Source organism: Dama dama, chromosome 11 (genome assembly GCF_033118175.1).
Source record: "Dama dama isolate Ldn47 chromosome 11, ASM3311817v1, whole genome shotgun sequence".
Classification (NCBI taxonomy): domain Eukaryota; kingdom Metazoa; phylum Chordata; class Mammalia; order Artiodactyla; family Cervidae; genus Dama; species Dama dama.
In genome coordinates this window covers 36972446-37114163 of record NC_083691.1, presented here as the reverse complement: position 1 = coordinate 37114163, position 141718 = coordinate 36972446, and the positions used below count along the sequence as shown (strand labels likewise).

The window sequence follows — 141718 nt, the reverse complement described above, 5'->3', positions numbered from 1 at the left end:
TTAAAGAGCTGATTTTATAAGGTTGGCAATCTCCACTTCATGGTCAAGGAAATTGAGGCTTAGAAAGGGTAACTTGTCTAAATTTATACACCTGGCCAGTTAAAGAACCAAGATTCAAGACTACTTCAAGTGTGGAAAGAGTTTTAAAAGAAAAAAAAATTCAAGTTCATGCTCTTTCGATTTCACCACGATTTGACTTCCTGGATGCTGTAATATTTATCATGTCTTCCTTATATCACTTGGTTTGGTTTTTATTTCGTTTGTGCCGTTTTTTTGTTTTTTTTTTGAGGTATAGTTGATTTACAATATTATATTTGTTTCAGGTATACAACTTAGTGATTCAAAATGTTTATAGATTACACTCCATTTAAAGTTATTGTAAAATATTGGCTACATTCCCTATACAATATATCCTTGTTGCTTATTTATTTTATACATAGTAGTTTGTATGGCTTTTGTTTTGTTTTCTCAACACAACTTTGACTGCTTGATCCAAATAGGACTTTACTGGAAGGAGACTAGGGGCTCAGATAATTGAAGGAACGGCTAACAAACAGGGCCAGACTGGCAGGAACCAGGCGGCTAGGGGACCTTCTATCTAGAATGCAGTGGTTCATGTGACACACACTTGAGCTTACCAGGCTCAGAGACTCTCTGTTCAGGTTTCAAATTCTCAGGAAGGAGAATGTGGTTTCCTGCCTGGGTTAGGTATCTCCAGATGTATCAATTAGCTCTGCCAGGGAAATGGAGTTCTGGACCCCAGACTGGGCCACTGGGGCTCATCCTGGGTGCTGGCTCTCTTCTCAGACAAGTGGGGGGAGTCCCTGTGGGCTAGGCAGACCTCTTGGTGTGTCCCTAGAAGGAAATTTTCTGGGGGAGGGAAGAAGGCATCAGGAGTGCCCTGTCACCCCGAGAGGCCCCTGTGGAAATGCTCTGAGCTATATAAATTCAGCCTAAGCTTTGCATATTGTTCCATTCATGGTTTCATCATTATTCAGAGTTACAAACTTTGGCAGCATATCTGCAATTTTAACCTCAGCGGACTTCTCAAAAACTGTTAAAATTCATCTCACCTGTGCCAAGGTGTCTCCTCTGGGATTTGCCTTCCAAAGGCACCCTGGGGGGTTTAGTGGGTCAGAGGGTTGCTCAGGGGAGGAAGAAATGAAGGCCTACTACAATCGAGAAAGCTCAGAGCTGCCTGGGTGGCAGGCTGTGTTCACTCTCCAGGAACCCTGGAGGGCTCTCTGAAAAAGATGATTAATATGTATTTCATGCATTTGACTCCATTTAGCTGTGTGTGTTTGGGCTCATTGCATAGAAACCTGTCCCCACGGCCAGTCTTGTCTAGCAATAACCAAGCCTGGTCTAAATTCTAAAACTCATTTAAAGTTATTAGAACCATTAACTCTAACGCAAGTTCAGCTTATAGGCACAGATCACTAACCACATTAAATGGCCAGCCTTTCAAAGTCAGGAAGGCCTGTGAGTGAACCCACAGCAGCAACAACTACCCTTGCACAACACCTTACTGCTGGTTCAACTGCATGTCTCTACAATCCTGAGAAAGCTGTTATTACAACTATTGAAGGATGAGAAAAATGAGACACAGAGGAGTTCTGACTTGGCCCTAGAACAGAATCTTGGGGAATCCCAGACAGAATGAGGACTTGAATTCAGTCTTCTGACCCCAGAGTATGTTACCTAATGATTCTCCACCTTTACACAGAAGGGCTGACTTCTCCATACAAAGGTACCTTTAAAGACTGCATCGGATTAGTTTCTCTGCCCAAGAAAATACTGTCACCCTTTCCCTATGCTCTGATTGCTAGAACAGCTGAGCTGGAGCAGATCCTGTTGACCATTTGTTGCCAAATCCCGGATTACACAGTAGACAAGAGGGGTTTTCTAGGACTACGTTAAAGTGAGTATAGTTAAGGTAAGGGTTTCAGGACCATGAACTAGAGAGAACCTTATTCTAAACCTCAGGATTGAAATCCAAAACCAGTTTTTGCTTTTGCCTGTTAGATGTCAATCAAAGCTTAGTTCAGCTTCAGTGCTTATACACAAGGTCTTCAGTGTTCTCTATGGTTTGATGATTGTGTGGCCTCTCCGTCACCCCTGGGCGTGGGAGATGAGTGAAAGTGGCATGGAAGTGGGTAAGATTTGGGAGAGAGAAAAGCAGCCTCTTCGTGGTTCTGATCTGTGTTTTACAAACTCTGTGTCAGGTTTCACTGATGGGCTAAGTCAATTTACTAAGACTGATACTTTTTTATTTTTAAAAAACTTTTGACCACGCCATGTGGGATTTTAGTTCCCTGGCCAGGGATTGAACCCGGGCCCCAGCAATGAAGGTGCTAAGTCCTAACCACTGGATCACCAGGTACTTCCCTAAAATAATTTTTAAAAATAAACATTTTTTTTTAAATAAACATTTTTGAGGGTAGTGGCTTGCAATGTAAAAAAAACCTGTTATTTATTTATTTTTACAACAAGTCAGTTAAAAAAAAAAGTTTAAAAACCACTGACTAGGTGGATTGAGAGCTGGAATGCCTAGGTTTATAAACCTCTGCATTTTATACTAGGTCTCAGCTGTCAGGGAATATCATGGGGGTTATTTAAAACTTGCCATGTAGAAGCATGAAACCAAAACCAAAAGCTGGAAAGAAAAGATTTAGAAACTAGATTTTAAAAATATTTCTAAATTTTCTGCATTAAAAAAGTATAAAAGAGAGGGTTTCCCTGGTGGCTCAGTGGTAAAGAATCCACCAGCCAATGCAGGAGACACAGGTTGGATCCCTGGTCAGAGAGGATCTCACATGCCGTGAAGCAACTAAGCCAGTGGGCCACAGCTACTGAGTCTGTGTTCTGGAGCCCAGGAGTGGCAACTACTGAAGCCTGTGTGCCCTAGAGCCCGTGCTCCACAGCCAGAGAAGCCACTGCAATGAGAAGCCTGCAGAGGACAACCAGAGAAAAGTCCACGCGCCCACGGAGACACAGCACAGCCAAAACTAAATAAATAAAAACTAATTAATTAATTAAATTATTTTTTTAAAGTATAAAATAGAATTGAAAGGTAAAAAACAAACTGAAAAAAATACTTACACATTTCAGAGTCAATGTTATTAATATAAAAATGACTATACTAACACAACACTGTAAATCAGCCATACTTCAATAAAATATTTTTAAAATGGCTATACATAAAAGTCTGCATATTCCAATAGAAGGAAAAAGGGTAAAGGCAAATCATTCAAAAAAGGGAGAGATGCAAAGATGTCCAACTTCACCAATAATGTTACTTAAAACAAAATATTTTTTTCACCTCCCAGTGTTTTTTAAATACCCAGTTTTGTCAAAGATGTAAGAATATAAAAGGCATCACATACAGCTGGTGGGACTATAATTAGATAAGCTGGAGGAAAAATTGGCAATCCCCACCAGAAGCCTTGAATATCATGTACCCTTTGACTCAACAATTCCTCTTCAAATAATTTATCTCAAGGAAACAATGATGGGTGTGTTCAAGGTTGCTACAATAGCAGAAACTTGGAAAACACCCTAACTGTCCAACAATAGGAGCGTTAAGGTCTTCTTTGTGTAAAAATTGAAATAAATAACGTGCATAGCAGAGTGTCCTAGTTAGGTCCAGCCTGGGCATAGAGTCTGGGCCATTTGTGGGGCTGGAAGGCTGATAACTCCTCTGGAATTCATTTCCCTGAGCTGACAGGTGAAGGCAGGAAGAAGAAGAAATTTGAGGAACACAAGATTAGGAAAAGGCAGACAATGGGACTTTGAAAATACATGGAAAAAGAGGTTTGAGATAGAAGCAGAAAAGCTGTTTTCATGAGGGACTTTTTAGACTAAATTGGCACGTGGGATTAACAATATAGGTAAGCGTAGTGGTGAAAACTTTCCTGGAGAAAAGTAAAGCAGATAAGAGTACAGGGAGTGTGGGTGAGGGGGGTACTTTGCAAGTTTATTTAGCGTAGTCAGGAACGGCTGCTTGCTCAGTTGTGTCCGACTCTTTGCAACCCCATGGGCTGTAGCCCATCAGGCTCTTCTATCCATGGGATTTCCAGGCAAGACTACCGAGTGGGTTGCCATTTTCTTTTCCATGAGGGTAGTCAGGGAAGACCCCTCTAATGGATTGACACTTGTCAGAGACCTGAAGGAAAGGTGAGAAATAAAAAAGGAGTCTAGGCAGAAGGGACAGCAAGTACAAAGGTCCTGAGGCATCAACACACTTCTGTGTTGGAGGAACAGCAAAGGGGACTTGGGGCTGGAATGCAGTGAACAAAGAGGGGAGTGAGAGATGATGAGTCAGTGAAGCAGCCAGGTCAGGTTATGTAGGCCTTTATAGCCACTCTAAGGATTTGCCTTTTACTTTGAATGAGTCAGGGAGCCATAATGGGATTTTTGAGTAGAGAAGGGACATGACCTGAGTTATGCTTTTAAAGGATCACTCTGCAGAGTGCAATGTAGACAACAGACTTTGGGGTCGGGCATGGGGGCAGGAAATAGAAACTGGAGATAGTTGGAAGTCTACAGCAATAACACAGGCAGAAGGCAGTAACTTGGACCAGGATGATGGCAGAGAAAATGGTAAAAAGTGTTCATATCCTAGATATATTTTGAAGATAAACTGGCAGGAGTTGCTAATGGATGGGGTGAGATGTTGGTTTATGTGTGTTCGTGTGTGAGTGTGTGTGTACATGGGAACCCCACTTCATCCCAAATGAATCAGACTGTCTGCATGCAGATAGTTCATGATATTTCGTAAAAGCTTCCCAAGAAGATGCTAACCAAGGTTGAAAACCACAGCTCTACATTGGTCATAGGTTATAGGAGACTCTCTTCTTTAATCTTTGTTTTATTTTCTATAATAAAAGTTATCATCAGTAGGAAAGACATTTTAAACAAAACATCTCTCCTCCCCCGCTCTGGGATATAAAATATGGGTAAGATAACAATCACAGGGCTTTATTTTAATATCTCCCATTGCCAAATTCCTACCATCCTTCCATGGCTAGCAGAAATGCTACCTCCTCTCTGGAGTCCCTTAGCTCCCCCAAGGCCCTGCGATGGCTTATTTTTGCTTATTCATTTTTGTAGTGTAGTTCTCCAGATTTTGTGTGTGGAGCCTGCATTTTGACTGGAGGGAGTGGTCCTGTAAACCCAGTCTGGAAACTGTCAAAGCAGGCCTTGGAGGGTTCTATTTGTCTGGAGGCCACAGTTCAGCTGGATGAAGTGGTGGAGAGAAGACCCGGAATGTCAGCCAGGGGGACACAGGCAGGCTAGAGGCTGGCCCTGGATCTGGGATAGGCCGTGGCCTCCCCTGAGGCACTGGGCTCCTGGTTCATCTGTCCTGAAGCCCCAACTCTGGGGAGGCAGGGAGTGAACTATTTGTATAAGCCATGGCCCAGGAATGTATCCCAAGTTCTTTGGCAGCAGGCTTCTGATTTGGAGGTCTAATAAAAAGTTACAAAGAAAAATGCAGAAAGCTTCTTTCCCTCTTACACCTCTGCTCCACACACACTGTTTAGTATCCTGCTTTATAAGCTTTCAAGTCAAATTATGACTAGTTTCCCATGTCATTATACATTCTTCAAAAATATAATTTTGATGATCACATATATTATTCTCATTACCTAACCATCCTTTAATCACTCCCCCATTGTTAAAGTGTAGGGTATTTCTAGCTTTTTCTTTGTATTAAATACCATATATCTGATCTAAAAGGAAGAATTAGAATGCAATCCCCAAATTTTGAGACTACAAAATTTTTCCAAGAGGAAAAGTTCTTTTTTCAAAGATTTCCTTACTTTAAAAAAAAAAAAAAATCTTTGGAAGGGCAATCACTCTCACCATCATCTGAGTTATATTTGTCTTTACTATTACTATTTAGATGTGTATATAGCTCCACAGTTCATAAACCTCTTTTCCCCACGTCATCTAATGGACACAACAACACTATGAAACAGGCTGTTATTCCCATTTTACATTTGGAGAAATGAGGCTCAGAAAGGCTACATGACATGTTCAATACAACAATTATTGAGTGTCAGAACTTAGACTTGGGCCCAGGTCTTGGGACTCCTAAAACCACATCCTCTATGATGTGCAAAGTATTAGGCTAGGGTGTCCTGGGGGAGGAGATGGACAGACAGCAGTAGAAGGACAAGTATGGAACAACTCTACAAAGCAGTGTGGTGAATGCCACTGGAGACAAACAGATAAAGTAACACCAACATGGACCTTGCAAAGACAAAGCAGTTCCTCTCACTGGGGGACACTATAGAGGTTTTTGGAGAAAAATGACTGAAAGTCAGGTCTTTGAAGAGGAGTAAGATCTGGACATTTAGAGTAAGAAGGAGGACTTTCCAGAGGCGCAGCGAGGGCGAAAAGAAAGTGTGGCTGATTGCATAGAGAAAGGAGCAGCAGAGAGAGAGGTAGGTGGGGTGGGGCTGAGAGGAATGGAATGGTAATTGTAGCCTCACAGAGGTTAGAGCCAGAGGGCCTTGGAGCTCATCTGCCGAGGAAACCAGAGACGGGAAGGAATTTGCTGAAGGCAGTAGGAGGGGAGGAAAGGGCAGGTTCTTGGTTCTACCCTAGCCTCTGGTCACCCAAGCCAGTGCTTCTTCCCTGCAATAAACTTGATTGATCTCCTGAATCTAAGGAGCCATTTCCATGGCACAGTCTTTGCGATGGATCTAGGACCTGCAGCAAAATGAGAGATCAGCACCAGACCTTGGGAGGAGAAAGCCAGGAGGCTACTGCAGTGGCCTGGCAAGGTGACAGAGGAGGTCTGAAGGAGGAGGAGTCAGAGGAACAAAGAGGAGGGAACTGAGAGATAAATATTGCAAAGGTCACACAGCCAGGACCTGATCAGATAAGGGAGGGAATGGAGAAGGGACTAGATCTCAGTTTCCAGCCCCTCAGAGAAGGCAGCTTGATGGTGTGAGAGGGGTGGGGGTGGGGAGAAGTCAGTGAGGAGCCAGAGAAACCAGGTAGACTTCCAAAAAATCCTGCAGCATTGCAGAGCAGTCTGCACCTCTGGCTACTGTTTGTGAAAGATACATACGTCGCTATAATTGTTCTGGAAAAATACACAAAAAAGTGGTATCACTCAGGGCCTTGGGAGAAAAATGGGTGGTTAGCAGACAGGGGTCTGTCTGTGGTCTCTCCCTTTCAGATATACCTCTTTGGATGATGAGCCACGGGCATGTAATATCTAAGAGCAAAATAATTAGAAAAAGGTTTTCAAGTTGTATAGAAAATGGAAGGAAAGAAGTAAGAAAAGAACACAAAGGAGTAACGGTTCTTTTTTCCTTCAGAAGGGGAGACTTGAGCACCTTGAAAATGTGAGGGGGAGGGGATAGTGAACCGTGGCCCGGGAGTGGGAGGAGAGGGCTCCGAGGCCCCCGAGGAAGTCGGGTTGCCAGGGAGGAGGAAGACGTTTAGGAAGAGCAGGGTGGGGAGGAGGAAAATGGGGGGAGTGTGGCCCGCGGATTCCGCTCAGAAAGCGGGCGTGACACCGACAGCCGGCGGGCCGGCAACACGCTCGTGGACCTGGGGAGAACGACCTCTCAGACCTCCCTGGTGAAAAGCGGAATTGCTCCTGCTCTCGGGGCCTGACATTCAAGGCAGCACCGTTTACGGTGGCAAAACGACAGAACTGTTAAGTAACCCGGCATGGCAGGAGGTCCCTTCATGCCGTGGATTAATATTAAGTGAATCCCAACTGGGATTTGGGGTTCCCATGAGAAACAGAAAAGATGCAGAGCGGTGTACATTATATGATGCCATTTTGGAAAACAAAAGGAAGTGCCGTGTGTGTAAAACAAAAGGAGTACTGTGTGTGTGAGAGAGAGAGCGAGCGAGAGCGAGATTTTACGTGGTCATGGGGAAAATCACGGACGTATACAGGTTAAAACTGGGATAGTGGAAGATGAGGAAGGCAGAGGGGGCACTCCTTCCTACTCACAGTAAAAAGGAGCAAGTGCTAAACAAAAGCAGGAGCCACCCAGTACCCGAGATCCGCGGTAAAGTCCCTGAGGCCAAGAAGCCCGGGGCGCAGGCCGAGGCGCACCAGAGCGGAGGGAAGGCCCGGCAGCTTTGTTTCCAATTCTTGGGCTTGGGAAAGGGCTTCCTCCCGGCTCTTTGTTAAGGAGGGCCGGGAGAGGGCAGGGCGCGTGCGCCGCCGGCCCCTGCGGAAGGGCAGGGGAGGGTGCGCGGGCGGCGGCCGGGCCCTGCCTCGCCTTGTCGCGCCGCCGGGCGGCCGGGCCCTGCGCCCGGGCTGGCGTGCCCCCGCGGTCGCCGCTCCTCTGCTCGGCCCCGCGCCTCCCGCCGCAGGGCCGCCGCCGCCTCCCGTCCGGACAAAGATGCCTGCCTCGGGCGCGGAGCCCTGCCGCCCGCTCTCGGGCCGCCCAGCAGCCCTTTGTTCCGCACCCCCTTTTTCTTTTTTATCGCCCCTTGCTCCGCCCCCACCTCCCTCAGTTCCTGGTAACCTCTCATCTACTTTCTCCATCTTTACAAATTTGCCCGTTCTAGATATCTCCTGTCAGGAATCGCACAATATTTGGCCTTTTGCGTCAGGTTTATTTTGCTTTGCATAACGTTTTGAAGATTCACTCATGTTGTGTATGAGGACTTCATTTTTTTTTTTTTTTTTTTGCAACCTAAAATTTACCATTTTAATGCATATTTTTAAAATTAATAAAAGGAAGGAAAACATTAAGAAAATACACAAAATCCTAGAGATTTCAATTTAACATTTATTAAAAGGCTTGCTTTCCTCCATCTGAGGACACAGCAAGAAGATGGTTTACCATCTGCGAGACAGGAAGAGGTTGTCACTAGACACTGAATCTGCTAGCACCTTGCTCTTGGAATTCTCAGTCTCCAAAACTGTGAGAAATAAATGTTCGTTGTTTACACCATCAAAAAAAGAGAGGCCAACAGCGTGCAGCTGGAAAATAATCAAGGGACCGCAAAGACTACACCCAAGTGAAGGATGGGAGTGGAGGAAAGCAGTTAGAACTGTCTTGTCAATAAAAATGTAAAGTGACTCATATTTAATTTTTTTTAAAAAAGGAAAACAAAAAAAGTAAAATAAAATAGTGAATTCTCTGACAGTCCAGTGGTTAGGACTCTGTACTCTCACTGTCTAGGGTGCTGGGGGGAACTAAGATCCTGCAAGACAAGTGGGGTGGCCAAGAAAATAAATAAAGTTTTCTAGTAACCACATTAACAAAAATTTCAAAGCAGTAAAGCATTTTACTTAGTCCAATGTAGTAAATATATTATTTCAACATATAATCAATTTTTTAAAAAATGAGATATATATCATTCTTTCATCCTTGGGCTTCAAGATTGGGGAGGTCACATAAGTGCTCAATAGCCACATATGGGTTGGAACCCGGGGTGGGTGTCAGACAGGTATCAAAACCCATATTTCATCCCTTACTAGGCTGTGTAAACACAAATTACTTGTCTTCTTTCACCTGTTTCTTCATTTATAAAATGGAACTAACAGCAGTAGTACCCACCCTATAGGGTCATTGTAAGGATTAATGGTAGATGGGGCTTCCCTGTTGGCTCAGACGTTAAAGTAACTGCCTGCCATGCAGGAGACCCAGGTTCCATCCCGGGGTCAGGAAGATCCCCTGGAGAAGGAAATGGCAACCCACTGCAGTATTCTTGCTAGGAAATCCCATGAACAGAGGAGCCTGGCGGACCCTAGTCCATGGGGTCCCACAGAGTGGAACAGGACTGAGTAACACTTTCACTAACACTTTCAATGGTGCATGAAGCATTTAGTACGTACTCAGTAAATGTAGATGATTATTAGTGGTAAATTAGATGGCTACTAATTTGAACTAATGAATTTTGGTGTTATTGTTATTGTGACTTCATTCATTCCCATCAGATGTTGTGCTTTGGGGACAGTCCAGAGGGACAGTTAAAAGAAATGGACAAACTGGGAAAACTTATTTGCAACATATATGATAAGCAAAATATTATTTTTAATATAGGAAGTGCCTGCAAATAAATAAGAATATGAAAATTAAAAAAAAAAAGAATATGAAGAATTTAAGTGGAGAATTCAAAAAAGGACACCAATATCTGATTTTTTTTTTTTTTTTTAAGGACGACCCATTTGAAATAAGTTCAGCTATCCTAGGAACTGAATGAAAATAAACACGATACCATTGCTCAGTAACAAATTGGCAACAACCAGAATTTGGCGGCACCTAATTTTGAAGATGAGGTGGGGAGATCAACTCTTTTTTCAAATCAAGATTTTCTGAAGTTTCAATCCTCAGATATACTCCTAGATTACCAGGGTAAACAAGCAGAGTTCTGGCTTCAAGGGGAAGCTAGCCAGACAGCCTTTCTATCCACCTCGTCCCTATTCCAAAGGAAGCTGAATAGCCACAAACACCTTTTGGCAAGTTTGATTTATGTTTACTTATCCCTTGTGCGGTCATTACATATTTGCTTTGGTAACAGTCCTTCACCTCTATTGTTGACATTTCATGTAGCTTGAAATAGTCCCAACATTGTTCCAAATTTGGGCAGGGCTAACTGACGTTCTTACTTAAGCCACAAAACCCCCAGAATATTCTTAGACTTTGGCTAACTTCTTCAGGAATGCTCTATCTGCCAGCAGGTTCAGCTATGTATTTGGGGGACCCAGTGCGAAATGAAGATGTGGGATCTCTTTTTCATAAAAGAAGGAAAAAAGCTTTTTCCTTTCTTCTGCAGTCTCTGCCACCTGTTATGGTGTTTGCTTTTTTTTGTTGCGCCCTCAGGCATGAGAATACTCAAGGGGCAAGTGTGGACCCTCCACAGGTGCCTGGGGTCCTGCACTTTTCAGTCTGGGAAAACTTGATCTAGGGCTGCGGGAAGAAACTCCCTCAGACTAAGTCAGCCTTTGGGTCTCTGCATTCTGCTCTATGGCAGGAGCCTTGAGGTGAAAGATGCCTCATGGTGCAGTCATCTCAAAGGGAGGGAGGGTTACAGGAAACAGGAAAAAAAAAATACGTTGGTTAGGAGGTCAAAATATCATCCCTGCACGTACATAAGTATCTGAAAGTTGGATTAATGAATCAGCCCCCAGAGAGCTGATCCACTGTGTGTGTTAATACATGAGGTCTCAAGCCAGGCAAGGCTGAGGGCCAGTCTGACTAAGCCCTGAAGTGAGCTGACACCATGGAGAATCTCTGTGGATTGGCCCGCCAGTCTTCGGCAGTGACCCTATTCTGTCTCCCTTCATACACTTCTAGGAAGTTCCTAGATTGCTCAGGGGCCCAAATAGGAGAGATGATGGTTAGTTGAAACCCTGCTTAAAAAAAAAAAAAAAAAGAAACCCTGTTTTATTGCATCACAAAATGCCTCTCTTGAGGCACTTCCAGGCCCCACCTTGGAGGGAAAAGCCTTCTGAACATTCAGTAAACATTCTAAAAGATGTTATGTCGGAAGCCAGGGCTGGGGATGTCTTCAGTTACAGTCCAGGGACCAACGTGCCTCACTCCAGGTAAAGCCAGCTTCCATGTGTGGGTGTTCCCTGCCTCCCCCATTCACTGGGAGTCCAACATTAAAAGAAGCCAACACAGGTCCCTCACTTTAGTCAGCCAAAGGATTAGAAATGATTCTTTCCTGACTCAGAGGGAGGAGCCCAGCACCCAAATACCGGCAACTACATGAATAAAAGAGGACAGTGGGGGTGGAGGGTTGGGAAGGCACTACGTGGGCCTCATTTGGTATCCTTTCCAACAGCTCCCCAGGCCCCAGTGTCCCTAGGGTTCAACTCTTCCCTGAGACAGTTCTCTCCTGTCTGGTCACTATCTCTGTCCCACCTGGAACATGTTCCTGTGACCACTTGAGTTTTGAGGAAAAGAAGAGGAAGAAAGCCGAGAGCCTCTTATTGGTCAATATTACTCTTTTCCTCTCAGCAGCATTTATATTATTAACCATCTTCTTCTGAAAAGCCTTTTTTCCTTTCTGTGGGGGGGTGGGTGGGTGGGTAGGGAGGGGGCATATATCTCTCCTCTGGTTCATTCATTTGTTTATTCACTCAGTCGTGCCTGCTGTATGCCAAGCATAGTGATGGATGTGGGAAACAAAAGGGTGAGACTCCTCGCGAACTCTTCAGGTTCGTCACTCACAAAGGACTTCCCCTTTCCCTGGTACTCTTCCACCTCCCTCACTTCCTCCTCTTTTTCCCCTCAGTTCGCAAAGATGTCCTCTCCTGAGGCTTTTTCCTTTGGTCCTCTTTTCTCCCGCATGCCTTCCTTCAATCCCATAACTCCAATGTCTCACAAGTCTCTTATAGCGCAAGTCTCTTAAATCCTACCCCCAGTTGAAAACTCTCTCCTGAGCTACAGAACTGATTTTCCAACAACTGACCAGTTATTTGTACCTGGATGTCCCACAGAAACTCAATATAATTCAAGAAAACACTTCTCTAACTTTCCATCACTCCCACCCCCTCCTGCCTTACCCCTCTTGACCACCTTATCCTTGTGACTTCGATGCTAATGTGAACAAAAACACTCTTTCCCAGGATAAAAAGTATGGTTTGTTTGACTTTACCCATGCCCCTGACCTTCCACGGTCAGTCAGTGGTCAGTTTCTACAGATTCTGCAGCCAGGCTGTGTCCCACAGATGTCTCTTTATTTTCATTCCCACCTCCACCCTGGCTGAGTCTCTCCTGGACTGTTAAAAAGTCTTTTATCTGGTTTCCATGCTCCTGGCTTTTCCTATATATATATATATTTTAAAATATTCTACTGAGTATTTTCCCAGGTGCCAAAGTGGTAAAGAATCTACCTGCCCATGCAGGAGATGCAAGAGACTTGGGTTCGATCCTTGGGTCAGGAAGATCCCCTGGGGTAGGAAATGGCAACCCACTCCAGTATTCTTGCCTGGAAAATCCCATGGACAGAGGAGCCTGGTGAGCTACAGTTCATGGATCACAAAAAGACCCAACTGACCACACACACACAAATTGAGTATTTATATACTATTTTTTTAAAGCACTGTTTATTTATTTATGAATGCACTGGGTCTTCATTGCTGCATATGGGCTTTCTCTAGAGTGTGGGCTCAATATTTGTGACGCACAGGCTTACCTGAACCTGTGTCCCCTGCACTGGTAGGTGGATTCTTAACCACTGGATCAACAGGGAAGTTCCTGACTTTTCCTCTTTTTAATGCGGAGCTCTCAGCAGGCCTTTTTCTTGTCTGCAAAGTCTTCAGGGATTCAGGCCATCACCAGAATAAAATACAGAATCCCAAAGTTGACATCTAAGGGCTCATCAAAACAGGCCTATCCTTTGCCACATATTCTATTTTTCATCAACACAGGCCATTTCCTTCTCCAGGGAATGAAGCATAAGATTGAGGCAAAAAGAGTTGATTTCCCATGACTACATCTTCCAGGGCCTAGCACAGAGCCTTGTATGGAATCGCAACAAAATGAAATAGAAAAAATAACAACTTAGAATGAGAAGCCCTGGTTACTAACTGTTACACTTAGGTCACCTAATATTTCTCAGCCTGTTTCCTTATCTGTGGTTTCCTTCCTCATGGCATTTACTATCTATCAAGTAGATATATATGTGAAAGGTTTGACAGATAGCAAAAATAACCTATGTGAATTTATTTAGTCAATAATACTTATTCATTGAAAGGGAAAGAGTTGAGGAGAATCACAGAGGGAACATGGGAAGCTGCTCAGGAATAAGAAGGCACAGTGTTAGTAAGCACTGCTATAGAAGGCTTCTTCTAAGTTGCCTAGATTCTCCCCTCCAGTTGCACCTCCACATGGTGGAGACAGTCATCTGGCCCAGTCCTAGCATGAGTGGGGCTAGGGACGAGAGTGTAATGGAGGCCCCCTTATCAAATACCACATACCTTCATAAAAGCAAAATCACAAAATATGAACTATGGTTTTATACAACTGAAAGTTTCACTAAAGTCAACTGAATTTAATTAATTTTACATAAATTGTGGTATACCTTGATAAGACTAGCAATATAAATAAAATAAACAGAAACATAATTCTTTTTTTAAAAATAATTTTAAAAAATTTCTTTTTGACTGTTCTGAGTTTTCGTTGTTGCGTAGGCTTTTACCTAGTTATGATGCGTGGGCACTGCAGTGGTTTTTCTTGTTGTGGACCATGTGCTCTGGGGCACACCGGCTTCAGGAGTTGTGGTACGTGAGCTTAATAGTTGTGGCTCACGGACTTAGTTGCTCCTCAGCACATGGGATCTTCCTAGACCAGGGGTAGAACCCATGTCTCCTGAATTGACAGGTGGATTCTTTACCACTAAGCCACCAGGGAAGTCCTCAGAAACATAATTCTTAAATTATCATCCATTCCATGAGATTATTTCTCTTGTGCTCATTTTGGCAAAACCTCTAATGATGTGTGTGTGAAAGTCACTCAGTTGTGCCCGACTCTTTGCGACCCCATGGACTATACAGCCCAAGGAATTCTCCAGGCCAGAATACTGGAGTGGGTAGCCTTTCCTTTCTCCAGCTAATGATGTGTGGTAAGTGTAAAATACACATGAATTTTGAAGACTTGTTGCAAAAAAAAAAAAAAAGAAATGCACAGTTTCTCATTGAAATATGTATTTATTATATATTGAAGCTATAATATTTTGGATACATTGGTAAATAAAATATATTATTAAAATTAATTTCACCAGACTTCCCTGGTTATAGGGGACACAGGTTTGATCCAGGAAGATTCCACAAGCCATAGGGCAACCAAGCCTGTGTGCCCAAACTATTGAAGCCTGAGCAACCAGAGCCAGTGCTTTCCAACAAGAGAAGCCACTGCAGTGAGAAGCCTCTGCTTGCAACAATTAGAAAAAGCCTACAAGCAGCAACCAAGACCCAGCAGAGCCAAACATAAACAAATACTTAAAAAAAATTAATCTCACCTATACCTTTTACTTTTAAGACATACGACAAAAAGTTTAGTTATATTTTTAGCTTGCATTATATTTCCATAGCACAGTGCTGACCTAAGGATTAAAAATTAAAATGAATTTGAAGTGTATAAAATGTGAATAACTCAAAAATTTTAACGAATGTAAAATATAAAAAATTTAAATTATTTTTCAAGTTTTCACAAATAATATTTTTTCTAAGACACTGAAAAGGCCTTCCTTGGCAGCCTAGTGGTTAGAACTCTGAGCTTCCACTTCAGGGGGTGAGGGTTCAGTCCTTGGTCGGGGAACTAAGATCCCACATCCTGTGCAATGTGGCCAAAAAAATAATTTTAAAGTTTTTTTAAAATTAAAAGGAAAAATACAGATCATAATTAATGAATATCAAACATTTAAATACATTAAAGTGAATCCAGACTTTAATTTTTAACAAATAGTTTAAACAGAATGACATTAATTTCTATAAAACTAGAACTATTAATAATTCTAGGATTATATATATATATATATATAAACTTGACAAAGAATTATGCACATCACAGATATATTTATGAAAATTTAAGAGTAATATGAGTCTTTTAATATTGAAAAAGTTCATTTCCTAAACTGTCATATGCAATGCTGTGAGTATTTGGTAAACTATGAGTACATCTGTAACCATGAACAAGAAGAAGAAGGAAAATTGATGATCTGCACTACTGGGAAACCATACTTTATTTTTCAGGAATCTGTTGTATCTCTACTATGGTACATTGATGGTAGAGAAGGCCTTATCCTAATCACCAGAACTTGTGAACATGTTACTTTTTATGGCAAGAGAGAGTTTACAGGTATGATTATGCTAAGGATCATGAAATGGGGGGGGATTATCTTTGTGGGGCCAGTGTAATCACAAAGGTTCATATGAGAAGAAGGCAGGAAGGTCAAAGAGAGAAAGACAGATTGGAAGATGCTACATCACTGGCTTTAAAGATGGAGGATAGGGCCATAGCCAAGAAATATACTTGGCCTCTAGAAATTAGAAAAAGGGGAGAAACCAGATTCTCTTTTAGAGCTTCTCCCTGCTAACACCTCAGTTTTAGGACTTCTAACCTCCAGAGCTGGAAGATAATAAACTTGTGTCATTTTGAGCCATTAAGTTTGTGGTAATTAGTTATAGCTGCAATAGGAAACTAATACCTCTGCCATCTAAGAAGAAGGATCCAACAATTAAAAAAAAAAAATAGTTTCAATGTTTGTTTATGTATTTGGCCACACTTTGTGGCATGTAGGATCTTAGTTCCCTGACTATGCATTGAATCCCTGTCCCCAACAGTGGAAGCACAAAGTCCGAACCACTGGACTGCCAGGGAAGTCCTTAATTTGTTTTTTCTCTTAATAATAAAGTGGTCTGTTCCTCATATCCTTCCTGAATGCCAAAGCAATCTTCCAACATAGAGGCACACAACCCACAAACTTCATTGCATTTGGTTGCAGTCCCCTTTTCTTTTGAGAGCACAGGTTAACAGATGGAGAAGAGAGTTTCTAAAGGCTTGAATACAGTTAGTAATAAGCGTAGATATTTAGGGTTCTGAGTGGGACTGGACTGGCACTGAATACAAGATACTCAGTGACAAAGATTCCTGTGAGTTCTTTAAATAAACTTATTATTTTATGTTTTTGTGATATATGAGGCCCTGTGTGCTAAAGAAGCTGCCTGCCAATGCAGGAGACACTGGCTCAATCGTTTGGTCAGGAAGATTCCCTGGAGAAGGAAATGGCAACTCACTCCAGTATTCTTGCCTGGGAGCCTGGAGGGCTACAGTCATTGAGCTGCAAGAGAGTCAGACAGGACTTAATGACTAAAATAACAACAAAGTATAGGTTACAGAACAGGCACTTCTTGCTTGAAAGCAGGGTAAAACAAAGCAGGAAAGAGTGAATCAGCTGTGTTTGTCTGCGCGTGTGCTGAGTTGTTTCAGTCACATCCAACTCTTTGTGACCCTATGGACTATAGCCCACCAGGCTCCTCTGTCCAAAGGATTCTCCAGGCCAGAATACTGGAGTGGGTTGCCATGCCCTTCTGCAGGCCATCTTCCCAACCCAGGGATCAAACCTGCATCTCATGTCTCCTGCACTTGCAGGAGGGTTCTTTACCACTAGTGCCACCTGTTTGCTTGTTTAGCACTGATCTAATTAATTTCAAATCTAGAAGCAAAGGCATTGATAGAAGACCTCTTTATGATCAGAAGATCATAGAATCTTGTAAAAGTTTTCAAACCAATAGTTTGATTATACTTTTTAAAAAACTTTCAATTTATTATTATTATTTTTGGCTGCACTGGGTCTTCATTGCATCACTCAGGCTTCTAGTTGGGGTTCATAGGCTTTGTTGCCCCAAAGCATGTGGGATCTTAGTTCCCCAATTAGGGATCAAACCCTCATTCCCTGCCTTTGAAGGCAGATTCTTAACCGACGGATCACCAGGGAAGTCCCTTGATCATACTTAATGGAGTAATTCTAGAGTTACTCCTTTAAAGTCTAAACAAGGAAAGAATGCTCATTATTTTAAAATATTTTTTTATAAATTCTAGCCACTGCAGTAAGACAAGAAATAAGAGCTCTAGATATTTGAAAGAAGACAAAACTATCAATATTTGCAGATGATATGCTACGTTACCTGAAAATACTAGATTTTCTGAAAAATCACCTAGCATTAATAGACAAATTGTTAATTATGTATATCCCAGTTATAAAATAGCTACAAAATAAATGTGCAAAAAATGATAGATTTTTCTATATGCCAATAACATAAAGTTATAAAATATAATGGTTTAAAAAAAAAAACCTCAAAAACATCCAGAGCCTATGTGAAGAAAACTCTCAAACATTACCCAAAGACTTAAAAGAATATTTAGAGGAACATTCTGATTTGCATGAAAAAATGATTATTCCAATGTCTGTGCTTCCAATGCCACCAAACACTAATTCTCAGTGGACATCGACAAAAAATAATTCTGACACTATCTTCTAGGAGGTGGTGTTAGATTCCATAGTTTAAGGGCTCAGTTCCACAAGACTGCTCCCACTTCAGACACCAATTCCAAGTCCAGATTCTTACCTATGCTTCTGAGTGACCAACTATAAATTGGAGGTTCTTATCACCTGCTCCTTTGATTCAGTTACTTTACTACAGTGGGTCACAGAACTCAGGAAAACAATTTACTTATTAGGTTACTAATTTATTATGAAAGATTTTAAAGGATGGGAATGAACAGCCAGAAGAAGAGATGGGAGGGACTTCCCTGTTGACTCAGTGGTTATGACTATGCCTTCCAGTGCAGGGGCATGGGTTCAATTCCTGGGTGGGGAGCTAAGATCTTACCTGCCTTGTGGCCAAAAAACCAAAACATAAAACAGAATTAATATGAACTTCCCTGTTGTACAGAAAATAAGAATCTGCCTACCAATGCAAGGGACACAGATTTGATCTCTAGTCCAGGAAGATTCCAGTTGCCTTGGAGCAACTAGGCCTTGTGCCATAACTACAGAACCGCAAACACTAGAGCCCATGCTCCACAATAAAAGAAGCCGCTATGAGAAGCTGGAGCACCACAACAAAGAGGAGCCAGAGCCCACTGCAACTAGAGAAAGCCTGAGCACAGCAATGAAGACCCAGTGTGGCCAAAATAAATAGGTAAAATTAAAAATATATGTAATAATAATAAAAGGAAAGTGCTCTACTACCAAAAAAAAAGGAAAAAGGAAAATGAGAGAGAGATGTATGGGACCATGTTTAGAAGGGTCCAGAACACAGCAATTTTTGTCCCCATGGAGTATGGCATATGCCACCCTCCTGGCAAGTAGAAAATTCTGATTAACCAAACTGGAAGCTCTCCAAATCTCATCCTTTTGGACTTTTTATGGAGGCTTCACTACATAGGTATGATTGACTAAATCATTGGTCTTTGGTGACTGATTTAACTCCAGCCCCTCTCCCCTTCTGGGACTGAAAGTTCCAACTTTCTAATCACATGGTTTGTTCCCCTGGCAACCAGCCCTCATCTTTGGATGCTTTTCAAAAGTCACCTCATTAACATAAACTCCAGGTGTGGTTCAAAGGGGACTGTTACACATATCAAGACACTTTTTTTGCTCTTATTACTTAAAGGTGTTTTTTCTTTTTAATAATTTTTTTTTTTTAATTTGGTTTTGGCTGTGCTGGGTCTTCATTGCTGCACAGACTTTTTGCTAGTTGTGGTGACCAGGGGGCACTCTTTTCTTGTGGCGCACAGCCTTCTCATTGTAGCGGCTTCTCTTGTTGCAGAGCATGGGCTCCACAGCTCACAGGCTTCACTGCTGCACAGGCAGCAAACTAGTTGGGGCACATGGGCTCCGCAGTTGTGGCTCCCGGGCTCTAGAGCACAGGCTCAAGAGTTGTGGCACACAGGCTTAGCTGTTCTGTGGTATGTGGGACCTTCCCGGACCAGGGATCAAACCCAAGTCTCCTGCACTGGCAGGTGGATTCTTTACCACTGAGCCACCAGAGAAGCCCTGCTCTTGTCATTTAGAAATTCTAAGGGTTTAAAAGAAAAAAAAAAGAAAGAAATTCCAAGGGTTTTAGAAATGGGATGAAGACAAAATATACTTTTGTATTATAATAAATCACAATATCCCAATTATAAAGATGTCAATTTTCCCCATAAGAAACTGAAAAATGGTCCCCTCAGACAGTAAAGCATCTGCTCGCAATGTGGGAGATCTGGGTTCAATCCCTGGAGACAAATAGTTGGACAAGACTTAGCACACACCCATTCCCATTTAATTAGGAGCAATCAAAGTACCTTCAAAATCAAGGAAGGCCAGTAGCCACCAGAAACTAGAAGAGGCAGTGAATGGATTCTCGCCTCCAGATGGAGTGTGGCATTGCTGACACCTTGAGTTTGACTCAGTGACACATATTTCAGACTTCTGGCCTTCAGAACTACAAGAATTCATTTCTGTTGTTGTTAAGCCATAAAGTCTGGTCATTTGTTATAGCAGCCATAGGAAACAAAAACATCCCCAAAAGGATGTTTAAATTAAATACAATACAATTTTTCATTCAACTCCACTTTTCTAGAATCTGTAAAAATTATTCTAACATTTTAAGAAAAATAAGAAAATTAAAATGGCCAAAACATTCTTGAAAAAAAAAAAAAAAGAACTGTAATGAAGAAGGACTTATACCAGTAGATATTTAAGTGTGCTTTAATGAAATTGTGATTACTACATGAGAACAGAGAAGTCAATCTACAGAATAGAATAAAATCTAAAATCAGTTCTATCTATGCTTATATAAGGATTTAGAATATGATTAAGATAGCATTCCAGACTGGTGGGGTAAGTGTGGCTTGTTCAATAAAGGATGTCAGGCAAGTTGCTAATTAACCATTTGTAAAAAAAAAAAAAAATTTAGATTACTTAACTCATATCATGAATCACCATTAATTCTAGAGAAATTAAATATTTATGTATAAGTAAATTCTCTACCCAGAGATAATTTTTAATAAATTATAAATTATTGTAAATCCAAATGATGACATACTAGGTAGTCATTAAAAACAATGAGAAAAATATTTTATGACATGGAGAGATGATTGCAAGCACTGTTAATTGAAGAAGGCAGGTTATAAAAATGTACTGCACCATTCCATTCAGAATTTTATACTATATGCATATTTGGTTAGAGAAATAACTCAAAAGATAGATCAAAACATATCAGTAATTTTTTTCAGTGGTACAATTATGTGCTGAGTCACTTCAGTCATGTGCAACTCTTTGCGACCCTATGGACTGCAGCCTGCCAGGCTCCTCTGCCCAGGGGATTCTCCAGGCAAGAATACTGGAGTGGGTTGCCACACCCTCTTCCAGTGGATCTTCTTCCTTCCAACCCAGGGATCAAAACCATGTCTCTTATGTCTCCTGAATTGGCAGGCAGGTTCTTCACCACTAGTGCCACTATAGGCTATCTGTATTTTCCTCTTTTTACTTATCTGGATTTTTAAAAATAATAAATATACATTGGTTCTGAAAAAAAGTATTTAAATTTATGTGATTACTCTAATAAGGAGTAATCAAAGTATCTTCTTTTTCAAGATAAAATTCTAATATGCTTGGTTGCAAGGTATAATATATTGGTTTCACTGGGTACCTACTATTTCTCAAGTACTTTATATATTACTTAATCTTTCACAATAATGTTATGAGGCAGAATAAAAATATAAAATAATCCCCACTTTACAGATGAGGCAATGAAGGCCTAAAGTCAAGCATCAGACTAGGATTTGAAGTCACATCTGTTTTTAAGGTCCATGCCCTTATTCATAATACCAAAACTCTGGAAATAACCTAAACCTCCTTCAGGGGAACCAGATAAATTACACTACATTAATACAGTACAAAACTCTGCAGCCACAAAAATAAAACTTAGAATGCTCTCTGTACACGTAGAAGGAAATGTTTCCAGGACAGTGTTAAGTAGGGGTGGAGGATGGGGACCCCAACAAGGTGCAAAAGGTCTGTACATCATGGCACCATTTGTTAGAATGGAGTAAAGAAGAATATATATTTTAGCTTGTATATGCATAAAAAGCTTCTCAGGTGGCTCAGTGGTAAAGAATCTGCCTGCTGATGCAGGAGACACAGGTTCAATCCCTGGGTTGGGAAGATCTCCTGGAGTAGGAAATGGCAAGTCACTCCAGTATCCAGTATTCTTGCCTGGAAAATTCTATGGGCCAAGGATCCTGGCAGGCCATGGTCCATGGGGTTGCAAAGAGTCAGACATGTCTGAGGGACTGAGCATGCACACACATGCACAGAAATATCACTAGTGGGATAAACAAAACCTAGTAACAAGAGTTTTCTGTTTAGGATGGGGGAAACGGGCAGATGGGTACAGGAACAGGAGAGAGACTTTTCGCAGTCAGTTCAGTCGCTCAGTCACGCTGATTTCTCGTTATATACCTTTTCATACTATTCTAGTTTTGAGCCATGTATATGAATTACCAATTCAAAAAAGTAAACACAAAAACATTTTAAAAGCAAAATAAAATAAAACTTTGTCCTTTCTGCTCTTCCACATGCCTTAAGACATCTTTGGAAGGCAGTCTGCATCCGCTTTTCAATGAGACACATGGGGTAGTAGGCCTGAGGACTCCTCCAGTGGCTCGAACAACAGCTCAACACAGAGATCAGGCAAGCAGGGCCAGGCCAAGCACGCCCTCTTTCCTTACTCCTAACTTAGAAAAACAAAACCAACACAAAGTCACTCATCAGCATTTCTGTAGCCAGCTGTTAACCAATCCTCTTCCTGCCCTTTCCTCTTTCTTTTCTTCCCTTTTCCAGAAAAACCTGGAAAGCTCTGCAAAGCTTTGCAAAATGACTTACTTGCTCTGGCTGCCTTGTTTTCCTTCTCTCCTTTGGCCTGTGTCATCCTCTGAGGCAAGGACCGCAGTCTGACTTCCTGCCAGCTGGCCTGCTGGGTTCATTTCAGTGTCTTAAAAAAAAAAAAACAACCAAAAAAAAACCAACTGTATTTTCCCAAACCTACAAACCTCAAGTTAGGAGTCATTTTGTCCAGCTTCATCCAAAGTAGAACATCTCAGTTATAAAAATTTAGCCGAGTAAATGTACTTGGTTTTAAACACAATCCCTTGGTTTCACTTTGTCTATCCAATCAACTTGGAGTGACAACTCTCATAAAATGTCTGGTCGTGCTAAGAATCCCATGGGGCAGGACTAATTGTGTGTCGAGTTTAGCAGAGCAGAGAGCCCCAGTAAATTTTCATTTAGTAATTCAGTGACTGTCAATTGACACCTAATATGTATCCATGGCTGTCTGAGGCCCTGTGCTGGGGACAAAAACAAATGTGAGACCCAGCTCCAGCCCTCAATCTCTAATCCCCCGTTAGGACATCTTCAGCTCATAAATGTTCTGGGCTCATTCATTTTGTTCTTTTAAATCATTTGCAAGGTATCAACTATACCACTAAGTTGTGAACATTTTCATGGTTAGCCGTGTTCAGAAATATGATTTACAGGGATGGTTTTCTCTAGCTTCTCCCTTTTTAAAGACTTCTGAGAAATAGCTTTTACATTATAAAGATCATAGCAAGAGTTCAAACTCTGGGTAATGTAATCCACACAAGATTCACTAACCTTTCAGGGTGTTAATTAGTTATAACAGTGTCATAGTGTTCAGCTTTCAGTAGCTAGAATTCCTTGGCTAATATGCAGGAAATTTGAGATGTATGCCAGGTGCGTTCAATGAAAGGTTCTGCTCAAATCAAACGTGAGTCAAAAAGCAAGTCATTCTCAGCAGCGTTGAGCTTGGCAAGGAATCAGGCGTCTAGAACCATATAACCAGCCCCACCCCCGCAGAGTACTGGGCTGGAACACTCTCATTGAGCGAGTGCTGCTAAATGTGCTGGGAACAGAGCAGATGGCACCACAAAGACTGGAGGCCCACATGTATTACACATGTACAGCATCCCCAGGAATGACACCATGAGATTCATCTGCCCTGGCTTATTCTCAGGGAAAACCCCAACCAGGCTGAGGATAAATGAACACCACAGACTGAAAGAAGTAGCCAGAAGCTGCTGCACCACTGTGGCTTCCACAGATCCATATAAAACACAGTGGCAGGAAGGAGTGTTGCCTTTCTCAGGTTTCCTGTCAGGACATCCTGGCTTGAAACACGGTTTTGTCACTGAAAAATCTGAGCTAGTCGACAGATGGGAGACTGCCAGGATGTGTCCTTGAGAATCTCAGAAAATCGGTCAGTTTGCAAAGGAGTTCACCAGCAGGTATGAAAATCACCTATTTCCATTAATAACTGGTAGATTTTCTTCCAGACAAAGAGGAGGCATGAACTGATTCAAGCAATGGGGCCTGGGGAAGACTCCATGTACACATTCTGAGCAGACAAAGTCTTTTTATTTTTTGGCAATGCTGTGTGGCTTCCAGGATCTTAGTTCCGCAATTCAGTTCAGTTGCTCAGTCGTGTCCGACTCTTTGCGACCCCATGAACCACAGCACGCCAGGCCTCCCTGTCCATCACCAACTCCCAGAGCCTACCCAAACTCATGTCCATTGAGTCGGTGATGCCATCCAACCATCTCACCCTCTGTCATCCCCTTCTCCTCCTGCCTTCAATCTTTCCCAGCATCAGGGTCTTTTCCAATGAGTCAGCTCTTCACATGAGGTGGCCAAAGTATTGGAATTTCAGCTTCAGCATCAGTCCTTCCAATGAACATCCAGGACTAATCACCTTTAGGATGGACTGGTTGGATCTCCTTGCAGTCCAAGGGACTCTCAAGAGTCTTCTCCAACACCACAGTTCAAAAGCATCAATTCTTCGGCACTCAGCTTTTATAGTCTAACTCTCACATCCGTACATTACTACTGGAAAAACCATAGCCTTGACTAGACGGACCTTTGTTGGCAAAGTAATGTCTCTGCTTTTTTTCATATGCTGTCTAGGTTGGTCATAACTTTCCTTCCAAGGAGTAAGCATCTTTTAATTTCATGGCTGCAATCACCATCTGCAGTGATTTTGGAGCCCCTAAAAATAAAGTCAGCCAGTGTTTCTACTGTTTCTCCATCTATTTCCCATGAACCAGAGATCAAACCTGTGCCTCTTGCAGTGGAAGTGTGAAGTCCCAACCACGGAACCATCAGGGAACTTCCAGAGCCCTGGCTTAAACAGCCTTGGACCAAATTTACAACAAGATTTAACAAACTTGGGGTATAAGCATTACCATATAAGATGGTACGCGCTGTCTCGCTTGTGACTCTGAAGATCACCTGAGAATTCCCACTGTCCCATGGGTTTGCCACCCACATTGAACAGTTCAGTTCAGCAAAACAGTATAAGGCTATATCTTGAACACTATAAGTCATCTCCCTGGGAGAACCATGAGATAAAAGTTGTTTAGTTGGTAAGTAATGTCCAACTCTTTCGCAACCCATGGACTGTAACCCGCCAGGCTCCTCTGTCATGGGATTTCCTACATAAGAATACTGGAGTGGGTTGCCATTTTCTTCTCCAGGGGATCTTCCCGACCCAGGGATAGAAGGTACATCTCCTGCACTGGCAGGCAGATTCTTTACCACTGAGACACCAGGGAAGCCCACAAGATAAAAAGAGGATCCATTAAAAGGAGAAGAGACTGTAAGTCAGGGCCCTGTTCTCCAGGCTTGTCATGGCAAGCTCCAGACCAGAACACTCATCTGTTAATTCATTTATTCATTTACTCATTCAACAAACATTTATAGAATACCTCTGAGGTTTTAAGCACTATGCTGGGGGTCTGAGAACACAAAGGCAAATAAGACCCGGTTCCCTGCCTTTGAGAGTTCACAGCTGGAGATGGAGAGCCAAGAAGATCAAGTCCAGTAATGCACTGTGTGGATGTTGAATGTGACTGCCCTTCTTGTTGTGTGCCTGCCTTGTTTCAAACACGGTGGCATGCAGAGAGTTAGGGAAGAGTGATGCCTGAGATGCATACCTGAGAGTAAACAGAAGCAGGTCAGGGGAGTGGGGAAGCAAAGAATGTCCAGGCAGTGACAGCATCATGGGCAAAGGTCCAGAGGAGAGAGAGAAGCCATGGCTGTGTGCATGGAGAATAGAGGGCGGGAAAAGTGGGGTGGAAGAGATGAGGATGGATGGGGAAATTAGAATCAGGTGACCGAGGCCCTTGTTGTCAGGCTAAGGCAGGAGCTGGGTCTCCCTTTGTGTCCCCCAGGGGTTGGAGACACTGGTACATATTAGTTGCCAATAAATATCTGAAGACAGTGAGGTGCCACTGATGGGTTTTAAGCACTGATGGGTTTAAGGGGAGTAACATGACCTGGGCTGCATAGGATACAGGCATATTCGGGGAAGACTTGAAGAGGCTTAAAGTGCATGCAGGAAGACCAGATGACCTTAATGACCTGCAGTCATTGAGGGAAGAGATGAAGATGGGCAGAACTAAGGTAGTGCCAGTGGGAGTGGAAAGAAGTGATTGCACACAGGATCACTACCTCAGACAGGAGAGAGGGGGCTGCCATTTTTAGGTCAAACAGTATGCTTGATGTTTATCATGTCTCATGGGCAAAGCCAGACCACATGCAGAAACTACTGGCCAACCTGAAGACTCTTCAAAATCACAGACTGAGACTATAAAGCTGGTGGTCTCCACTGTCCATGACTGTGTCTGGGCAAGATGCCACTTCTCAGGTCCCCACAGAACTTCTCTTGCACTTATTCCCACTGCCTCTTCTGTGGCAGAGGAAGCAAAAAAGGACAACACTGTTCAGAAAAGGATGACACCCAACTATCTCTAAGTGACCAATCTCTGTCCAAATGAACAGGCTGGGTTAAGATGAAGGTGCCCCAATCTCTTTACAGAATGTCAGAGGGAACAATTAAAGTCCTTTGTGCACAGAAAGGAAGCCAGAACTCCAAGAGGGAGAGAGACTTGCCCAAGGACAGACCTAGAGAGGAACAGAACAGGGAGGGACAGCCAAGAACACCGTGTGATCTCTACTCCCACCCCCCACCCCATTAGGAAGTCCTTTAAATTTCCCCTAACCTTATCATTAACAGAAGGGGAGGTGGAGACAGGTATAAGCTGAGCCAATTCAGCTACCAGACACACCAGTTTCCCCAGCTTCAAAGAGAAGAGAGATGACCACTGACTCTGACTGTTGTTACAGGTCAGTGTAGACTTTTGAGGCCCTGTTGTACATCTCTCAGCCATGTTCTGGGGGTACTATCTAATAACTAGTATTCATACCACCACCTTTGCTCTCGCCTCAACCACAAGTTTCTACTTCTACTATTCTGTAAGTCATAAAAACATTTTTATAGTGTCAATATTTTTGTCCCAGTTTCACCTCTGGCACCAAGTAGTCTGATAAACTTTACAGCTTTGAGTCTTGGTCAGAAAACAGTGTTGTCTGTTGGTGGGAATGTAAGCTGGTATAGCCACTATGGAGAACAGTACAAAGGTTTCTTGAAAAACTAAAAATAGAACTACCGTATGACCTAGCAATCTTACTACTGGGCATATACCCTGATAAAACAATAATGCAAAAAGACATGTGTACCCCAATGTTCACTGCAGCACTATTTACAATAGCCAGGACACAGAGCAACCTAAAAGTCCATCAAAAGATGAATGGATAAAGAAGATGTGGTACATATCTACAATGGAATATTACTTGGCCATAAAAAGGAACAAAACTGAATCATTTGTAGAGACATGGATGGACACAGAATCTATCATATAGAGTGAAGTAAATCAGAAAGAGAAAAACAAGTATCATCTACTAATGCATATATATGGAATCAGAAACATGGTAAAGATGAGCCTAGCTACAGGGCAGGAGTAGAGACACAGATGTAGAGAATGGACATGTGGACAGGACGCAGGGAGATGGGGATGGGGGAATTGGAATATTGGGATTGACATATATACACTGTGTTCAGTCGTTCAGTCACGCCTGATTCTTTGTGACCCCATGGACTGCAGCCTGCCAGGCTCCTCTGTCCATGTAATTTTCCAGGCAAGAATCCTGGCATGGGTTGCCATTTCTCACTCCAGGGTTGGTCAGGACCAGACTTTTCAGCTGAGATAACCACCATCAAATATACACTACCATGTGTAAAACAGACAGCTGGTGGGAACCTGCTGTATGTAGCACAGGGAGCTCATCTCATGCTCTGTGACCTAGAGAGGTGGAAGGGGTGGGAGGTCCAAACAGGAGAGGACATATGTATACACATAGACACAGACACATAACAAACCGTACTTCGTTGTACAGCAGAAACCAACACAACATTATAAAGTAACTATACCCCAATTTTTATTTTTTTTCCAATTTTTTATAAAAAAGAAAAGGAAAAAATAGTGCTGTGACACACAAGCTGAGCAGGTTGAGGTCCCTCCTGAACTTTGTATCTCCAGCTTCACAGGCACATCTGTGAACAGTGAACCTCTCGAGGAAACACATGTGGTCTCTGCACATTCCACAGCCACCCTGTCTCAAGGCCTGACTTCCTCCCCTCCGGCTCCCCCAGACCCCGCTCCCCCGAGCAGGAAAAGGAGTGGAGGTGTTTCTCTAGCTCTTTCCTCTTCCCCGCTTAGGCCTATCACATCTCACAAGGTCAACACCTATTTTCTTAGACCCATAATATTCATATTTAGAGGTTTAGGGTACAATTCTGTTCTCCTCTATCATTGCACCTGGTTTTTCTTGCTTTCAGAAGTGCTCCATTCATACATCATGGCTTACTTTTCCCCAGGCAGTGAGTCATATTCACTGACAAATTTTATCTTCTGGGTCACAACTGGTCAGCTCCCCCTTCTCACAGAAAATGATCAAAGGCCCAGATCTGGGTCTTTAGCTTGCACATATATTTTACCTTTATATTAACTTGCACATAATTCATTAAACATTTAAAAGAAGAAAATAAGAGAAAAAAAAATTTTAAGAAAAAAACCCTCAGTACATCCTCCAACCTCCCCACCCCTTGTTTTAATTTTCTCCACCGCACATCTGACATACTATATAGCCCGTCATCCAACCCTTCTTTCCCACCCTCCTTCCATAGTCTTTCTCCTCACTAGACAGAAAGGTAGGGCTTTTGTTTGTTTTGTTCATTTATATATCCCCAGACACAGCTCAGCGCCTGGCATATACTAAAAACTCAAGACAGGTTAAATAAACAAGCTGCTGACTAAACAGTTCATTTTCTTTCCTTTTCTCTGGGGCCTACCACTCCCTCTCCTGCCACAACAGTGTTTTTTTTCTTTGGCTTAACAGTTAAGAGATCAGATGACCATACATTTTACATCAGCTCTAGAGGGACTTCACTGAAATAGCAGAGGATATTTCTTCTCCATCTCCAACATCTCCATCTATTGAAATCCTATCCATTTGGCAAATCCTACCCAGCTCTTCTGTGACACCATCTTTTCTTTAACCTCTCACAGCAATCTCCCCCCACCTTGGAATCCATAGCACTTGATGCCTGTATCCCTCATCTAGAATTTAACACTTTCTGCCTTGTAATGATAATTTTCCTGAACGTGATTGCAATAGGAAGGTCAACAATAAGACAAGGGTAGTATTTCCTTGGCAAAGCTGGCTTCCTGCCCCTCCTCCCCAACTTAATTTCTTGCTGATTTAACAAGACCCAAATCTGGGCCTTACAGGTTTAAGCCATCCCATGTGAAGGGATCCACCTCTAAAACACCTATTAACCAAGTTCACACAGAGGTTGCAGGGCATACAAACCAAATGCCAATGTAATGATTCATACCAAGGAACTGTGGACATTCTAATGGACTAGAATGCTTGAGTTGGCCTGACTGGCTGATCTTTTCCTCAAGGGCTGAAGAGTGCTTTGTTAACAGAAACTGAGAACAAAAGTAATCAACCTAAAGTCCCATCTCTCTTTATGGCAGGGCCCCCTTCCCTGCTACAGGAGCAGTCTGATCAAGGCCATCACAGTGCTCAAGTTCCCTCAGTTAAGGCCTGCCCCAAGTTCCCTCAGTTAAGGCCTGCCCTTCTTTAGGCAGTACCAGGGCCAATGCTCTACTTCCAAGGATGGCCAAACCCCTTCTGCTCAGTTTAGACTCTAAACTGCTTTATCACTTAACCTAAATTACAACCATGTTCCAGCCTTTTCTTCTTGAGACTGCTCCCAGACGTCTGATTAGTGCTTGGAGTGTCTTTAATCATTTGGGCAACAAATTTACCGACACTTTCTAGGTTTACTCTCATGGAGAGCGCATCATCCATTACATGTGGATTTTACTGGTATGAAAGCAGACTTATTTCCTGTCACTGTGGTGTGTAAACTGCACTGGCAAAATAGAAGAAATTTCTCCAAATAAGCACCTGGGGGACCAGGTGCCTTGTAGGTTTCAAACTAAGGTCCTAAGGCAGGACAGAAAGAATTGCTTTGGCAGCAAAGAGGAAGGAAAAAAAAACACCTTCCATTTAAAGTGGCCCAGGGTCAACTAACAAGGCTCATCTGCTCTCTTAATCCGAAACACAACAGCTACCTATCTTGTTCAAAACCAGGGAATATTTACCTACAAAGTCCTGGGCTTTGAGGAAGGACTCTGAAATACCTGGGCCCTTATTAGTTTGCCTTATCCCGGGAATGTGTCTACCTTCTGATCTAGCCAAGTTCAAGATTTTACAAAAAGAAAGGAAACAAAAGAAGGTGGAGAGAGGACTTATGCCTTTGTTGCCTTACTCAGGTCTCTTTCAGTTCCATAAACAACTAGCAGTGGGTACGGGTTGTCATTCTCAGGATGAAGTTCAGAGAACACCTCTCTGCACCAGAATAGCTAAGTCACTTCAGTCATGTCCGACTCTGTGCGACCCCATAGACGGCAGCCCACCAGGCTCCTCCGTCCCTGGGATTCTCCAGGCAAGAACACTGGAGTGGGTTGCCATTTCCTTCTCCAAACACCTCTCTGAGATAGCAGTAAACCTAACTTACACACACACCACATTTCTGCCTTTCACACTGCCGACTGGCAAATGAGCAATGGTTTGTACATGGAGCAGGTGCGGGAGAGGTGGCTTCTGCCAGATGGTGCTAAAAAAAGGCCCCAGTCTGATACACAAGTCTTTCCATTAACCCATCCATGACCAAAGCGAAGTGTGTATCAGGAGTGGTGATCCTTCTTTGTCTTTGGGGACTTCTAAGATCTCAAAGGCTGCCCTTCAGCGCTCCATCACTTAACCTGCTTTTTTGACTTATACACATGGCAGGTGTAGCCAAGAGACTGGGATACGGAGAGGAAGGTTTTAGTGTAATATGCCTTCACTCTTACTCTCTGGATGGTCCTGAGCACCTCATACTCTAGAAAAGGGTTGACTCCTACTGCCTCTTTCCTGCCTGAGTGCTGCAATGGAACTTCAGTAGGGCCTCTGAAATCACTTGCTCTATCACATTCTTGCTATAAGAAGTGATGATGCACACCATTAACGCTGTTGAACCAGAAGTTTCCTCCTCTCTATAAAAGGATAATTCAAACCTAGCTCACAGGACCGGCTGTGGGAATCTAATGAACTAACTTGTGTGAAACACAGTCCCTGCTACATAAGCACTCCAGGATACATTCGTTTTCTTCCTTCCAGGAGATAGTCCTGCACTGTTTACTCTGTTAGACTAGCTTCCTATAAGCTACTGGAGTGGCTTGTCCCCATGGCTCTCTCATGCCATCCCAGGAAATGGCCACAGCACTGTAACATGAGATGAAAAATTCTAGGAAGGAGCAGCTAGAACAGAAAGACAACTGCACGGTGCCACAAGGCAGTGTGCCCTAGACAAGGCTCCCAGCAGGAAATCCTGTGGCCTCGCAGCATCACAGGTGCTGGGGCCCAGAGAAAGTTCCCCTAACCACCCTTCCGTAAATTCTCATCAGGCCCCACATTCAACTCATCAGATAATGGATGAGCCCCCTACCACCTTTTCTTCTAAAGCCACTCATTGGGTAGGCTGTGGAGCTCATGGTAGGAAAAGGAAAGTTTCTCTCCATTAGAACTCAGTACTGGGAACCACACAAAGCCTTTAAAGAACTACCCAGAGATTAACGGCCCTGCAACGTGGCTCTAAGGGTTAGGGTGACACTAACCCGGTGGGAAAAAGTGGAAAAACAACTTTTTACATTTTGACTGGCTGAGTACTACTAGGCTGCTAGGCACAGACTAGTGAGCCTCTGGAGTGGACAGTGTTTTGAAAAGGAGATTTGAACGACTCGCTCAAGGCAGACAGGCCAGCCAGAGGCCACGCTCCCTTCTCCTTCCACACCAGGCAGGACAGCCAGGGCGAGGCTTGGGCGGGGAGGGGCCCGGAGTCTGGCGCGGCGGCTCTGGGTGCAGTTAGGCCCCACGTGCCCCGCCGCCCCGGCGGATTAGCCGGCCAGAGTCCAGGATCGGCCCCAACCGCACGAGGGTGTCAGGAAGTCGGTGCCCGGCCTTACAGAGGATGTGAAGGTACTGGGGCACGCCTGGCCGGTTAAAGACCTCAGGAGAGATTCGCGCCGGGCCGCCAGCACCCCTCCCCTCCAAGCCCGCCTCCTCAGCACCTTTGCCGCAGCTCGGGCAGCCGGCCCGGCCCCACAATGGGTCACGAGGCAGCGTCGGCGGCGGGCGCGGCCCGGTCAGTCCCGGCAGGACCGCCCGGCGCCACCCACGGCCCCCACCCGGCGCGCGCCACGTCCCCGGCTCCTCCCCTGCCCCCGAGAGCCACGCGGGGAACCCCGGTGACGTCACCGTCCTCCAGCTCTCGCCTTCCCGCGCTCTCCAGAAAGGACGCGAAGGTGGTGACGTGTCCGGGGCTTTTACGCGGCTGCGCAAGAGACGTCGGCCACAGAACGTCCTGCGGCGCCGCCTGGTGGAAGAAAAAAAACCCCAAGATGGCCGGAAGCGGCGGAGCCGGCGAGAGGAGAACGTGACTGACGTCAGCTTGCGGAACCGAGGGGGCGGTGGCCGCGTGACCAGCCTCCGCCCTCGGCGCCGGCGCGTCTTCCTTTTGCTTCTTTTATCAGTACACTGTGGTAGCTTATTCCCCTTTCATTTGAGGTTATAACCTTGCCTTTTCTCGAACTTAACAATGTAAGTTACATTGTTGGTTATAGAAAATTTGGGTGGGAAAAGCAAAGGAAAATATATGAAGGAAAGGAATAGCAATATCCCTTTTCATATTTACTAATGGCCTTTTAATCAGGTTGTGAACTCCCTGTATAGAAATGTTTTTTGTTTTTTTTTTTTAATTTTTAATTTTTTAGCAATGGTTTTGGGTACAAAAGCTCTTGAGGGACGAAGAACACCAAAACTAAGTTAGAAAAACACGGTAGAGGAGAAACAGAATAGGTTAAGGGTAATAGTATTTAATGAGCGTTTAACAAGACTATCTCATTTACTATGCACATCATCCACAGGAGGAAACTGGGCTCGGAGATTTTAAAAACTTGCCTAAGGTTACAGGGCTCATAAGCGGGTAACGGAGTAAGGGATGTGAACCCAGCGGTTTAACTCTGAACCTTAAGATGGTGTTCTGGGGAGAGGGTGAAAAATTGCAGGGAAAATAGATGGTGGCAGACCGGCTTTGTATTTCTTTAACCGTCAGATGGTGACTAGTTCCCAGGAGCAAGGCTTCATCCGTAGGATCAGCTTTGCAGTAGTGTGCCATAAAACAGCTCCCACTAATACATGCCTTGAACCACCTCGCTCTGTGCTTGTTACCGACCAGAAGCACTGCCCTCTCCCATTAGCAGTGGAAGGTGAGGGTCTGCACCAGCGCTGGAATTAGATCCTGCAATTCGAAGTGCAGCTTGCACTCTGGCAGCATTTCTTCAGTCCAGCGACTTGCTTCATCCAGCCGGATGATAAAATTGCAGGCTCTTGGACTCCACCCTGGAATTTATGACTATATGGTCTGACTATATCCGTGGGTGATGTCTGTGCACATTAAAACACTAGTGTAAACATGTCCTCCCGCCCTTTCTTGTTGAGATAGGTGGGATGGTAGAAAGATGTGAAGGGAGCCTGGTTGTGGGAGGGCAGGCAGACTGGAGGTTTTATTTTTTTGTTTACCTGGGCCACATGACTTGTGGGATCTCAGTTTCCTGACCAGGGATTGAACCTAGGCCACAACAGTGAAAGCCTGGAATCCTAACCACTAGACCACGAGGGAACTCCTTTTAAGGACGTTTAAAAAGAGGATCAAATAAGGAATGCCAGGAAATATCATGACATGGGCCAGAGGAAAAGTAGGAAATCAGAATCTATAAAATTAAACAAAAGGGGGGGGGGGCACTACGTTGAGTTAAGCAGGTTCATCTTGGGAAATTCGCCGACAAAATAGACACAGGGTTGTTCTCTGTGACTGACTTTTCTGTGTTGTCTGTGACTTTTGGCTGAGAGAGTCCATTCATTCAAAGGGCTGGAGGAGGGCAGCCCCTGCCCATTCATTCCCTCACCTTCAGTGGATAAAGCAGGAGTTCCCTGATTTCTAGTGGAGGGCAAATCTTGGCCTGTTTCTGACATAGGAGACCTGGCAGTGATAGAGGAGTTCCTCTGGGGTGACATATACAGGTTGCACTCTGTAAGTGGCCCGGCATGGGGGCTGGTGTGGATGCCTGTGTATGGACATGTGGGCTGGAGGGAAAAGGAAGTGATTGGCTGACCAGACACAACAGGAATCAGTGAGAGAAGAGGGGGACCTTTCCCCCAGAAAGTCACAGAGCTGATGACCTCTGGTACCTTGAGAGAACCAGATGGCAGGCCTACAGAACTTCCCTCAGACGGGTGGTTCTTAGAGTCAGATTTTCTGAAGGTCTCTGAGTGCCCTCTCATGCCTCTGAATAGTAGCAAGCTGTTGAGATGCTAGCAATTTTGGTAAAGGCAAATGTGAACCACAGTGTCCTGGGTGTAGGAGCAGCAAGTAGTTCTCACTGTGCCCACTGTGTTAGGGACCTGGCGGTGTTGCCTGAAGGAGGAGTTAGGATGCCCATCAGTATACACTCAGTCTGAAGATGGTCAGTCTGTGCAGTAGGCAGCAGGCTGTGAGGACATGGGAAGGTTTTGCACTGCCCAGTCCAGAATACAAACAGTGGCTGCAGCATGCAAAGGCAGCAGATGGGCAGCCCTCAAAGAGCTGGGAGAGTCCAACAATTAATGGAGGAGGTGTGCAGCAGATGGTACAGGAGGGAGTGTGTCTGGGTGGGTGCAGGGTTTGAAGAGCACTGGACTGATGGGAGTATCTAGGCCCATTCTACTCTTGGAGTGAGGGGCACGTCTGAAATGAGGTCATTGCTGATGGTGTCCCAAAGGTATTTGGATGCTGGGAGTGGGTGCAGCAACCCTACTGGTACTCTTAGGACTGTGCTCAACCTGGTAGAGAAGGTGTCAATGTAACTCTGAACCCATGCCAGATTTTGATGGACTGTGTTGATGGGCCAGGGGGGTCCTGGGTGAACACCCCAGCACTGGAAGTGGGGGCCTCTTTGGGTAAATTATTTGCCCTGGCTATGTATTTTATGGCCCACATGGTTCTAATGGCCTCCAAGGTTGGAGTCAAGTACTGCTAGACTGAGCCAGGATTTGCCTCTCACAGGTTTAGCTTGATAAAAAAACTGTGACTGATGTCCTCAAAGACTGAACGACTTAGAATAGGCCAGCCACTGTGTTTCCATGGGTATTTTTACTTTTCAGGCAGGCACTCTGCCTCACCTAGTTTTAATATCTCCTCTTCTCTATACTTATCCAAACCCTTCCTGTCCTTTTTTATTTTGTCCACGTGGCAGGGTTTGCGGGATCTTACTTCCCTGACCAGGAATCAAACCTGTGTCCCCTGCAATGGAGGCATGGAACACCAGGGAATTCCCCTTTTCCTCTCCTTTAAATCTCAGCACAAAGTCTAATTCTCCCTGGACCTCTGGGTTCTCCTGAAGGATCTTCCCCATTGTCTGAAGCACTTGAGAACTCTCCACACAAGCCAGCCCCTCAGTTGTAGAGGACAAACAACCCTTAATTTGCCTACCCATCTCCTTCATGTAGGGGCACAGGTCCTTCTTTTACCAAAAATGCTCACAGACCTGTCTCCCACCTCAATTAGGTCCATCAGACCTTTGTTTGGGGATTTTGGACTTTGTACTTTCGAGTTAAGCAGAGGAGTCAGTCCTGCTCTAGAGCAGAAGTGAAAGCCATAGTTTCAGGTGCATTTATTGTTGTTGTTCAGTCACTAAGTCTTTTCCGACCCTTTGTGACCCCATAGGCTGCAGCATGCCAGGCTCCCCTGTCTATCACCATCTCCTGGAGTTTGCTCAAATTCATGTCCATTGAGTTGGTGATCTAATTAGCATCTAATCCTCTGCCACCCCCTTCTTTTGCCTTCAGTCTTTCCCAGCATCAAGGTCTTTTCCAGTGAGTCAGTTCTTCACATCAGGTAGCCAAAGTATGGAGCTCCAGCTTTCAGCATCAGTAGTACTTCCAATGAATATTCAGGATTGATTTCCTTTAGGATTGATTGATTTGATCTCTTTGCTGTCCAGGATATGTTAGGAGCCAGATAGCCTACCAGAAGGAGCTGCTCTGTGTTGATAGTAATGAAGCCTCAGGAGAGGTAGAGATGGGTCAGATGGACCCTGGCTGCAGGGGTTCTGAGGCCTAACCACACCCCTGCTTCACGGAAGGATAGCTGTCTAGCCCTGTTTTAGTGTCCCTGAACCAGTCATTCATTCCTACTTTTGCCTGAGCTGGTTAGAGTTGGCTTTTTGTTATGTGCAGTCAAAACTGCCTACCTATACACTTTTCTCGTCTTCCAAAGAGAATGAATTATGAAGAATTTATAAAGCAAGATGATAAAGTGGAAAGAACATGCACTTTGGAATAAAATGAAACATTTTTAATGCTATTTCCAGTAAGATACTTAATCTCAGAGAGACTGTTTAACTTTATAAAAGAAGGAGTGGTGGCTAAACTCAAATAATGATGAGGACTAAATAAGAAAAATGATTAAGTGAGATTGGAAATGAAAATGCCTGGGATGTAATAGGCAAATAGGAAATGTTCCATTCTCTTCTTTTCTCCTTAAAGGCAGGCTTCTATTCTGTGACTTTCAGTATCTCCATTCTGTGATCAATGAATTAAAAAATAGAAATTGAATTTTACCACCTGTTAAGCTTTTTGGAGAGTAAAGAAGGAAATAAAAATCAAGTGAACAAGCAATTACAAGCATTAGTTTGAAATGTCAATCAATATTGCCTTGACACCTGAATCTCTTTTTCCTGGTTCACTATCACCTAAATCTCCCAAAAGGTTTATAATTTTATAATTAGACCAACACAAGATATAATTTATAAAAACTAGTGACACTGTGCATTATTTGAGAAGAGAATAAAAGGATATGATTGGAACTCTGTCAGGATGATCTTCAACATTTTGCCCTAACCAAGGTATTAATTTTCCAACATGTTAGTATAAGGTGGAGGGCTGCTGACTTCCTAGAGAATTAGGAAAAGGTTGAAACAAACTCTAAAGGTGAGTCCTTCAGGAAGGTAAGTGAGCTGGTTTTCTTTTTGTTTCTTTAAAAACTCTACCCAGGAATACCATCCAAGTTAAATGAAGGCTATACACAGCAGCACCAAAAGGGCTATTTACAAGAAGAGTTTTTCTTCAAAAGAATTCACTTGAATGCACTGAGAAGCTGCATCTTAGCTAAGAGTAGTTCACTAAGGAACAGAGCCATCTAAGTGTCTAACTAGTATTTAAAGTTGTCAAAGGGTGGGGATGTGCAAATTTAGCAGCAAGACTCTTGTTTTGCTTCAAGGGAAAGTGATGGTGGTCAGAGGCGCCAGTTCCAAGGGCTGGTCCAAGGGCGGCCGCTGGTCCTGGTACTCTGCCACATGCCCGTTGCGGTGATGCCCGTACTCAAACTTGATTCGAAGTTCACCGATCTTGGACTGGGGCAGAATATCTGGGATCCACTCGATGATGAAAGGTGTTGGCTCCTTTTGATCTGGGGAAGTGTTGCCTGAAGAGAAAAAAGAAAAGAAAAAAGAATTGATTAGTACAATTCCAAAATAAATTTGCACAAATTTTAAAAGCACAAAGAAGTTAAAAAAAAAAAAACCTATATGAGAAGAAAAAAAAGGGGGTGGGGCAACAAGAAGAATCAAGGGAAGGGAAAAGTGATTACTGCTTTATCTATCCAAAACTGTCTGGCATTCTCAAATAAAATAAGACCCAGCCTTTATGAAAATAGGGCCAAAAGAATCATAAGGAGAGGCCAGGCTAAGAGGAAAAGACAGCTGGATGAGATGAAAAGGGAGACTAGCAAGAAAAGGTCAAGTTTCAAGGAAACCAGAAACAAACAACTAAAATCCACATGGTTATAACATATATTACAAATCCATAATAACCACAAGAGTGTTGTACTGGCATATATCTAGACAGACGAAAAGAACAAAAAAGAAAGATCCAAAATGGATACAAAAAGAAGAGGAATTTAAGATAAGGCCAAAATGGTATTTTCAATCAGTGTAAGAAATACAAGTAAGTGTTTCTTATAACAAATGGGGTGCATCAACTACATAACTATCTGGAAGAAACTAAAAGATGACAGAATCTTACTTTATAACTTACATCAAGATAAAGTCCAGAATATTAAAGATTTACATGTGAAAAACTCAGGTTAAAGAATGCTCTTGAATAAATATAAAGTACTAGCAGAATTAAAAACAAGCATATGGTATCACCTCAAAAACATGGAGACAATAAACATAGAAAACATAGTCCATTTAGCAAAAAACAGAAAAAACAAAAAGACAGGGGGCTTTCCTGGTGGCTCAGTGGTAAAGATTCTGCCTGCCAACGCTGGAAACACGGGTTCAGTCCCTGATCTGAGAAGATACCCTGTGCTGAGGACCAACAAAGCCCATGAGCCATAACTATTGAGCCTGTGCTCGAAGCCAGACAGCCGCCACTACTGAAGCCTGTGCACCCTAGTGCCCATGTGCTGCAACAAGAGAAGCCACTGCAATGAGAAGTCTGCACAGGGGAACTGGAGAGTAGCCCCTGCTTGCCGCAGCTAGAGAAAAGCCTGTGCCGCAAAGAAGACCCAGCACAGCCAAAAATAATAAATAATAATAATAAAAAACCAAGACGACAGAAGACTAACTATATTAATTACAGTAAAGGGGATATATTAAAATCAGAGAAAAATAAAAACAATATAATACTGATAAGATTCAATAAGAACAAAGTGTCACAAAAAAGTTAAAAGGATGGCAATCATTAGAAAAATGTAAAACAAAAGAAAGCCGGTGTCACTGTTGTAATATTGAATAAAGACAAATTAAGGGCAAATGTTATTTTTAAATTGATGAACTGTTAATATAGGCTGAATCTATATTCTCTAAAATTTCTTCCTAATATTATTATATCCTCCCAAAATTCATAAATTGAAAACCTAATCCCCAATGTGACAGTACTTGCAGGCAGGGCCTTTGGAAGGTGATTAGGTCATGAGGGAAGAGCCCTGATGAGTGAGATTGAATGCCCTCATTTAAGACCCCAGAGACATCTATGCCCTTTCTGAAATGTGACGACACAAAGAGAAGGCTGCTGATGGCTATCTTTGAACCAGGATGCAGGCCCTCATCAGACATTGAATCTGTAGGAATCTTGGACTTCCCACCCTGCAGAACTGTGAGAAATAAATCTCTATTGTTTATAAGTCACCCAGTTTACAGTATTCTGTTACAGCAGTCCAAATGGATTAAGATAATATATTTACATTGACATCTGTCAAAAGCTCTAATGTACCAAAAAAACATTGCATTACAATACTTAAAGGCTTTTGCAGTATCCGAAGACATTTAGAGAAACAAAACTGTAGTAGGAAATTGTATTACAGCTCTGCTTATCTAAGTTTTATAAATCTTAAAGCTATACAAGATTTTATATTGGATAAATAATAACACATTTGCTAGCACAAATTCATATCATGAATTAGGTTAGTGAGAAAATATTTTTAAATTCCTTTAAAAAAATTGAAAAGGCACATCTTCTGAACTCAAAAAAATAAAAGTAGGAATGGATACTTAAGAATATAAAAATCAAAAGCCTCAACCAAATAGAAATTTTAAATACAAAGTACTGGGAACACAGAAACTAAACTATGATTATAGGCTATTTAGCTATTAATAATAAGAACCTTAAATGTTCCTATTATCAAACATGAATTTTAAAAAGTAACTGATAATTCCAAAAGGTATAAAAATTTAAAAGTTATAAGAAACTGTTAGAAAAAGTTTTTAAAGAATTCGGAATGTTTAACAGACAAAAGTGGAAAACAGTTCAAAACATACAAATTATTTTCTTTCTTTCTTTTTTTTTTTTTAGTTCTACCACTTTATTGCTACCAACCCATCTCCCTCCACCCTCGTGCACACATGCTCAGTCATGTAATCCCATGGACTTCAGCCCACCAGGCTCCTCTGTCCATGGACTTTTCCAGGCAAGAATACTGGAGTGGGTTGCCATTTCCTTCTCCTACAAATAATTTTCTATATAACTATTACCAAGACCCAAAAAAGATAGCCTCCAAAAAAGAAATTGTAGGCAATTAATACTTATGAATAGATAATAAAAAATCCTAAATAAAGTATTAGCAAATAGAATCTACATATATATTAAAAGAAAAAAGACCACATAGGATTTATTCCAGAAATGTAAGATTATTTCAATATTAGAAATTGATTCCTAAAATTCATATTATACACCAACTATACTTAAATTTCATTGCACTTGGGTCAGTAGAGTTTATCTTTAGAGGTTTCTCAAAAGATGGTAAAAAGGTATTTAAAAAATTCAATTCCAGGGAGCTGCCTGGTGGTCTAGTGGTTAGGATTCAGCACTTTCACTGTCGTGGCCTAGGTTCAATTCCTGGTTGGTGAACTCCTGCAAGCTGTGTGGCAAGGCCAAAAATTAAATGAATAAATAAAAATAATTAAAAAAAAACTATATTACAAATCAATTATAGCTCCTAATAAAAATAACTTAATAAACTAAGAATATGATATGCTATTAAAATAAAAAATTTTATCTGAAATTAATAATCAATAGTTATTTACTAGTGAAACTTAGAGCAGCTTTTTCCAGAAATGGATTCTATATGAAATACTAATGGCATTCCCCTGAAAAGAGTTCACTGGTCCAATAAATTGGGGAAAATTTAAGTTACATAAAGTTCAATACAAATCTTTATTTCAGGATTTTTTAATATGCAAATTTATAGGATGAGTTACTAAGAGAGATACATTATATTGTAAGACATTACTCACTACTGCCTCCCTACTCCAATTGTAACATTTTCTGAGATCTGAGTGTATCTTACAACTAGCGAAGTTTTCATGTGGCAAAATTTCCTTTCCCACCAAAAAAGTTATTACAAAGTTGACTGAACATCTTACATTCAAGGGTCTTCAAATAAAAAAAAATACAGTATGTAGCATTTTCAAACTTATCAGATGATGGGATACTTTTTTCAGAGAATATTTATCACTATCTCTTCTTCAAGACAGTTGGAAAATGCTATGCTGGGGGAGTTTAACTATAGTAAAAACAATAATTTTACTATAATAAAATGAAAATCCACAGCTGCTAGCTTTACTATTATTCATTGTTGCTCTTGAAGTTTTAGGTAATTTAATAAGAAAAAGACAATGGTATAAACATTTGATGGGAAATAAATTTATCATCACTTTTCAAGTGATATAGTTAATTTTCCAGAAACCAACAGGTAAACAACTATCATCACTAATAGGAACTCATTAAGGACAGCAGTTTGATACTAATTATATCAAAATCTCACATCCATACATGACCACTGGAAAAACCATAGCCTTGACCAGACGGACCTTTGTTGGCAAAGTAATGTCTCTGCTTTTTTTTTTTTTTTTGTCTCTGCTTTTTATATGCTATCTAGGACTCTGGGAGTTTGTGATGGACAGGGAGGCCTGGTGTGCTGCGATTCATGGGGTCACAGAGCTGGACATGACTGAGCGACTGAACTAAACTGAACTGATACCAAAATCTGGAGAAGGGCATGGCAACCCACTCCAGTATTCTTGCCTGGAGAATCCCATGGACAGAGGAGCCTGGCAGGTTACACAGTCTCTGGGTTTGCAAAGAGTCACACGACTGAAGTGACTTAGCATGCATGCATACCAAAATCAAGAGCTTCCCATACACTGGCAGTAACAAGTTAGACACATGATAAACATCTTACTCACAAGAGTAGCCAAAAATATATTTCACAGGAGTTTGACAAAATAATTACAGATTCTAAATTTCTCCATGACATAGTTCACTGCCCTCAAAGTGCTTATAGCCTAGTTAGTGGAAAGACAGGTGAGTGAGTACTGGATGGCGAGGAGTGAAGGCTCTAATTGCCTGGGGTTGAAGATCAGCTCTACCACTTCACTAGCTGTGTAACGCTGGGCAGGTTACTGTACTTATCTTCACCTCGATTTATTCATCTGTAAATGGGGATCACAGTATCTACCCCTGAGTAGGCTGATGAGCATTAAATGAATTAATCTATGTAAAGCACTTAAAATAACAGCAAGCACAGAGCTCATTAAGTGCATTTTGTTGCAGGTGTCATTAGTATTAAAATACCTCAGTTAAAAATAGACAAAGCAAAAGCAATTCATCAAATACAAATGACTAATTGAAAATTTTACTCTCATTAATATTTGAGGGTAATGTAAATTAAAAGAATGATAGGATATTTTTTGCCTATCAGATCAACAAAGATTAAAAAAGAGAAACTCTTTCATACATGGTTAGCAGGAATAAACTGTAGAATTAGTACCATCTTTCTGGAGAGCAGTGTGACAAAAAAAATCAAAAGTCAAAAAAAAAAAAAGTCCTAAAAATGTAAATAAACTGTGACTCTCCAATTTCACTTTTCCTTTTTTTAAATAATTTTATTTATTTCTGGTTGATGGATCTTTGTTGCTGCGCAAGGGCTTTCTCTAGTTGTGGTGAATGGGGACCACTCTCTAGCTGTGGTGCCTGGGCCTCTCATTGTTGTGGCTTCTCTTGTTGCAGAGCTCAGGCTCTGAAGTGCGGGCTCAGTAGTTGTGGCACCTAGTCTTAGTTGCTCCGAGGCATGTGGAATCTTCCCAGACCAGGAATCGAACCTGTGTCCCCTGCATTGGCAGGCGGGTTCTTTTCCACTGTGTCACCAGGGAAGTCCTCCAATTTAACTTTTAAGAATTTACCCCCCAAAATATCCTAAATAAGTTAGGAAATAATTAAGGCCATAAAAGGTTTTTCTAAAAGGAAGTTAATTATAAAAGGAAGCATTGTTTATAATAGCAAAAAGTTTGATATAACTTAAACTCGGGGTTGATCAGAGTGAGATAACTTAATGAATGAATTTTATGCAGCTGTTTAAAAATGTCATATTCACAATAGCCAAAAGATCAAGCAATCCAAGTATCCAGACAGATGAATGGATACACAAAGTGTAGTCTATACATATAATGAAACATTTCTCAGCCTTAGAAAGAAAATTTGACATATGCTACAACATGGATGAACATTGAAGACATTATGGTACATGAAATAAACCAGTAACAAAAGGACAAAAATTGTATGATTCTAATTCAAGTAATCAAATTCATATAGACAAAAAGTGGAATGGTAACTTGGGTTGGGGAGGCAGGAATGCGGATTAGTATTTAATGGATACAGTTTCAGTTGAGGAAGATGAAAATTGGAGATGAATGGTAGTGATGGTTGCATAACAATGCCAAAGCTCTTTATGGCAGAAAAATTTTATGCTTAAAAATGGTTAAAATGTTAAGTTGTATATTATATATGTTTTATAATAATAAAAAAAGTCTAAAATAATGTTGAAGACAGACATGGAAAGTTGTTCATGATATATTTTTAAGTGGAAAAAGCTATTTAGATATGCTACCATGTTTCAGAAACTCTTTCTATGCACAGGAAAAAAAAGAGTGTACACCAAAATCTTAATGGTGATGTCATCTATGGTGGGTGGGATTGTGCTGTGTGCTAAGTCACTTCAGTCATGTCCAACTCTTTGGGACCCCATGGACAGAGGACCCTGGTGGGCTTTTCCTGCAGCCTGCCAGGCTTCTCTGTCCATGGGATTCTCCAGACAAGAATACTGGAGTGGGCTGCCATTTCCTCCTCCAGGGGATCTTCCTGTCTTCTCTCTTACGTCTCCTGCATCAGCAGGCGGGTTCTTTACCACTAGTGCCACTTGGGAAGCATGGTGGGTGGCATTATCAGTGGTTTTTATTTTTCTTTATGCTCTATAGTGAAATCTATGATTTCCGTATAATGAACAGAGATTACTTCTCTAATTTTATTTTAAAAGCAGTGGCTCAAATGAAACAAAACACCTTACCCCATGACTGCCTTTACAAAATGTATGAATGTGTCTTCTTTGCTTAAGGTCAAAGTCCTTTGCTCAAAGTCCAGGACAGCATAATACACACAGGTGACCTTCAAAGGAAGGTGTGCTATTGAAACCACCAATTTACTTACCAACTTTGAGAAAAGTTTTTAGTTCCAAGGGTCGCAGCACTGGTTGCTTTTCTATACGACCGTAGGTTTCTGCTATGCTCTCTACTTCTACTTTAGGACATTTAAACAGCTCATAGGTCCCATCTCGGTTCTGGATAAAACTCCGGGTGATTTCCAAAGGCATCTGGATATGGAGACAATACCAAGAAAGGTGAGAAAGGAAAACCTTTACAAGTAGACGAACACTGGATGACAGTAGGTTTTATTCACTCTTTCAAGTACATTCAAAAGTTTTCCTTGTATTTTCAAGTAAATTTTTTCAACAATTCTGCCTTTTCTCCTATATATTGTTCATGGCTTCCCTTTTTTTCTATAATTTGAACTCCTGCCAAACCCTAGTGACCTGAACCCCTAATACCTTCATGGCTACATAACTGCTGCTGGCACAGATCTGCTCTAAAGTCATTTTATTCCTTCCTCACTGCTCTGCTGGCAGCAGTCTCCTAAAAACTATACCAACAACACCTACAGCTCATGTCTTGTGTGCTTCCACCATCCCTGGCACTGAGTCAGACAAGGCGTGGACCGAATTTTATCTTTGCCACTAAACAGCAGGCTGAGCTTCCCACAGCCTGTTTCTCATCTGCAAAATACAGTCCATACCAAGTCATGGCTGTGAGCTGGAATGGGGTGATACATGTAAGTGATGCGCAACAGACAGAGGCTCAGCAATTTGACTTTACTCCGGGTTGTTTCAGTGCCTCCCTGCACATCATGTTTTCTGTCTGTGACATCCTGCATTTAAAGAAGTTCCTCCACTGTCTTTAGGGCTAACGTAAGTCTTCCCTAGTGTTCACATGTAAGTTCTACAGATACCAATTTATTATTTTTCTGAACATAACAATGCCTTGCAGTCAAGCTAATCTTAATGTATTAAATCACATGATGTTGAGTTTTCCACAATATTTCATTATCATAGGAAGGAAAAATCCTCAAGATTTTAGGATCTGCTTGAAAAAAATGTTTAAAAATGTCTACTACTATCTCTGTAAAAAGGAACACAAACTAAGAATCATTTCTCTAATGAGAACTCAGTTGCAGTTTGGAGAAGAACACTAAATTGTGCTGGACCTACTGACTTCACAAGTAGCACATCATCTCAAATTATACATATACTTCCCAGGTGCCTGCCAGTTTATTTAGGGCTCACCACAGATAGTAGGGGAGCATTATCTAATTTACAAGAAAAAGCATCCTTGTTTTCTCATCCCAAAGGCAAAGAAAAAAGGATGTTCCAATTTAAAAAAGAGTACAACCTCAAGTTCCAGTGAATACCTATTAAAATCAGAGTTGGAACCATAAAGTCACGAATGTTCCTGAATAATCTCTTAGGATAAACAAAAGGAATTCTCTGTAGTGTCCGTAACTCAACGAGCTGGTGCTTCCTGCTTGCTTCTCCCTCTTCCCCACTCTGCCCTCCCAGTGTTGTAGAAATCAGCTCTTACCTCCGGGGTGTCTAAGATTTGTTTAACCTGCAGGATATTCGTGATATGCCAGGTATACTTGGAAAAGGTTCCCAGTGGCAAGGCATCTTTGCGAACAAAAGCTTTAAGGCAAAAAAGGGGACAAAATTAGACTACTGAAAATAATAGCATTACCTGTGCTCTTTCACTGAATTTGTCATGTTAGTTTCTAGAGAGTTCAGTGAAGTGATATTTGTGCCTTATAGAATCTTGTCCTCTAAAAAAGAAATCCTGAGCTTTCCTGGTGGCTCAGTGGTAAAGAATCTGCCTGCCAATGCAGGAGACATGGGTTCAATCCCTGGTCCCAGAAGATCCCACATGCTCTGGAGCAACTAAGCTCGTGTGCCGCAACTACTGAGCCTATGCTCTAGAGCCTGGGACCTGCAACTACTGGAGCCCGAGCACTCTGGAGCCCATGGTCAGCAACAAGGGAAGCCACTGCTATGAGAAGCCTGTACAATGTAACTAGAGAGTAGACCCCACTCTCTCCACAACTAGAGAAAAGCCCACAGGCAGCAAGGAAGAGCCAGCACAGCCAAAAATAAATAAATAAAATTAAAAAAAAAAAAAGAAACCCTATGTTTTCTTTTTTGGCTGTGCTGCATGACTTGCAGGCTCTTAGTTAACCGACCAGGGGTCAAACCCAGGCCCTGGCACTGAAATCACTGAGTCCTAATCACTGGACAGCCAGGGAAATCCCCAAAAAAGGAATTCTAGAAGCAAGTCTATAAGCAGGGTTTTGCAAAATGTGTTGAACCAAATGATATGGATTTTTGCTATATGAAGCCTCTGATGCTTCCTTGAGATGCTAATTTTGGGCATCTTAGAAACTTCTTTCTTTGTTTCATAAAACTACAGACACAAGACTCAATTATAAAACAGCTTCTTACAACTTTAGATACGTCAGAGGTCAAATCAGAGTCCTTAAAATAATTACATGGAGTTTAAACCTTGCTCATGCGGTTGCCAATCTATTACCCTGCCTCCTGATTATAAAGGAGTTCCACTGAAGGGCCTAAAAATATCTAAAGGATGGGTTAAAATTAATATATTAGACCTAAAGTGTAAACGGGAAGAAAAATAAATAAATAAAAATAAACGGGAAGAATCAACATTGTCTCAAACGTTAGAGAGATAAGGCATAAAGATGGGAGATTTTTATGGCCCTAAACAGAGTGATTCACAGTTTGTACCATTTAAAGTGAAAGTGAAAGTGTTAGTTACTCAGTTGTGTCCAATTCTGTGATCCCGTGGACTATATCCTGCCAGGCTGCTCTGTTTATGGAATTCTCCAGAATTAAACTTCGGTCCCTATTATATCATCAAATAACAATTTACTGAAGAAATAGCTATGATTTCCAGCTATAGACACTCTTGGGCTATTTGCCCCTGAGCAATCTTTTCTTCCTCCTTTTTTCTCCCTCATTTTCCTGTACTACCTAATAAGTATCTTGAGATCTCTAGTAGAAAGATATTATATAAAATCAAGAAATAAGTACCAGAATACTGTAATGGTAAAATGTACCAAGTCTGAGAATCACTCCAGAAAGAAAATCTCCCTTCATCAAAAATCAGGAATCTTGAAAAACAAGTTTTAGTGTTTGACACATACTGTAATATGCTTCCAAGAAGCCAGCCCAAATAACAACGGGAGCTTGCAATGCTTTTGTTGAAACTGGCTCATATCTAGAAAATACCAAACTTCTTGGTGGGCACCTTCATTGCCCTTCATTGGTGGTTCACTTATCAAGTTTGTACTTTCTGAATTTTTTCATCAACTCTTACTAGAATAAGCATGAGGCTTTTGAAGTGTGTGATCATTATTCTAAGAGCTGATGGGCTAAGGCTTCATGCTCTGAGCATGTAACTAGAAGACCTAATCCTGAAAATCCTGCAGTTTTTCCAAACATAATTCTGTAAGGTCCAGACATCTACGGCTATTCCTAAAGAAACATCTTGTACCTGTGGTAGAGTTGGGAAGCCGTTTCTTTGCGCTGCCGATGGATATTCTCTGTTGCAGGGCATCAAAAAAGGACTGAGGAATGTGGAAAACCAGTGGCTCTGGTTTGCCTACAGGAAATAAGAAGAATTCATTTAAAGAAACACAAGTGGGCTTTCTGGTGTGCAGAGAAAAGTGGAGGAAATGGAACTGATGTGCAGTAATAACTAAAAATAGCACCAAGATTTCTTTACACAGAGGCAAAAACCAGCTTTGATGGACCTTTATGAGTCTAGCACTGTCACTTGCCCTACTCCAGATCCCCTGCAATTATAACCAATTCTTGTCATCTACCAAAAATAACTTTTCTAGTCCTCAATTTTGTAAACACCACCACAGCACAGACTTCTCCCTTTGAAGAGGACATGAAATGAGATGAGAACATTGAAGCTGAGTTGAGAAGGTAAACTTGATTCACTCCTGCTCACTCTCCCAGGCACTTGCTGCTTGCATTCACGCTCTCAGATGGCCAGAACTGTGAATGCCAGAGACTGCAAAGTTAGGACATGTTATCCAATAAGCATCAGTCTTCTCTCTGATCTGAAGGTAGGAAAACTGTTTGAAAATACTTAACAAACTTCTTTTAAAAACTTGCAAAACACTAGGTCAACAAAACGTCAATAGAAAGTGTGTTCAGGTTGAAAAAATTCAGAGGTTTTTTTACTAACTCTGCCCAAGGGTCAAGCTCCAACAGAGCAAAAACATCCAGAACCAAGTGGATTAATAGGTAACTTCCACCTCCCTGGATGCAAATTAAAGAGCAGTTCTTAAAGACAGTTCAGATACCTCTTTTGAAATAAAGATCAAACCAAGAAAAATAAAAGGTTTCCTGGAATTTCATATTAAGATTTTACATCCTTTCAATTGATTTTACCTGCTTAATTGAATGTAGAATGTCAATAACAAAACTGTCATTGCTTTTGAGCCACTATAATATTAATACAGGGGCTTCCCTGCTGGCTCAGATGGTAAAGAATCTGCCTGCAACTCGGGAGACCTGGGCTCAATCCCTGGGAAGATCCCCTGGAGGAGGGAATGGCTGTCACTTCAGTATTCTTACCTGGAGAATTCCATGGGCAGAGGAGCCTGGTGGGCTACAGTCCATGGGGTCACAAAAAAGTCGGACACGACTGAATGACTAACACACTTTTGAATATTAATATATATGTAGTTGATTTTGTTTTTAGCCATGTGGCATGACTTGCAGGATCTTACGTCCCCAACCAGGGACTGAACCTTCGCCCTCAGCAGTCAAAGTGTGAAGTCCTGACCACTGGACCACCAAGGAATTCCCATATAGACAGTTTAGAGAAGTCACTGAAGAAAGGAATTTTAAAGTCTTTCATCTTGAAATTAGATTATAGGCTACATGCAGAGACTCTAAAAGTGCTAACTCACCAGAACTCAGCTGATGGGATTCTAGGGTTTAGGTTTATAAATTAATCTTGAAAAACCCTTGTAAAAGACACAGAATCACAGTGCTGGAGGGTGACTTTGACAAGGGTGGTGGTAACAGAGATGGTGAGAGAGGGTGGTATAAGGAATGGGATGAAAAAGGGCCATAGTTTATAGCTTACATTATTGTCAATGTTCTATTTTATGTTTTGGGAGGTAGGTTAGTAGGCATTTATTATATTATTTTAAACAATATATAAATAAATGAAATTTTAAAAGAAAGAAAAATAGACTCTCTTTTTAACCTTCCCTAGTTTTTTTTTTTTTTTTTTAAATGATCTTCTATCGTGGCAGCATGCAGAATCTTTAGTTGCAGCATGTGGGATTTAGTTCCCTGACCAGGGATCAAACCCAGGCCCCCTGCACTGGGATTGTGTAGTCTTAGCCACTAGATCACCAGGGAAATCCCTATACTTCCCTAGTTTATTTTGTTTTTCTAAAAGTAACTTCTAAAATTCTATTACTGAATAAATTTTATTTATTCTGAACCAAGGTAAATAAAACTAAGCATGTATTTCAACATCTCCATTCTTGCTCCTCTCTTCACCATGAAGCCACAACTGCTCCAACCCTTCAACTCAGCTCCTCCTACTGAGTGTCCGCTGTTGGGCTACTATTCCCTTTGGGGTGCTTTGTATTTAAAATGATTTTCATAAACTTCAACATATTCAGCAAAGAACATCAAAGTGTAGTGAGGTTTGTAAATAATGCCATGAGGAGTGTTTGAAGACCTGAGATGTATCACTTGGAAAAGAGAAGACCTGTCATGCAGGCCAATGGGTGTGTGCGGTAGCAGGGACTGTTACTTTAAAACAGGAACAGACTTACTCCATGTGGCTGGAGCACAGACTAAAACCAACAGAAGTATTATTAGCAAACATTTCCACTTAGTATGAGGAAGACCTTCCTCACAGCTCTCACTGTCCAACAATGTTATGAGCTGCCTCAGAAAGGAGTGAGCGGTTCATCACTGCACAAAACCTGAAAACCATCCATCAGGGATGCTTTTCAGGCAATGGGCAAGCCCTGGTGGATGGTCCACTTCTGAAATTGCTGAGGTTCTATGAGGCTATCATGATCAACCCGAATCCAGCTTGTGTTCTCCAATCTTCCTTAGCATATCTGTGCTATGTACTGCGCTTAGTCGCTCAGTCATGTCTGACTCTTTTCGACCCCATGGACTGTAGCCCACCAGGCTCCTCTGACCATGTGGATTCTCCAGGCAAGAATGCTGGAGTGGGTTGCCACGCCCTCCTTCAGAGGATCTTCCCAATCTAGGGATCAAACCCAGGTCTCCTGCATTGCAGGCAGATTCTTTACCATCTGAGCCACCAGGGAAGCCCTTAGCATATCCATGTAATTTTATATAACTATCTTAGTCTCACATGTTTAGATTTTTTTCCATACTTTTTTCCTCCCATGCTTTAAGTTTGAGGGTTTAGAATGACCTTCTAAGGCTTGTTATCTCTCTCATCAAATACACACCCACGCACACCCTAAGACCAAGGCTGTCTACTTTTACTTATTATTTGCTGTGGTTTTTCTTTTCCATCACCAAATTCAATTTTGTTTGTCCTGCATTTTAATTATGTGATTATTCCTTTATTTCATTTAGATTTCTATCCTCTTGTGGTCCAGTGCCCTCTAGACTGAAGCCCAATTACTTTTTTTTTCAAAACAGAGTAGAGCTATACACAACCACTTTAATTTCTCTGACTTTCAGCAACAGCACAGTTAGATGACCAATACTTACCATCAAACTGATAGTGCATGGTTTGATGGATGCGTTCTGTGACACTGGCCAGCCAGTCTTGGAAGGATAAGGTCACTTGTGCCTCATCTAACAGCTGACCACAGGCTAGGAAAAAAAACAAACAACTTTTCATTAATTTTTATCTTTTCTTACAGAATTTAACAGTTAACTGAACTCTGAAAAAGCTAAGGAATTTATACTATATAAAAGAGCAACAAGTCAAAATTCAATGACAGTAGGTAAATTAAGGGAAATGGAATACCGCAGGGATTTTCTTTTTAAAAATTCATCTAAAAAAAAAACATCTAGAGAAAGGAAAAAAAAGAAATAGAAAGCTCTGAGAGACTAATGGGTTTAAGACTATTAACCACAGAAAGTTCGCAGCCTTTCAACATCAAACTGCAAACTGAAGAGTGGTTGGTTTAGAGCCATTAACTGACCAGATTCTTGATGAGTATGTCTATATACTGACCTACCATTCTGTTTCTTCTCCTGAAATGTCTTCACGTGTCTGAAGTATATATCCCCTTATATAAAGACATCAAGATGCCAAAACTACTATTCATTTAAAATTAAAATTCTCATAGGTAAAAGAATCTAATGATAAGCTGGATTAAAAGCTATTTTCTTTGTATCAAAGTGATACTTTTAATTTGTTTACTTCCTGACCTTCTACAAACGTTTGTTCTTGGAATGTGTAAGTTCTTAATTAGTTAATTGAGATTTGGTCTTGTACAATTTGCTGACATGACTGAAGCGATTTAGCATGCACACACATATGCACCATCTGCTATTTATGTATTTATTGGTCTTGTCTTCAAAACCAAAGTGTGAGCTTAGGGATAGTGTCTAATTTTTAATCACCCAGCCAAATTATATGAGGGTAAAGAAGATGTTGATCCCCAAACATAAAGGCTTAACTCTTCTGCACAGAAAAGTGACACATATATATATATATATATATATATATATATATATATATAATATATATATATATTTATAAGTTATGTTCAAATCAAGTCATTCTGACTCAAAAATTTAGAATGATAGTCCTGCTATGGCCTTTCAGTGTTTTCAAATTTCACTAATTTTGTATTTCTTAACAAATATTTATCATTGTATAACTGTAAAATACGTTTCTTCTTCAGTTTTGAACCACCTATAACAACTGCATGTGGGCCAATAAGCAAGAAAAATAAAATATTCTACAATATCCATGATACTAAAGCATGTCAGTAATTTTTGTTGCATTTGTTATTTAAAAGACAATTTGGTTGTGAACCTGTTTTGAGGCAGTGGGAGGGATAGCACAGATCTTGACCTCGGTGCCTGCTATTGTTTATCTTGGGGGACAACATGCAACATTTCATGTGATTATATTGCTCTGGGCTTATTTAGGATAATTTTCCACCTCTTTACCCTATTCTGGGGAAGGGACACTTACCCTGCCTTTTTAATGAAGAAGCAACCACAGGCTTTTTCAGGCCACTTTTCCTTAGATTACTGCTCACTGCATCTGGAGGTAGCAGGGAACTGTTTGTCTGTGCACCTAAACCACAATCATCATAGTGTTTAATAAGATGTCTGCAGAGTATAAATCAATTCAACATTAATTTCTGAAGTCTAAAACATATATATAAATATATAAAAAGTCTATGCTAATTTCTACATTAGCTTAGCTTCAGTTTCTAAAAGGAATTAGCATTAGCCTTTATATATAACATTTAAAGTGTCTTACACTCTTCATAGGAAGTTGGAGGGAGGACTAGAAGTGAAAGGAAGAAAAGAAATTTACCCTTTGTTCCACCTCTCAGACAATCACTATCAATTTTCTGGTGAAGCAGTGTCCATTTTCTTTTTTATGAATAGTTTATTTTGCTGGTTTTGTGATTTTAAGGACCTATAATCACATCCGCCTTCATGGATCACTGCCTTGTTGTGGCAAAGGGGCTTGCATAACTCAATGAAGCTATGAGCCATGCTGTGCTGGGCCACTGAAGACCAATGGGTCAGAGTGGAGAGTTCTGACAAAATGTGTTCCACCGGAGGAGGGAATGGCAAACCATTCCAGTATTCTTGCTGTGAGAACCCCATGAACTGCACAAAAAGGCAAAAACGAAAGATGAGCTCCACCCCCCCTTGCTCCCCGCCGCCCCTGAGGTCCGAAAGCGTCCCCTATGCTACTGGGGTAAAGTGGAGGGCAATCACTAATAGCTCCAGAAAGAATTAAGCAGCTGGGCCAAAGCAGAAATGATGCTCAGTTGTGGATGTGACTGGTGATGGAAGTAAGTCCGATGCTGTAAAGAACAGTATTGCATAGGAACCTGAAATTTTAGGTCCATGAATCAAGGTAAATTGGATGTGGTCAAACAGAAGATGGCAAGAGTGTTGAACATCGACATTTTAGGAATCAGTGAATTAAAATGGATGGGAATGGGCAAATTTAATTCAGATGACAATTATATCTACTACTGCGGGCAAGAATCCCATAGAAGAAATGCAGTAGCCCTCAAAATCAATGAAACTGTCCGAAATGCAGTACTCGGGTACAGTCTCACAAATGACAGAATGATCTTGGTTCATTTCCAAGGCAAACCATTTAACATCACCGTAATCCAAGTCTATACCGCAACCACTGACACTGAAGAAGATAAAGTTGACCAGTTCTATGAAGACTTATAAGACCTAGAACTAACACACACACAAAAAGATGTCCAATTCATCATAGGGGATTGGAATGCAAAAATAGGAGGTCAAGAGATACCTGGAGTAACAGGCAAGCTTGGCCTTGGGAGTACAAAATGAAGCAAGGCAAAGGCTAACAGAATTCTGCCAAGAGAATGCACTGGTCACAGCAAACACCCTTTTCCTACAACACAGAGATTACTTTACACATGGACATCACCAGATGGTCAATACTGAAATCAGACTGATCACATTCTTTGCAGCTGAAGACGAAGAAGCTCTATACAGTCAGCAAAAACAAGACCTGGAGCTGAATGTGGCTCCAATCATCAGCTCCTTATAGCAAAATTCAGGCTTAAACTAAAGAGAGCAGAGAAAACCACTAGGCCATTCAGGTACAACCTAAATCAAATTTCCTGTAATTATACAGTGGAGGTGATGAATAGATTCAAGAGATTAGTTCTGGTAAACAGAGTGCCTGAAGAACTACGGACGAAAGTTTGTAATATTGTACAGGAGGCATGGACCAAAACCATCCGCAAGAAAAAGAAATGCAAAAAGGCAAAGTGGTTGTCTGAGGAGGCCTTACAAATAGCTGAGCAAAGAAGAGAAGCAAAAAGCAAGGGAGAAAGGGAAAAGTATACCCAACTAAATGCAAAGTTCCAGAGAAGAGCAAGGAGAAACAAGAAGTGAGAGTGAAAGTTATTCAGTCGTGTCCGATTCTTTGTGACCCCATGGAATTCTCATGACCCCATGTGACAGTCCATGGAATTCTCCAGGCCAGAATACTGGAGTGGGGTAGCCTTTCCCTTCTTCAGGGGATCTTCCCAACGCAGGGATCAAACCCAGGTCTCCTGCATTGCAGGTGGATTCTTTAGCAACTGAGCCACCAGGGAAGCCCAAGAATATTAGAGTGGGTAGCCTTTCCCTTCTCCAGCGTATCTTCCCAACCCAGGAATTGAACCAGGGTCTCCGGCATTGCAGGCTATTCTTTACCAGCTGAGCTACCAGGGAAGCACACAGAGAAACAAGAAGGCCTTCTTCAATGAAGAATGCAAAGAAATAGAGGAAAACAACAGAATGGGAAAAGACTAGAGGTCTCTCCAAGAAAATTGGAGATATCAAAGGAACATTTCCTGCAAAGATGGGCACAACAAAGGACAAAAACAGTATGGACCTAATAGAAGCAGAAGAGATCAAGAAAAGATGGCAAGAATACACAGAACAACTGTATAAAAGAAGATCTTATTGACCCAGATAACCACGATGGTGGTTATCTAGAGCCAGACAACCCAAAGCGTGCAGTCAAGTGGGTCTTAGGAAGCACTGCTGCCAATAAAACTAGTGGAGGTCATGGAATTTTAGCACCGCTATTTAAAATCCTGACAGATGATGCTATTAAAGTGCTGCACTCAATATGTCAGCAAATTTGGAAAACTTAGTACTGGCCACAGGACTGGAAAAGGTCAATTTTCATCCCAATGCCAAATAAGGGCAGTACTAAAGAATGTTCAAGCTACCAGACAATTGCACTTACTTCCCATGCTAGTAAGGTTATGCTCAAAATCCTTCAAGCTAGGCTTCAGCAGTACTTGAATCAAGAACTTCCAGATGTACAAGCTGGGTTTAGACAAGGGAGAGGAACCAGAGATCAAATTGCCAACATTCGCTGGGTCATAGAGAAAGTTAAGGGAATGCTAGAAAAACATCTTCTTCTGCTTCATTGACTATACTAAAGCCTTTGACTGTGTAGATCATAACAAACTGTGGAAAGCCTTTAAACAGGTGGGTATACCAGACCACCTTACCTGCCTCCTGAAAAACCTGTATGCGAGTCAAGAGCAACAGTTAGAGCCTTACATGGAACAACTGAGTGGTTCAAAATTGAGAAAGGAGTACAACAAGGTTGTATATTGTCACTGTGTTTATTTAATTTATATGTAACGCACATCATGCACAATGCAGGACTGGATGAGTTGCAAGCTGGAATCAAGACTGCTGGCAGAAATATCAACAACCTCACATATACAGATGATACCACCCTAATGGCAGAAAGTGAAGAGGAACTAACGAGCCTCTTGATGACGGTGAAAGAGGAGAGTGAAAAAGCTGGCTTAAAACTCAGTATTGAAAAAATGAAGATCAGGGAATCTAGTCCCATCACTTCATGGCAAATAGAAAGGGAAAAGGTGGAAGCAGTGACAGATTTCCTCTTCTTGGGCTCCAAAATCACTGTGGATGGTGACTGCAGCCATGAAATTAGAAGACAACTGCTTCTTGGAAGGAAAGCTATGACAAACCTAGACAGTGTATTAAAAAGCAAAGACATCACTTTGCTGACAAAGGTCCATATAGTCAAAGCTATGGTCTTTCCAGTAGTCATGTGCAGATGTGAGAGTTCGACCAGAAAGAAGGCTGAGTGCTGAAGAATTGATGCTTTTGAAACTGTGGTGCTGGAGAAGACTCTTGAGAGTCCTTTGGACAACAAGGAGATCAAACCAGTCCATCCTAAAGGAAATCAATCCTGAATACTCATTGGAAGGACAGATGCTGAAGCTCTAATACTTTGGCCACCTGACATGAACAGTGGACTCATTGGAAAAGACCCTAATGCTGGGAAAGATTGAAGGCAGAAGTAGAAGAGGGCGACAGATGATGAGAAGGCTGGATGGCATCACCGACTCGATGGACATGAACTTCGGGAAACTCCAAGAGAAGGTGATGGACAAGCAGGCCTGGCAAGCTGCAGTCCATGGGGTCGCAAAGAGTCGAACAACAACAACGATTACACCAGGATTACCAGATTTAGCAAAAAAATTTTTTTTAATTTCAAATAATATTTTATTGTAAATATGTTCCAAAGATTACATGGGAAATACTTATACTAAAAAAATTATTCACTGTTTGTATGAAATTCAAATTGAATTGAGTATTCTGTACTTTATCTGGCTACCTGAGTGATTTAACATTTCTACAAACTCCTTACAGTCATTTTTAATGGCTGCCTGGCATTCTATCAAGTGGTTTGTTTAACTATCCCTAGTGGTTGGACCTTAGTTGTTTCTAATTTTTCATTACTATAAACAAATACCCAATGAGCATCTCTGGACAAAATGTTTTTCCTATATTAAGGATTATTTCCTTTAAAAAAGATTATTTAAAAGTAGAATTACTGAGTTACAGGGTATAAAATTTTTTTTTTTAATTTCAAGTTTTCTGGGAAAGACTCATAAGTAAACATTTAACCACAATCTCTGCTCTATATTGCTGCCAGAATTCTCTCTCAAAAACACAGAAATAACCAAGTTGCTGTCTCTCCATCTTTCTCCAACTTCCCAGCACCTAAACTATGCACAACCACTTGACCCGCCTCCAGCAATATGCCCTCTGTGGATAGGAACATTTTTCAAGGTTCTTAAGAAATACTGCAAACTACTTTTACAAATGATTAAAGCAAATTACACTACATTAGCCACGCTGAAGAGGCCAATTTGCCTGTGGCCTCATCATGTAAAAAAAACTTTGCTAACTTGGCATCCAAAAGTATTTTGTTTTAATTTTGTATTTATAAAACATTTGCATTTCTCTCTTCACTAGTGAGTCTGGAGTTTGGTCCACATGTGCAGACCAGGTAATATTTTCCTTTCATTCAGAGTCTAGATTTTTTTTTTAACACTCATCAACTATGATACTTTAGCATTTTCTTTTTTTTTTTTTTTTTAAAAACAGTGGTTAGATGCCACAAAGTAGGTGGCAATGCCTTAACCGTATGCGTGTTGTTAGGCCCGAGAGCCTCTTCCATCCTTGTCAAGGGGAGTGCTAACCTTCTCTCCTTTCATACAACACATACTTTAGCATTTTCACATTGATTTATATGAGTCCTTAACTGACACTGATACATTCGAATTAAAAAAGAAAAAAAATACACATATAATGCCACCTGCTGAAAATGCAGAAAACAAACTATATTTCTAAAGTATCATGGAAAATATAATTAAACATTATCACAAATTTTTAAACAAACACCTATCAATGAAAACTTCGTAAGTAAAAAAAAAAAAGAAAAAAGAAAACTTCGTAAGTCTATCCTAAGGCAGATTAAGGTGTAAAACTAGTCTGAAAATGATTCAGGGATGAACAGACATATCAATAATACAAGCAGAGTTTGAGTGGATCTTATACTTGGCCAACAGAACCAACTCTTAGCTTGACAAAGAATTATCAATAAGGGTAAAAGTTTTTTCAGAAAACAACAACATTACCTCTTATATTTGCTGAGATTCAGTGAAACATATAAAACACAGTAAAATAATATCTAAAGGTCACACCACCAACAAACAAATGAAACAGCTTCTCACCAGATACTTCCTCCTTTTTCCTCTTCTTTGGCTTAGAGGCCGTAGACTCACAAGCTGATACTGGTGATTCTGAATGGCAACCTAACTGGGGCACAATAATCTCCTTTAGACCTAAAATATAATAAATTTCTGAATTATTAATACTATCTATGAACAACTATGGGTCCCAACCTAGAGAAAAATTAATTTCTAAAAAATCCAAATCCCCAAAACAAATTATAGCATGACTGTCTGCTTTAAAATCAGTTCCTTTAAAGAACTCACCAAATATATGTTCTTGTTCATGGGCCATTAATATGATAAAAGGCTCTACAGAGAAACGTAAAACAAAAAATTTGGGAGTTGCTGCCAGCTAAAGATCATTCAGAAATGAAAATAAAAGCACAAGATGAAAATGTTAAAAACAACATAAGTCTTGATGTAGAAACTTTAAAAGATTTTTTGAGCAAGGTCCTAGTTTTCCCCATCTTCAAACATAAGTAACAAGCAAGCGAGACAAAATATAAGGTACTTGTTGTTTGTTCTTTGTTTTTACTAACATAGGGCATCTGTAGAAAAGTAAAAAATCAAAGCAAAGCTAACTTTGCTTGATTCATTGTCTCAATGAAAATGCCCAAGTTTCTTGATCATTAATTTCAACCAACCAACCAACCTTCATGCAAGTGTGCTGACTGGAATTAAAAGAAGGAATGCTTTTCATTGGATTTATCTAGCAACTGCTTCTGAAGGTTGCTAGGACAATCTCCAAATGCCATCAGTGGGACTCTTTCATTGCCGTTTTAGAAAAACAGAGTAAATGTGTCAACCACACCACCTACCGCTGGAATCAAAGTTTAGGAAGTCTGAGAATTCCTGAGCCAATGTCTCGTCACTGGCAAAGGCACAGATGCAAGCAAAGAAATGAATGCATCTCGGGACCGCCTCATCCTTGGAAGCATTCGACTTGTGTGACTTTAGAGTCTGGCAGGAGCAGAAGAAACGGCGTTCAGGCAAGCTTTTGGCACCGATTTTCTGCACAAAGGATGTATGTAAATACCCCAAACTATGCTTCTGGCTTGCTTTGCATTTCACCACCAAAATGTTTTTAGTAATCCTCTGTACAAGGGGACCTGTGGGTTCCGTGGCCAACTGCCAGATGGTTTGCTTGGTTTCTGGGGAGGCCTGCATGGCATTTAAGACCGAGCTCTTTAGAGTCAGAGGGGTGGCCTCTGCCTGGCAGTTCACTGCCAGCTTGATGTGCTGGCACTGGTTCTCCACAACGCCCTGGGTGGCAGCTTTCAGGCATGAGGGGACGTAACACCGGCCAGAACTCAGCTGAGTGATGATGGTCCCATCCACCGTCTGTATGGTTGTCTCTGAAACACCTAGCTCCACAAAGCATCGGTAATCAGGGCCCCGGTCTCTTTGCCGCACTGAGTAGACTTGCAGATCGGAGCCTGTGATGATTTTGACAGCTTCAACACTAGGCTGCTTCCGGGCACCGTACCGGAAAATGGTTCCACATGTCTTGTTCTTACAGCTCAGTCCCCGGGTTCCATTGTATGTGCCACATCGGGGACACTTTCTGATCCCCCTCAACGTGGCCTTCCCCAGATCAGATAAGAAAGCTGGAACTTTGGTCCTTAGAGAGTTTGGTTCCATTTTTCACAGGTTCTAGAAAAGACAATAAGCTCATCAGCCTGAGTATACATGCAAACACACACACAGTTAAAATCACTTACAATATCTAGTACAGAAAGTAAAATGAAAAGAAGCTATCCACTATTTTCAAACTGTACCCTCAAAGAAAACATCCATTTAAAGCCTCAAATAAAATAAAAGTGTAGGAAACTTTGCCTTTTGCATCTCTCTACTTTTTAAGGCCTAATGTAATAACTGAAATATTTCTCAAGATTCAGTCTTGTTTTATACAAGCTGGATTAGTTAACCTAATCTTTTTTTGACCACGCCAAGGGATCAATGGCAGTGAAAGCACAGAGTCCTAACCACTGGACGGCCAAGGAATTCCCTAGCTAACCTGATTTCAACATGCACAGATGTTTGACTTGAGCGACTGGAGAATGGGAAAGATGAGTTCTTTCTCTTCCACCATTCCCCACAAAACCCTGACCAATCTTACCTGTATCAATTGCCAGAGTATCCAGAAAACAGTATAACCTGAATTCATAAGACCTAAAGGGTGTTTCATTAGTTTGTGATGATCATAGAGGACAAGTGAAGATGCAACAATTTGCAGAGTAAAAAACACTGTTTAACTCAAGTCTTCTGAAGTTTGAACTCTGTGGTGTAACAATGGAGACATTCTGCCTCCTCCTTCTGGGTCAGCCAATGGCAAAGCTCATGCCCAATGTTCCATAGTCAAAGATTCCCACTGCCCTAAGTGGAGACCAAGGCAGCCTGTAAGTAAAACAGGAAAAAACTATTAAAGTTATACAAAGAGTGACTCTTTCCTTTTAGAAGAGGAAAGTCTTTCACAAATATTTGAGAAATATTTGATAGAAATTATCATGGTTGTTTTATACTTCCAATCACAAGAAGGTAAAACAGTGCTAATGTCATTACACAGGGAGCTTTCAAAAACACCTAGAGCCAGGGATATAAATAGTTGGACACTCAGCCTTCCTAACAGTAATGCACGGCATTTTCAGAGCACTTTATGCTTTTCAACGTGCTTTTACGTTCATTATTTCATTTGAACCTCACCATATTAGTGTCTCATTGGAGCCAAACAACAATGGCTTTTCAGATGAAAATCAAAAAGTTAAGTAACTTGCCTGAGGCCACCTATCAAAATCAGCAGTGTGGTTGCCACTAACCCAGTGTCTGCTAAAAAGAATGTGAATCTCTGTTTCTGATTTCCCCCCAACATTATGAAAAATTTCAAACATATAAAAAAATAGAATTTACAGTCAACCTTCATATACCCACCCACTAGATTATAAAATTAACCTTTTACTATATTTGTTTATTACATATCCATTTTTTCATCTATCAATCCCTTTCATATTTCAATGAATTTCAAAGTAAGCTGCAGGTATCAGCAGCGTGCATATTATTAACTAAAGGTTAATATTTTTAATGCTTTTTAAAAAGGTAAATCTGCTTATGATTTTGAAGTAAGGTGTGAGCTTTGCTTTTGCTCTCTGACCCCAAAGAACAGTCTTTTTTTCCCCTCAAGGTGTGCTGAGTGTTGCTGTGCATGGGCTTACTTGCTTGCTTGCCCTGAAGCATGTGAAATCTTCCCAGACCAGGGATCGAACCCATATCCCCTGCATTAGCAGGTGGATTCTTAACTACTGGACCACCAGGGATGTTCCCAAAGAATGGTCTTGATAAAAGACTCTCCTTTCACATCTTCTCTAGTCCACTAATTAACAAATTGAAAAGTACAAATAAGAAGTCTAGGAATGCTTACATTGTGGTGCTAAGAACTAACCCCCCATGTAATATCTGCTGAGTGAATGAAGTTTTGTGAAATATGACTGATAGCTGGGTTTCTCCACTTTGGCACCACAGACATTTAGGGCTGGATACTATAGGGAGGGAACACCCATCAGCAGAAAATTAGATTAAACACTTACTGAGCATGGCTTTACCCACCTGAGCAAGACTATTTCCCCCACAGCCAGTCCTTCCTATCAGGAAGCTTGCACAAACCTCTTATCCTCATCCATCAGAAGGCAGACAGAATGAAAACCATAATCACAGAAAACTAACCAAACTGATCACATGGATCACCGCTTTGTGTAACTTAATGAAACCATGAGCCATGCTGTGTAGGGCCAGTCAAGACAGATGGGTAATGGTGGAAAGTTCTGACAAAACATGGTCCACTGGAGAAGAGAATGCCAAACCACTTCAGCATTCTTGCTTTGAGAACCCCATGAGCAGTATGAAAAGGCAAAAAGATGTAATGCTGAAAAATGAAGTCCCCAGGTCAGTTAGGGGTTCAATGTGATACTGGAGAAGAGCAGATAAATAGCTCCAGAAGGAATGAAGAGGTTGAGCTGAAGCGTAAACGACACCCAGATGTAGATGCATCTGGTAGTGGAAGTAAAGTCCGATGCTGTGAAGAACAACGTGGCATAGGAACTGGAATGTTAGGATCGTGAATCAAGGTAAATTGGATGTGGTCAAACAGGAGATGGCAAGAGGGAACATCGACATTTTAGGAATCTGAACTAAAATGGATGGGAATGGGCGAATTTAACTCAGGTGACCATTATATCGACTACTGTGGGCAAGAATCTCTTAGAAGAAATGGAGTAGCCCTCATAGTCAACAAAAGAGTTCGAAATGCAGTACTTGGGTGCAGTCTCAAAAACGACAGAATCATCTTGGTTTGTTTCAAGGCAAACCATTCAATATCACAGTAATCCAAGTCTATGCCCCAACCACTCATGCCAAAGAAGCTGGAGTTGACCAGTTCTATGAAGACCTACAAGACCTTCTAGAACTAACACTAAAAAAAGATGTCCTTTTCATAATAGGGGAATGTAATGCAAAAGTAGGAAGTCAAGAGATACCTGGAGTAACAGGCAAGTTTGGTCTTGGAGTACACATGAAGCAGGGCAAAGGCTAACAGAGTTTTCCTGAGAGAACCCACTGGTCATGGCAAACACCCTCTTCCAACAACACAAAAGACAACTCTACACATGGACATCACCAGATGGTCAATACTGAAATCAGACTGATTATATTCTTTGTGGCCAAAGATGGAGAAGCTTTACACAGTCAGCAAAAACAAGACCAGGAGCTGACTGGGGCTCATATCATGAACTCCTTATTGCAAAATTCAGACTTAAATTGAAGAGAGTAGGGAAAACCACTAGGCCATTCGGGTAGGACCTAAGTCAAATCCCTAATGATTATACAGTGGAAGTGACAAATAGATTCAAGGGATTAGATCTGACTGAGTGCCTGAAGAATTATTGATAGAGGTAACACTGCACAGGAAGTGGTAACCAAAACCATCCCCAAGAAAAAGAAATGCAAAAATGCAAAGTGGTTGTCTGAAGAGTCCTTTCAAATAGCTGAGAAAAGAAGAGAAGCGAAAGGCAAAGAAGAAAAGGAAAGATACATCCATCTGAATGCAGAGTTCCAAAGACTACCAAAGAGAGATAAGAAAGCCTTCTTAAGTGAACAATGCATAGAAATAGAGGAAAACAATAGAATGGGAAAGACTAGAGATCTCTTCAAGAAAAAGGGAACATTTCATGCAAAGATGGGCACAATAAAGGACAGAAACAGTATAGACCTAACAGAAGCAGTAGATATTAAGAAGAGATAGCAAGAATACACAGAGCTATACAAAAAAAGGTCTTAATGACCTGGACAACCACAATGGTGTGATTACTCACCTAGAGCCAGACATCCTAGAGTGTGAAGTCAAGTGGGCCTTAGGAAGTATTGCTAAGAACAAAGCTAGTGAAAGTGATAGAATTCCAGTTGAGGCGTTTCAAAACCTAAAAAATGATGCTGCTATAGTGCTGTACTCGATATGCCAGCAAATTTGGAAAACTCAGCAGTGGCCACAAGACTGGAAAAGGTCAGTTTTCATTCCAGTCCCAAAGAAGGGCAAAGCCAAAGAATGTTCAAACTACTGCACAGTTGCATTCATTTCACATGATAGCAAGGTAATACTCAAAATCCTTCAAGCTAGGCTTCAACAGTACGTGAATGGAGAACTTCCAGATATACAAGCTGGGTTTAGAAAAGGCAGAGGAACCAGAGATCAAATAGCCAACATCTGCTGGATCATAGAAAAAGCACGGGAATTCCAGAAAAACATCTACTTTTGCTTCATTGACCACCCTAAAGTCTTTGACTGTCTGGATCACAACAAACTGTGGGAAATTCTCAAAGAGATGGGAATACCAGACCACTTTATCTGCATCTGAGAAACCTGTGTGCAGGTCAAGCAGCAACAGTTAGAAATGGACATGGAACAACAGACTGGTTCAAAATTGGGAAAGGAGTACGTCAAGGTTGTCCTCTGCTTATTTAACTTATATGGAGAGTACATCATGTGAAATGCCGGGCTGAATGAAGCACAAGCTGGAATCAAGACTGTCGGGAGAAATAGCAATGACCTCAGAAATACAGATGACACCACCGTTATGGCAGAAATCAAAGAGGAACTAAAGAGCCTCCTGATGAAAGTGATAGAGGAGAGTGAAAAAGCTAGCTTAAAACTCAACATTCAAAAAACAAAGATCAAAAAAACAAAACAAAACAAAACAAAACAAAGATCATGGTATCCGGTCCCATCACTTGATGGCAAATAGATGGGGAAACAATGGAAACAGTGACAGACTTTTATTTTCTTGGGCTCCAAAATCACTGCAGATGGTGAGTAAAGCCATGAAATTAAAAGACGCTTGCTCCTCAGAAGAAAAGCTATGACCAACCTAGACAGCCTATTGAAAGTAGAGACATTACTTTGCCGACAAAGGTCCATATAGTCAAAACTATAGTCTTTCCATCATGTACAGATGTAAGAATTGGACCAGAAAGAAGGCTGAGTGCCTAAGAATTGATGCTTTCAAACTGTGATGCTGGAGAAGACTCTTGAGAGACCCTTGGACAGCAAGGAGATCAAATCAGTCAATCCTAAAGGAAATCAACCCTGAATACTCATTGGAAGGACTGATGCTGAAGCTAATGCTCCAATGCTTTGGCCACCTCATGTGAAGAGCTGATTCACTGGAAAAGACCCCGATGCTGGGGAAGACTGAGAGCAGGAGGAGAAGGGGACGACAGAGGATGAGATGGCTGGGTGGCATCAAAGACTCGATGGACATGGGTTTGAGCAAATGCCGGGAGATAATGAAGGACAGGGAAGCCTGGCATGCTGCAGTTCATGGGGGTCACAGAGAGTCGGACACAACTGAGCAACAACAACAACTATTATGGGGGGCTATCCTGTGTGTCTTAGGATGTTTAGTAGCGTCCCTGGTCTCCACCACTAGATGCCAGTGGCAGTCACCGTGCCCTCCCCAAGTTATAAAAAACAAAAATGTCTCCAGGCATTGCTAAATGTCCTCTTGAGGGGCAAAGTCACCCCTTTAAAAACACCTAGACACATTAGCCTGTTTACACAGCATTTCCTTCTGAGGTCAATACACTTTTTTGGTAGGTATTCCCAATCAGTCAAACTCGGGTTCTTAGAAAGAATGTTGTTCCAAAGCTGATTATCTCTATGACCAAATCTTTTAAATTCTGAGCTTCAGATTTCTTTATATATAAATCAATTTTAAAATTACACTGATGATGATTTTCATATTATTATTAAAGTGAAAAAACAGAACAACTTTGCTCATTAAGGGAGGAACTATTTGCCAGTTATAGTTTATTTTGTAAATAAATCATTTAAGTCTATGATCTTGCAAAAAGCAGACTAAAGAGCTAATGACCCTTTTATGCCCTACTTTCACTACCACTACCCCCACTTGCCCCTCCACCCCACATATCCTCACTTTTCAAGAGTAAATACAGTTAACAGGCTGGCATATATCCTTCAGACTATTTTCTGTGTTTATGAATAAATAAATATATATATGTACACATGTGGGATTTTGGTTTTAGAAAAATTGAGTTATATTATACTCAATGTCCTCAAGTTTGCATTCTTAATATTTTACCACAGTTGAACCATCTCTACCAATGAGTTTTAGTTCTAGACAATGTTGCAATTAACATCTTAAACACTGACTTTAGTATATAGGTGCAAGTATTTCAGTAGACAAGATTCTGAACATTGTTTCTAGTTTTCTTAATTTATTGGGTACAGAATAAAATTTTATTGGGAGAAAGAAGTCTGACTTCTAAAAATGTTATTATTGTCTTATTCATCCTATCTCACTTTCTGTACTCAAATACATTCCAAGCAGATAAAACATTCAAACACAAAAAAAATGGAACCATCAATACATTAAAACAAAAAGAGTAGGGATTTTTTTCTTAAAATATTTTTTAAGGGTATCAGATTGAAGATGGCCTACATGACACAAAACCCAGAATCCAGAAAATAGTAAACATTAAATCTAGAAATGATTATTATTCTTATTTATCAGTGTTTTTTTTTTTAAACTTCTTTATTCAGGTATATTTTACATACCATAACATTCACCCATTTTAAGTGTAAAATTCAATAATATTTATTGTTTATAGAGTTGGGTATCCATCATGACAATTAAGTTTTAGAACACTTCTATCACCCCATAAAAGAGCCCTCTTGCCTTCTGGAGTCAATCACCATGCCCACCTTTAGGTAATCACTAACCTTCTTTCCGTCTCTATAGATTTACCTTTCCTGGACACTTCATATAGCTGGAATCATACAATATGTGGCCTTTTATGTCTGGCTTCTTTCACTCAACATAATGTTCTCAAGGTTCTACCACATTGTAGCATGTATCAGTACTTCATTCCTTTACACTGCTGAATGGCATGCCACTGTATGGCTACATCATTTTGTTTATCTATTGATCACCTTATACATACTTGGACCGCTTCCACTTCAGGGTTATCATGAACAGTACTGTCGAGGACATTAACATGCAAGTCTTTGTGTAGACAACTGTCTTCATTTCTCTTGGGTAGAAACCAAGAATTAGAATTACTGAGTGGTAGGGTAATTTTACATTTACCTCAATAAAGAAGTTAAAAAAAAAAACTGATAAATAGGAGTAGTCAGACTTCCCTGTAGCTCAAGTGGTAAAGAATCTGCCTGCAGTGCAGAAGAACAGGGTTTGATCCCTGGGTCAGGAAGTTCCTCTGGAGAAGGGAATGGCAATCCACTCCAGTATTCTTGCCTGGAGAATCCCATGGAAAGAGAAGCCTGGCAGGCTACAGTTCGTGGGGTCACAAAGAGTCGGACACGACTGAGTGACTAACACTTCAGGGCAAGTTTAAATGTAATGTTTTAAGAAACTGCCAAAATGTTTTCCAAAGCGACTGTACCATTTTACATCGCACCCAGCACCATTATACATTCTCACAAACTTTCTCCATTTCCTGGCCAACATGTGTTATTGTTTTCTTGGTTATGGCCATTAGATTATAGTGGGTGTGAAGTGGTACCTCACTGTGGTTTTTACTGCATTTCCCTAGTGAATAATGATGTTGGCAACATTTCACATGCTTATCTAGTCATATGTCTATCTCTTTGGGGAATTAACTATTCAAATAATTGACCCAGTTTAAAATTATGACTCATTTGATTACATGAAAATGGCATTTTTCTTTATGGAAAAAAGTACCTTAGACTAAGTTCAAAGATGAAAACAAACTAAGCAACCAAAGCAGTGGAAGACTTATACCGTGAAAACTATAAAACATAACTGAAAGAAATTAAAGACCTAGAAAATGGAAAGGGATCTTTTCATGTTCATGAACCAGAAGAGTTGATCTTATTAAGATGGCACTACTCTTCAACTGATCTACAGATCCAATGTAATGTATTCCTATCAAAACCCTAGATACCTTTTTTTGCAGAAATAGACAAGATGAGCCTAAAATTCATATGGAAATGCAAGGGACCTGAAAGAGCCAGGAAAATCTTGAGAAAGAACAAAGTAGAAGGACTCTCACTTCCTGATTTCATAATTTACTACACGGCAAATTAAGACTGTGGATAGAGAGGGAGCAAATACTGTATTACACCACTGACATGTAGAACCTAAAAACACTAAACTCATAAAAGTAGAATGGAATGGTAACTGCCAGGGGCCTAGGGCATTGGAGAAGCCGGGTGATGTTAGTGAAAGGGTACAAACTTTCAGTTGTAAGACGAATAAGTTCTGGGAATCTAACGTACAGCATAGTTACAGCGGTTAAGAATCCACCTTGAATGCAGGGGACATGGGTTCAATCCCTAGTCCAGAAGATTTCACACACTGTGGGGCAACTAAGTCGGTGTGCCACAACTACTGAGCCCATATTCTAGAGCCTGTGAGCCACAGGCTGTGCACCCTAAAGCCCTTGCTTTGCAAGAAGACAAGCCACCAGAACGAGTAGCCCATACAGTGCAGCTAGAGAGTAGCCCCTGCTCACTGCAACTAGAGAAAGCCTGGGAGTAGCAATAAAGATACAGTGCTTTAAAATCTTTATTCCAAAAAGAATAAATGATTTTGAAAAAAGAAATGGTAATTATGTGAAGTGATGGAAGCATTAGGTAATGCTGTAGCGGTAATCATTTTGCAATGTAAGCGTGTATCACTTTAAATTTACACAATGTTATATGTCAACTACATCTCAATAAAATTGGGGGGGAAATGACAATGTGACAATATACCTACAGATAGATATAGAAACCAATGAAATAGTATTGAGAATTAAAAAGTAAACCCTCTCATTTATGGTCAGTTGATGTTCAGCAAGAATGCCAAGATCCATTAGTGGATAAAGAATAGTCCCACCAACAAATGGTGCTGGAACAATACATAGCCACCTGCAAAGGAATGAAGTTGGATCCCTGTTTCACACTGTATATAAAAGTTAATCCAAACTGTTTTTTATTGATTTTTTTTTTTTTTTTTTTTTTACTTTCCAAACTGCTTTTTATTGATTTAAAAAAAAATCAATAAAAAACAGTTTGGAAAGTAAAAAAAAAAAATCAATAAAAAACAGTTTGAAAAGTAAAAAAAAAAAAAAAAAAGTTAATCCAAAGTGGATTGTAGACATAAATGTAAGAGCTAAAACTATAAAACTCTTAGGAAGAAATACAGGCATTTATCTTCATGACCTTGGAATAGGCAATGGTGTCTTAGATATGACACCAAAAGCCTGAGTGACAAAAGAAAAGAATAGAAAAATTGATCTTAATCAAAATTAAAAACAACTGTGCTTCAAAGGATGCCTCAAGAAAGTAAAAAGATAATGCACAGAATGGGAGATAATGTTTGCAAGTCATATATAAGATAAAGGACTTGTATCCTGAATATATAAAAACATTTATAAGTTAACAGTAAAAAGACAAATAACCCAATTTTAAAATGAGCCAATGATATGAATGGACATTTTTCCTAAGAAGACATACAAAGAGCCAATAAACACATGAAAAGATGTTCAAAAATCATGCCATTAAGGAAATGCAAATCAAAATGAGATGCCATTTCACCAAGATGACTAAAAAAATACAGACAATAATAATGATAAAGAAAAATTGGAACCTTCATACATTGTTGAGTGTTATAAAATGGTGCAACCACTTTAGAAAATTGGTGGTTTTGTACACAATGCTCATTGTAATAGTATTTATAAAAGCCAGAAAGTACAATCAATCCAAATGTCCATCAACTGATGAATGGGTAAACAAAATGTGATATATCCATACAATGGAATACTATTTGGCCATAAAAGGTAATGAAGTTCTGATACATGCTATGGCATGGATGAATGAACCTTGATATACTATGCTACATGAAAGAAACCAGACATAAGAAGCCGTACATTGTATGATTCCATTTAGATGAAACATCCAGAATCAACAAACGCATAGAGACAGATGAGTGGTTGCTAAGGTATGAGGGGAATGGTGGGGATTACAAATGACTGCTAATAAGTGTGACATTTCTTTATGGGGTGATGGAAGGTTGCATTACTCTGTGAATATACTAAAATCACCAAATTTAACATTTTAAAAGGGTGAATTTTATGTTATATGATTTAATTTCAATAAATATGCCACTAAAAACAAAAGGATAAAATTGAAAATCAACAAGGACCTACTGTATAGCACAGGGAACGCTACTCAATACTTTGTAATTACCTGGATGGGACAAGAATCTGAAAAAGAGTGGATGTGTGTGTGTGTGTGTGTGTGTGTGTGTGTACAGAATCACTTTGCTGTGCACCTGAGACACAGGACTGTAAATCAACTATATTCTAAGATAAAGTAAAAATTATATTTAATGGGAAAAGAGAAATATTTGAAATGCAAATAACAAAGGGCTAATTTCCTAAAATAAGAGATTTTACAAATCAATAAAAAGAAGCAATCCCACTAGAAAAATGAGTAAAGGGCACGGAAAGACATCTTGTTAAAAAAAAAAAGAAAAAAAATTTTTTCTGGTGGTGTGGCTTGTGAGATCTTAGTTCCCCAACCAAGGATTGAATTCAGGTCCTCAGAAGTGGCAGAACAGAGTCCTAACCACCAGGGGATTTAAAAAAAAAAAAAAGTTTTAAATGTCCAAAACTCAACCCTGAAATAAGCAAGAAGCAAATTAAAACAGGACTTCAGCAAAGTGACAAAAAGATGTTATCACAGGAGGATGTGGAGAAACACACTCTGCATTGTTGGTAGGAATGTAAACTGCAATATTGTCTTCAAAGGGATGTAAATAAAATAAAACACACTTTAACAATTCCACTTTTAAGATTCTATGAGTTCAAGTCTCACATGAACATGAAACATGCACAGGGGTACTCCATGCAAGGTTGTCCATAACTGCACGAGAACAGAAACAATCTAAGAGCTAACTAAATAAATCATGGTGTAACTATAAAATATGCTACTATAGAACCATTAAAAAGTATCAGATCTATATGTATTGATAAGGAACAAATATCAAGATACACTGTGGAGTGAAAAAAAAGGTATAAAACTTCATGTTTAATGTGATACTCTTGGTTTAAAAGAGAAAAATGGAAACAGGGAAGACACACACCTATATAATGTATTGCCTCAGAAGAAGTGACTGGGGACTTGGGAAATGGGAAGAGGGAGGGATATGCACATTTCACTGTTTTGTAACATCTGAATTTTAAACTTGTACTACTATCACTTAGGATTCCCAGATGGCTCAGTGGTAAAGAATCCACCTGCCAATGTAAGAGATGCAGGACATGAGGGTTTGATGCCTGGGTCAGGAAGATCACCCGGAGGAGGAAATGGCAACTCACTCAGTATTCTTGCCTGGAAAACCCCATAAACAGAGGAGCCTGGCAGGCTACAGTCCAAAGGGACACAGTAAGACACAACTTAGCAACTGACCACGAGTATTACCTCTTACAGAAAGCATACACGAACAAGTAACACAGTTCGTAAGTGAGACGGATAGAGTAGGATAATTAGTTAAGTTTAGAAATCCCGCTATATTTTAGTATAATTTACCAGCCTTTTGCTAATATACAAATGACTTAATTAGCGCCAGGACAGTCCCAGTTAGGCCAGAGACGGTCAAAGGAGAAACTAATGATGTAAGCCCTGATGCAGGTCCAAGAATGGGGAAGAAGGTGGTCTTCTCTCCTCCCCACTTCTCCTGTGATTATAAAAATGCAGCCCTATTGAACAGTTCTCAGGGTTGTGCTCCCTTGCTGGCCTGCTTCTATCTCTCACAAGCCTCCTATGCTAATAAACTCATTCTTTACCGGCCACTTTGCCTCACACTTAACTCTCCGAGCTTCACTAAGTCCTGACACTAGTTGAACGGTTTCAATTAAAAGATCAACATAGTGAGTTCCCATTTCCTCCTAAGTCAAGTCCGAATTTGAGTTTTGGCTGAGCCCCACCTGAGAAGGAATGCAGATTCATAAAGAATCTGTATTTGAGCTCTGCCTTAAGAAGGGTCTCCTTTTCCGGGCAAGTTTTCTGAACAGCCTCCTCGGATGGTGTACAGGGACGGGCTGGAAGAGCTACTCCACGAACACTCCCCGTGGTGGCGGGCTTTCAGCCGTGTGCCATTTGGCTGTAGAGCTATATTCAGTTCGCTGAACGCTGTTTAATTCTTGTGAAGCACAGTAAGTGAACGAGCACCATGAATAAAACATACATTTGCTAACATTTATTGAGTACAAGTAAGCCCTTCCCATGCATTTACTCATGGAATGCTCACCATGATACTTTGAAACAGGTATTATTTTACCAGTGGCTCAGAGAAAGCACGGATTTGATTCCTGTTCCTCGGCCAGCCTCTAGATAATCTAAGGTGAGTCTGGAATCTGCTGGACTCTTTGTCAACCAGAAAAGAGAGGAAGGGGCAAGACTAGAGCCAGAACTCTCAACTTCAGGTCCAGGGTGCTTCCGTTTGCCCTGCGCTGCCTCGGAACACCGGAGAAAGGCCAAGATCCCCTGTCACCTGGCCGGCGAGTCCCGCACCTTCTACCTCGCTTTCAGGACGCAGCCCGCCCCCAGCCGCATCACCCGGGAACCTACTTCCCGGCATCCTCCCCGTGCGACCGCTCACTTCCGGTCCTAAGTAGGCCCGAGTAGAAGCATCACTCGGCCAGCACCCTGCTCTTGGGACACGCTATCCGCCGGGATTCCCGGCTGTACGCCCTTGTCCCACTGTCGCCCACGCCTTCGGTCAACACAGTCCCCTTACCTGCCCTGCGCCCCCCACCCTGCGGCCCCAGGCTCCCACGCTGATGACCGCCCTCACCTCCTCTCTCTTCGCCTGCCGCGGCCTTTTACAAACGCGGCCAAACTGTTCGCTGTAACGACAGTCGTTATTGGTCAGAGCCGCCCCGCCTCAGTTCGCGTTGTCTGATGGGAGTTGTAGTTTCCTCCTCCTAGAGGCAGCGGACAATCGCTGCGGAATCAAGTGGTGGAATCTGCTCCGGAATCAAGTGGTGGAATCTGCTCCTACCAGGCGGTTGTACCACTTAAAATTTTTTTTTGCTATGGCAAGAGTGCTCTGGACAACTCTGCTGGTACTGGAAGGCACAGACAATTCTAGGGCTGGTCATGGCTATTTCGGGCCTGAGTGAGTCCTGTTTCTGAGTAGAATTCCATCCGTCATTGATGCAAGTCTTAGATTTTCTATATTTTTAGCAATGTCGGCTACGATTTAGTGTTTTGTCAAGGGAGTGTTGTCCACCAAAATATTCGCTGTTTCTATCACTTGTGTGTTTGTATCAAGTTATTTTTTCTCCCTTAATTACACTCTGACGTATTACTTGAACGTTTTCCCTTAGAAGGGGTTGGAATTGAGTTGAGTTTCGGCATAACCTAGTTTTGGTCCATGGAATTGCACAGAATAAATCTACATACTCTTTGTTGACAATAGCTGCTGAGTACCAATGTGTTAAGGGTGAGGCTTGCATGTATTGAAAAACCCCGGAATGAGATTTCCTGCACCTTTAGCCTTCATCCTGCTACTTATTAACCTTTGCACTGTGGACTGGTCGCCTGAGAACTGTCAAATGAAATAATACGAATAAATAAAAAGGTGAGAGCTGTGTTTGTTATATTCAGGGGCTTACTGAGGACTGTAGTCAATGAGAGAGTCTCTCAGCTCTGAGGAAGTGATGTGAAGAGGTTGGGGGGGAGGTTAGCACATCTATGATTTTGGAGAAGGGGTATGTGCCATCAAGCACAAGTTGGTAGAGGGGTGTTTCTGGTGACAAAGCACAGGTATCTTAGTTAATGATTTTAGTGTTTTTCTAAGTATGGAAAGATGCAGGAAACTAGGTTCATAAATCTCCTGAAAATATCCATATGAAGTCCTATTCTCCCAATTTTTCCAGAGCACAGAGTGCCTTGTTTCTGATCTCCACCCTGAACTCCCTTCAAGGTGTGTTGAAGGTCAGTGACTGCAGTGGCTAATGACTTAATCCTTATAGAGCCAGATGGTGAGTGACATTCTTTAGCTGGCAGAACCTTAGTCTTCTTAACTATTAATAAGACAAGGGGTCTCTTCAGTGATTAAGATTTGCTATGTTGTTTCTTAATCTGGAGGTAGGGGGGAGAAGGGCACATTTTTTCTTTTCCACGAAATTTTTCCAATTTTGTCTTTCAAGTTTTAAAATGATCATCAGAATATCCTGGATCGGGACTTCCCTGGCCGTCCAGTGGCTAAGAATATGCCTTCCAATATACAGGGGAGGTGGGTTAAATCTCTAATTAGGAAACTAAGATCCCACATGTCATGGAGGGACTAAGCATCCGCACTGCAACTACTGACCCACACGCCCTAGAGCCCATGTGCCACAAGACAGAAACCCATGCACCACAACTAGAGAAAGTCCACACTATACAATGAAGAGCCTGTGCAGCCAAAAAAAAATTTTTTTGAAGTATATCCTGGATCATCTAAATGATCACCTAATAATACGGTGGGCTTTCAACGTCTGGTTGTTGATATTAGTGTCAAGTGATTACACAAAGCAGTTGTTCTCAGTTGGGAGCACTGCTTACACATCTAGTAGATGCCATAGGTGACAGCCCTTACAACAAAGAATTATCTGGACCAAAATGTTAACAGTGTCACAACTGAGAGACTGTTGTAAAGGGAGTGTGTTTAAATTTTTTTCCAATGAAATTGCCCAAATGCATCCTAAGAGATCTGTGGGTTTTCAGCTGATACACATTATATGTTCCAAACAACCTCACTCTAAAAGAGGTTTCTTTCTTCCAAGCCAGGCACGCTGGGTTCTTCAATTCCTTCTTCAATAAGGACTTTGTACAAATAAGGGCCTTCTTTATTTCAGTATGCTAATATTTTTTTACCCACTTCTTTCTTTCATTGTTTTATAGTATTTTTCTAATTGTCATAGGTTTGGGGTTTTTATTTTTCTTTCTTCTTTGGCTTTCCTGGGTCTTTGTTGCAGTGTGTGGGCTTCTCCTGGGGAGCACAGGTCCTAGGGTGGACGGACTCAGCAGTTGCAGCGTGTGGGTTTAGTTGCCCCTAGGCATGTGGGATCTTAGTTCCCTGACCAGGGATCAAAGCTGTGTCTCCTGCATTAGAAGGTGGATTCTTTTTTTTTTAGAAGGTGGATTCTTAACCACTGGACAACCAGGTAAGTCCTGGAAATAATTAATTAATAAGGTAATAGTAGTCTCTTCCTGACCTTAAGAATGTTTCTAGAGTTTCTCCATTTGCATGAGCCTAGCTTTCACTCTATTTAGTTCTTTAAGAAAGCTGTCTAGTTCAAAAGTATTGTTTTCAAAACTTCCTCTATTACTTTCAAAGATAAATGTTATCTTTTCCTGCAACTTGTTTTTGTCACTTAACATAAGATACTATTATTCTTTTAAAAAAAAAAAAAGTATTTTTTGGCTGTACTGGGTCTCGTTGCTCTAAGGGCGTTTCTCTAGTTGTGGCGAGTGGGAGCTTCTGATTGTAGTGCACAGGCTTCTCACTGTGGTGGCTTCTCTTGTAGTGGAGCACAGGCTCTAGGCGCATGGGCTTCAGTAATTTATTATTCAATATGCAATCACTATGTCTAAAAGTCCTTGGAGGTCAAAAAGACAAAAGGACATAAACAGAAAAGTCACAGAAAAGAAACACAAACAACCAATTACCATGGAAAAAAAAAATCACTAACTTTACTTGCAATCAGGGAAATAAAAGAGATCATTTTACATGTCTCAGATTGGCAAAAATGAAAGCTTAGTAACAACCAGCATTGGTAAAAGCAGGGCAAATAGGTGCTTTCAGACATTTTTGGTTGGAGTATAAAATGATACAACTTTTAAGAGGGCAATCTGACAATATGTATCATACAGTTTTTACACTTTACATTCTTTAATCCATCTCTCAATTCTAAGTATCCTAGAGAAATAGTACACACATGCACACAAACGCATTCTTGAACTGTTGTTCCAGTTTTTTATATAAAACAGAGGTATCTTTTTGTTGTGTATTTCCAAATGGGTGAACAGTAGAGGTTTTGTTTTTGGTGATCATTTACTTACCTTTGTGATTTATTCATAATTTATTGTCTTGAGATGTTAAAAAAATTATTGCTTTCTTAAACCCATCTGCTCCTTCCTCTCTGCTTCCTTCTCTTTACAGCCCACTAAATCAGGAAGGCAGTCTGCACTAGTTAAAACATCCCCACCTCCCACTCCCTAACCCACTGCATCCACATTTTGTTCATACTATTTCGCTGAAAGTGTTAGTTTTTAAAGTCACCAATTTCTTCTTTATTGCTAATCCAGTGAACACTTTTCCCTCTGCCACACCTGACCCTTGACTACTATTTCTTTGTTTCCTTCCTGATCTCTACCACATTATGGGCCTTCAGTATTTCTCCCCCATCAGGCAGCTCTCTTCCTCATTCTCCTTTGCAAGTGTAGCTGTCTCTGCCCCCTTCCATACAGATAGACCTGAGTTCTGTCCTCAGTCCTCTTCTCACTACTGTCTCTCTGGGTGACTGCCACTCCTTGGGCTGGATTACCACCTAAATGCTGATGGCTCCCATCTCTATTCCAGCCTGGATCTCCCTTCCAAATTCTACATCATTATCTACTGGATATTTCTACCTGAATGTCTTACGTGCCTACACCCCATATTTTGGAAGGTAGATCTCACAGAATTGGCCCTGGTTTGGTCCTTTGGTTTTAGCTCTTATCACCTCACACCCAGTATTTTAGGTGGTAGTACTTACTATCAGCACACAGCAGAAAGCCATTTGTTTAAAATGAGATTGAGATAATTAAATCAATTAAATGATTTACTACCTACAGGGTATATATACTTGAAGAAAACAGTCACCAGCTTTTAATGGGGAACACGGGTTTTAAAGATATAATTGCATAAATATATAATTTAAAATTATGACAAATGCTCTAAGGAAAACTATGAGATGACTTGAGAGGCTCCTGATATAGATTGTGGGTAGAGAAAGGAAGAAGTTTTATAGGAAGAGACATTTAAGTGGAGAGCTTAAGACAAACAGCAGACAGACAAAAGGCATTCACACGGCAGGGTTCTGCAATGGGAGTCCTGATCCCCAGTCCACCCTGCTATGCCTTGCTTTATGAAGCATTTCACCTGTGCCAGCCGGCTCACTATTAGGCTCTGCCAACAGAGGGAACTAGAGGAACACGCAAGGCAATGACAGGAAGGAATGTTCCTTATGGGTTCTGGTTCAATCTTTGCATTCAGTGTGCAAGCCAATGGATCAGTGTACAGATGACACAGGGGTGCTCCCCTCAGTGGTTCTCTGGACCTGCCCCTGCTACACCCTCAGGCTATACTTTCCCTCACTTGCAGCTGCTTCTATGGCAGCTTTGGCTGCACCAGCCTGTAACATCCTCAAAGGCTGACAGATAAAATACAGGACACCATTAAACATCACATAACTTTTAGTATGTTTCAGGTAATATTTTGGACTGTGCTTTCACTTGCTGAATCTGGCAACCCTAGCTCCCTCACCCGGTGGGCCATTTCTAAGGATCAGCTCTGGCCAGTGGTAGGCAGCGTCTAAGGAACGGGCCCGGCCTACGCCTTCTGGCATGTTTCTTACCAGGCTGCAGGGTCCTGTGATAATCAAGCCTACTTTGAAGAGGTTAGAAACTTCAAGTGCTCTCCTAAACCCTTAGCTTCTGCACTGTCCACTCTGCTTAGAAGTAGTAGCTTTTATTTTTTTTGCACTTGCAATTTTTGGACTCCTTCTAGGGGTTAACCATTTTTCACTATTTACACTAAAATTTCCCTTTTCAAATTTTAGTGGTGGTCTCTGTCTTCTGGTGGGATTCTGATATATAAAGTGGCTTGCAGTGAAGTCGAGTAAGCACTTTAGAAGACAACTGCAGGCCGTATTAAAGATTTGGGTCGCTGTTCAGTTTCTCAGTCGTGTCTTTGTGACCCCATGGACTGCTGCATGCCAGGCTTCCCTGTTTGTCACATCTCCTGGAGTTTGTTCAAACTCATGTCCACTGAGTCAATGATGCCATTGAACCATCTCGTCCTCTGTTGCCCCCTTCTCCTCCTGCCCTCAATCTTTCCCAGCATCATGGTCTTTTCCTAAGATTTTAGATTACATCCTAAATATAATATGAAGCAAAGACTTTCAAGAAGGGAAGAGTCATGATCAGATCTAAATCTATAAAAGATTCCTTTGGGCTTCTGATTCTGGCAGAAAGGTTAGCAGTCTGGTACCTGGATCTTTACCGTTCTCCTGGAAACCACAGGGAGCAATAAGGAAAACCTATGACCACCGACTCCCACAAACAGTATCTTAAGTGAAGCCAGGGATACAGAGAAAATTCAGCACATTCCATATTGAGAAGAAGTGTGGTACTGGATGGGAGGCCAACTGAGTGCTGTGGGGGAAGGACAGGGAGTGAGGAGAGGGCCGGTAGTGGCAGACCTCAGAAATCACTTGCAAATATTCAGTCTGAGAGCCAACCCGTGAGTGGAGCCAGCTGTAGGAAGGACTGAACTAGCATGTAAGCACTGGAAGAGGCAGGGAGGGAAGATGTGTTAAGTGCCTAAAGGGTCCAGAGGAGATGTCTTTCAGAAAGCAAGTTAGGGGATCTCCTTGAAGTCAAGAGTTTTGTCACTTAATGGAGCACATGAAGGAATCAAGGGCGCTCAGCTGGCACAGAACTTCTGAACAGGGCCTCATCCCAGAGAGGAACCATGGCTACACTTTTAAGGAGACAATTCATTGTAGCCACAGAGAAGGGAGGCAAGAAACCCTGACAGGGTCTTTCCCCTTCATCCTCCTGCTGGTACTTGGTCTAGAAAAAACCAACCATTTCAAATATGAATAAACAGAAAGGAGTAAGCACAGCATTTGTACCAAGACACTGTAATTAAAAATAAGAAAGACAGCAAAACTTACCCAGAGTTTCCCCGGAGAAAACTCACAAGAAAATGTTCCCATAAAGCAGTTGAAAATAGTACACTGACATTTCCAGTGTAAATTTTAAAAATCTAATGAAGCAAATGCAGCTAAGAAATACAAGAATTCAGGGAAGAGCTGTCCCTAAAGTGAAACAGAAATTGGTAGAATTTAGGAAACAGAAAAAAAAATTTTTTTTTTTTTCCAGAAATGAAGGTTACATTAAAAGGAACACAAGTGAGTCAGGATACCACAGGAAGCACATTAAGGAACAGAGATTAGAGATGAGAAACGCAGGGACTTCCCTGGCGGTCCAATGGTTAAGACTCCACGCTTCCAAAGCAAGGGACACGGGTTTGATCTTTGGTCAGGGAACTAAGATACTGTATGTCACGGGGCCAAAAAAGAAAAGCAAATGAAAAGATAAAAAATAATTAAGAACAAATGATAGAAATCAATGACAGGCAGAGGAAATCCAACATACAATTGGAGTTGCCAAAGAAAACCAAAGCAGTGGAATAGTACAAATATTTATGAATATAATTCAGGAAAACAAGAAATATTAGCTTGGTACATGTACTTGGCTCAGGGAATGTTTCTTTTCTTACACAATCTTTTCTCTGGCTTGTCTCTTCCCATTTGCCTGATTTTCCAGTATTTAGTCTCACATTCTCCACAGTTCTGTGAAACTTCTCACAATACACAGCCTGACCTCTAGAGAGCCTTAAGTCTGGCCTGCTGACTATCAATCTGGATTGGCTGCCAAGTCTCTTCACAACTGTAATCCTAGGACTTCCTATTATCTCACTCCTGTTTGATCCTGTTTCTATATACTACATTGTATTTTTTTCCTGACTTATTCTTGTTCTGATGGAGTTTATCCAGTTTATCCCTGAGAATCAGTCTTCTACGAACTAACATATCTAGTCTTTATTCTACGGTGACCCAGAACCATAGTTCATTTACACTTCTGAAGATAGTGCCCCACTGATTCCTAGGTTCAATGTTGTCATTGGGTATTTTTCTCAATCCTTTTTCTATCTGGTAAATTTTAGGATGGGTCCCTTAGAGGCCTGGCATCCTAAAATTTTATAGTGGTATGGCTTTATATGGATCTTTCCTATTTATTGTGCAAACTCAACACTAGCCTTTCTTCAATCTTAAAACTCAAAATATCATCAGGGAAGTTTTCCTTTATTTAATAAATTCTACCCACTCCCCTATTTTCTGTTTTCTTCTTGGAACACTTATTGATTTTATATTATAAACCTCCTGAATTGATCCATATTTATTTTTTCTACTTTTGATTTCTGTTCTAGAACATCTCCTTGTCTTTTAATACTCTCACTGAATTTATTTATTCTCATTTCTTGTTGTGACATTTTATTAGTATTCTGTTCTAATTTCTTGAATACTGTATAAGTTTGCAGATTCTTGAGAGTTATCAAGTTGCTTTTTATTTAGCTCTACCTTTTGCAGTCAAAGTTCTTCTCAATTTCTGGTGACCTTTGGCTGACTTCATTGAAAAGTGAAGCACTAAAAACCTGTTTGGAAGGTTTGTGTACATGGGCAGGGCTTACTGGTCAGCACACTCCACTCGAAGAGGACTGGTGGCCAGTTACTTTTTGGTTTTGTTGTTCAGTTGTGTCCGACTCTGCGACCCCATGGACTACAGCATGCCAGGGTTCCCTGTCCTTCACCACCTCCCAGAGCTCGCTCAAACTCATGTCCAAAAAAAAAAACTCATGTCCATTGAGTCGGTGAGGACACTCAAATATTAGCATCTGTCTTTTCCCTCAAGAGCAGCTTAGTATTTCCACAGTGTAAGTGAAAGAAAGTGAAGTCGCTCAGTCGTGTCCGACTCTTTGCGACCCCGTGGACTGTAGCCTACCAGGCTCCTCCGTCCATGGGATTCTCCAGGCAAGAATACTGGAGTGGGTTGCCATTTCTTACATGTTTAAGTATGGTTATTGGTCTTCCAGAGCTGAAAACAGATAAGCTAGGGATCTCATTTATCTAGTATGTAAATCTGCTTAACTCCTACTTTCTGGGCAGTAACTCATTTAAGCATATTAACCCTGAGTCAAAAATTTACTTTTTCCTTTTTTAGGTGAATTGCTATCAGAATAACTTCAGCCTCCAACTTCAGAGGCCATAGTGTAAAGTACTACTCAACAGAGACTCATTCATATACATTTTACTCAAGGTTCTTAAATTAAAATTTGTTGTTTTAGAGGTATGTTCTTCAAGTTCTAAACAGTCAAAATGTAGTCACTGGAAAAAAATGCAATAACTCTGTACACAAAAAAGATTTTGTGTTTAGAAATCATCACTCTTTCATTGAAAGGGTTTGCTCTTTATTTCCTACAAACACAGTTTATTTTTCCAATTCAACTGTAACCTCAAGAGCACCCTGTAGCTCTTAGTAAACTCAACTCTAATTCTCTATGCAAACTAGTCCTTACCAACCGTCTTTTCCAAAGTAACAGAACTCTTAAAACACATACAAAAGGAAGCTGAGTAAGCACAGAAACAAAACAGGAATAAAACAAGAATGTGAATCTCATTTTCCACAGGGAGAGAATATCACACAAGGAAAATGAGATCCTGATTTCATATAGTAAGTTCTCTACAGCAATTCTTTGCAGTATCCCAATGCAAAGCATGGTTTCTAGAATAAGATTAAAAAGAAATTGAACAAATACCTGAGTGAATATAACAATATGGCTAGACCAAAAAGAAAAAAAAAAATCTCACACACAATAATCACTGCAAGCAGATCCCAAAGGTTATAGAAAACATAAAGGAACTTTAATATCCAAACAGTCAGGGCAAAGAATACTGGATTAATGAACCCCTTAAGTGTGAACCACTTCAGGTTCTTTACAGTACCAGATGTATTTTAAAGTAAAATCTGAATGCATATTGCAGAGAATGAATTCATTTTAAAACTGTAATTTCCTTACCGGATACTAATACCAGTATGATTTTTAGACTGTAAATTTTTAAAGTGATTTAACACTGAGAATAAGATTTATAGCAAAGTTAGCAATGTTCCTGAATTGCAAATTTGTTCAGTAGTAACCCTTTGAGTAATACTACTTTCTTCTCAAAAAGTAGTCTGTACATTTTAGAATTGTGCAATAAAAAAATATTGGCTAATAAAAAGTATTATTACTTGAGACAGTCAAAATGAAAGGAAAACTACACTTTTGCTTATTTATGCCCAAATAATTTACCCTGCAGTCCACAGATGTATAGGACATAAAACTTTTTTGAATAAGAGAAAAACGACGAGGGTCCTAAAACAGGAACATAAACCAGAAGAATCTAAAAACAGCATCCTATCATTTCATTTTTTGAGTATTTCATTTAAGCTGCTTTTGGTTGCATGCCCTGATCTGTAGAAGTTAACAAGGAAATAAAATTCCTAAGTGTTTATAACTGCATAGAATTGAGCCCCAGAGAATTACACACATTTAAGAGCTGTCTTTCCTGGGCTCTGGTTTACTGGAGTATTGGCTTAGAGACCAGTTTAGGCTCCTTTGCTGCTACCTGGAGAATACAGGCCAGGAATCTCTTAAGATTCGACGGGCCTTTTCTGTTCCTAAACAAAACACCGGGAGCTCTCTGGTCTTAAAAAGAACAACCAAGCATCCAAATAGGTATACTGGGGATCCTTTCCCTTTGTGAGTCAAACAGGAGAGTTTGTGACTTTTACAGAAAACAAAACAAAACAAACAAAATCTCCCACTATTGTTCAAAGAGACTCTGAAATGTACTAAAATTTCAAAACTAGAACAATGCCATCAAAAATTAAACTTCTTAATGCTTGGAGCCAACCCAAAATAATAAAACTAGGAACTCCAGGAAAACAGGTACCAAAAGAATCAAAGTAATGATTGCACTGAGGATTCTCCTCTTTGAAGGCTGTTTAAGGAGGTAGGATTTCAAGGGTTTTTTTTTGTTGTTGTTGTTGATCTTTTGGCCTCTGAACATTTAAAAAATGCTTTGTCTGGCTGGTCATTCAGGCTACTTCTGGAGTTCACAAGGAACCCCCGTGCCTGACATAAGGACATTCTACAGTTTCACAGCTATCGTTTGTACATATTCAAATCAAGTTGATTTACTCTTTTTGAGTAAATATAACTAGAATATGGCAAATTAATATTTTTTTTACATACAACTTTGTGTTTCAAAATTCTTGAAAAACAAGAGCTGATGACTTTGTATTCAAAGACTACCAAAGTGTGTATTTGATATTCACATGCAAACAAAACTTTATAAATCTCCGGTCGACTCTGCATGATGCCTTTAAGGAGGAAATGACATACAAAGTTTGGTAACTGTGCAAAATATTAAATTGCTAAAACATTTTACATAATGAAATAATACATGTAAATATAGAAGTTGACATATGAAATTAACATGGGTTCATAAGAACTTATCACATTTCAGAGATTTTCTTTAGTAACAAGTTTTTGTTTTTATAATTCCTGGTACACAGCAAAGTTTATCACAGAAGATAAAAACCCTTTTAAACAGATTAAACAGGGAATTCTTGAGGCACCTTCTCATATAAAACACAAGATGAATACAATTATCAATCCATCTGAGAAAAGTTTTCAATCTAAATGAACATCATTTTTTTTCCCATTTAAGTGTATTTTACAGAACTTTAATAAGGCAAGACAAATTTGTGAAAAAATGTAGATACAAAAATGATGTAAACTAATAATTTATATTTAAAAACGGCAGAGGGAAATAGTGGTGATGGGACAGCTCAAACAATGTCTATTTCAAAAAAACCTAAAACAGAATTGTGCATTAGCTGAAGATTACAAAGAACTTCTAGACTCTGCACAGTTTTGGTTTTTCTTTTTTTTTACATCTTTATATTACATGTTTTAAATCATATCAGGAATGCAAACTAGAACTGCATACTACTTCAGTGGAAAAAAGTTCAACATTGTGCAATTTTCTGCCTCAATTTTAAAAAAGTGGCAGCAATCCCTGCATTTGTATTTGAAACAAGGATCTGAGAATCTTTATCAAAAAAGGTAATGAAGGCAAAAATTGGCAGACATCCAGCATCTTGTTTCTTTTTAAAACAATGTGGATGATAAGTAATTTCATGATTGAAAAATGAATCTTTTAAATAAATACACTGTATCTGACATTTGCTCTGACTGATTTGATAAATCTGTAAGTAAACAACGGCTTTACTACTCCCTGTAGCCTTAAGCCCCTGACTTTAGATTCTGGAGTCCTTTTTCACTGGGTTTCATACCCTGCCACTCGATACCCTGCAGGCTGATTAGGCATCATGCTGCCATTCTGTCCTGGAGGTGGCTGCACTCCATAATTTGGTCCCATCCATGGTGGAGAAGACTGTGTCTGACTGGTGGAGAATGTGAAAGAAGCAGAGGGGAAGGGAAATCCACTGATTAAAATAAAATGTAATGCCAAGAAAAAATTACACATATGTGGGAAATATCCTTTTTCTTAAGCCCAAATATAAGAATAATTGTTATGTCAGAGAAAGCAAAGGCAAAAGGTTTTTTCTTTTAAAAATAAGCATCCATGTAGCTTTAATTTATGCAGTTTAATTCTGTTAGTTTAACTACAGCTAAGAAAACATCCTTTATCTATAAACATTTTTTCCCTTTGAACTCAGAAAAACTCATCTTTCATCTCAGAACTGTTCTCCTGGGGTTTGACATACGTTGAACAAGTCACTGTCTGAAAGAATCTTGATTAGCTGGTATAATACGGACTTGCATTTATAATACTCAAAGAAGAAATTAAAATATTTATTAGTATTGTAAGCTTATAAATATTTCAACATAACAAGATTCATTTTAAATAAAAACTGCAAAGTGTTTTTCAGAAATTTAAGTAAAATTGCACAATTCAGGATATATAAAGAAACTTTTGTATAACAATGTATAAATAAACCCTTCTGCACAGGAAAAAAGTCTAATGAATAAAGCAACTAGGATCAAAATAACTGTATCCAAGAAAGGCTAGTGACCATTAGTCACATAAAAACTTTAACAACTATTAAGTTCCTATTTTTTACTTAAATATTTGTTGAGTCATTCAAGCATTACCAAAGTCCTTATAATGCTGGTTATAAATCAAAGCAACACATTTGCAGGCAATTTTTTAAAGATATACACTTAAAACCATAAAGTAAAAAACTCTCTAAGTCCTTCAAAGGCTATGCTTTAGATAGAAGGCCACATTACCTGCTAATTACTTAAAATCTCTTCCTAAGTTCTTGACATTTTCAAAGGTTCATAATAAAGGAAAAGAACAAGTGTGCTTACTTAAATCCTTGCTGGTTCCATGGCTGGCCATACATTCCATATGCAGGTACTTGCCAACCATTAGGCATATACTGGCCAATTTGTTGTGCATTCCCATACCACTGGCCCCACTGGCCATAAGCTTGTGGATATCCAATTTGATTCTGCTGTTAAGTAAAGTTATAACAGATAATTTAGTATTATTTGAAATTATAGGTGCATATACAGTCCTTATATACCACAAATAAACAGCCATAACACATAGGGTCATCATTACAATGAAAACTAAAGGATAAGGAAGAATAAGTTGTCACTGCTAAAAAACAGTGAGGTCATACTGATTCAACTCTACAATGATGCTCTAAATGCCATATTCTTTGAGCCAGCAGGTAATGCCCTGGAAATAAATATTCAACTCAGGATAACATTTTTTTTTTCAGGATAACATTTAAGTGTTTTGTAAATTATCCATATGACTGTTTCCTTTAGATAAGGAAGATATGAAGACTAATCTTATATTCAGTTTACTTAATAAAGTTATATAGTTTAGGATTTTCTCAATCCTATCTTGATGTTTCATTTACTATTTCCTCATAGAAATGTTTGTGGGATCAAGTTTGAACTACTAGAGCTGCCTGGAAAAACAAAGGTGGCAAAATCTGCAAGAAAACGCCAAGGTCCTAAATATCTTTATAGCTTTTGTTTCAACTGAATTCAAACATGCTTGTGAGTTCTCCAAATAGTATGTAAGTCTACCAAGAATTAGAAAAAAATTTAATACCCTGTTAGGTTTGTTAGAACATTTTAAAATTCACTGTGGTGTGAGCATGAATTAGTTGAGGCAGTCACATTCATCATGTCACCACTGCATCCATGAACCATCACTCTGGAACTATAATATTATACATGTAGGAAGAGCCCCTATATGCCATCATTGTAGCTAGAAACATTAACAAGGATTATTAACAATTTCATTTAAAAATACCTATTACCCAGCCATTACTTTGCAAAGTCAAGAACCCTCTCACCTGTTGCACAGGATTTATCATATCGAGAGTTTCTTTGCCCCAATAGCATTTCACAACATGGCCTTCAATGGTAGTTCCATTAACAGAAACAATTGCATGTGCTGCACTTTCATGGGAATTGAACCTATTGAAAATAGTATTAAGAATTACAATATAAACTATTTAAGGTACTTAAAAAGACATATTTGAAAAAATCAAACTGGGCCTGAGGTATAACAGGAAGTTAATATAAGAGAATAAAATGGCCTATATTTTCATTTTTTCGAGAAATTTCTCTTAATAGAAAATGATTTGCCTTTGTATTGGAAGGAAGGAATTATTGTGGTGAGTTTAATAAAAGCTAGAGAAATTTCTATTTCTTTATAACCAAAGTAAATTTTAAAGAAAACCACTAAACTTTTTTTGAACTAAAAGTTCAAAAATGATCTGGAGGTAAAAGTGTTTTTTAAAAACCACACCTACCGAACAAAAGAATATCCTTTATCTGGAAAGACTCGAATTTCCATTATTTGTCCAAATGGTGAAAAAGTCTGACGCATTAGTTGTTCTGTTAGACAAAAACCAAAACCGAATCTCACTAAAATCCTACAAATAAAGTACTTTAAAATTAATCTTAAGATGCCACATAGGTGAAGTCCCCATACCTGTTAGCCCAGAAGTGACGCCTCCACAGTACACAGTACAGTTGCTTGGACTAGACTGATTTACGACCTCATCATATGATAGCTGTTTGGTGTTTGCTGGGGAGAAAAGTTTAATAGTTTTAGTTCATAAAATGTTCAGAAAGAGGAAAGCAATATTAACTACACTACTGTAATGGTAATATTTATCTTGATCAAAATGCTTATTTAATACATATTACAATTTGATTAAGGATTAAACCTCCCCGAAGAATATCTAAATATTACTCAGTATTCTCTAATTAATAGGAGACTTGACATTAGAGATATTACTTATTATTTATAATTACAAAAATGAAAACTAAGTACATTTTTGAACAGTAGTCTTGATTTGCTTCTCATCTATTTCTGCAATAAGTCTCCGGGAACAGCTCTAACATTTAAAATCTAGTGTTTTTTCCTCCAAAATTCCACATTTCCTTTTCTTCTCCAATACACCTACACTCATATGTACTCTTTGGAGCTGGAGGCTTTCGGGTTGCCCAGTTAGTTCTGATTTGTCTTCCACCAAGCCACTGGCCACCCATCTGTTGAATGGCGTTTTCAGCATCCTGTTCCACACAACATTAGAAATGACAAGAAGCTACTATTAGTTGATGTTAAACAACTTTGTGCAAAAGAGAAAACTCATGGTTGCTTTCCACAAATGTTTTCTTAATGGAATACTTTATGATATACACAATATATGACAGCTTTCCTAAAATACAATAGTGCTTTCATTTATTTTACAATGGTGCTTTTAAACTGTCTTTCTTTTACCTCATAAGGGCTTTTGGGAATTTTAATCACCTGAAAGACTTGAGCCCAAAAGCCCTTGTGAGGTAGCCATTGTCAAGTTCACATAACAACCCAGACTATTATGGATGAAAATCTCACTTTATACAATCTAACAAGCTTTCAACAATAGTGTTTGGTTACTCATTCATCTTACAAGTAAATACTGAGCAGTCATCATGTTCTAGACAGCAGTTAACGTCAAGTGCTGGCAATACAGTCAAAGAGGCAGACACGGTCTCTGCTGCCATGGAGCTTCCATTTTTTGGAGGGGACAAATAAAGTAATTATTAGTTATGGTTAAGTGCCATGACAGAAACAAAAGGCTGAGAGCAAGAATATGCCATGCTGAGATACAGGGATGGGAATCTACCTTAGGGCGGCACGATTAGGGAAGGTCTCTTAGAAATGACTTTTAAGCTGAAACGAGATGAAAAGGAGCTAGAAAAATAAAAAAAGCAGAGTGTTCCTGGTAGAGGGAAAACCACTGCAAAGTGTGTTAAGGCAGGCAAGAGTTTGGTACACATCTAGAAGAAGCATGTGAAACACAACTAGTTTCATTGGAATCTAGTGTGCCAAAAGGAAAAGTATGAGAAGAAAAAACTGATTATTTTAAGTAAGAGATTATCATGATCCAATTTATGTCTTAAGAAGGCCATCCTTATGTTTTAAGGAGAACAGTTTGGGGAGATAAGACAGTAAAAAGACACTTTCTAAGACTAATGTAATATTCAGATTAAAAAAGAATGTTGGTGACCAGGACTAATATAGTAGCAGTGATGTAATCTAAAGGAAGAGTCAACAGATGGGGGTGGTGGGGGGGCAGTGTGCACAGTAACTAAAAGGGCAGGAATCAAAGCCAACTCCTAGGTTCCTGCTTGGGCAGTAGGGAGGACAGTGCTTGTATTTACGGAAATGAGAAGCCTGGAGGAAGAAGTTTGAGGAAGAAACAATTATTTAAGACACATTAAGTTTCAGATATGTGTAAGACATCTAAATGAAGACAGTTTGTTGGTTAAGTGTGAAGTAAGTGGAGCTGCAGATATAAGATTCAGAGCCACGAAGAAAGACTGGAGAGAAAAGAGTGTCCTGGGATAGAGCCCTGAAAAACAGCAAAATGTGAAAACTGGATAACGGAGAAATTGCGAGCTAAGGTGACTAAGAAGGAATAGCTACTGATGAAGGAAGAAACCCACAACAATGTACTGTCAGAGAGCCAAGCAAGCAGAAATCAATAAGTGAACTTGAAAAGAGTAGCCTTGGTATAGAGTAAGAATAAAGCCAACTTAAGAATAAACTGAAAAGGACGTGGGGTTCAGCTTAGGTTAGCCTGTGTAAACCATAGCTTTGTGGCTTTTTGTGGTTTTTTTAAGCTTATGTGGGCTTAACCTAGCACAAAAGAACAGGTAAATTTAAGGCTAAAAGCTGTTCTTGAGACACATAAAAAGGAAATGATTCTTAAAAAAGAAACAAATATTGCTTTCCACACTAACCAGTCTGAACTCCTAAGATGTTTAATAACTCTCTGTTGTTGGTTGAACTGTGTCACTTAAATTTATATGAAGTCCTATCTATCCAGTCTCATAATTGTGAAAGTGACCTCATTTGCATTTGAAATAGGGTCTTTGCAGGTATATTAGTTAAGATTTGGTCATACAAGTTAGGGTGGGCCCTTTTAAAGAAGGGTTGTTATAAGAAGATAAGAAGTTAACAAGGACACACATAGAGGAAAGAGGGTCATGTGAAGACAAAGGTAGAGACTGGAGTGATGCAGCTACAAGTCAAGGATCCAAGGATTGCCAGTTACCACCAGAAACTAAAGAGAGAAGGAAGGATACTTCCAGCATCTTCAGATGGAGCATGGCCATGACAACAACCTGATTCTGGACTTCTATCCTCTAGAAGAATCTTTTTATTGTTCTAAGTCATTCAGCTACTTTGATACAGCAGCCCTAGAAAACAAATATAATTATATGCTCATATACAACGACAGGAAAGACTTCCTCCACTGTAACAGGAGGAAGAGGGAGAAGGTGAGAGCATTTAATGTAGGTTTGGTGGTAGAAAGCTGAGGGAATTTCTGTATGATAGCTTTTACTTTCTCATTTGAAGCTCAGGGTGATGATGAAAAAGAATGAGGAATATTTGAGGAGAAATGAGGGAGCATGAAATAGTTTTTCAAAGAACAGGGAATCAGTTTTACTAGAGAAACACAGGTTTACAAAGACAGTACCATGTATTTATCTATGTGTAACCACTAAATTAGAAGGAAACCAGCTGACTCAATTTCTCTCTAGCAACACTCAGTTACTTCAGAGTAAGCAGGGAGGTATGCTCAACCAGCCCTGGAGTTTGCCTAGGACACACAACACAGGAGAGGCAAGGGAGCCAGGTGCAATTGCAGTCAGTTCTGTGGCACTTCACAACACCAGAGAGTGCCTGCCAGTCACATAGCACAAAGTTACAGAAACTAAAATATAAATGTGGGAAGATCAAATTGTATCACTTATTCAAAGTTATATTGTGTGATGACTGTCAGGATTATAATCCATGTCTGGTAACTACAGAGGTCACACACAGACATCCTCTGCTATATCTGACTTTTATACTAACTATACATTAAATAGTGACATATAGCAGCAGAATACATTCCATAATTCCATAATAATTCCATATTCCATAATAATTCCATATTCCATAATAATTCCATATTCCATAATGCAAAAAAGTGAGTTTTTACTCCACCCAAAGCTCTCAACCTGTATCACCAGGTATCACAAAACATTGACAACCTGTTTATCAGTCCTTTAAGGTAAATGTGGCTATCAGTTCATTGCATGAGGTATTCTTCTATCTTCCCTAAATATTATGCTGTGATTAACAGTAAAGCTTTAAGAACTAGTTACAGTCTCATAGTTTTTATTTTTTCATCTCCTTTTACACCTAGTAGATGGGATCATACATGACAGAGCTTTTACATCTTCACCTCTCAATATGCTTTACCATTTGCAATTTTTCTAATATACGGATTTTTCCTGACCTCTTAGATTAATACCTGCTTCTTAGAAGACACTTTCACTTCATGAGAGGAAGATGATAGTTATAAAAGAATCTGATCAAAAGATACGATGCCACTGTGTGAACTGCTGACACACAATTACAGTGTATTCTGCCTTCTTTTGCCTTAACTTAAAAGCCATGTTAAGGACTTCCCAGGTGGCGCAGTGGGTAAGAATCCGCCTGCCAATGTAGAGGACATGGGTTCGATCCCTGGTCCAGGAAGATCTCATATGTTGAGGAGCAACTAAGCCCATGTGCCACAACTACTGAAATCTGCATGCTCGAGGGCCCACAACAAGGAGTTGTGCCCCCCACTGTCCACAACTAGAGAAAGCCCTCTTGTACCAATAAAGACCTGGCACAGACATTAATTAAAAAAAAAAAAAAAAAAAAGCCATGTTAACATTTTTAGGACTGATTTTTTATTTGAAAAGTAAATTTTGGAAAAGTAAAATGGCTGCAAGCTGGCTGTTACAGCGAATATCTGGATAGGGAGGAATAACCAGACATTAGTTTCAATATAAGCAGACACAGGAACTAGAAAATATAAGACAATCTGACACTAGTTGGCATAACTGCAAACAGACGTTTTTAAAAACTTGGAAGGAACTGGTACAATAAATGATGCTTATAAATTTCACCCGATGTGGAGAAAAGGGAACCCTCTTACACTGTTGGTGGGAATGCAAACTAGTACAGCCACTATGGAGAACAGTGTGGAGATTCCTTAAAAAACTGGAAATAGAACTGCCATATGACCCAGCAATCCCACTCCTGGGCATACACACTGAGGAAACCAGAACTGAAAGAGACATGTGTACCCCAATGTTCATCGCAGCACTGTTTATAATAGCCAGGACATGGAAGCAACCTAGGTGCCCATCAGCAGACAAATGGATAAGAAAGCTGTGGTACATATACACAATGGAATATTACTCAGCCATTAAAAAGAATACATTTGAATCAGTTCTAATGAGATGGATAAAACTGGAGCCCATTATACAGAGTGAAGTAAGCCAGAAAGATAAAGACCAATACAGTATACTAACGCATATATATGGAATTTAGAAAGATGGTAACAATAACCCTATATGCAAGACAGAAAAAGAGACACAGATGTATAGAACAGACTTTTGGACTCTATGGGAGAAGGTGAGGGTGGAATGATCTGAAATATACATCGAAACATGTATATTATCAAGTGTGAAACAGATCGCCAGTCCAGGTTGGATGCATGAGACAAGTGCTTGGGGCTGGTGCACTGGGATGACCCAGAGGGATGGGATGGGGAGGGAGGTGGGAGGGTGGTTCAGGATGGGGAACACATGTAAATCCATGGCTGATTCATGTCAGTGTATGGCAAAAACCACTACAATACTGTAAAGTAATTAGCCTCCAACTAATAAAAATAAATAAATTTCACCCGAAGTTATCAATGATAACTTCAAATGATACCTATTTCAAATACTCCCTTTACCAAAGAAAATCCTTTCTAAAATACATTTCATAGTATCAAAAATTTTAATGGCTCATTCTAAGGCACTCTTGCACAAAAAATACCATATTTTTGCACTTATCACTGGCAAACAATTGTAACATAGAGGCAATACAATAAAATTAAAGGTTAATGAAACCTGAGTGTATAATCCAGTATTAATGCATATAAAGTCTCCTACCATCCACCTCTGTATTTTTAGAAGTGTGATATCTCTGCATTTAATTGTTTGGAACCTTGAGTTATCACACTAAAAAAACTATTTACTTGAATTAGTAACATATTTACAAGGTTCAAACTTCACATAGTAATAGCTAGAAGTTTCTTGCCCTCCTGCCCATGTGCCTCTCATTACCTAGCCCACAAACAGGAAACCTTACAAGTGTCTTGCTAATCTCTGCAGGGGGAATGCAGGGGGAAAAGAAATCACCCCCACCCTGCCCCCTGCCACACACACATACATATAATATGCTCTCTTCTTTTTTGCACAAAAAACTTTTTTCACCTGACAATATCCCATGGAAATGTTTCCATAACCAGTACTTACACAGTTCCTTATTAGTTTTCCTTTTGTAAACAGCACAGTATTACATTGTATGGAGAACATACCAAAGATTTTATCCAGCTGTCATAAATATAAGCCTTTCCTTCTCTATAACCTCCTTTCACCTCTCATTTGACAAACTATGCAATCCTTCCTTTTCTCTGAAAAACTCAGAAACTTCAAGCCTATGCAAATTCATGTTCAATAGTGTTTACTGAATGAAGAAAATGATGAGACATTTTCAAATACATTAATATACTATTTTTAGAAAAATTTCCACCCACTGGAACATTCTATTAGTTACTTTTAAATTAACATGGGAATATAAAACAGGGAGAAAACAAATCAAATATATAAATGAGATACTCAATATCGGTCCTATCTTTTGGATGATGATTTAAACACCTCTACTGTTTTTTTTTTTTAAAGAACTATTTCTGTATTTATTTATTTGGCTATGCTGGGTCTTAGTTGTGGCATGCAGAATCTTTAGTTGTGGCACGTGAACTCTTTGGTTGTGGCATGTGGAATCTAGTTCCCTGACCAGGGCTTGAACCCCGAGACCCCTGCATTGGGAGCACAGAGTCTTAGCCACTGGACCACCAGGGAAGTCCAACACCTCTACTTTTTATATTCTGAAAACATTTTGTCAGTACTTTGCATGCATCAGGTGCTAAATACATGTGCTTAGTTGCTCAGTTGTGTCCAACTCTTTATGAGCCCATGGACTGTGGCCTGCCAGACCCCTTTGTTCATGGGATTCTCCAGCCAAGAATACTTGAGTGAGTGGCCATTCCCTTCTCCAGGGAATCTTCCTGACCCAAGGATCGAACCCCAGTCTCCTGCACTGCAGGGGGATTCTTTACCATCTGAACCACCAGGTAAGCCCAAGGTGCTAAATAAATGTTGACTAAATAACCAAACAGGAGAAAGAAGGTATCCTCCAGTAAGAGTACTAATTATCAGTGATATGAACAAATGGTAGATGACAGAAATGACTAAAAATTGAAATGAAATGAACGTTTTTGTTCTTTCTTCTTATACTGCACATGCACTTTTTATTAAGCTCACCCATTTGTTGAAAAAGGAGACAAAGCCATATCCCTTAGACTTTCCTGTCGCCATGTCTTTTACCACTCGGGCATCTCTGAAATCAGAAACAATCAGAAGTTTAGGTTTGCAAACTCTCCTCTGGATATCAAGTGAGAATTTCATACACAACTCATTTTCATGTTTCATCTTCATTAACATGAACCTTTAATACAAATTTACCTTTTATTCTACAAAACTTATCATGTATTAGCAAATGAGGCTTAATTTTATAAACATGCAAATCAAAAACTTTTAAAATATATATGTATACATTTTACAGAAACTGCCTCCCACTTCAAAAAGTTTTTACATTTTTAAATATTAAGCATGGTAAAAGCAGCTATTCACATGAATTACTTAACTTATAGGGTTCACTGGCACACTAAATGAATGGCTTTCTTTAACCATGCAATTTATAATTTGCTATTTTACACTATATACTACCTAATCATTAAAAAATTAAAATAGAAAACTGGAAACTAAAAGAATGAAAAAGTTGTATATTCCCTAAATCAATTAATTTTTTTCATTTTCTCAGATCAGTTCACACCCCCCTTCTGAACTATGGGTAAATTTTGAAACTTGACATTTTCAGAAATGTTAAACTATTGAAGAAAAATACTAGACACACACTTTAGTCTTATTCTATATAAGAAAAGATTTTATACTAAATTCTAAAATAGCAATCATATAAGATTGATTGGAAACTACAAGATATAAAAGCAAAATTTTAAAAAGTCAGAAAGTAAAAAAGCACGCCAACATTTATCCACTGTGAACCGTAGCTTGTAGTTAGCCAGGGCAATTCTGTCCATTCTTCAGAGATACTCTGCAAAATAACCAGAGCCCTATTATTTGAGATTGAGTGAAAAACCCAGCCATGATAGCTAAAACTCCATACCTCAAAAAATTGGACTCAAATTGTGCTTCGCAGGCAATCTGCTTTTAAGTTAGCCAGGTATGTCACAATGCTTGTTCTCTCAGGACACATGAACAAAACAGGCACTTTCACAACAAAAACCCAAGTCAGAAAGCCATGCAATATAATTTTATATTAAAGTATACATAAGCATATTTTGATAAATTTAGGAGTGATTTATTAAGTGCTTAGGGTCAAAATGACAAGAGGTGATGGTGAAAGAGGAAAACTAATGCAAGTCACTTCTCAATATGTAAAAATATTTATGGTACACATGCATTTAATTTGTAGCTGAATTCTTCTACAGCAAAATCTGTTAGACTACCCTAAACTCAAGGAACAGGAAAAATTTAAGCTGTATAAATTAGGGAAAGAAAGGGCTGTAATTTTTATACCAAATATTTTAATAGGCCAACATTTACTACACAACTTTTATAAATCAAGCACTGTTGTAGAATCTACAGACAATACCTGACTATCATGAGAATCTCTCAATATATGTATTTATCAACGTATCTCCTTTAATTAAAAAAAAAAATCAAGAAGTGATGCTACCAACTGAAAATGGTTCCTTCAAATTTAGAAACACTAACTCTTAGGACAACCTAAAGCTTAGACATTATCTCAACCGAAAATTATAAAACTTAAAGGTCTTATCAAGAAAAAAATCATATATACATCAATAATCATATTAGACTCTAAGAAAATCTACAGACTGCAATTATGATACCAACATATTTAACAAAAAGAAATTATTGATTCTTGATTAAAAAGTAATGGAATTACTAAAATTTGGATGTCATTTAACTTACACTCACCAATTGTTAAACAATCTTTATCTTAACCCCAAACTAAATATCCACGCTTTCAGAAAAGCTACTTCAATCAAAATCTAAACATTTAATAATATAGCATTTAATATGTTAAAATGTTAGAAAAGCCTTTTCATCTTAAAGTTAAGTTTCAGGAAATGTTAGCCTTGATTCATATATTATCTGAAAGAATTCTCTAAGGAAGAAGTAGCAAAGATACAGATCAGAGTTCTTTAATCCTTTACAGTCCTGTGACTACGCTGAAAGTGGATAAAATTTACAAAGATACTACACACCAAAATGAAAACAAGCACAAAATTTTGCATACAGAAATTTATAGAGTCTTTAAGAGGTCAAAGGTTAAGACTGTCCAATCTAGACATTTGAAAGCCAGCTAACCATCATCAAAACCCTAAAACAGACTAAAAAGATCAAGAAATTAGAACTTTATTTTCCTAAAGTCAGTTCTAAGAGATCAAGAAAAATGTCACCTAAAAGAAGAGCCCACCTATAAACTCTAATCTTGTGACTGCCTTTAAAGTTGGCCCCTTACTTATGATCATTCTTTGGTCTCTATCCATTTTCATCCTCCTACCAGCGAACCAAAACTCTTCAAATGAAAATTCCCAAATTCAACATCAATGCCACCAGCATTTACTTTCCAGTCTCCTTCTCATCTCTGCTGTTGGTCTGTTTATCAAACCAAATCAAAGCTAGCATTTTCTTTTTTCTACTCTTCTAGCTGGGACACCAATAATAAAGCAACTAGAAACTCTAAAAACTTTGTTTTCTAGATTCAACAATTACTTCTAAGAAAGTGCAATAATCAACTTATTCTTACTCTACTACAGGCATGCTTTTCACAATATTAAAGTTCTTTTATGATGAATACTTGAGTGAGCTATTTATAACAGGCCTAAACTGTACAATTAATAACAATGCAAGCAATACAGTGCTTCAAAAAATAGTAAGAGGCATTATTATTGTTGTTAATAGCAACAATAATAACAACAAAAGGACAGATATCCTGGAATTAATATTTAATAACTGCTTTTTAAACTATTAAGGTTTCTTTTTGTTAAAATATATTAACAGAAAATGCATGGTATCATAGAAGTGCCAAAGGGTCTAAACTCCTTAGTCACAGCACAAATTCACTAAAGATTATGACCAGGCTAGCAAGACATTCATACAAGAAACAGGATGCAGGACAGCACATTCGTCTCTTAAAAGCTAATGCTAATTGAAAAAAAATTTTAAGATAATTGAAGACCAAAGATTTATCAATGGGAAAATAATCTTTGGCTGTTAACTGCTTGAATAGGCTCTAAACAATACATTTATTCAAGTGAATATTAATACATTACATTCAGGTGTTAAAATTAATGTCCAAAAAAATTCACAACAGATTTTCAAATTACTTCTATAAAAGATTGTTTCTAATTAAAAGCATTTTTAAATTTAATCTTCTGTTACTTACGATATTCTTCCAAATGGTGCAAAAGCAGCTTTTATATCTTCAGTTGTAATTTCTGGACTGAGATCACCAACAAAGACATGGAAATGATCTTATGGGGGAAGGAAGGGGAAGTGAAAAGAAAAATACAATTTTAGAATTTAAAAAAATGCTAAGATCTATTCAATAAAGTATTCTTAAAGTAATTTATGTATTACAATAAAGTATAAGTAAAACTATCCTATATCTAGACAAATTCTATCAGTTTTAAACATAATGAATAATGAATCAAGGTGACAATACAGGAAAGATTCTCCTATGATATATCTAATGGGAGACTGATAGTTACATTTCTACTTATAACCAATTATTATACTGGCCAAAATAAACTAGTAATATATAACAAGTTTTGCAAAAAAATATATATATATATAAATAAATGACTTAATTACCATTCTAATAGTAATTATTCACATTTATTCAGTTTACCACTACATTAAGTCTTTACAAATTAAAATAGTGGTATTATGAGTTATTAGGCTAGATTTGCCTCAGTTAAGACAGTTTACTGAAGCTAGCTATGCGATATACTTGGTTTAACCATATTTTGTGAAGAACAATCAAAGAAATACCTTGCATTGCAACAGTTTGATGTTAAAGTATTTGAGTTTTCTCAAAAGCCAACAGTTTTGGTTGCCCAGACATTACACCATTCAGTTTATGTGAATCCATGTGCAAGTGAACTAAGACTGAAGGCAACAGAATGAAAACAGTAATCCCTTCACTTTATATCAGAGTCATTAAAAAAGCACTGGAGAGAAATAATGATCCCATATATGAAGTTTTCTTAAAAAGACAATGTTCAAAAAAAAAAAAAAAAAAGAACACTTTAAATATACAAAATAGTTGGATCAACACTTTAAATGGACATACATATCAATTCTGACAAAGTATATCTGGAAAGAAAAGTTACCCCTACTTGGCAGGCCTTAAGCAACATATTAGGTTGCCATTTGGGAGACATAGTTTCAAGTGCAACTCAAGCAATAAGATCTCCGTATGAAGCACAGAACTTGACCTCAAGGAAACAGGGTATCTTGCCCTTCAGTGGTGAAGTATTTCTAAGGCATCAGCTGCTACCAAGGGGGGAATCAGAGAACTTGAAATAGCACCCAAGTAGTGGACAAGCCACACTTGGTCAACACTGGGAAAAAGGGGGAAAAATATTGCCAGAGAGACAAATAGAAATACTATCCCTCCCTCCCCGCTCCCCCCAACATCAAACAAAAAAACTTCAGGTGGTTAGTGAATACCCTTTCAAGAGATTTCATTTTATGTTTAAGAAGATACAATTACCTTGTGAACGCTGTGTGCTGACAACGGTACTACCTGATGACAAAGATTAGATTTGTTCTTAAATTTATTAACACAAACACAGTCAATCATATCTTAGGATAACGATCAAAACATTACTGCAAATGTATGATGTTTATATGCTTTACAAGAAAACTACTATGTACAATAAACACAAAAGGTCAAAGAGTATAAAATATACTTACTGCTTGTGTCTTTCTTTTGACTGCTGGGAGTTGTTGCCCAATTCACTTTGACTTCCTAAAAAAATTTTTTCTACATTTATATTTCATAAAAATAAAGGTCATAATCAGGTATTACAAGATTTGCATCTATGACTACAAAGGTATACGTTTGACAAGAAGCATTCAAAATTTTCTGGTCAAAATTTCAATACTTAAAAAAAAAGAATTAACAACTTTGTTTCATTAAGTAAGGACATTAAAAAAATCATTACCATCCGTTATCATTGCCAATTTTTTTTTTTTAGAAAAGGCATCTTAACATTAGGAAAAATGCAGAAAGGACATAATCTCAGAATTAATTCATTTTTCCCTTCAATACTTATTTTTTAATGTACACTTCTGCAAATAATATTAACAAATCCTAACTATACATAACTTCTCTATTAACATTCAACTAAGCTGCCTAAAAAACCAAAGAATTTTTTCTCTTTTATTCTTCCCCATTAGTAGTCAGCATTCCTATATGTTTCAATAAAGCCTGGTAATTCAACAGTTACCTCAGTATTTACCATGTGCAAGGCACCATGAAGAATACTAACAAACACATGCTCTAAAAGCTTTACCCCATCTTTTTAATATTAATTATGATCGTTTTCTTTGTTTTTTTTTTTTTTTTTTGTGATCATTTTCTGTAAAACAAATACAATGCTTCTAAAATGAAAACAAAACCTTTTACAACTCAGAATTTTCCAGTGTATGTCACCTTCTTTAATTACGATAGCTTACCTTACCCATTATCTTCCGCCCATTCATAGCAGCTAGTGCTGCAGCTGCATGACGATGCTCATAAAACTCCACAAAACAATACGGATCATTTCCAGCTGTCTGTTGAAGAAGAGACACAAAAGTCAGTTTTAAGCTTTATATACTGTCCTTACTTTAAAACTATACAAAGTTTTATACAGCTCAGTACCAGACCATGAAGAATGAGGGGCTGTTCTGCAAGTAAATGTTTAGGATAAGGCACTAAACAACAACAAAAAATTATCTTTATAGAAAGCTATCTTCTTCAACAGCTTATATTATTCTACTATATGTAATTTAGTGTTTTATTAATGACTAAACGTTCTAATTAACCTTCTTAAACCTATTACTAAAATAGAAGTAAATACACTCTAAAAACTGAAGACATTCTCAGATAAGTAAAGTTTTAGAATAGGTTTTAGAACATGGACTTTCTGACATCAAAATTTTTGCCGGCTTAGAAGGTCTTTAAAAATAAAAATTCTTGGGAATTCCCTGGTGGTTTGGTGGTTAGGACTCTGTGAGTCCACTACTGGGGGCACAGGTTCAATCCCTGATTGGCGAACTAAGATCTCGCAAGCCACTGTGCAGTGCAACCAGAAATTTTCTCTTCTCTTCTGTTGGTGTTTGAAGTAGTTGAAGCCTGATGACAGACAAAGCCTGGATGTTTTCTTATAAAGAAGTAGAAAAAACACCCAATATTTTCACACCTCTTGGTGTAAAACACCAAATGGCTTCATAGTCTATTTTAAAATTCTTTCCATAATCGCCCAAGCAGAATTGTTAAAATAAGAAACTAATTCAAAAGACTAGAATGATAATAAAATAAAGATATATGCCATTTTATTTCATGCACAATTTAACAGTTAAAAAAATGTCCCTGGCAATGATTTCAAAGAATTTTAGAGTAAAGAGGCAACCACCAAATTGATGACACTGAAACTATCCATTATTTTATTTTAAAAGCATTAGAGAAAAATGTAAGTGTTTTTAAAATTGTATAATTCAAACTAATGCTATTCTTAATGGGAGTTCTACTACCAAGATCCATGTTGACAGCATCAGAATCAGAAGAGTGGTTAAAAAAGTGGCTTACACCTAAGAGTATGGCAGTCAAACAAACAAGAATGTTCATTTTACTTGTGTCCAGAAAAACTACACTTTTTAGATTAAAAAAAAATTCTAAGCATATGCATTATCAGCCTTTGTACTCTGAAGTCTGAGTCACTCAGTCATGTCGGGTTCTTTGTGACCCTATGGACTGTAGCCTGCCAGACTCCTCTGTCCATGGGATTTCCCAGGCAAGGACACTGGAGTATTCCTTCTCCAATTCATACTCTAGGGAGTATAAAATTAATAAATATGAACACTAGTCCAACAGTGTGAACAGACTGGAATTTAGACTTTAATAATAATAAAATAATGATAAGAAGCAGGAGAAAGAGTAGTCAATCTAAGTCTTTGAGTGACCAAAGTCCAATTTATACAAAGTGGCAGAGGCTCCCCTAGCTAGTCTTTTCTGTAGGTGCAGCAGTCACTAACACTTTGCCTAGCGATCTTTACCAGCAAATCGAGAAAGACCTAGATGGAGAGAGAATAGCAGCCTATAGACCTATGGAGAGAATAGATCAATCTGGGTTTACATCCTTGCTTTGCCTCATTTCTGTATATATTAAACAGGAATAACATCTACTTTGTAATATTTCTATTGAGTATTTTTGATGAGGCATCAGTATGAAAATGATAGGCTGTAAGGATTTCGTAAATGCTATTACTAAGATAAGGAAGGAGACCTAGATAAAGGAAAGACTGGTTTTAAATTCTCCATCATTTCCCTATATCTCTCCCTCTTCTTTCTCTATGGGTATGGGAATCTTTGATTCATTATCCAAAGGCATACAGATATTAAATATGACTAACAGAACACTTCAGAAGAGTTATGTAAAGGATAAAAACATCTGTTGAATCCATCTGTATTATGTGTAGGTGACTCTGCCACATTAGGAGAAAAGTTTTGACATTTTAAAATACAAGACAACAAACCAAAGCCAACTGGCTAAATAATTACTTTTAAAAATACCAAGTTAAAAAAAGTTAAACTGGAATATAATAGAAGAGAAAGTAGTAGATACCAATACATACATGACTTTCTTTCCCAGAGAAACAAAAACTAAAAGTTTAAATGCAGGAAAGACCATGGGATAAAAGGATTTCTCTTTAGTACTGTTTTTCTCATCAAGAGAATTTGAAGCTGCCTTTTTACACATATTATGACTCAGGATTAATTACCGATTACGTGAGTGAATTGATGTTTTTTCTATACATTAAGGTCTGATGAACGGGCACTGCCACAATTCAAGAAAGACTTGAACTGTGACCTTTAAAAATAAAGTTTAAAACATCTTCACAGTATCAAAGTCTACTATTTCTTTTGCCTAATTTCCCATTTTAATAAATAATTGAATTTATAGATTTGCTAATCAACTGACACCACATACAAAACAAACAGTTCTGATGCCTCAGTACATTTTAAAACAAGAGCCCCACATACAGTTCTCATCTGTTTTGGAAATGATTAGATCTAGTCTCTCTTTACTGAGTAAAACAAACTTGGTGGCCAAAATGGACTTATTACAAATTTACTAAAACCTTTATGAATTTAGACTGTATAAACCAATTTAAGAGATCCTAGAAGTAATGGATTTAAAGAATGTATTTAAAAAAAAAAAGGAAGAAGAAAGTTAACTAAGTAAAATACCCTTACATCCATAATCATTTTGCAGTTTTTACAAGGTCCAATCTGGCTAAAGAGCTGGAGAATTAGAGCTTCTGTGACATCTCTGGAAAGGTTACCAACATATCTGAAACACAAAGGAAAACAATTCACCACTTAAAATTTGCTTCTTTTAAATCAGTTCCTAAAGTTGAGTACTGAACAGTGAATTGGGGGAATAGGCAGATCTTTGCTGTGTACCACACTATTTAGGAACTTATAAAAGTTTGAAAACTTCAAAATCTCTTACAAAACAGATGTAAGACATGTTACTTACAAATATACTAGACAGTTAGTAGAGGTAAATTACTAAGTATCTGTTTTTAGTGAAGAATGCACAAATTAAACCTGTTACTTTAAGTTTCTAGGCTTATCTTAGGAAGATATACCTAAAATTTCTCAAATGAATCATTTGACATGTAGAACAATTCATACAATCAATCCTAGAAAACTCTGCAATTATTCTTCTACAGCATTACTGAGAACATTAGATAAAATTTCAACGTTTAATTCACGATTGTCCTAAAAGTGTCCAACTGAGGTATACTTTGGTTTAGACAGTAAACATATTTTTGAAAGATCATGAATCAATCACTATCAGCTGTTATACATGCTCACAAAAGAAAGGGAAGCCTTTTAATGAATATCACTGATCAGTGGAAGCAGAAAGGAAGTAGAAAGATTTTAGGAGAGACTTTTAACAGATAATGTAAGTTGGTGACTAACTAAACTACTGTAAATAATGTATTACAAGACAACATGACTGGGACGATCCTTACTTTTTTAGGGGGGAGGAGGATAATCCTTTTTTTTTTTTATAATCCTTATTTAAAGGGTTTATAAATATTAAAAATGGGGTTTTGAAATGCAATTACCTCCAGGTATATTAGTTTTATTACTTCTGAAATCAGAAAACGTAGTCTCCCAATAACTGTAGATGTTTTAATTCTTCTGCCAAGAATCCTTCAGGGAATGTGATGAAAGGTACGGACACTCTCTCCAGAAAAATAAAACACCTATATGTGCCAGAAAGTGTGGATTCAATTTCTTCCTTCCACTTACCCATTCAACAGACTACTGAATGCTTACTATGAAGGCACAGGAATAGGCTAAAATGGCGAAGAGAGAAGTGCCGAGTCTTAAGAACAATGAACAATTCGTTTACAGAAAAATGCTAGACAATAATTGTAGACAGACAGCATTAAATTAATGATGTGTAAGCCCTACTGAAATCACTGATTCAGGCATGAAATAGATGTAAAACTTAGGTGAAAGGCTGGTAAGAAAATGGATATGTGCAGGGTGCCTAATGTGTCACATAGATTACTTAACAATTGCAAAGGGAAAATTCACCTTAAAAGTGAGAACTCTACACTGGTCAGAATGGCCATCATCAAAAAGTCTACAAACGATAAATGCTGGAGAGGGTGTGGAGAAAAGGGAACACTCTTGCACTGTTGGTGGGAATATAAATTGATATAGCCATTATGGAAGATGGTATGGAGATTCCTTAAAAAAATAGGAATAAAACCACCATATGACCCAGCAATCCCACTCCTAGGGATATACCCTGAGGAACCCAGGGTTGAAAAAGACACATGTATCCCACTGTTCATTGTAGCACTAGTTACAATAGCTAGAACACGGAAACAACCTAGATGTCCATTGGCAGATGAATGGATAAACAAGTTGTGGTACATATACACAATGGAATATTACTCAGCCATAAAAAGGAACTCATTTGAGTCAGTTCTGATGAGGTGGATGAACCTAGAACCTATTATACAAAGTGACGTGAGTCAGAAAGATAAATATTGTATTCTAACGCACATATTTAGAATATAGAAAAATTTATTATTTTATTTATCTACAGGGCAGCAATAGAGACATAGAGAATAGACTTATGGACATGGGGAGAGGGGAGGAGAGTGTAAGATGTATGGAGAGAGTAACACGGAAACTCACATTACCATGTGTAAAATAGAGAGCCAAGGGGAATGTGCTGTGTGGCTCAGGGAACTCAGACAGGGGCTCTGCGTCCACCTAGAGGGTGGGGTGGGAGGGGGATGGGGGGAGGTTCAGAAGGGAGGGGATGTATGTGTACCTGTGGCTGAGTCATGTCGAGGTTTGACAGAAAACAACAAAATTCTGTAAAGCAATTATCCTTCAATAAAAAAATAAAGGAAAAAAGTGAGATCTTTATGCCACTTTGACCCTGTGATCAAACTTTAAGTCATGTTATGAATGAACAATTAGACACTGTGTATACAATATGAATTATACAATATCATATATGAAATATTCAAGTCAGAACGATCTAACTTGAGTTTAGCTAAGCTTAAATTCAGATCTAAGCTTATAGGATATTGGGCATATAAAACAATTACACAAATTCAAATCTGGGATATTATATAAGGTGACTTATTTGCTATCTTAAAGGTTACCGTCCTTAAAAAAAAAAGTAAAAAGAAAGGAAGACTACTTTTGATTAAGAGGGACTTAAAAGACACTGACAACTTAATATTTACAATGAATAATCCTTGACTGAATCCTGGATTAGGGAGGGGATGAGAAATAGCTTTTTCTTACAGAATTCTAATTAATAAATGCATAAGAAATGAGGGAAATCATCATTAAAACACCTTAGTAATAATGTTACGAATAAGAATTCTTTGATACACCTCCCTCTATGAAGTGAAGCTTCATTTCCCTCTCCTTGAGTGTGGGCAACACTTAGTGACTCAATTCTGACAGGGTATGTCGAGAAAAAAGGCAGTCACTATATAGTGGAGATAAGATCTCAGCATCCGGTCCAATCACTTCAAGGCAAATAGATAGGGAAACAATGGAAACAGTGACAGACTACTATTTTGGGCTCCAAAATCACTGCAGATGGTGACTGCAGCCATGAAATTAAAAGACACTTGCTCCTTGGAAGGAAAGCCATGATCAACCTGGACAGCATAATAAAAAGCAGACATTACATAAGACATTACTTTGCCAACAAAGGTCCGTTTAGTCAAAGCTATGGTTTTCCCAGTAGTCATGTATAGATGTGAAGAGGTGGACCATAAAGAAAGCTGAGCACCGAAGAATTGATGCTTTTGAACTGTGGTGTTGAAGAAGATTCGAGAGTCCCTTGGACTGCAAGGAGATCCAACCAGTCCATCCTAAAAGAAATCAAACCTGAATATTCATTGGAAGGACTGATGCTGAATCTGAAACTCCGATACTTTGGCCACCTGATGTGAAGAACTGACTCACTAGAAAAGACCCTGATGCTGGGAAAGATTGAAGGCAGGAGGAAAAGGGGATGACAGAGGATGAGATGGTTGGATGGCATCACTGACTCAATGGACATGAGTTTGAGTAAGCTCCAGGAGGTGGTGATGGACAGGGAAGCGTGGCGTGCTGCATGCAGTCCATGGGGTCACAAAGAGTTCGACACGACTGAGTGACTGAACTAAAATGATACAGAGGAGAAACAGTACCCTTCATAAGTGCCACAATGAAAGATATCTCCTCACATGTTATAGGGAAGTAAAGAGACATGACAACTAAACACAATGTATTTTGGATTAGATGTTGGAATAGAAAAAGGACATTTAAAAAAAAAAAAAGAAAAAGGACATTAGTGGAAAAACTGGGGAAAACAGTAATAAAACTTGCAGTTAATAGTATTGTACCAATCTATTAACTTCTTAGTTTTGATAATCATACTATGGTTACTTAAGATATTAACATTAAGGGAAGGGTGATGGTCAAGTGAAAACTCTGAACCATCTCTAACTCTTCAGTGTCTATTTTTACCCAACTCATGTGCCTATAAGAAACCCTAAGGATTGCATATGTTTAAGGGAAAAAATGGCTCTTCTGAAAATTTAATTCTAACATCTACTTTGCTAAAGCTAGGTAATCCAGTGATAAACTGACAGTATGTAGGGAACCTGGAGGCTGTCATTTACTCTGCAAAACTTCAAGATTTTTCTCAGAAAAAAATTTTCTCAAATTTTTTCTCAGAAACTCAAAATTTCTAAGTGATTTTCCCAGTTTGAAGATGGCTAATAAAAGCTACTCTAAAAGGCATTAAGGTCTGTACTGCCTTTGTGTTTAATGTGGCCTGCTATATAATGTAAATTCCTGGAGCCTTTATCAATTAACTACACACAGCTGTTTACACAAACAACTTGCTCTCAACCTTTGACACCATTACAATAAACCTTAAGTTAACATATGTAACAGTCTCAGTTTTATAAAACAAGTTTCTTTAGTTGTCCCATACTTTGTCACATATTATTCTGTTTCTGAAGCAAAGGATTTCCTATCAACAGTATAGATTTAAGTTACATATGTAAGTTTCTTTTTTTTTTCCTTTCAGGCTGCCAAACATCTTCCTACATTTAGAGAAATCTTCACCCTATGGCAAAGCCTGACTCCTCTTCAAAAGATGAAAGGCTTTAATACGGTTATATAGTTTACTAGGTATATGATCTGGGCTAGGTCATATTAGAGATACCTGCCCTGAACACAGAAGTCAAAGACAGGGGTTAGAGAAGCAGAAACTGAAGAGAATCCACTTTGGTGGCAAACAGCAGCAGAGTCCCAGGTCCAGTGAAGTTGAAGTTGTAATATTAGGCCCTCACTGTATGTGGTTGGAGTATCCTTTTTGGGATGCTCTGTAGTTTGATTAGGACTGTGGGCCTGACAGTTGTCCCTCTTTCCTGAACATTTTCTAAACCAGGTTCCATAAACTTCCTCCAAATTCTGAAAGTGTCCTCTCTCTCTATATATACATATATATATATATTTTTTTTTTTTTTTAAAGAAGCATGATTGAACAATTCTGAAGCTACTTTTTGAAATTCTAAGACTGAGCAAACAAGTAAATATACTGGGAATATATACACTGGCAATAGAAACCAAATTCTTCACAGTTGGGAGAATGGAGTTACAAATACAGAGAGGGGAAAGAACAGAATGAACTCTGTAGCATCAGACTAGAATTGGAACTATCAGTGCAAACTCTTGGGCATGTGTATCTCATTCATTTCCCAGCTCTAACCTCCTAGTAGGCCTGGTTCAAAGACCTAATGAAGCTCAGGTTCTTGATGTCTCACTGCAGAAAGAACTCAGTGAGACAAAGTGATAGGTAACAAGTGGATTTATTCACAGAGAAACACTTCAAAGACAAGAGTATGGCCCCAGGATCTTTTAAAAAAAACAAAAACAAATTACTTTCATGCTTAAATTTTTTTGCAGCAATGCATTTTAAGAAATTCTGATGGATACCAAAATTGACTCTGGAGCAGTTGAAAGCCAAGATTCCCTGTCACAGTGTTGACTAGACTACTAAACCAAAATGTAAATTTCTTACATTTATGTAGTTAATAGTTTTCAAGATGCTTTTTATTCAAGAACATTATTAAAAAATCCTTTTTTAGGTGTTCCATGAACTTCTTGTTAACAGCCTAGATTGAAGAATTTCATGTTGATATTTATAACATCACCTCTGAGATCATGCACCAATCTCACACAGAACTGGAGAGTAAATGTCCTCCTTGGGCAACTGGATAAAATATGAACTATGCATTGGTTAAAAACACTCTATCAATGTAGTTTCCTTAGTATGAAAATTATACTGTGGTTGTACAAGAGAATGCCCCAATTTTTAGATTTATTTAAGCCCTAAATGTATTGATGTTTTCTCAAAAGGTTCAGCAAATGTGGCTATTAGCAACTGGTAATTCCACATGAAAGGTATCTATCTAAGTCTTAAATGCACTATTTTTGCTAATTTCCATAGGTTTTAAATTTTTCAAAATAAAAAGTTACCTGAGAAGTTTCAATGGAAAAAGTCATCAATGCCAGTGAAAAGTTGACAGTTCTGGGATAGGATTTCATGTCAATTTAACATATACCTTATTTTTAGGTGATAATAAGTTCAGATAGTTGTAACACTGGAATCTAAAACATTTTAAGTATTCATTAGTACAAGCTCTGGAAAATTTAACTTACAAAGAAAAATCTGCAAGGCAGAATGCTGTATTGCGTTTGTTTTGAGCCACAATCATTGTATGAAAATGTAGAATTTGATATGAGGCCTCTGAAAATTTGAGTGAAAAACATGAAGAAATAGGTTTTAATCTAACGATAAATTTCATAAGAGTAGAGACATATTTTCATTCATATCTACTACCTGAACTCTGCCTGGAATATTCTAAGTGCTCTATAAACATTTGTTAAAGAGATAACTGTAGCTGATTCACTCGGCTGTACAGCAGAAACTGACACAACAGTGTAAAGCAATTATACTCCAATAAAAAAATGAAAGTTTAAAAGAGGGAACTGTATTCTCTCAGAAATATTTTTGAACATTTGCAATGTCATAGAAAATTAATCCATTTTGCCAGAGTTGTTATAGTTCAGGGATAAAAGGTGTATGTCTCTTACTAATTATGAAATTATGACAAGGATATATTATACACCACAGGGAATATAGTCCATATTTTATATTAAAAGAGCAATATATTTTATAACTATAAATGGGCTATAACCTTTAAAACAGTACACTTGTAACTTACATAATATGGTATATCAATTATATTTCAATTTAAGAAGAAATTATGTACAACAGTAAATACTCGTTGTACATAGTACATATGTATGTATTAGCCACTCAGTCGTGTCTGACTCTTTTCGACTCCATGGACTGTACCCTGCCAGGCTTCTCTGTCCATGGGATTCTCCAGGTAAGAATACTGGAGTGGGTTGCCATCTTTCTTTCCAGGGGATCTTCCTGACCCAGGGACCAAACCGAGGTCTCCTACATTGCAGGCAGATTCTTTACCATCTGAGCTGCCTGCGAAGCCCCAAAGTGTCTGCAGCTCAAGACAATATTCTGGTTTCCTTAACATCTAAGTCCTTTACCTGGCGTTTGCTTCTGATGGGAGGAGGGACACCTTTTGCTGCCATGATGGGCTGGACAGGCAGAAGAGAATAAAATGGGTGCAGGCCAGTGTCTGTTCTTTTCTCATGTGTTGGGGAGATGATTCTACTCTTGCCGGATAGTATGTAATCTCTCCATGAACAATCTGGCAAGCTCCACTGAAGTTGAGGGTGGAACTTGGTAAGAGCCATGTAGTACATAATATAAATGTTATATGCCAGCATCATAACCTTACTATTATTTAACAACTGTCTCTTCTTTACAAAAGACAGTCTGCTGCATAATAGCAGAAACCCTCTAATTTTATTAGTTGGCATCTCCTTCACTTGGGTATTAGACCATATGCAGTCATCCATCCCTTGTTACTCTGAAGGGATTGGTTCTTGGACCTGCCTCTTCCCTGGATACCAAAACCGATGGATGCTCAAGTTTCTTAAATTTGGCTTATTATATTGAGGGTTCCACATCAGTGGATACAAAGTGCCAATTGTAAACAAATCAGTCTGAAGAAAAGATTTCCCAGGTGGCACAGAGGTAAAGAATCAGCATGCAACACAAAAGATAAGGGAGATGGGAAACAAATTCACTCCAGTATGCTTGCCTGGACAATCCCACGGACAGAGGAGCCTGGCGAGCTACAATCCATGGGGGTCACAGGGTCAGACACAACCGAGCACACACACACATGCCCAGAAGACTTACTAAGACATCCAGGCTCTCAAGACAGTTCTCATTTTTATTTTGCAACAAACTAACATTCTAGATGACTGATAATTACGCATTTGCAAATTAAAGTTATTGTCAACTTCACTCTCACAGTCAACATCAAACAACTGGCAACTCCAGTAGCTTTATTTTCAAAACGTATCCAGAATCAAATCACTTCTCACAATATGGTTGACCCTTGAACAACATGGGTTTGAACTGCGTGGATCCATTCATACATGTACATGGATTTTTTTCATTAAATATGTACTACACAATCCACAATTGGTTGAATCCACAGATGCAGAGGCCTGACTGTAAAAGTTATGCATGGATTTTTGATCGCTCAAGGGCTACAGCTCCTAACCCTTGCATTGTTCAAGGGTAAACTGTACCATTTCCAGAGTACTGCTGACAAGAAACTGAATACTGGCAGTCTCTCTAAAGAAGCAGTACTGAACACTCATTTGGGGCAAAGGAAGATATTTCCTGAGCCATTTAGGTACACAGGCAATACTGAAATTCAGACTATATCTTACCCTAAAGAATGAGTAAAATCTTGATTCACTGCTTGAAACTGTACCCGTTTTTAAAACAATTTTATTGATCACTTACCATGGATCAGACATTGCTAAGAACATATTAAGAGTCTCTGACTCCCAAATTATTCACACAAACATTTTATATTAAAAGTAAAAACACTGCTGGCAAAACTTAGGGATGAGCACCTACTCATATTTAATCAGGATTGGTTTGACTGGAAGGGAGGAGATATTAGGAAACGCTAGAGTATGGACAACTTGGGGAAAAGATTCTTGGATGGGGTGTTCTGGTAGTAGAAAAGGCAAAATCAGTCATAAATGTTGAGTCAAAGTTGAGGACAGCAAAATGGCAGGCTGATGAACAAAAAGGTATATGACTTGGGATGACTTACTTAAATTCTAATCTTAGCTTTTCCTCAAATGCAAAATGGACACATTTACTGCAGAATTCTGATGAGGATTAAACAAGCACATGAAGGACTTAACAGTGAACACAAGTATTTGTTGAATAAAACTTCCTTCATTAATTCTCCCACAATGGCTGGTCCTCTGTCCCCAGACTAGTACTACATGTTTTTGTAGACTGGCCTAGGAAAGCTGAAGTTGTCTTCATTATTTGATATTCCCAAATCAACATACTAAAAAGGTTAAGTTCTCAGATTATTTTTGGCAGTTTCTGAAATTAAAAAATTTGAAATAAGAACCTTGAAGACATTATAATATAAAAACACAGGCAGTTTCTTAATCTAGTATGCTGCTGGACATCATACTTGTAGTGAAGAGGCAAAAGGGAAAAAAAGAGTTCCATAAACTCTATGGGGTTAATGATTTTTTTTTTTTTTTTAGGGAGTACTCATCTACAGATACAATATTACAAAAAGCAAAAGTCACGTGCTGATTGCTGCATCCTAGTAAAAAGACACTAAAGGTCACTAACATGAGATAAACTTATTTATTAAGAAAAGAGTGACTATATTTCTCATAGATTAAAAAACGAAACTTTTTTGGCGCTGAAAAAAATAATTGACTACATTGTATTTCTTAACAACTATAATAACCAGAGTTGCAAAAAGAAACCTAAGAGTGTATTTTTTTTAAATCAGAGGGTTCTCAAATTGCCAATATTCTAAGAATAAAAATAAGAAAGCTACGTCAAAATTTGGGCCTTTTCTTCTTTTCGAGGAAAGCAACAAAGGCAGGATCACCTCATCGGATAGTACTTCGAAAAACAAAGGAGAATGCCTGGGGCGGGAGGGAAAGCTACGCTACAAAAAAATGATCCCAAACTAAGACCACTTAACACTACAAAAATTCACAGAGGTGACTAAATATTTCACTTAAGGTACTTATCAATTGTTGCTTCATTAAAAACTCCCCGCTCTTTCAACGACATGTCAATCACAAAAGTAGCAAGCGAAGATAAAAAAGCATTAAATACACTTCCCCTCAGTTGATATATACCTCCGGGCGAGAGTTCCATTTTTAAAGAGCAGTTTCAAAATCCTTAGCGGGTCCGATTTGGGGCTTTCAGATCGGGGATGGGGGGTTGCCACAGAAAAGGAGCCAAAGAGAAGTTTAAGAAAAAACAACTGGCTTTTTCCCAGTTGGCAAGTGCGAGAATAAAGTTTACACCCCTGAAAATGAGTACACAGATTTTCAAGACAAAAATTCTTATCAATGAAAAGAAAATGAAAAGAGTATCTGGAGAAAATCAAAGTAAAATGAAAGCGAGACGGCTGTAAAAATCAGAAGAGGTTAATCGAGAAGCGGGGGAGGGGATGCGGGAGAGAAAGAAAGCATGGGACAAAAAGGCTCGCCGACTTCTAAAAAGAGGTTTGAATGAAAGTCTTTTCTCCAGGCCGAAGGCCGCCGAGGGCCTGGGACGAGGCCAAAGGCCACGCTGTAGGGGCAGTTACGGTGTACGGACTAATTTAGAGGCTGAGCCCCCTCTCCTTCCATTTCGTCCTCACTGCCTGGGTCTCGGTCCCTAGACATCCAGGTGAGCGCCAGAGAGGGTAACCTTGCTAACGCGGAGTCCACGGGGAACAATAGGCTGGGGAGCGGCGCAGAACCAAAGGCTCGCTCCGGGACGATCACCATCCCGCCCCCCTCATCGCTGCCCCAGACTCACAGAGTCTTAGGCATTTCGTCCTCCATGGCTGCTGCTGTCGCGGCGGCGCCTCCAGGTCCAGCTCCCTACCCTTTACTACCTCACAAATCTTTTGAGCGGCTATGGCTGCGGGATAGCCGGGTTTCTCGGCTGACCGGAGGTTACCCCGCCTCCTTCTTCGGCGGCAATTACACTAAACTGCCGGGCCCAGCGCGAACAATGAAGCCCCAATACAAGATGGCGGCGAGCCGGCAGCCTTGGAACATCCAGGGAAGTGACCCGGGCCGCGCAGGCGCAGAAAAATTTTGCACTTTCAACCTCCCCGCCGCCAGGCTACACCTCAGTCCATATATTCACTTGTTGCGCAGCCGTGCTTCCAACGACGCCAGCGGGTTGTCTCGGACTGCGCAGGCGTAAAGGTTAACTGTTTAATAACTTGAGTCAACATTTTTGAATTCCACCTCCAGATTCGAATGTGTCAACAGGAGCTTATAGTAAAATATAAATCTTGATGGAAATGAAAAATTGTGTTTCCAGGAGAAGAAAGACTATAAAAATTACGCAAAGCGGGGACAAAAACGGCGTGCGCCGCCCGGGAATCGAACCCGGGTCGCAAGAATGGGAATCTTGCATGATACCACTACACCAGCGGCGCTGACGGAAATTGGTTCTGCTGAAATACCTTAGGACCAAGTACACGCGGACGTTCGTTCCCAAATGAGGAAGATTTATTCATTTAAAAATAGAAGTTTACCGAGAGTCTATATAATCTGTTACTTTTCAGGTAAGAGATGATTTAGTTTCTTTCATTTTGGTACGGTTGAATGGATGTCCCTACTTTTTCTGTATGGAAAAATCTCACTTAAAAAAAAAATTTTTTTTTTTTTAGCTTAAAAGAGTTTCCGGGAATTTCCTAACAGTCCAGCATTTAGGACTCCACGCTTTCACTGCCGAAATCAGGTTTAATCTCTGGTTCAGATCCCCCAAGTCACGCGGCGCAGCTGGAAAAAAAAAGTAAGAGTTTCATTAAGAATTTGTCTTCTTGGTGTTAACCAAATTTTTGAGCCAGGAATATATTTGCAGATCTTTGAGGAATTTTTCTTTATATTTGAATTTCCTTGGTATAATCAATGTACACTGGAAAATATTTAAGAAACAGTCATTTAATACAAATCAATCCAAGAGTTCTAAACCTGAAGGAATAAGAAGATATACAAATTTTAACCTCTTCCAGGGAGGCAGAAAAATTACATCAGTATACTCATTATGCATTTTGTATTGCATTTTAAGTTATGTAAAAAATTTTTTAAACATTGGGAAGTGTACATGCCCCAAAATGTGATGTTTTCTTTGAAGTAGTTCATTTAGACTGCAGCACTTTTAGATAATCATTTTTGAAATTGAATTTAGAATTTGTGGTACATTATTGGGATTTTATTCAGAGACATCAAATATTAATATTTTGAGGGTGAACAATACAAATTTTTTTAATGTATAGTTCAGGAATTTCCTGTGGCCTAAAAGTTATGGTTCTGGGCTGTTTTTTTTACTGCCATGGCCTGGGTTCAATCCCTGGTCTGGGAACTGAGATACTGTGTACTGGCAGTCAAAGGAAAAAAAGTGTATAAAGTGTATAATCCAATGGTTTTTTTAGTATATTTACAGGGGTATGCAGCCACTCTACAATCAATTTTAAAACATTTTCACCCCCCACCAAAGGAAACCCTTACCAATTAGAAGTCACTCCCAATATCCCATCTCAGTCCTCCTCCCCAATCCACTAATCTTCCCTCTCTATAGATTTGCCTGTTCTGCACATTTCACATTGTCCACAAAAAAATGATTAATGGTTAATCTAAGAAAGAAATAGAGGAACCTCCTTGGTGGTCCAGTGGTTAAGACTCTGTTCCCTCATCGGGGAACTGGATCCCATGTGCCACAACTTAGAATTCAAATGCCACAACTAAAGAGGCCACAGGCCACAACTGAAAATTATATATATGTGTGTGTATATATATATATATATATACATATATATATATATATCTCCTGCATATGGCAACTAAGATCTGGTGCAGCCAGATATTAAATAAATGAGTAATTTTTTTAAAAAAGAAATACAGAATTTTATTCAAGCCAATTTATAATCAAGAGGCTTATAACCCGGGAACAGTCTTTCAGCAAGCTCTGAGGATTTTCTGCCCATTAGGGGTTAGTGCACAGGGCTGCCCCATGCTGCTGCTGGTGAGGGAGCTCCAGCCCTTGTGCACTGCCTTAGGAGGCCACCCTGGCCTGGCGGGCCCAATCAATGGTGGATCTGGAGGTGGTGCCTGAGCACTCTCTGGGAAAAGAGCAATAGGTATTTGCACTGGTCTCCTCTTTTAAGCATGACCTCATCCTTAACCTGACTCAGGAGAGGATCAAACTACTTACTGTTTGAAGCTTTCAATCAGAGACTTAAGGTGATTCAAATTTACCACTTGTTAAACTATTGTGGTGTGCATTTTAATTGTGCAGATTGACCAGTCTTCGGTGCAACCCATCCTGGAGTGGACAGCTCCACTGCACAGCTCTTTCAGCTCAACCTCAGAGGACTGTCTTTCTCTTTTCAGCTAGACTCATGCACCAAATTTCCCAAGTATGATCCCAATTTTGCCCATGTTCTGGCTTCTCTCCAGGTACCCCACAGAGCAACTGTGAGATGAATTTACATGTATAGTGGAAACAGCCTACAGGATACCAAGGCTCCCATGATGCCCCTGAGATGTTTCCTGGGCAATATGTATACTGAGATTGTAGATAATCTTTGATATGGAAATGGATCCTCAGGTTTACAACTTTGCCTACTTGCTGCAGGTTGTGGACCCAACTTATTACCAGATGGCCCAGATGCAGGTATTTGAAATCTTAGTATATTTTGGCGATTCCTGCCAAGATGTTCTTAGCACGCTTGGCTCTCCACACAAGTTCTTCTACAAGTCAGAAGACAAGATGAAGATTCTTTCTCCTTCACCTCACAAGCAAGTTCCATCCAAGTGTAATGACTGTTGTTTTTTTTTCGGCTGCGCTGTCTTCCTTACAGCATGTGAACTGTCTTGTTGTGGAGCACAGGCCCTAGAGCACATGGGCTTAGTTGCCCCGGGGTATGTGGGATCTTAGTTCTCCCACCAGGGATGGAACCCATGTCCTGCTTTGGAAGGTGGATTCTTAGGTACTGGACCACCAGGGAAGTCCCATGACTGCTTTTTAACCACTTTACTCTCAGAATGAACATCTGCCTTGATGTGAATACACACAAAATGAAGAGGTTTGTCCTACATACCAGTTACCCTAGACATTATAATTTTAATATGTATCACTACAGTGATTTCAAGATTCCACTATCTGTAAAGAGAGAAAACACAGGGTCAGACAAAAACATGCATGACCTCCCGCAAGTGGGTCAACATTCAGGAGCTTCTGAGCCATCCTGTGAGAAAAAAAAAAACCCTGTTGTCTTGCACAAGTCCTCCTGCCCAAACAATTCCAATCCATTTGTCTCCACGTTCTGTTTCGCCTTCAACAGATGGTCTCTGAGGTCAGGCAGACCAACCACATTGCCTTGGTGACTCTCTATGGCCCTCCAGGCCTGGTGCCCACCTGAGAACCATGGAGCTGTACCCTAGGAACATCAGGACCCATGCTCCTCCATGGAACTGTGTATCACATACTATTCAGCAGGCCACCCTATGGGTTTTCTTGGACACCTCACCGGTGTGGAAGGGCTATTGTGATATGTTAAGGTAGGGCTCAGACTAGGTGCTCTGCCATGAGGTAAGAGGTCCAGATATTCCTCTGTCCCCCATTCTCACCTGCTGGTGCCAACAGGGGACACAGATTACAAAGAGAAGCATAACTCTGCACCTTGATACCCGGACCCAGGAGCTCTCAACTAACATGGGAGGAGACAGGGCTCTGTCTTTCCTGTCCCACGCACACTGGGAAAAGCCTTTCTTGGGACTCCTTCTGTGATTGAGGACACAGGCATTCAGGACAAGGACAAGGTCCTGCCTTTGGACCAACATGGCCATGTGGCCATGAAGGCAAGCAGGGAGCATGCCCATAGTACTTAGTGGTGACTTTTTTTGCACTACATCCACATTAGTTACTTGATGAGCTGGTTGTGGCCAGGGTGGCCCACCTACCCTTCCCTGTTTCTTTCTTGTATGTGCTCCCTGCCAGGCCTACTAGGCACACCCAACTGGTTGAAACACAACTTTCTACCATCAAGGTGTGTGCCCAGGCCTGGTTCCCACTGCTCTTGGAGCCAGCCTGAAAGGTTGCCTGTTTCCTAACTCTTCCCCGATCTGGCTGGTAGGACTGCATGTTTCCATCCTGTTTGCCTCTTTCATTTGATGCCAAGGTTTTAGCTAAAGGCATCTTCCTTTTGTGTGTGTTTCAGCATTCTGTTCTGCACTGTGAGCTTGGCTCCCCTGCCCTGACTCTGGACAGTGTCTCCTGGCTAGGCCCATTCATGGTGCAAGGCCTCTGGGGCTCAAGGAGGTCTGGGCTGCTCAGTCTCTCTGTGGGATTTGCTAAAGAAAGTAGCATGTGTTAAAAAAAAAAAAAAAAGAAAGTAGCATATGTGTCTTAAGAATATTAATCCTTTTGAAAAGAATTGAGAAGTTTATAATTTTACCCTGTTTTTAATATTTTGGCTTAGCAACTTGTGACACATAGATGAGAATTTTGAGAGTTTTTCACCTGTGTATACTGATTTTTTGTTAAGTACAACTCTTTTGTAATAAACTCATGTTCAGCCTCACCCTGCAGAGTTTTTAACAACGAATGTGCAGAGGATCTGCCCTGGGCTCCTTTGTGGTGCCCAGGCTGATAGCCAAGCTTATGTGGCATTCGCATAACTTTGTGACTGATTGTTTCCCTATGTAGACTGTGGCCTGGCCAAAGACCCACACACATCCCACTCTGGGGCAGCCAGAACTGTTCCCATCCTCCTAGAATGAGGGAGCATTCCTCCTGCCCTGCCCATAGTCCTTCTCCTGTGGCTGCAGCAACAGCTCATCTTGTGCTGTTGCTGGAATGTTAGCACTAAAAAAAAAAAAAGAAAGAAAGAAATTAATGCACGGTTATATACATTTTGAAGACAAAGCAAATGATGACAGTTTGCATCATCCAAATCTGCATGTACAGATGCAGATTAAGGATTAAGAAAGAAATGTGGGAATTCCCTGGAGGTCCAGTGGTTCGGACTCAGTGCTTTCATTGCCCAGGACTGTGTTCAATCCCTGGTTGGGGAACTAAAATCTTGCAAGGTGTATGGTGCAGCCAGAAAATAATAATAATAAATAAAATAAGAACATTTGAGCTGGAAATGAAAACCCTCTTCAGTTGAGGAGGAAAAGAAATAAAACACCCCCATGCTCAATATCTCACGTTATATCCTAAGGAATTACTTTTCTGGTGCCAGAAATAATTGCTCTTTACCATCAAGCAGGAATTCCTGTGTCTTTTAAGGAAATCTAGTTAACACATAACTGTGGAAGCAGGGTGCACACTAAAGAGAAGTAGCGGCCTAAGTGAGCAGAAAGAGTTTTATGTTTAAATTTTTTTTGGCGTGCCTTAAAAATTATTTTGTTTCATCAACTCCCTCTTTTGATCCTTAATCTTTTGATAGAAGGCATTTGGTAATCAAATATTTGGTCCCTTGATGCCACCCAGAATGGTTGCTTACCTAGGTCCATCATATCCCTCCATACCTGGTTCTAAAAGCCTGCTCTTTCTTTCCTTGTAGGGGGGATTGTACTAGTAGAGGCGGAGAAGGCACTGGCAACCCACTCCAGTACTCTTGCCTGGAAAATCCCATGGGCAGAGGACCCTGGTGGGCTGCAGTCCATGGGGTCGCTAAGAGCCGGACATGACTGAGCGACTTCACTTTCACTTTTCACTTTCATGCATTGGAGAAGGAAATGGCAGCCCACTCCAGTGTTCTTGCCTGGAGAATCCCAGGGACAGTGGAGCCTGGTGGGCTGCCGTCTAAGGGGTCGCAGAGTCGGACACGACTGAAGTGACTTAGCAGCAGCAGCAGTACTAGTAGAGGGGCTTCCTCTGTGGCTCAGTGGTAAAGAATCTGCCTGCAGTACAGGAGCCACAGGAGACTCGGGTTCATCCCCTGGGTTGGGAAGACCCCCTGGAGGAGGACATGGCAACCCACTCCAGTATTATTGCCTGGAGAATCCCATGGACACAGAAGCCTGGTGGGGTATAGTCCATAGTGTCTAAGAAGAGTTGGACTGACAGTCAATTCCAAATTGTCCAATAGAACTTAAGCCAATTTTACATTGTATATGCATTGTGAATGTTCATTATTTTATAGGGAACTATAGATGTGATCAATAATTTCAAGCAGTTTAGATGTTACTATCTCAGTAGAAGTTGGTGATACACAGCATGAAATGCAGGAAGCCATCACTTTATAAGTCACACAAGCTATAATCAAAATTACCATCAAGAATAACAACAATAACAGCAAAAAAGAATAACAATGTCAGGGACTTCTCTATGGTCCAGTGGCTAAAACTCTGTGCTCCCAATGCAGGGGGCCTGGGTTCGATTCCTGATCAGGGAATTACATCCTGCATGTCGCAACTAAGACACAATGAAAATTGAAGATGCCCCATGCTGTAACTAAGACCTGGTGCAGCCAAATAAATAAATAAATATATTAAAAAGAGTAACAATACCGTTAGTAAAGATACGATCTCTTCCTTCCCAAACCAAACCATTTTCCTTGCATCTCCCCTAAACGCGAAAGAAGGTCATTCAGAATGGAAATTGGAGTCTTCATTTGTGTCACAATATGGGTTATATTAGAAGCCTCTTGGGAAGCAGTTAAAATATCAAGGGCTACGGGATTTTCTCATTATGGAAACTTCTGAATTAAGCAAGCTAATGGCTTGGTTACTATCATTTAAGGCTTGCTGGGTGAATTTTGTTAAAGTCTCTGTGAAATGACATCTTCTATTTCAAATGAAGGATAAATATCGTGACTAAGTGATCATACCAGTGGAAGACTGATTGATCCCTGTGTGTTCACTTTAAAGGCAGATTGATGGGGCAGTTTCAAAGGCTACCTCCTCTAGGTGACCTTGAGCATGAGTAAAACTGATAGTGCATCTTTCTAAGCAGCCTGGGGAGAGCCAAGGCCATAAATTTGTTCCATGAATCCACTGGATCTTGGTAGGAGCTAACTAATATATGTAGCATCTAGTGAAAGGAGTATTTATGGCCATATTCCAAACAAATGTCATTAACTGGCTGGGTAAGAGGGTCCCACTTAGTGATATCAGCAGTAGCTTATACAGTCCTAGAGTATCTTTCTTCTAAAGTAAAATTTCTAAGCATCATCCAATTAGAGCCTTGGAGAGAAGTCTACCACGGTACACTTGGAAAAGTTGGATATAGGCTATTGACTGTAAAACAATTGAATTAATTTAAAACTCTACATAGGATTTGTGTCCGTGATAGAAAAAAGTTGGTTTATACAAAAGTCCAAGAAATTAAAAAAAACTATAAATGATCATACAAGTCAGGTCCAGCATCTTAGGATAGCTGTCTACTTCTGATATTGTCTTCTTGTCCTAGTGTGGGTGTCATTTCCCTTCTATGTGAGCAATGTGTTAAAGTGAGTTGAGGGGGTGGGGTGGAGGGATGGAAGCTCCTCCCCCACCAAGTCTCCAGGGATGGATAGGGAGTGATGGCCATCCTCCTTGGTCACCTGAACCAAGAATAAAGCAACAACTGAACACCCCAAAATAAATAAATAAATAAAGTGAGTTGCAGTCAGCAAGTTTCTCCATAGACTATCCCAGTGCAGGGCCCTTTTGAAGTGGGAAATAAGAATCCAAAAGTCAATTTCCTTTAGTTTTACTGTATGTGAGTTAGTTAAGAATACCTGGTAAGAGTCTTCCATCTAGGTTGGAGATAGTCCTTTAAATAATGTCTTTCCTAGTATGCATAATCTGCCTAATTGCAGGTTATGTGGTACTTGATCTTCACCTAAAGATAGATTACTGTGATAAGTTTCAGAAAGAAACTTAGAATGCCCTTTAAAAATTTAAAATTAACAATTCTATAACATAGTAATGAGAAGCCATTCAGGAAATGAGTGTTAGGCAGTAAATTAAAAAAAACAACAACTGAACACTAGAATTTAATATCCACAAAGTTATATTGTTGAAACATAATTTTTTTCTCTCTAAAATTATCCTCATTTCCTGATTTGAGAGAATAGCATTGAAACATGTATATTATATGTGAAACAGATCGACATCCCAGGTTCGATGCATGAGACAGGGTGCTCGGGGCTGGTGCACTGGGATGACCCTGAGGGATGGGATGGGGAGGGAGGTGGGAGGGGGGTTCAGGATGGGGAACACATTTACACCCATGGCTGATTGATGTCATCGTATGGCAAAACCCACTACAATATTGCAAAGTAATTAGCCTCCAATTAAAATTAATTAATTAATTAAATAAAAGATACCTGGAAAAATAAAATTATCCTCATTTCCACTAAATATAGCCAAATTAAGACTAATTTGTTTGCAAAATAGACCTGGTTTCAATAAACTTGTCCTGATTATTTACATAAGGCACTAGTGATAAAGAACCTGCCTGCCAATGCAGGAGACATAAGAGATGTGGCTTCGATCCCTGGGTCAGGAAGATCCCCTGGAGGAGGGCATGGCAGTTCACTCCAGTATTCTTGCTTGGAGAATCCCATGGACAGAGGAGCCTGGCAGGCTACAGTCCATAGGGTTGCACAGAGACGGACACGACTGAAGTGACTTAGCAGCAGCAATTGATTCTATGCTGCTGCTAAGTCACTTCAGTCGTGTCCGACTCTGTGTGATCCCATAGACGGCAGCCCACCAGGCTCCGCCGTCCCTGGGATCCTCCAGGCAAGAATACTGGAGTGGGCTGCCGTTTCCTTCTCCAAAACATGAAAGTGAAAAGTGAAAGTGAAGTCGCTCAGTCGTGTCCGACTCTTTGCCACCCCATGGACTGCAGCCTACTAGGCTCCTCCGTTCATGGGATTTTCCAGGCAAGAGTACTGGAGTGGGTTGCCATTGCCTTCTCCGAATTGATTCTATAGACTCTAAATTGGTTTTGCTGGAAGTTTTCATAAGGAATCTCAGGCTGAACGTTTAAAAGGCTTCTCAAGGGTGGGAAAGCCACCTTAAGGGCTTGCTATTAGATTCTGACTGCAGTATCTATAAATTTGGGTGAATTCCTGTCTTCTAGAGGTCTCCAGAATAAATATCTGGAGATTCCTTTACCAGCCAGGAGGTGAACTTCTTTATTTACCTAGTAAGGCTGCTGAGAACCCTGCAAGCAGAGTACCAGGTTGTTTTCCAACGGGCTTTATGAAGTTCACATTAGTTCTTCAAAGCTGTTTGGTCATATTTGATTCTATAAATACCCTGTAATACGACATTCAGATCAAAGCCAAAGTAATATTACCAGTGTTTCCAATTATGTGCTGTTGTAAGGAAGACAAATTCTTATTAAACTTCTCAAATAACTATATTGCCTAAAAATAAGAATTTTCACTAAGAGTTACCAAATTCTGGAATGAGCAGTTATGGAGAAAGGATAAATATTTCAATTCTGCTTAAAAAGGTACAAATTTCCCTGGTGCCTCAGATGGTAAAGAATCTGCCTGCAATGCAGAAGACCTGGGTTTGATCCCTGGGTCAGGAAGGTCCCCTGGAGAAGGGAATGGCTACCCACTCCACTATTTTTGCCTGGAGAATTCCATGGACAGAAGAGCTTATGGACAGTCCATAGGGTTACAAAGAGATGGACAGTCCATAGGGTTGTAGAGTCGGACAGGATTGAGTGACTAACACCAAGTTGCTATAAGTCATTATTAGCTTAAGGGGAAAGATTTCCTTAAAACTGGAAAGCAAATATTGAAAGCCAATAGTATTTCAGACAAAAAGTCATAAAAATTATAACCATGTTCATCAGTTCATTCAGTCCTATTGTAGCTAATTCTTGTTGATCTTGATTGTCTGTTACGGGTTTATGAAACCATCATCAGTTTTCCATTAGAATTCTTTAATTTCGGGGTTTGATGGTGGTTTAGTACTAAGGAGCTGCTTGAGTAGGGGACAGGGAGAAAACCATGCTGAGGTGTGACCAATGAGGAGAAGTAAGAGCCTATTCGTGTCCCCAGAGGCCAGCTGGGCACTGTTCTGTTAGGTGACTCAGGGCTCTAGTCATTCCAGTGACTCAGGGCTCTAGTCATTCCAGTGGAAGATGAATGTAACCTGCATGGTGATTGAATCAAACATTCCTCCCTGACTCTAAAAGGCTGGATCAATCCTGAATGTTTTTGTGTTGCATTTACTTAAAAAAAAAAATATATATATATATATATATATATATATATATAAATACAAAAAAAAAAAACCCAACCCTTCTGGGGTTTTTAGTGGCGGTTGAAATACTCCCACCTGTGGTCATCAGCAAATAAGTCATTCCTTACACGTCCTCATCGAATAAGCTCCTTGACTTCTACAGTGTAGGAGTTCATCCTGCTGTGTGTTTTAGAATCCCTCCCCTGCCTTACTGTTTTATGGCAGCGGAATGCCTCTTGATCACGTCCAAGTGTGTCTCTCACTGTGCCTGACTTCTGAATCATGTTCCAGTTGCTTGGCCCAGCACTTGGACCCAGTACTCATTTGAGCATAACTGTACTAAAACTTTTTTCCAGATCAGTATAAAATAAAGGAGTGATGTGCAATAAAGAAAAAAGAATTCTTTAATTTCTTACTCAGATTAGTGGTATGATTTGAAAGTTACTAGAAACCTGTACTTGTCAAAAGGTCCTTACTATGAATATTCTTGAGGATGAAGCATCTTTTTCCAAAGCATCAGAGAGCAACAATAGCTGTCTGTTAAATGACAAAAGACTTTAAAAGGGATGGTTAAAGATCTAATTACAGTGCAATTGATGAAAAAATCTTGGTTTCATCAAATCAAGTTCTTTTTCTTGCTATTTTTTTTAACATGTAATAAGACTTATTTGACTTCTAGTAAAACTGTTTTTGAGTATTTTTTAAATCATATGAACCTAAAATTCATTTGAGTTAGTTTCTTTTCTATTTCTGAGTATTTATGTTAAGAGTTTAGTTTTCTTTAAGCCAATTAAATAGTTAATTTACAAGTTAATTTTGGTAAAGTCATTCACAGTAAAGATATATCATATCTATAACTTATATACATACAGGACTTGCCAGGTGGCTCAGTGGTAAAAAATCCACCTGCCAATGCAGGAGCCACAGGAGACATGGATTTGATCCTTTCCTAGAGGAGGAAATGACAACCCACTCCAGTATTGCAGTCAGACGCGACTGAGCACGCACACACATATAGACAGACACAACCAGAGATTTCATGACTTCATTTTCAAATCTAGTCATGAATCAGGTATTACAATATAAACTCACTAGTTTGTAAATAGCAATTGGAGTATGTTCATGCTAAGTTGCTTCCATCGTGTCCGATTCTGTGCAACCCTATGGACTGTAGCCTGCCAGGCTCCTCTGTCCATGGGATTCTTCAGGCAAGAATACCGGACTGGTTGCCATGCCCTCCTTCAGGAGATCTTCCTGACCCAGGGATCAAACCCACATCTCTTTTGTCTCTTGCATTGGCAGGCAGGTTCTTCACCACTGTGCCATCTGGGAAGCCCCAACAATTGGAGTAGTTAACTTTATTTGCATGAGTTTAAAAAGGCCTCTTTTTCATTTTTTTCTTCTCAATTTCAGGAATTAGAGATGGTTTAGATAGGAGTAAGGTAAGACTTCCTGAGAACCCTGGTAGAAAATTTACATCTCAAGGCTTAGGAAGAAAAAAGCAAGTTCCTCCTAGAAGAACTTGTTCCCTTAGGGTCTGAATTCTGAAAAGATGTTGATCAAGCTGTCATTATGTAACAGCATGTGCAAAGCCAGTCTGGAAAGGTGAGAAGAGCTCCATCTTGGTTGTTTTGGGGGCACAACTTTCCTCAGTTCCCAACTAAATAAGCATTTGCAAGTATTTTGTCCATGGTTCAGTTCAGTTCAGTTGCTCAGTCGTGTCTGACTCTGCGACCCCATGAACTGCGGCACACCAGACTTCCCTGTCCATAAGTGTATATAAGCCCTACGGGGGTTCCCATAGGTGCCTGTCAGGGAGCTGTTAGGCTTTTAAGGAACAATTTCCTGTTATTAATTTGGTATCCTAACTCAGATACGATCTGAACAATTTTCTGAGAAGAGTGTGGTGGATCAGATGTGTACTGTTTCTAAGCTCCCCAAAGAGTTAGCCTTGGATTGGTTTGACTCTTTGACGTGTCTCTGTTTTTCCCTCTGATAGTTTAAAGCTGCTTTGGGTGCTCAGGGCTCTAGATGATCAGTCTTTACATAGTGCGCCTCAGGAAGAGCAACATTCACTTAATGGTTGTGTTCAGATTCCCTGTGAGACTGGTCCACGTTGGAAGGATTGATCTTCAGACGCTTCCACTAGGTTCTCAGTTGCCTGAGGACATCTTGTGGCCAGAAGGAGCAAGTGTCCCTTTCCTTCAGAGCAGAATAATTCAGCCTTTCATTTCACTAGCAGTTTGTTCAGACCATGTATCTACTTGTTTTTCAATTAAGCCAGATTTAACAAAAACATGGCCACCTATGTTTCCCTGAGCACCCCACTCAGATCCCATTATGTCCCTGCCTAAGAAATGTACCAGTGCCCCTTAAGTCTCCAAGAATAAAATTTTCAGGTCATCATTTGATACGCTCTGGGGTTTCCCTGGTGGTTCAGTGGCTAAGACTTTGTGCTCCCAATGCAGTGGTCCTGGGTTTGATGCCTGGTCAGGGAACTAGATACTATATGCTGCAATTGAGTTTACAGGCTGCAACTAAATGTTCCTATATGCAGCAATGAAGACCCGGTACAGCCAAATAAGTAAATATTCAAAAAAAAAATTAAGATCTCGGTATGAGAACTCACTGGGATACCTGCAGAGTACTGAGAAGATAGCTGCAAAGAGTTCATAGAATGTGCCACAATTTATTCAATGGCGAACTGAATAAATGACCATAAATAGCATTCATTGACATACATTCAAGGTCCACTGTTTTTTTTTTTTTTTTATGTTTTTTTTTTTTTATTGTTTTTCTACATCTATTTCACTCCTACCCATGACCTCCACCTCTGACAACTACTTGGTCATTCTCTGTATCTATAACTCTGTTTCTGTTTTGTTATGTTTATTCATTTGTTTTGTTTTAGATTCCACACATATGTGAAATCATACAGTATTTCTTCTAAATCCATTCATCTATTGATGGGCACTTAAGATGCTTCCATATCTTGGCTATTTGTAAATAATACTGCAGTGAACATGAAGGTGCACATATCTTTTTGAATTATTATTATTTTTTTCTGATAAATACTCAGAAGTGAAGCAGTTGAATTGTATAGTATTTCTGTTTTAATTTTTTTTTTTTTTTGGCCATGTTGGTTTTTTTTTTTACTATCCAAATGGTTTACCACAGTGGCTGCACCAGGTTACATACCCACCTACAGTGCACAAGGGTTTCCTTTCTTTTGCATCCTCACCAACAGTTATTATGTGTTGTCATTTTTTTTTTTTTTTTTTTGGCTGTGCTGCTTGACTTACAGGATCTTAGTTCCCCAGCCAGGTATTGAACCTGGGCCCTCAGCAGTGGGAGTCTTAACCACTGGACCAGGAGGGAAGTCCTGGTGAGTGGGATGTTAACATCACTACTATTATTGCATTTCAGTCAATTTCTCCCTTAGGTCTGTTATTATTTTATACCTGTTTTTCCCCCTAAACTACAAATAATGTTGCAATAAGCATCCTAGTATATATATCCTTGTAACTAGCTCTTTTATTTCTATAGATTTCCTATTTGGAAAATTTTCAAAAATTTGGGATTTTTGAAATATGTGGTATCTCTCTCTACATATCTTAATAACTAATAATGTTTTTAAAAAGTTTTATTCATTCACATCCACATGAACAAAGTCAGTTCCTGAGATCATCAACTACTTCATCTCATTTTCTTCTCCTTTAAATTGTTTTTAGTCTTAATTTTTGCTAATATGATTGATTAAAACTTTTATCTCCCTGTTTGAATTTGCATTCATCTAAAGTACTACTTCCCTTGGGCTTCCCTTATGGCTCAGCTGGTAAAGAATCTGCCTGCAATGTGAGAGACCTAGGTTCAATCCCTGGCTTGGGAAGATCCCCTGGAGAAGGGAAAGGCTATCCACTACAGTATTCTGGCCTGGAGAATTCCATGGTATGGGGACTGATTGTATAGGTCAAAAAGAGTCGGACACAACTGAGTGACTTTCACTTTCAAACTGCTGCTGGAGTTTAGCATCTCTTCATGTGTGTTTTTTTGACCAATGGTACTTGCTTTCTCTTTTTTGATTTACCTTTTATATGCCTAGTGTATTTATATTGAGTTGTTTACCTGTTTTTATCCATATGTAAAGTTCTGTGTATATTTCTGATATAAACTACAATCTTGCCTGTCACATTAGTGACAGATTTTTTCTCATGTCTTTTTAAAAACTATAAAAATTCTATCTCTAGCTATCTGAGAATGTTTAAATTTTATGTAATCAAATGTGTTTATCTTTTCATAGTGCTTCTGAATTTTCTGTATTGTTGCTGCGTCCAGCATATCGGGTGAGAAAGACCTGAAACAGGGGCAAGTGCAATGAAAGGACAGACACGTGTAATTTGGCAATCGGGGAGTCAGGGGGCCTTCCTGCTCTCCATGGCAGGAAGACAAAATGGGTCCTTTCAGCCCGCACTTTTATTACCAGGAGTCACATGAGATCATTAGGGAATAGCTATACTGGGGAGTTTGATTAGCGAAGGCTCTGCTGTTGATCAGGAATATCTTGTTTTGTTTCCATGAGGACGGATGCAGGGGTAGGCAGTGAAGTGGAGCAGAGAGCATGTCCCGCCCAAAAATGTCCCTTAAGCATGCTTACTAGGACAATCAGGAGGGCACAGTTTGCTGCACCCTTGAGTCATGGGGCAGGTTCTGGTCTATGTCCCGCCAGGTTGCAACATGCTGTCTAAGACAGAATAAGTAATCATTTAGACTACTTAGAATAAGAAAGAAATGAGCTATGGGGAAATGAGAAGGTGTAAAATGAATTTCTTCAAGGCGGTTTGAAAGAAAGAAACATGGAGCTTTGGCAGAGTTATAAATATCAGTGTTGTCAAATATAAAAAATGTTGGACAATATTTAAAGTTTAAATTATAGTCAATAATATACTATCACAGTAGGGGAAGGTTCAGTTTGAATACAATGTGGACACTAATTAAGTTTAAATTTGTATCAGTAATATACTATTGCAATACAGAAATTCCAATGTGAGCTGAAATCAACTTCAATTTGTACAGGGGCTTCCCTGATAGCTCAGTTTGAGCCCCACTCCAGTATTCTTGAGCTTCCATTGTGGCTCAGCTGGTAAAGAATCCTCCTGCAATGCAGGAGACCTGGATTCAATACCTGGGTTGGGAAGATCCCCTGGAGGAGGGAAAGGCTATCCACTACAGTATTCTGGCCTGGAGAATTTCATGGACTGTACAGTCCATGGGGTTGCAAAGAGTCGGACACAACTGAGCGACTTTCACTTCACTTCAGTTTGTATAGAGGTGATCTGCTGTTTTAGAAAGGCACAAGGATATAGGGAGTGGAATAATTAGGAGCTCAGTAGAGTCAAGGAAGTAGAAGTTTTGGAAAATGAGACGCAAGGATTAATTCAAGTGAAACTAGGGTTTCATTAACTTGTGCTTATCGTAGTTAGACTCATACCATTCCTAAGAGGCTAGAAGATAGGGGCTCTATCTCTCAGGTTGCTCAGTGATAAAGAATCCGCCTCTCAATGCAGGAGATGTGGGTTTGATCCCTGGGTCAGGAAGACCCCCTGGAGGAGGAAGTGGCAACCCACTCCAATATTCTTGCCTGGAGAATCCCACAGACAGAGGAGCTGGATGAGCTACAGTCCACAGGGTTGCAAGTAGTCAGATACGACTTAGCGACAGCAGGCATGCACGGATTCAAAGTGTTTGCTGGAACAAACACTAATTTCTTTTTTAAAAATATATGTATATATTTGGCTGGGTTGGGTCTTAGTTGTGGCGTGTGGGATGTTCATTGCATTATGCAAGACCTTTTGTTGAGACACATGGACTCACCAGTTACAGTGCATGGGCTCAGTAGTTGGTAGTGCAGTGGCTTAGTTGCACCTAGGCATGTGGGATCTTAGTTCCCTGACCAGGGATGGAACTGATATCCCCTGCCTTGCAAGGCAGATTCTTAACCACTAGATTACCAGGGAAGTTCCCACAGACAGTAATTTCTTTGGGCAGCTTTGTGTTTTCTCAGGCACTAAAAAGCCCACTGGGGTCATCCCAAGGATGCAGCTTTGAGCTGTTAGTAACTATGTTAATGTTTTGTTCAAATTTTTTTTTTCATTTTTTCTTAAAGATACAATTGACCTAGAGCACTGTGTAAATTTAAGGTATACAACATAGTGATTTGACTTCCATACACTATGAGGTAATGATCATAGTAAATTTAAGAAACGTCCATCATCTCATGTAGATACAAAGTTAAAAGAAACAGAAGAATATACGTATTTCCTTGTGTCCAGAACTCGGAATCTATCTTCTTAACAACTTTCTTATATAACATAGAGCAGTGTTAATTATATTTATCATGTAGCACATTACATTCCTAGAACTTATTTATTTTGTAACTGGATGTTCATACTTAACGACTGACTGCATCCAGTTTTCCCTCTGCGTATCCACCTCTGGTACCAAAAATCTGATCTCTTTTTCTAAGAATTTGTTTTGAAATGCAATTTACCTATAATACTGTTACTGTTAGATACAATACCAGTATTAGTACAGTACCAATACTGTTGGGTCCTGCTGTATAACATAGTGATTGAATATTTCCAAACATTAAAAAGTAGTCACCACAATAATTATAGTCATAAGTCAATGTACAAAGATGCCGACCGTATAGTTTGACTATAATCCCCACACTGTGTGTTTCATACCTGTTACTCATTTATTTCACAACTGGAAGTGTGTACCTTCTTAATTGCCCTAACCTATTTCTTTCCTCTTCCCAGTCCCTCCCCGATGACAACCACTTGTTAACTGTCTGTACCTATGATACTGTTTCTGTTTGGTTATGCTTGTTCATTTGTTTTGGCTTTTATTTTTTAAAATTATATGTATTTATTTAGGCTGCTGCATGACTTGTGGGGTGTTAGTTCCCTGACTAGGGATTGAACCCAGGTCTTCAGCAGTGAGACTGTGGAATCCTAACCACTGGATCACCAGGGAATTCCCTGTGGTTTTTTTTTTTTTAGATTTCACATATAAGTGAAATCATACAGTATTTGTTTTTCTCTGTCTGGCTTATATCACATTGCATAATACCTTTGAGGTCCCTCTATGTTGTTGCAGATGACAAGATTTCATTCTTGTTTATGGCTGAGAAATATTCCATTATTTATACCACATCTTCTTTATCCATTCATCTATTGATAGACATTTAGGTTCTGTCTGTATCTTGGCTACTATAAATAATACTGCAGTGATCATAGGGGTTCATACATGTTTTCTAATTAGTATTTTAATTTTCTTTAGATTAATATCCAGAATTGGATTGCTGGGTCCAAGTAGTTCTATTTTAATTTTGTGATGAGTTTCTGTAGTGTTTTCCACAGTGGCCACATCAATTTACATTCTCACTGATACTATACAAGGATTCCTATTTCTTTACATCCATGCCAACATTTGTGATTTGTTGTCTGTTTTATAATAGCCATCTGACAGGTGTGAGGAAATATTTCATTGTGGTTTTGATTCGAATTTTGAAATGGTAGGTAAAGTTGACCCTTTTCATGTACTTGTTGGTCATCTGTATGTCTTCTTCGGAAAAATGTTTGTTCAGAGCCTCTACCCATTTTGAATTTTTTTTTATGTTGAGCTGTCTATGTTCTTTGTATATTTTGGATACTAACCTCTTATTGAATATATCACTTGCAAATATGTTCTCTCATTCAGTCGATCTTTTCCTTTTATCGATACTTTCTTTCACATGGAAAAGTTTATAACTTGATATAGTCTCATTTGTTTATATTTGCCTTTATTTCCCTTGCCTGAGGAGACATATCCAAAAAAAATACTGCCAAGACTGATGTCAAAGAGCTTACTGCTTATGGTTTCCTCTGGTTTATGGTTTGAGTCTTACATTTAGTCTTTAATCCATTCTGAATTTATTTTTGTGCATGGTATTAGAGAGTAGTTGTATTTGATTTTTTTGCATGTAGCTGTCCAGTTTTCCCAAAACCATTTATCGAAGAGGCTGTTTTTCCCCTATTGTGTATACTTGCTTCCTTTGTCATAGATTAATTGCCTATATAAGTGTGGTTTCATTTCTGGGTTCTCTATTTTGTTCCATTATCTATGTGTCTGTTTTTTTGTGTGCCATTACCATACTGTTTTCATTACTGTGACTTTGTAGTAAGGAACATGATACCTGTAGCTCTGTTCTTTCTCTAGATTGGTTTGGCTCTTTGGAGTCATTTGTGTTTCCATTCAGATTTTAAAATTATTTGTTTTAGTTTTGTGAAAAATGACGTTGGTGCTATGATATGGATTACTGTGAAGTCATACATTTCCATGGGTAGTATGGTCATTTTAACAGTATGAAATCTTCTCACCCGTGAACATAATATATCTTTCCATCTGTTTGTATCATTTTCAATTTCTTTCTTCACTGTCTTATAATTTTCCAAGTACAGGTCTTTCACCCTCTTATTTAGATTTATTCCTAGATATTTTATTCTTTTTATGAAACTGTAAATGGGATTGTTTTCTTAACTTTCCTTTCTAGTAGTTTGTTGTTAGGACTTAGAAACGCAACAGATTTCTGTATATTAATTTTGGATCCTGCAACTTTACTGAATTCTTTGATGAGTGCTAGTAGTTTTCTGGTAGTGTCTTTAGGATGGTCAGTGTATGGTATCAAGTCATTTGCTAACAGTGACAATTTTACTTCTTCATTTCCAATTAGTATTTCTTTTATTTCTCTTTCTTACTAATTGCTGTGGCTAGGCGTCCCAATATTACTATCAATAAATGTGGCAAGAGTGTTCATTCTTGTCTTATTCTTGATCTTAGAGGAAATGCTTTCAGCTTTTTACCACTGACTATGATGTTAGCTATGGGTTTGTCATATATCGCCTTTATTATGTTGGTGTATGTTTCCTCTAAGCATGCATTGTTGAGAGATTTAATAAAAAATAAATGTTCAATTTTGTCAAAAGATATTTCTCCATCTATAAGATTATCATATTATTTCTATTTTTTGATTAGCTAATGTGGTATATCCTGTGATTGATTATCAGATGTTGAATCTTACTTCCATCCCTGGGATAAAGCCCACTTGATCAAGATGTATGATCCTTTTAATATATTGTTGAAATTTGGTTTGCTAATATTTCATTGAACATTTTTATGTTCATCAGTGATATTGGCTTATAATTTTCTTTCTTTTTGTTTTGTATGTAATTTTCTTTTTTTGTGATTTCTTTCTCTGGCCTCTTATCTCCTGGCCTTGTAGAATGAGATTGGATGCATTCTTTCCTCCACAGTTTTTTGGAGTAGTTTGAGAAGGCTAAGTGTGTTCTCTGTTTGGTAGAATTCACCTGTGAAACTGTAGGGTCCTGGACTTTTGTTTGTTGGGAGTTTTTCTATTACTGATTCAATTTCATTGCTGGCAATTTGTTTGTTCATATTTTCTATTTCTTCCTAATTTAGTCCTAGGGTATTGCACATTCCTAGGAATTTGTCAGTTTCTTCTAGGTTGTCTGTTTAATTGGCATATTATTGTTAATAGTACTTTCAAATGATCATCTACATTTCTGTGGTATTGGTTATATCCTCTCCTTTTTCATTTCTGACTTTATTTGATCCCTTTCTCTTCTTTCTGTTGATGAATCTGACTAAAGGTTTGTCAGTTTTGTTTTATCTTTTCAATGAACCAGCTGTTTGTTTTACTAGTATTTTCTATTCTTTCTTAGTTTCTTTTTAATTAATTCTGCTCTGTAAATTTATGATTCTTTCCTTCTACTGATTTTGAATTTGTTTGTTGTTTTAGTAGTTCCCTTAGGTGTAAGGTTACGTTGTTTATTACAGATTTTTCTTATTTCTTGAGGTGGATTTCTATTGCTGTAAACTTACCTCTTAAATTGCTTTTGCTGCATCCCATAGCTTTTGGGTCACTGTGTTTTTGTTTTTTCATTTGTCTTCAGGTATTTTTTAATTTCCCCTTTGATTTCTTTAGTTTTTGAGTAGCATATTGTTTAGCCTCCACATGTGTGTATTGTGGGGTTTTTTTTGGCATGTTTCTCCATTACTGTTGATTTCTAGTCTCATGGTGTTGTGGTTTTAAAAGCTGTTTGACATGGTTTCAATCTTTTAAATTTTACTGACACTTATTTTGTGACCTATCATGTGACCTATCTTGCACTTGAAAAGAATGCATATTCTGCTGTTGTTGAATGCAGTTTTCTTTTTTTTTATTTATTAAGTCCAACTGGTCTGCTGTGTCATTTAAGACCAGTGTTTCCTTATCAATTTTCTGTCTGGAAGATCTGTCCATTGATGTGAGTGTGGTGTTAAATTCTCCAATATTTCTGTGTTTTGGTCAATTTCTCCCTTTATATCTGTTTGAATTATACATCTTCCAATTTTTTCCCCCTTACTACAACCATTGTTGCATTAAGAATCTTGGAACACATATCCTTAAGACTGTTTCTTTAAATTCTGTTGAATAAATTACTGAACGTGAGATTTCTGAATTAAATGGTATCTCTCTCTATATATATCTTACTAAATAATTGTCTTTAAAAAGTTATAGTCATCCATAACACCAATAGTTAGTATCTGAAAACCCCACCCAGTCCACCTCAGTTTTTCCTGTATTAAGATGTTCTTATCATTAATTTTTGCCAATATAAATGATGAAAACTAGTATCTCTTGTTTGAATTTGCTTTTGTCTAAAGTGCTACTGGAGTTATCATCCATTCATGTGTGGGGTTTTTTTTTTTTCTCTCGGTGGTACTTGCTCTTTCTTTTGTGATTTCCCTACTCATGTATTTAGTCTGTGTTTATATTGAGTTGTTTAACCCTTCTTATCCATTTGCAGAGCTCTTTGTATGTTTGTGGTATAAACTACAGTCTCATCTGTCATTTAAAAATATTTATTTGTTTGGCTGTGTTGGTCCTTAGGTGTGGTATGCACGACCTTCGTTGCATCATGTGGGCTCTTTCATTGCGGCACACGGATTCTCTAGCTGTGGCACATAGGCTCTCGTCATGGTGCACGGGCTCCAGCGAGCACAGGCTTCAGTAGCTGTGGCATGTGGACTCTAGTTGTGGCACGTGGGCTCTGGAGTGTGCAGGCTCTAGTTGTGGTGCATGGGCCTTTAGTTGCCCCATGGCATGTGGGATCTTAGTTACCCAGCCAGGGATCAAACCTGCACCCCCTGCATTGCAAGGCAGATTCTTAACCACTGGACCACCAGGGGATTCCCTCATCTGCCATTTTGATGGCAAATATTCATTCTCATGCATTTTTTAACTTTTAAAATTTTATCTCTTGCCATCTGAAAATGTTTATGTTTTATGTAATCAAATATGTTCTCCTATTGCCTCAAAATTTGCTTTTATTCCTAAGACAGAATAAATGTCATTTGGACTATTTAGAATAAGAAGAAAATCAGATGTGTGGAAATTAGAAGTTGTGAAATGAAATTCTTTCAAGGTAGTTTCAAAGACAGAAACAAAACAAAAATCAAACCAAAACCAAAAAGCCTATGGAGCAGTGTTGGAACTATTGACTTGAGGGTTGTTATTGATAAACAATGCCAGACTCAAGTTAATGTTTAAATTTTAGTCAGCAATATGCTGTTGCTGTAGGGAAGAGTCCAATGTGAACAAATCAAACTTTATTTGTACAGGGGTGATATTTTGATTTAAAAGGAGTATGAGGAAATAGGGAGGGAGAGGAACAGGGGCCTAGTAGAGTCAGGGAAATGTAAGATTACAAAAATTGAGAAGCAGGGATTAGTCTAAGTGAAATTCTTCTGTTTTTGTTAACTAGTGCTTATCAAACTTAAACTCTGACCTGAATAATATTCTATTGTGTGAATATATATGTGCCATATCTTTTTAATCTATCCATCTACTGATGACCTTTGATTGCTTCCATATCTTGGCCATTATAAATAATGATGCAATGAACTTCGCAGTGCATACATATTTTCTAATTAATGTTTTCATTTTGGGGGGATAAATAACCAATAATGGAATTGCTGGATCCTTTAACAATTCTATTTTAATTTTTTGAGGACTCTCCGTACAGTTTTCCACAGTGACTATACCAGTTGACATTTCTACCAATAGTACCCGGCTTCTCAGGTGGCACTAGTGCTGAAGAACCCACCTGCCAATTCAGGAAGGGTAAGAGAAGTGGGTTCAATCCCTGGGTTGAGAAGATCCCCTAGAGGAGGAAATGGCAACTCACTCCAGTATTCTTGCCTGGAGAATCCCATGGACAGAGGAACCTGGTGGGTTACAGTCCATAGGGTTGCAGAGTCGGACAGGATTGAAGCAACTTAGCATGTGCCAATAGTTCTAGAGGATTTCCTTTTTTCCTTTTTTCCATGCCTTGTTATTTCCAGCACTTATTTGTTGTCTTTTTAAAAATAGCCATTCTGACAGGTATAAGGTGATTGCATGGTGATTTTGATTTGTATTTCTTTCATGATTAGCAAAATTGACCCCTTTTCATGTGCCTGTTGACCATCTGTATGCCTTACTTGGAAAAATGTCTGTTCAGAGCCTCTGCCCATTTTCCAGTAGGGCAGAGGCTCTGAACAGACATTATTTTTTGATGTTGAGTTATATATGTTCTTTAGATAGTTTTGATATTTAACCCCTTGTTGGATATAGCATTTGTAACTATCTTCTCTGATTCAGTAGGTAGTGCTTTTGTTTTGTTGACAGTTTACTTCACTGTATAAAAGTTCTAACTTCAGTGTAGTCCCATTTGTTTATTTTTGCTTTTGTTTCCCTTGCTTGAGGAGACATATAACAAATATTGTTAAGACAGATATTAAAGACTTACTGCCTATGATTTCTTCTGGAAATTTTATGGTTCAGGTCTTAACATTTATGTCTTTAATTCATTTTGTATTTATTTTTGTGTATGGAGTGAGAGAGTAGACCAGTTTGATTTTTTGCATGTCACTGTTCAGTTTTCCTGTCACCATTTATTGAAGAGATTGTCTCTCTCCCACTGTGTATTCTAGCTTCCTTTGTCTTAATTTAATTGCCCATGTGGGTGGGTTCATTTCTGGACTGTCCATTCTGTTCCATTGAGCTATGTATTTTTTTGTGTGTGTGCCATTACTATACTGTTTTCATTACTGTGACTTTGTAGTATAATCTGAAGTCAAGGCACATGACACCTAAAATTCTGTTCTTCTTTCTCAAGATTTTTTTTCCCTGTTCAGGATGTTTTGTGTTTCCATATAAATTTAAAAATTATGTCCCAGTTCTGTGAAAAATGCCATTGGTAGTTTGATAGGCAGTACATTGATTCTATAGGTTGTCTTGGGTAGTATGGTCATTTTAACAATATGAAATTGTCCAATTTATTAGCATGGTATATCTTTTCATCTCTTCATGTTGTCTGTATTTTTTTTTCATCAGTTTCATATAATTTTCTGAGTGGAGGTCTTTTACCTTCTTATGTAGACTTATTTTTAGGTATTTTATTCTTTTTGATGTAATTGAAAGTGGGATTTCCCCTTAATTTCTTTTAATAATTTGTTGTTAGTAATAGAAGTTCAACAAATGTCTCTATATTAAATTTATACTCTTAGAAGCAACCTAGATGCCCATCAGCAGATGAATGGATAAGGAAGCTGTGGTACATATACACCATGGAATATTACTCAGCCGTTAAAAAGAATTCATTTGAACCAGTCCTAATGAGATGGATGAAACTGGAGCCCATTATACAGAGTGAAGTAAGCCAGAAAGATAAAGAACATTACAGCATACTAACACATATATATGGAATTTAGAAAGATGGTAACGATAACCCTATATGCAAAACAGAAAAAGAGGCACAGAAATACAGAACAGACTTTTGAACTCTGTGGGAGAATGTGAGGGTGGGATATTTCAAAAGAACAGCATGTATACTATCTATGGTGAAACAGATCACCAGCCCAGGTGGGATGCATGAGACAAGTGCTCGGACCTGGTGCACTGGGAAGACCCAGAGGAATCGGGTGGAGAGGGAGGTGGGAGGGGGGATCGGGATGGGGAATATGTGTAACTCTATGGCTGATTCATATCAATGTATGACAAAAAAAAAATAATAATAATTAAAAAAAATAAATTTATACTCTTAGTAGTTTCTTTAGAATTTTCTGTGTTTATGGTGTCGTGTTATCTACTAGTAGTGATAGTTTTACATCTTCCTATCCAGTTTGGATTCTTTTTATCTCTTTTACTTGTCTGATTGGGGTAACTTCCACTAATATGTTGGATAAAAGTGGCAAGAGCAATTTCTTTGTTCTTGATCGCAGAAGAAATGCTTTCAGCTGTTCACTGTTGAGTGTGATAGTAACTGTGAGTTTGTCATATATGTCCCTTATTGTGTTGAATTTTATTTTCTCTGTACACAGTTTGCTTGGATTTTTAATTCTAAATGCATGTTGAATTTTGTCAAAAGCTTTTCCTGTATCTTTCAAGATGATCATATGATTTTTATTCTTCAATTTGTTAACATGGTGTGTCATATAGATTAATTTTTGAATACTGAGCCATCCTTGCATCCCTGGGATAAATTCTACTTGATCATGCTGTATGATATTTTTAATGTAATTGTTGAATTCAGTTTGGTCATAATTTCTTGAGCATTTTTGCCTCTGTGTTCCTAAGTGATATCATCTTATACTTTTTTTGGTGTGGTATCTTTGTCGGTGTTTTGTTTTCAGAGTGATACTGGCCTTGAAATGTATTTGTAAGCACTCCTTCCTCTGCAATTTTTAGAGTAGTTTTTTAAAAATTTAAAAATTTTTAAAAATTTAAGTGTTAACTGTTCTCTAAATGTTTGGTAGAATTCATCTGTGAAGTTACTTGGTCCTGGACTTTTATTTGTTGGGAATTTTTCTATTACTGTTTCAGTTTCATTACTGATAATTGGTTTGTGTGTATTTTCTTTTTTTCATATTTTCTATTTCCTCCTGATTCAGTCTTGGGATATTACACATTCCTAGGAATTTGTCACTTTCTTCTAGGTTGCCATTTAACTGGCATATAATTGTTCCTAGTACTCTCTTATGAGGGCTTCCCAGGTGGCACTAGGGGTAAAGAACCTGCCTGCCAATGTAGGAGACATAAGAGATGTGGGTTCAATCCCCAGGTGGAGACTATCCCCTGGAGGAGGGCATGGCAACTGACTCCAGTATTCTTGCCTGGAGAGTCATACGGGCAGAGGAGCCTGGTGGCCTACAGTCCATGGTGTCACAAAGAGTTGGACACAACTGAAGCGATTTAGAACTTAGACATTCTCTTACGATCCTTTGTATTTGTATGGTATTAGTTGTATCTTCTTTTTTTTCATTTCTGACTTTATTTATTTGGACCTCTCTCTTTTTTTTTCTTGATGAGTCTGGCTAAAGGTTTGTCAATTTTGTTTTTTCTTTTCAATGAACCAGATGTTAGTTTCACTAGTATTTTCTTTTTTTTTAGTTTCTATTTAGTTCTCCTCTGAGTTTATAATTCTTTCCTTCTACTAACCTTAGATTTATTTGTTCTTTTATTAGTTTTCTTAGGTGTAAGTATAGGTTGTTTATTAGAGATTTTTCTTGTTTCTTGAGGTAGGCTTCTATTGCTATATAATTATCTCTTACAACTACTTTTTTGCATCCCATAGCTTTTGAGTCATTGCTTTTTTGTTTTTTCATGTGTCTTCAGGTATTTTTTGATTTCCTCTTTGATTTCTGTAGTGATCCATTGGTTGTTCAGTAGCGTATTATTTTGCTTCCATGTGTTTGTATTGTATTTTCTTCACATTTCCCCCTTGTAGTTGATTTCTATTCTCAAAGTGTTGTAGTTGGTAAAGATGTTTGATATAATTTCAAAGTTGTAAACTTTTATTTTATGGCCTATTATGTGATCTATCCTGGAGAATGATGCAAGTGCACTGGAATGTGTATTCTGCTGTTCCGAATACAATTTTCTTTATATAATTATAAAATCCAATTGGTTTACCATGTTGGTTAAGACCAGTATTTCCATACTGATTTTCTGACTGGAGATCTGTCCATTGATGTGAGTGTGGTGTTAAATTCCCCCCAATTTTTGGACATTCCCTGGTAGCTCAGTGGTAAAGAATCCACCTTCCAATGCAGAGACACTGGTTCCATCCCTGGTCTGCGAGCATCCCACATGCCGCAGAGCAACTGGGCCTGTGCGCCACAACTGCTGAGCCCATGGTCTAGAGCCCAAGAGTCCCTCCACAGCAACAGAAGTGACCACAGTGAGCAGCTCACACCGCCGCTAGAAAGTAGCTCTCACTCGCAGCAACTAGAGAAAAGCCCGTGCAGCAATGAAGAAATGAAGACTCAACACAGGCAAAAATAGATAGAACAAATAAATAAAGTTATTTTTAAAAATTCCCCCTAATTTTTGTGTTCCAGTGAGTTTCTCCCTTATGTCTGCTAGTATTTATGCCTGTTCCTCCTCCCTACCCCCCAATCCTGGCCCTCAAGCAATGTTGCAGTAAGCATCCTGGTACATATATCCTTATGACTGATTCTTTAATTTCTTTTGAATAGATTTCCAAACATGGGCTTTATGAATTAAGTGTTATCTCTATATGTATCTTAATAAATAATTGTTTTTAAAAAGTTTTGTCACTCACACTCCAACCAACATAGTTAGTACCTGACATCTATATCTATTCTGCCTTGTTTTTTTTGCATTTAGATGTTATTTTTATTAATTTTTCCTAATGTGGTTGATGAAAACTGGTTTCTCCTTATTTGCAGTTGCATTCTTCTAAACTACTACAGGAGTTGAACATCATGTTTTTTTTGACCAATGACACTTGCTTTCTCTTTTTTGATTTACTTAACTATGTACTTAGTCTGTATTTGTGATATAAACTACCATTTTGTCTGTCATTTTAGAGGCAAATATTAATTCTCATGTATTTTTTTTAATTTTTAAAATTCTATTTCTTGCCATCTGAAAATCTTTGTTTTATGTAATCAAACATATTTATCTTTTCTTATATTGCCTCTGAATTTCTGTATCTTACCTAAGGCATTAAATATCATTTAGACTACTTAGAATAAGAAAGAAATGAGATGTGTGAAAGTAAAAACTTATGAAAATGAATTTCTTCGAGTTAATTTCAATGAAGAAAAAAGCCTGGAGATGTGGTAGTATTATCAATTTGAGTGTTGTCAAGGACAAACAAAGCCATACACTAGTTATATTTTTACTGTCATCAGTAATATACTATTTCACTGGGGAGAAGTGCAGTGTGAATACAAACTCAGACACTTATCAGTATTTAAATTTTAATCAATAGTATACTGTTGCAATAGGGGAAAGTCCAGTGTGAATTGTAGAAATCAACTTTGATTTGTACATAGGTGATCTCATGTTTTAAAAGGAGAATGAAGGAATGGAATTAGCAGGGGCCTAGTGGAGTTAGGGGAATTAGCAGGGGCCTAGTGGAGTTAGGTGGAGAAGGAAATGGCAACCCACTCCAGTGTTCTTGCCGGGAGAATCCCAGGGACGGCGGAGCCTGGTGGGCTGCTGTCTATGGGGTCACATAGAGTCGGACACGACTGAAGTGACTTAGCAGCAGCAGCAGCAGTGGAGTTAGGGAAATGAAAGATTCTAAAAATTGAGAAGCAGCCATTAGGCAAGTGAAATCACTCTGCTTTCATTAACTGTTCCTTATCAAATTTAGTCTCCTGTCCTTCTGCTAAGACTAGAAGATAGGGGCTCTCTATCTTCATTTGTTACCTGGAACCAATACTGAATTTTTTTAGCAGCCTTGAATTTTTCTCAAATAGGCACTTTAAGGGAAGCCAGGCTCATTCCAAGGATGTGGCTTTGAGCTCCTATAAACTATGTTAGTCTTCATATGCTAAAGTTGAGGTGCTGTTGAGAAGAGGTCTCAGAGGAACCTGGCTAAGGAGAATTTGGTCAAGGAATCTTAGGCTCCAGCTTCCTAAGGTGGACTGTTTTCTTGAATACTTCTTTGAATAAAGATTTCTAGTATTACTTTATATTATACTTCATGTACATGGTAATATTTTCCATAAATGACATAAAAATATCTTTTTAAGTTTTAGTGACAGAATTCTTTTGAAAGGGTAAGTGGGCAGAATGAGAAAGCCTTCAATCCATCTCCACTGTCTCTTCACCAAGGGTCCTTTCAGCACAATCTTTCCTAGGACACCTGTGTCAAGGTCACTGACATGGTAAATTCTAATCAACCAGCTTATATTTATTGAAGGCCTTTTAGGCTAAAGGTACTTAGGTGTTGTGGGCATAATGTAGTTTGGAAAAAGTAGAAGATATAATTTAGCTCTTTCTTTATAATTTTTAGAAAAAGGAGACTTAATCTTATTTTTATGTTCTTACAAAGAAGTGTTTATTTCTTGTGTGACTTGCATCTTGTTCCATTAACACCTCCATTTCCCCTGTTTGTACTGTGTTCCACTGGCTGTTGCACAAACACACCAGAAACACACACAAAAAAACACACTTGCCTAGAAAGGTCTTTCTTTCCCTAGCTCACTCTCACTTACTGCAAGTATTAGTCACTGAGTTGTTTCTGACATTTTGTTTCTGACCCCATGTACTGTAGCCCGCCAGGCTCCTCTGTCCATAGAATTCTCCAGGCAAGAATACTGGAGTGGGTAGCCATTTACTTTTGCTCAAATGCCATTCTGCTCAATGAAGCCTGATCTGACCGCTGTTTTTAAAATTACAAGCCATTCCCCATTTCTCTTTCCCCACACTACATTATTTGCATGTTTATTCTAGTTGTCATCGCCCTCCTTCCACTAGAATGTCTGTGTCATTATAATTAATATTTTTTAAAAACACTATTTTGTTCACTGGTTTTTCTCAAGTACCTGGAACACTGCCTGCCACTTGGAAGGAACTCAATAAATGAATCCTTTTTTTTTGTAGTGGATTTTCTACTTCCTTTCTCCAAGTTTAACCTTTCTTTTTATCCAATTTGTTTTCCTTCCATCCATACTATTCTTCATGGTCATGTACTAGTTATTTTTTCTTTTCCTTTTTTTTTGGCTGGGAGGGGTATTTTAATTACAGAAATGGAATCATATAATACCCATCACTCAGCAGCTTTTCTCACCTAGGACACTATAAATCCTACAGTCTTTTTAATGCTTGCATAATGTTCTATTATAATATGAGGTCAATACATTATTTTTACTCCTGCCTGTCACGCGATGTTTCCACTCCTTTCACTTTGAACTATCCTATCCCTGG

At 39.3% G+C, this 141718-nt stretch overlaps 2 protein-coding genes, 2 long non-coding RNA genes, 2 other non-coding genes and 1 pseudogene across 15 annotated transcripts; 2 read left to right on the top strand and 5 right to left on the bottom strand.

Annotated features, from left to right (window-relative positions):
* Nucleotides 1-20183: 20183 nt before the first annotated feature.
* LOC133064704 (uncharacterized) lies at nt 20184-24172 on the bottom strand. The gene is made up of 3 exons (XR_009694687.1): nt 23149-24172; nt 22378-22486; nt 20184-22229 (listed from the first exon to the last, which is right to left on the bottom strand). It is a non-coding gene; the product is annotated as an uncharacterized LOC133064704 (long non-coding RNA).
* An 11545-nt stretch (nt 24173-35717) lies between these two features.
* Nucleotides 35718-81032, bottom strand: C11H2orf42 (chromosome 11 C2orf42 homolog). 3 transcript variants are annotated; one of them, XM_061155113.1, is made up of 10 exons: nt 78376-81032; nt 59975-60252; nt 58674-59508; nt 57856-57966; nt 52257-52361; nt 50813-50917; nt 47568-47675; nt 45588-45688; nt 44104-44266; nt 35718-37543 (listed from the first exon to the last, which is right to left on the bottom strand). In XM_061155113.1, the coding sequence occupies exons 3-10, from the start codon at nt 59494-59496 to the stop codon at nt 37335-37337; spliced, it is 1725 nt and encodes a 574-aa protein (XP_061011096.1). In that variant the 5' UTR covers nt 59497-59508; nt 59975-60252; nt 78376-81032; the 3' UTR covers nt 35718-37334. The 3 variants fall into 3 exon arrangements, with proteins under 3 accessions (XP_061011096.1, XP_061011097.1, XP_061011098.1); XM_061155114.1 differs by lacking the exon at nt 78376-81032 and adding an exon at nt 72240-72301; XM_061155115.1 differs by lacking the exons at nt 59975-60252; nt 78376-81032 and adding an exon at nt 72240-72278.
* On the bottom strand, nt 57218-57343 carry LOC133065738 (U6atac minor spliceosomal RNA). The gene has a single exon (XR_009694995.1). It is a non-coding gene; the product is annotated as a U6atac minor spliceosomal RNA (small nuclear RNA).
* Nucleotides 81033-81164: 132 nt separating the features above from the next.
* TIA1 (TIA1 cytotoxic granule associated RNA binding protein) lies at nt 81165-112207 on the bottom strand. Of its 8 annotated transcripts, none has more exons than XM_061155117.1 (13): nt 111986-112198; nt 101653-101749; nt 98871-98969; nt 98106-98160; nt 97903-97935; nt 96571-96658; nt 93339-93414; nt 86837-86945; nt 86359-86454; nt 86177-86261; nt 85715-85838; nt 84708-84850; nt 81165-83776 (listed from the first exon to the last, which is right to left on the bottom strand). In XM_061155117.1, exons 1-13 carry the CDS (start codon nt 112009-112011, stop codon nt 83650-83652), a joined length of 1158 nt encoding a protein of 385 aa, XP_061011100.1. In that variant the 5' UTR covers nt 112012-112198; the 3' UTR covers nt 81165-83649. The 8 variants fall into 8 exon arrangements, 7 of the variants coding, with proteins under 7 accessions (XP_061011100.1, XP_061011099.1, XP_061011102.1 ...); XM_061155116.1 differs by having other exon boundaries at nt 84708-84853; nt 111986-112192; XM_061155119.1 differs by lacking the exon at nt 97903-97935 and having other exon boundaries at nt 111986-112200.
* A 171-nt stretch (nt 112208-112378) lies between these two features.
* Nucleotides 112379-136344, top strand: LOC133064701 (uncharacterized). Its single transcript, XR_009694677.1, has 4 exons — nt 112379-112748; nt 112854-112978; nt 134503-134614; nt 136042-136344. It is a non-coding gene; the product is annotated as an uncharacterized LOC133064701 (long non-coding RNA).
* TRNAG-CCC (transfer RNA glycine (anticodon CCC)) lies at nt 112549-112619 on the bottom strand. The gene has a single exon. It is a non-coding gene; the product is annotated as a tRNA-Gly (tRNA).
* Nucleotides 114273-118660, top strand: LOC133064700 (phagosome assembly factor 1-like; annotated as a pseudogene).
* Nucleotides 136345-141718: the final 5374 nt, after the last annotated feature.

Coding starts and splice junctions, on each gene's coding strand:
- C11H2orf42 (XM_061155113.1), bottom strand. CDS start 59,496: ATGGAACCAAACTCTCTAAGGACCAAAGTTCCAGCTTTCTTATCTGAT. Junction 50,918..52,256: donor TTCTTCATTAAAAAGGCAGG/GTAAGTGTCCCT, acceptor TTTTTTTCCTAG/CCTGTGGTCAGCTGTTAGAT. Junction 37,544..44,103: donor AAAAACTTTTCTCAAAGTTG/GTAAGTAAATTG, acceptor TTTTCTCTTCAG/GCAACACTTCCCCAGATCAA.
- TIA1 (XM_061155116.1), bottom strand. CDS start 112,011: ATGGAGGACGAAATGCCTAAGACTCT. Junction 86,455..86,836: donor TCCAAAGAGTACATATGAGT/GTAGGTGTATTG, acceptor TTTTCTCCCCAG/CAAACACCAAACAGCTATCA. Junction 83,777..84,707: donor TGGAACCAGCAAGGATTTAA/GTAAGCACACTT, acceptor ATTCTCCACCAG/TCAGACACAGTCTTCTCCAC.